We start from the raw sequence: 144,179 nt of genomic DNA on the forward strand, positions 1-144,179 counted from the left end.
GTCGTCATTCTGAAAATATTTTATTGGAACAGCCGATTATAGTCGGGCACCAGTTTTCATATTAATGCGATTTTAGGAAATCAGAAAGCTTTTAACGAACTGCCTATGTGAGTCACCCTGTATGGACAAGTGTTTTTTGGATCATTTCATTTTTCCTGTTTCCTTTAATTTATACTGATTTTATTTGCGAATGATTTATATTGACACACAGCATTTATTTTACAATTAATTTTAAATTTTAATCTTGCAAATTCTAGGTAAAATAATCACTTATCGATAAGGATCCACTTCATAATGTTACGTGTTAAACGAACTACTTGTTGATAAATGATAACCCTCATTTCTACTTAGACAATGGTACCACTTTATTGCAGTGCGCATTTACGCGGCATTTCCGCTTTTTTCAAATAGTGCTCCCTCCTGACAACGCATGATGGCAGCTGACCGAGATAGGCATATATCTAATACTCAGTTTCAAGACTTATTTTATCTGCGTATTAAAAAGAATAACATCAAAAGTTTTTGATGATGATTTTGATATATGATTTTCAAGACTGGCGAACTATTACAACTATTGCAATAGTATGTTAAACAAAATATGTAATACATATGTTGAACAAAATGAGACGTCATATAATTAAAAATTCCCCTTAAATAAATGTAAAACGCTTAACTGGTAAAATTTTTCATTTAAAAATTAATCTTGTATCAAACTTTTCCTTTTGGTATTTCAAAATTCATTATTTGATTGTGTGAATTTTGGCACGGTAAAGTTGCGCTTGCGCATTTTAACCAAAGAATCCGTAAGATGCAACTTATGCAGACATCAATATCTCTGTCTCCCTTGCTCTGTCCACGAACCGTCCATGCAATAATATAGGGAATGCTCTATATAGGAGTAAGTATTAGATATGTGGAAATAGGGAACAAATCTTTAAAACCACAGGACCACGGCTTCCGAATGAGACCACTCCCGCCCCACTACAGTCTGAATGGCGCGCATTTCAAAAAAGGAAGTTATGTTGTCGCACCCTGTACAATGCAAAAATAGGTAAAGTCCATTCACGTTGGATTTTCCTAGTCAAGCTCAAATAATTCAATATTGTGGCGGTGTGATTTTTAGTTCAAAAATGCTTTAGCTGTGTATGTCACCAATACGGGCTGATAAAGTAACCAAGTCATTCGTAGACTGTAGAGGTTATGTTATTCGCTGTCAGCAAAGAAACAGTCATTTTTAAAATATTGTTATTAAACTTTTTAGAGGATAACAATAGGTAATAATACATCCATTTTGTTATCATTTGCACTAAAAATAGTGTCAGTGGTTAATCGGTATGATAGGATTAGGAACATACAATAGGTACCTAACTTCTACCTACTGGTGTTGTATTTTTCTGCTTGCGTTGTTGATTAAGTGAAAAAGCCCTTAATGACTACATTTACTTAACCTTCTGCGACTAACATGATGAGTAATGAGGAACCAGAATAAGTTATAGAAAATGAACCCAATAGGAAATTGTGTGAAGTTTCTTTCATTGGAAGCGATGGAAGTAAGGAATGCATCTAAATGATGGAACAAATTTGGCAATAAAATTTCAGTTATTCAGAGACACGTATACGTTTTGATTGTGGTTGTGACGTTTCAAGAATGTATTGTTACAATTGCATACCACAAAAGAAAGGTGAATTTTGATCTAAGTTAAGTTTTTTCGATGTACATACATATTACCTTTAAAATAACGTTGCATTGTTGAAACTGCTCAATAAAGGTCGTAAATAGATTATAATCATGTTAATACATACAATACATTAAATATTAAAGGATTCTAACTAATTCATTTTCGAACTGAAGCTATTTTTTCTTGAGTCCGTATTAGCTTGGGGGTTTCGTCACATTACGTCAGTTGTGGAAGGTTAACGCAATTTTAAAGTTAACCTTTTTTCTTTTCGCCATGGTAAAGTCACCCAGGAATAGACTTTTATTAAAAAATCTGTGATTTTATTTCACATGTCAAACTAACATTCAAAATTAAAGACGTCAAATCGCTCTCAATCGCTCTATCCAGAATAAAACACGATAATGAAAAAATTACTAGGAAAGGAGGCGCAGGCTTGCAACGTGACAACAATTTGGCAGGGAAAATCCAACGTGAATGGACTTTAAGAGTAATACGTGTTGATCACCATTGATCATGATCACACGTGGTGTCAAAACTCAGCTGACGTTAAATTTCAATTAAGTTCAAATTGTCCACGGCTTCCTAGATTAGAAAGAGACTTTTGTTTTTGTTTCATAATTTAAGTTCTTACGATTGTCATTTGTTTATAAAAAATCTAGGAGAAGATAAAAGTCAATTGAAATTAATACCTAATAACGAAGAGAAATATATTTCTTTCAGTAAAATTTTAAGAATGGATGATAATGGATATATCGAATTGAGATTTATCGATTCATTTAGATTTTTAGCAAGTGGCCTAGACAATTTGTCATCTAATCTGGAATCAAGTCAGTTGAGAGAAATAATTAAATACTTTTCAAATCATGAATTAGATGTGTTATTTAGGAAAGAAAAAAGCAAGATAATTAGAAGAGGAATATATCCCAATGAATATGTACATGGATTCTTTTGAGCAATTTTCTGAAACAAAACTTCCATCAATAGATAAATTTTATTCTTCGCTCACAAAAGAAGGAATTTCTCAAGAAGAATTCAAACATGCAGTGCATTCCCTGTAGACTTGGCTATTCATAACAAATTCAATGACTTGCCTTTGGCTCCCGAAAATACACTTCTGGACAAAATTAAGGGACCAGCAATAAAAATTAAAATTACTTGATGAAAGTCTCATTGATCTTAACAAAATTCATAGTTTAGTGTATATTACATTATTTTTGTAGTATGCCATGAAGAAATGAACAAAGGTAAAACACTTGTTTTTAAAATAACGAATGCCGACAAAAAAATACTTGTTAGAGATACCATTTTGAGTTGTTTTACTGTGCTAAAGCATTGATTTTATCAATACAAAAGTACAAAATCTGTTTTCCGTCACATATTAAACCAAAAGTATACCTTGGCGGCATTGAGAAAGCGTCTTAAATCATTATTCTTCTCCGCGACGGATATTCGCAGAGGGAAGTTGCTCAAATTTTAAATACCAACAAATCTGTGGTACAAAGAGCTGCTGCAAGACATAGAACCACTGGTAGTTTTAACAGAAGAAGAGGACAAGGTGGTAAAAGAAAAACAACCGCCAGGAAAGATCACTACATAGAACTGCAGGCTTTAAGGAAGCGTTTTGTAACCTCTCGGGAGTTAAAAAATGACCTTCGTTGGCTACGTTTGGATTCTCGAAAAGAAATTTCAACAATAACTGTAAGAAGGATGTTGAAAGAAGTCAATCTGATTGCCAGAAAACCTGCAACTGGTCCAATTTTGACAGCCTTACATGAAAGAAATCGTTTATCTTTCTTTTTAAACCACCAGTTATGGAATCAAAGATACTGGGACTCAGTTCTATTCACTAATGAGTCCCGATTTCACATTTCCAATAACGATTGTCGTGTTCTCGTTTTGCGAAGACCTGGTGAGAGGTACGTGCAGTGCCAATATTCGTGGAGTTGATAAATTTGGTGGAAGATCTTTGATGGTATGGGGCGGAATAAGTTTCAATGGTCGTACACAATTAGTTATAGTGCGAAATGGATCAATGACGGCAGCACGATATAGGGACGATATTATTGTACCTCATGTACCGCCATATGCTGAAAATTTTGGTCCGAACTTTATTTTTATGCATGATAACACAAGACCACACATTGCTCATATTGTAACAATTGCTTTGAGAAATGCAAATATTGACAGTCTAGAATGGCCAGCGAAAAGCCCTGATCTAAATCCCATTGAGCACCTGTGGGATTACATAAACCGCCGAGTTAGAAGTGTTCATGTACCTCCAATTAATCTTGAAGAGCTCTCCAACTTGCTTATACAAGAGTGGTATCAAATACCATAACAGAGCATTCAAAACCTCATTAAAAGTATGCCAAAAAGGATGCAAGAGTGTATAGCAACCAGAGGCGGGAACACAAGTTATTAGTTTACGTTAATGATTTTTTAAAATTACATTTCTTAATTTATTGTTTTCCGAAATTTTGACTGTTTTTAGTTTTTTAGCTAGATTAAGTTGAATTTGTATATTTTTTTGACGTACATACCATACATAATGTAAAATACACTTAACTATGATGTGTGTGAATTTTATTAAGATTAAGGAAATTTTCATAAAGTAATTTTAATTTTTATTGGTGGTCCCTTAATTTTGTCCAGAAGTGTAGAATTCCTCCGGGCGGAAAAGTAGAAAAACTGCTTTGTCATTTCTATGATAAGAAAAATTATATAATTCATTACAAAACATTAAAACCTTACAAAAGCTTAGGTATTAGAATAACAAAGGTTCACAGAGGTATAAAATTTACTCAGTCAAATTTCATAGCATCATATGTAAAATTTAATACTGAACACAGACAAACGGCAAAAAATGATTTTGAAAAAGATTTCTGGAAATTAATGGTTAATGCGCCATATGGTAAGTCAATGCAGTCTGTTAGAAATCAACAAAATATTTAATTATATTGTGATGAAGAAAAGTTACAAAAAGAGATAAACAAACCTAATTTTAAACACAGAACTATATTTAGCAAACACCTGGCAGCAGTTCATAATTATAAAACCAAAGTATTGTTTAATAATCCAATTTACATTGGGCAAGCTGTATTAGATTTATAAAAAGTGTTAATGTATAACTGCCATTATAATGTAATTAAAATAGTTATTTAAGATATAAGTGTAAAAAGTTATCCTTTATTGCACGAACGGGTTTAAAATACGACCGAGGTACGAGGAAGTATTTTAAAGAATGTGTCTTACAACATTTTATCTACGATCATAACCTTTTACTTTTAGTAATTATTTTATTTGTGATTTTTTAAATTGTGACAATGTGACAACTACATCAGCGTGCGTTGATCGTCACGTGCTACCTGCGTTGTTTAGCACCCAGTTTGTAAACAAAGTGTACGAATTTAGGACGCCATTTGTAAAGTGGAAACAAATTTTTGAAAAAATGTGTGAAAACAATGAAGAAAATATTCCCCCGGAAGTATTTGAAGCTGCACGTAAAGCTACTTTAAATTTACTACCCCAAAAGTCTCGCCAACAGTACGAACTGGTGTTCAAGAAGGAACAAGGTCGAAATGAATGTAACGGAAAATGTGTGTCTAGCTTATTTTGCTGACAGGGCTAAACATGTAAAACCATCAAGTCTTTGGTCGGAATACTCTATGGTAAAGTCTTCGCTGCTGATAAAAAAAAACATCGACCTTAAGCATTTTTTTTAAATTAACTGCGTTTATGAAACGGCAATCGGCAGGCTATCAATGTAAGAAGTCTAAAGTATTCAGCAAGGACCAAATTTACAAATTTATTAATGAAGCACCAGATGAAACATACTTGATGATGAAGGTAAATAACTTCATTGTAATTATTTTCAATTAATTATAATATTCTAAAACTGCAGGTCGTGTCTATTTTTGGAATTGCAGGCGCGTGTAGAAGGGAAGAGTTTCTCAAGATGAGCACTAAAGATATAGAAGACACTGGTTCTACCGAGTGACTATAAATGATTGAAGGAAAATAGTGGATTGGGAACACTGATGCAGTTGGTAGTGCAAGTCTTCTCGTGGATCATCTATCAATCATTTCTATTTAGGTTAGGTTAAGTCACGAAGTACATTGTCGATTTAGACTTTTTTGACGTTTGTTTCAATTTTAAAAATTGCGTGTGTCATGCCAACGATGTTGCCAACTGAAGATTTCAAATATGTCACCAACATAACAAAATAATTTTCAATCATTTATAGTCACTCGGTATCTTAGTAGTGACAATACCTGACACGAAAACCAATAAACCCCGAACTTTTGTCATTGATGGAAGAGATCATGACATCAAAAATATGGTTGAAATTTATAGAAGATATGTCTCCCTTAGACCTTCACATACAAAACATGAGCGATTATTTGTTTTTTTATCGAAATGGAAAATGTTCCAACCAACCAGTCGGGATTAATACCTTTGGAAAAATACCTAGTGACATTGCTAAATATCTTGGCTTGACAAATCCACATGAGTATAGTGGTCACACTTTTAGAAGGTAATTATTATAAACTCGTATATTATACACTCATATATTATTTACTATTATCATTAGATCCTCTGCCACCATCCTTGTCGATGCTGGAGGAGACATATTATCTCTAAAGAGGCATGGAGGATGGAAGAGTACGACCGTGGCAGAGTCGTATGTGGAGGAATCCATAGCAAATAAGATTTCCATTTCCAATAAAATTTTGGGGATAGGAGAAAATCAGCCTAGTACTTCTTCTACTACTCGTGCGGAAAATGAAATGGGTACATCTTCTCAACTGCCAAGCACTGCCAAATCCTCACAGCCTCAAGTACCAAACTCTTTACCGAAGATTATTGTTAAAAATTGCACCAACTGTAAAGTGGATGTACATATAGGGAAGAATTAATTCTTTTAATAGTAAATATGTATCTATGTTTTGTTAATACCAACACTCTGTATATGAAATCACTGATCTCTAGAGGTCAGTGATATTAAATAAATATAAAAATCCACAGACAATTAAACTATAGTAAGACTGTCACGTGGGATTACATTTTCGGAGAGGCGCTCAAGTGGCGCTGCCCGAGCGTTAGGCCAAACTAATGTATAACAAGTTGCATAATCTGACTTTCTGTATACCTAGTTGCCTATTTTTTTTCAATTTGATTTAAATTGATACTTATTTAAAAAAAATAGAAACGACTAAATAAGTATTAAACATTTTAATACAAATTCTAACATATACAACAAATTAGTAGTTCATTAAACGAGTTTGTGTGTAAATTGGGATTTTTTGGGCATGAGTGGGCTAGTTTAAGGCGAGTGAAACTGAATTGAAGGGTGGATTTAGTTCAATAATTTGATTTTGCGTTAACTTCTAAAATTTCTGGAGATAATTTTAGAATCGTGCAAAAGATTTTTTAATTTTGAAATTGTTTTTCGCTGATATCGGTCCATATAATAAATGTTTCTACCTTTTGAAGTACGACTACTAACTTTCTTGCATTCAAGTATGTACTTGCAACACACTAGAAGATTTTGTTGGGTGTCTATTTTGGGCCTTGGGCATAACAGGAAGGATTAGATTCTCTACAGTGGGATTTTCAGTAATCGTAGAATTTTCAATTTGTTCAGCTGGTCTAACATTGTTTATTGAAGTTTGTTTCTCTTCACGAAGAAAAATCGACGGCAGGGCGTATTTATGGAGTTTTGTTTTTTGAGTAAAGAAATTGTTGCTAAAATGTTTCTCGCAAATAAAGGCATTATCTGTTTTGAAGGGTGGTGCAACATTTACCTAAAGCTTCTATCCATCGTTTCCTTTGTTCTTCTAATTTTTGAAATTTAAAATGTTTATTTTTTATCGCCGATTTTGTTGTTTACAAAGCATTTATGTTTAATTTTTCCCATATCCAAATAAATAAAATAAAAATTTCGATCTGAAAAACCATATTTCGTACCTTTTCAAAAAGAAAAAGATAACTTACCAAATAAAAAGATAACGAAAAATTATCTGAAGATACTGGTTTGGAGTAATTTATTTTGTAGAACAATTTATAAAATTCATTGACTAAACCTTGACAGAAATTAGAAAATTCAAAATTACTGATGACATTATTAATTAATATTCAAATCAACATTCCTTTTTAAACGGAAATTCCCGATCGGATTAACGAGTAAATTCGGTAATTTAGTTTGGCCTAACGCTAGAGCAGCGCTAGTGTTGTCAGTGTCTCCCATGTTTTATACGGGTTTTGAAAGTCTTAATTCTGTTGATGGTCTGTGGTCTGTGTAAAAATCGTTATTACAGATTTCTTCTTTTTTGATATAATCGTGCACTAAAAATTTTATAACACTATTTTCTTGTTTGACATAATCGTGGACTAAAAGTTTTATGGCACGATTCCGTCAATTCACTAATCGTCAACTTTGGCAACGATTTTTAGTGCAAAAAGTGCCTACTTTTTACATGATCGTAGATAAAAAAATAAAAATAAACAATTTTGTCCAAAAAATAAAAAACAAAATTTTTGGGGTGGACCACCCTTATCACTTAGAGGTATAAAAAATAGATAACAACCTATTCTCAGACCTACTGAATATACATATAAAATTTCATCAAAATCGGTCAAGCCGTTTCGGAGGAGTATGATAACTAAAACTGTGACACGAGAATTTTATATATTAGAGATTTTGAATATAAAGTTACACTCATTTTCTAAGGAGTTTTGTCAGGTATCGAACAAAATCAAATACAACACTCGAGAGTAAGGCCGCTTTTGTTCACTTGAATTGCAATTCGCGTGAACAAAAGCTTTACCTTCCTCTCACGTAGTATAAATAATTATTTTCTCATTACTTTTGTTTCGTATTTTTTCCCCAAAAATTTCATCCGAGGGAATGGGGCAACCAACAATACACCAAATGAGGGAGGAAAGTTTCATCGAGGAAAAGGCAAGGAAGTCGAAATGTTTCAGTAGCTATCCAAAAATTTTCTACCAATTTACACTAACTTTTTCAATTCAGCGAAATAAATAAAGGTAGAATAGTCTCCCACTTAGAAAATGGTAGGACAGTTATTATGAATGTAGCGACAGAATTTCATTTTATTAAAAAGGAAACGTGAAGGAAGTATACTTTTCGTGTTATTTAGAAAAAAAACACAGGTTTTACTGAGTGACAATCACATTTCTTCCGCCCTAAATGCGCTTTTTCGATACGTCGTGCGCTGCGATCATATTCGTTTCCCCCACCATGTACTTCGCACCCTGCAAATACACAGGGTACAGCTTGCGATAAAGGATACAAATTTGCCCGACATCAATATTTTACACTTAAAAAATTGTACAAAAATGCCACATGACATTGACATTTTGTACTGCCAACCTAAAATCTTTCATTAAAAATTCCTGTGTCGATTTTCTTGCCTAGGCAGAGAAATGCTAGTTTCCAGACGATTTAGACGAATGAAAAATCAGTGTTTCTAGACGGAGGCCGAAAAAAAATTTTTTGTGCCGACTTCTGCGGATTTTTGTGAAATAAAAGTTAAAGCACTTATTTTAATAATTGGTATTAGGGACTTTTTGTGTTGACAACACTTAAACATTTAAAATGTAAAATCAACATCGCTCTTGTTTCCTGACATTTATTATAATTTTTTTTTTGGCATTTTCCTGAAACATTTGGGGTAATGGATACCTACACCAGCCCACATTCAAGAAGTGGCTCAAAACAATCAAAACACTTAAAACGTAATTTTAACTAATTAACTTTAGTTAAATATTGCTTCTTTGTAGTTTGTACTATTGCAGGCAAAAAGAGTGGGACATCAAATTTCTGTCAGTTTTGAAAAATTCGATGTAGTTCAAGCTTTATTGTCATTTTTTTAACACTATTCCAGCTGACAGTTTAAAAATTTATTTTATACTTCAATTTTTCTTTTCCAAATGCCCTCTTCTTTTGATAAAGGTAGATTTTGATTGGGAGTTTGCATTAAATAAATATTCACTACGTGCTTACTTTCAATCATTCCCTACAACCTACAATACTTAATGACAACGTCAATAAATTCAAAGTAGGGTTAGAATCGCATAAGGGTTATTTCACATTAAAAGTCACGACAATGACGTTGATGTCCCACTTTTTTTGCGCGCAATAGTATCTTTGCGGTCACATTAAATTCCTGAACAGGACATAGCGGGACATTTTTTTAACTCTGAACATATAATCTATTCCATCTTTAAAAAAACGATAGGTTGCCATGTTTTAATTTTGTTAAATTGGCAGGACTGAGGAAAGTAGTAGTTATATTTCATTTCATTTTGGTTGTAAATCTTTTGTAACTAAATTTGAAGTGCTATGTTGCAAGATGATTCTAAAACAAAAAATAAATAAAGTTATCAATAAATGTCATTTTGACGTTTTTCCAATTTATTTTAAATTAGACAACACAAAGTAATAATTTAAAGGGTTTACTACAAGTGCATAATGCCAAAAGTTGTGTTTGTCGAGTGTTGAAGGGCTAGACACATTTTAAACGAGGTAGGGCCGATCTAAGTAATGATGCTATTATTAATAGATTGATGGATATCTTCAATGTGAGAACAATTAATTTGTATTCGATGAAATCCTGAACTGTAAATTAATTTATAGGTGGGAAGATCTGTTATATATTGCATAATTACAAAAAAAAAGGTCTGGAGGATACTAGAACAACAAAAAAAGGAAAATCAGAAAAGTGGAACCATTTTTTAAAAGAGATCTCAACGAAATTATTCGTGGGCTAAACATTAGAAGATGATTCGGAATCTAATGATGAAGACGACAAAATATTATATTATAACATAATTACATAAACATTTTTGTTTTATAATACAAAAATTTCCGATAATATTGCGGAATCTGGAAAAGTGCCCCGAATGCTTGCAGCGTTTCCACGTTGAATGGCAAGGGAAATCCTCTCGAAAAGGAATTTCTTTGATTTTGAATCGCCTGATTCCGCGATAAGTCGGTTTCCGATGACATTAATGAAATCGATGGCTTCTTTGCACCAAGGGCCTAAGGTTTCAAATGCTAAACCTTTAAACACGTAGTTTGACGAAATGATTGAACTATATTTGCTATGTTTGCGTTTGCAAGCCATTTCAGCGGCAAAACCTGAGACTTCAAATGATTTCAATACGTATCTGTCTGCAAGTGTATCTACAACAGTAACGTCCCAAACCAAAGGTTGACCTTTAATCCACGGTACTAAAGTCATCCCATCTGGGCGTTTTCCGTCATCCCGAGACAGTCCGTTTGGTTCTAAAGTTGAATTCACATGAATTGAAGTTAAAGACCGATTGATAATGGAATTAATTTCAGTGTGTCTTGAAAATCTACCACTGCTTTTGAAACAACTTAGACCGTGGGTGCCAATTTCGTCAACTTTCGCATTGCATTTGCAAATATGAGGTGTACAAAGATTACAACCCAATCTTAAACCAATACAAACTTGGAAGGAAGTGTTATCTAAAAGAGTACCAATATTAGGAGAAGGTATTGCATGTAACCAAGATCCTGATTCTCTGCATTGCAAAGCTTTAAAACGAGCCAAGTCTCTAGGTGAATTAAAGATTAAGTCATTGGCAATTATTCCTTTGATATTAATATTATCCCAATTCTTCTGAAATTGTGGAATTGTTGGTATTTCGTTCTCATTTGCTACACCCCAGGCTGCAAAAGCTTCATCATAATGGTGAATATTAAGCTCATTATCCTTTGAGTTTAGTAATAAAGAAACAAGCTTTTTAACCCCATTAATTGAAGATAGGAAAGCAGGGAGGCAAATATCGGAAATGCGACGAATTCCCAGACCACCAAATCTAATCGGTAAAGTGGACTGACGCCATTGTAAATCAGTTAAACGTAAATTAAGTATTCTCTCTAAACAAGACTTTAAAGAAGAATCAATTGAATTAACATAATTAGAAAATTTCCAAAATGGAGTTGTTCTTAATAAAAAATTAAATTTTGGTATGAAAAGACAGTTTTTGATTAAAGTATAAGCCACGTGTCTGTTAAGGAGTTCAGCTTTGTTTAAAAGATTTTCAACTGTAATTATAGTTTTTTCGACGGTGTTTTTGAAACCTTGGTCAAAGATTGGAGAGCCTAAAAGAGATAAACTTTCTCGGTCACAGATTTTAATGCCTGGTGCTAAATTTTGAAATTCCTTTATGACTTTTAAATCTGTGTCTCCAGAACAGCAAAAGATCTCGCATTTGTTAAAGTTTAATTCAAGGCCAATTTCCTGAGATAAATTTATAACTTTCTTAAAGAGATGAAGATAATTCTGAAGATGAAATAATGGAGGAGGTTAAAGTGTAGATGTCTTTTAAAAAAAGTGATTCCATTTTGGAGAACTTATCCGTTTTCTGCTAGTTAAACTAAAGCAAGCGTTCTTGAAACTCATTCAACGACTAAAGCCTCCACCAGGTGTATACATTTTGATTTGTCTTTTTTTTGAATTGCTATTTTTAATAAAAAATGCTGGGTTCTCTATTAATTTCTTGTAATACAGCTTCAATCGATTCGCAAAAAAGCGTGGCAACACTGTGCCTTCAAAATTTTCAGAATTCCTAACCAAACTTTTATTCAGATATACAGGATGAAATCTGTCAGATTGTCATGGCCAAGCATCGTTTTTTTAAAGTTGGAATACATTATAGGTAGTCCATACTTATTCCCTATGTTCAATTTTAAAAAACACAGATCAATGCATTGTGAGTTGCTGTGCAACCAACTATACCGAACACCAGAAATTTTGAAATAATGATAAAAATTGTTCCGATTGATGGAATTGGTCTATCATGTGTTGCATTGGAAATATCACGCACATTTCTAATGCTCTGATTGGCATAGAATAACTGCATTATGTGTATTTCTTCTTCAAACAACTTGACCATTTTGTTAAACTGTCAAGTACTTATTTTCGTTACCTTGGTTACGTGATTACATACATGCATTGACCTGTGTTTTTTAAAACTGAACATAGGGAATAAGTATGGGCTATGTTCAATGTTAAAAAAATGTTCCGGTATACGGTGCGATCAATTAAAAAATAAATCGAGTCGGCGTGTTACCTATGGCAACCCATGCTATAGCATAGGCTCCAAAGCAAACTGGATTTATTTTTTAAATGATCGCTCGGTACAATGAATTGGAACATAGTCCACTATAGCAAAAACTTTATCAGAACTGTAGTTTTTTTGAGCTACACTCTTTCCAACAACCATTGCAGTTATATGATTAAACAATTTTTTTAGTTCTTCGTCGTTGTCTAGCAATGGAATGATGAAATCCTCGCTGCTTTTACCTGTTTCAACAAAATTAGGAGTTCGATCTCTCAGTTTGTAATAGAGTCTCCATGCACACGATGGTTGGTAATTTCGTTTCAGCGGTATGACGTCCTGTATTGTCATATCTTTGAAGCAGCTGCGTAGAAAAAAGTTCTTGGCGTCGTCTATGTCCTCTTCAGGTACACACCCAATCAACAAGGGCAATTGCTCTAATTTATTTATACATTAAAAGACAAACGGTAATGTTGCAGTTTAAGGTCCTAATAGTGCGCGCTCCGTGCCCCACACAATACTTACTTCTGTTGATGTACTTACACCGTTGTCAGATTTATTAGGGATTGAACAGGCTTTTCTGGGTCATGTACGTTTTGGTGTGATTTGTTTGTTGTCTTATTTGAAATAAGGTGACTAGCCCAGTTTTTTAAAAAACCGCTTCATTAAAAAAAAATTAACATGTTTTGGCTCAATTTTTCGTTTTAAGGTGAGCTAAAAAGTCCATTTGATTCAGAAGAAACGTCTCTACGGGGTGACTGTTGTAGTTTTTGCAAAAACAAATTAAACTGAAAGACACAACATGAACAAAAATGTGAACAAAATGGATAAAATTCTGTCATTACGCAACCCACCATACTTCTCTGCTACGAGCAATATAATGTTGAACTTTTAATAAATTTTTCTTCGACAGTTAAATGAGAGTTATCATCTGAGTCACTTGAGTCAGAGTTTTCATTATTACAGTTAATTATTTCCATGATTTATTAGAAAAAATCATATGAAAATGTGTAGCATACCTTAGGTATCAATTGTATCAATTTCTTTATTAAAATCACATAAATTACCAACTGTATCTTTGGCTTCGGCTTCGCCTCTAGGCTGGCCTGCGGAGCCGTAGTCCCCTTCAGGGACGCTTTGCCAGACTTTACTTACAGTAGGTTTAACTGTTGTTGGTAATAATTCATATTTTAATCGTTCAGGTCTTCCACATATCGTCTTGAGTTAATTTATCAATATCACCTTTATAATAGGCGTACCTACATAATTGAATTATTATTTGCAGAATGTTCAATACCTAATGTGTGTCCGATCTCGTGTAATAATACAATATAAAAATTAGTTTGACCATCAGGTGTATTGCTTGATTCACCAAAATACCAATTTTCTGATTTATCAAAATGAATTCCTAGACATTCATCATTATTTGGAAAGAAACCATGTGCTAAGACATTACCTTTTCCGTCAAAACTGCTAGAACATACTCCTTTTTGACACCGTGTATTATGATTATGTTGAAACAGCGTATTAGAAAATGAAATAAGTATATCCGGTTTAATACTATTATACTCAAACTTTAAATTTGAAACTGCCACTGATCGAAGGCTTTTTCTGCCAATCGTTTCATTTGATTTGAGGCTAATGAAAAATACCATTTAAGACTTGTTTTATTCCATTTTTGATAATGAACTCTAAGTATAAGCTGTTGGATTATCTTTAACGCTACATCTAGGTTTACTGATCAAATCAAGTGTTTCTTGATTTAATGTTCTATGAGTTGGTAAATTATATCGTGTGTTCCACAAAAAACTCACTCGCAGCAAGCCATGACAAAAGTGAAGTAGGTATGTCATAGTACCAGATGTGAAATGAACTACTAAAGTAAATTTATAGGTTATCTGTCACTCACAATATGATGAAAATTTGTAAGTAACAAATGAACTACTTCCAGTGATCCTAAAATCGACATGACCAGTCTATCTATCTCTATAGTCATGGCTTACTGCGAGTGAGTTTTTATTGGAACACACGATAGAATTCTTGAAACCTTATTAATGCTTCATTGGTTTCTGTTAATGATAATCCATTACTCTCTAAGAGCCCGATTTCAAGTCAGGGTGACAAATAGGTGGTGCAGGGCAAATGTGTAGCCATCTTTGTCCTACACATTAATTACTATATCGTGTGTTCCACAAAAAACTCACTCGCAGCAAGCCATGACAAAAGTGAAGTATGTCTTAGTACCAGATGTGAAATGAACTACTAAAGTAAATTTATAGGTTATCTGTCACTCACAATATGATGAAAATTTGTAAGTAACAAATGAACTACTTCCAGTGATTCTAAAATCGACATGACCAGTCTATCTATCTCTATAGTCATGGCTTACTGCGAGTGAGTTTTTATTGGAACACACGATATAATATGCGTCATCTTTCTCAAACTTGCAATTTTGTGCCGTTACCATGACAATACAAGTTGCAACTCAACTTGAAATCGGCCTCTAAATATCCAAATTGCTCTAAATAATTAGTAATATTCATTTCCAAGTGTCCCTGCAAGGGACTACCTGATAAAGTTGAAATACTGAGAAATAGTAAAAAATACTGACAGACCTCAGTAATAGGTACATCTCATTTATTACAATAAGAATCATCAATTACTGTTTAAGTGGATTTTTCTAGGTATTTCTCTTTGGGAATAGTAGTTTATTTAATGAGTTCATGTGTAATTTGGGCTTTTTTTGGCATGAGTGGGCCAGTTTAAAACTCGAGTGAAACGAGAGTTTTAAAGGTCCACGAGTGACAAAAAAACCCAAATTACACAAGAACGAGTTGAATAGAACGTTTTTTTGTTCGACGAGTTCCCCAAAGGCTCCAAATCGCTGAAAATCTTTAAAATTAGCTTGACGTTTCGTTTTGACAAGTTGTCAAATTTATCAAAATCCGTTCACACAGGAGAAAATTCTCAAATTCTGACAGTGTCGAACAAAAAAATAATTAAAATTACTGACAAATTCCTCTTCACGTAAATTTACTTCTTTTTCATTTATTTTATCAGCCTTGTATAAATGTAATAACTGTCTATAAAATTTATAAATTAACTTATATTCTTCAATTCTTTCTGATATTTTTAATCTCTTATCTAATATTTCTATTACCACCGCACCAAGAGATAAACAATCTAGTGGAGGTAGGGCTAACGAAGATAATCCCGATGCACTAAATAATAAATTACTAATAGATAATCCGATTACAATTTTATAAAAATATATGTAACTTTTTCTGTATACATACAAGCATTGTTGTAGATATTTTTCCATTTATAACATATACACTGACCGGGAAAATTATCGCATCACTTAAAGCACGAGGACTTGCGGCTTGTTATAGTCCAACTGACTGACTGCATAGGGTAATAGGATTATTTGTCAAATTCAGGAGTTGGCTATGGATTATTTAAAACCAATTGAAATACACTTTTTCATAGTGAAATGTCAAATAATCAAAATTCTTGCTGATTGTTGTATTTTTTTTGTTGTTTCAATAGCCGAGCTGCATTTTTTTTTTTAGAAATCCATGTACCGGGTGATCAAGAAGGACTGTTTAAGTTGGCAGTACAATTAAGAAAATTTTTTAATTCGGTTATTTATAACACTGCAGCCGGATATGATTTGTTGGTTTATTTGACAAATATCTGATATAGGTATAGCATTAACAACGACAAGCCATCAACAACCGAAAGTTACTCCTGTTATACGATTTAAAATACCATTCAGTGTTACCAACTTAAACAGTCCTTCTTGATCACCCCGTATAAGGCATTCACGATCTTTTTAGGACGGAGTTGGCTATCACCATCTAGTGATTTTGTTGGCAGTACCTCGGTGATAACTAAATTCCCTAAAGGAAATTGACACTTTTTGTGTTAGGTTAGGTTGTTTTCAGTTTAGGGTTATATTTTCTGAATAGGTACATTGTTGCCGGATCTCTTAAATCTGGTCTGTCCTTTTTAAATTAAATTAAATCGTTTAATAGGATTTTTTTTATCGTAATATACCGGGTGATCAAGAAGGACTGTTTAAGTTGGCAATACAATTAAGAAAATTTTTATTTATAACACTGTAACTGGATATGTTTTGTTGGTTTATTTGACAAATATCTGATATAGGTATAGCATTAACAACGACAAGCCACCAACAACCGGAAGTTACTTCTGTTATACGATTTAAAATACGATTCAGTGTTACCAACTTAAACACTCCTTATTGATCACCCCGTAGTTATTTATTTAACGAGTTCGTGTGTAATTTGGGATTTTTTTGGCATGAGTGGACCAGTTTAAAACTCGAGTGCCAAAAAAGCGCAAATTACACAAGAACGAGTTGAATACAACGTTTTTTTGTTCGACGAGCCCCCCCAAAGGCTCCAAATGGCTGAAAATCTTTAAAATTAGCTTGACGTTTCGTTTTGACAAGTTGTCAAATTCATCAAAATCCGTTCGCACAGGAGAAAATTCTCAAATTCTGACAGTGTCGAACAAAAAAAAATATTTTGGGAATTTTGCTGCTCCTTTGACGGAAATTTAAATTATTTTTACATACTTAACAAATCATTTAGTTTCTTAGGAATATTAAAATAATAAATCTGAGAATGAGGTGGCAAGAAAATGTCGAACAGACACTGACAGAAAAAAAAATTGCATCCGTTGCATCACTGAATCAGTTAGTCCAACATGAAAAGAAAAAATCATAGCCAACTCGGTCCCAAAAAGATCGTGAATGCCTAATAAGTGAGCGATTCATTATTGAGTTGATTTGTTTAATTAATGATATTTGACAGTTATAAACAAAAATGAGCAGAAACAGCTACCATTTGACAGCTGAACAAGCTGCAATGGCTATTGCACTCTTAAATGACGGCAGGAGTCAACGTTATGTTGCTAGAACACTAGAAATGAACCAGTCGACGGTTTCTAGAATTGCCCAAAGATACCAGGAGACTGGCGAACTAAAACGGATATCAGGTCAAGGTCCTAAGAGAGTTACATCTCAAGCTGATGACCGATTTGTCCTGTTAACATCTTTGCGAAATGGGCATCTAACTGCACCACAGCTCCAAAATGAGCTTCATAATGCCAGAAATGTTGAAGTAAGCGAGAGAACAATCCGAAGACGACTGGTAGAAAACAATTTAACCAGTAGACAGCCGATGATGACTGGGGAAGGGTTCTCTTTACGGATGAATCCAGATTTGCTCTAAATTCACCCGATGGTCGTCTTAGGGTATGGAGAAGGCCTGGAGAACGATATGCACAATGCATGATGGCGGGTAAGGAAAGTTTTGGTGGCGGAACTCTTATGGTCTGGGGAGGAATTAATCCCCAGGCTAAAAGAGATCTGGTTCATGTCGGTCAAGGTGCTCTAAATGCCCATCGATACATAACTCAAATATTGGAACCACACGTAGTACCATTTGCTCCATTTGTGGGTAGTAACTTCCTTTTTATGCAGGACAATGCACGTCCACATGTTGCTAGAGTGGTGACTAGGTACTTTGAAGAAGTCCACATTCAAAAATTTGACTGGCCTGCAAGGAGCCCAGACTGTAACCCCATTGAACATGTCTGCGACGAACTTGGGCGAAGTATCAAAGCGCGCAGAAATCGTCCACAAACACGCAATCAACTTCTTCAGGTGCTTAATGAAGAGTGAGAGCAAATGGATCACGCAGTGATCCAAGAAGTAATCTTAAGCATGCCTCGTAGAATGGCTGCAGTTATTCAAGCCGGGGGAGGTACCACCAGGTACACCGATTTAGAAAAGCCCAGGCCCTCCGGCCAGGCATGCATTATTTGTTTGTCCAGTAGTATTTAGCCTAAAGAGACCAGAGCAGCAGGTAGTACCGTAGTGTACCCAGTCTTATTTGCATAGATACCGTGAATGAAGACCAAAAATATTCACTTCCTTCGGCAGCGAAACTACCAGCTTCAGCACATAAAATTTCATTTTTGCTCGTAATAACATTTTAAAAAAATTTAATTGATTTGATTGGAAAGATTAGGTACATATTATTGTTCATATTTTTAGCAGTTTTTAACTGAAAATCGTTTGAAAAATGTAAATTTAAATTGTTAGAAATATCTCCGTCTATTAATACCTAATACGATTATAAAAAAAAAAAAATAGTTTTTTAATTTAACTTTAATTCAAAAAAGATTTCTGATGATTTTTCATTCAAATGAAGAAGAAAGGAAGAAAGGTCCGAGAAGTGAAGTGAACATAATCTTAACTACGATTTGGTGTCAAATTGTTATATAGCTCCATATGCGCACATTTTAGGGTGGTACAGAGTGGTTTTTTACTTAATTTTGAAATTGACAATTGTTTATTAAAAAAATTTCACTATACAGGGTGTTTGAAAATTGCTAGTACAAAAAAAACGGTGGCATCTGGAAGCCCTAAGAAATCCAAGAAACCAATTTTTAATTTTTTAAAACAAATGGGATAAAGTAACCCTATTCCTGCATATTTTACGCCTCAGGCGGGGCAATAATTTTTAAACCTTGGTAACCAAGCGTGATAATGAAGGACTATACAACAATATGAAAAATTTATATTTTTTTGCAAGATCTTGGCAACCACAGATTGACAGTTTAAGAACATCAAATTTTTTATTTCATTATTGCTAAACAACGTCTTTTTTTTAGTAATTTTTATCTCGAAAACTAGAGGATTTTTATTAGAATTTTTTTTTGCCGATGACTTCAACTCACCATCACCAATTACCAGGTTTTTTTTGTACTAGCAATTTTTAAACAGCCTGTAGTGCTTAATTTCCTTTAAATCACATATTAAAACGATTGAACATAAGAGAGAACTCTAAACGTCAACATGTTTACACAACCTCTAATTTGCACTGCGGCTGCGATCTAATTTAAAGATCATAGCCTAATTATTATTAATTTAAATGATCTCTCGGTATTTGAAATGAACATTAAACATTAAAGATGCCTAATTTGGTAAAAAAAAATATATATTCAGGTGTATGTGAAATAAGTGTGTTAATTTTAATCAGTGGAAGAACTCGCCAATTCATGAAACTTTTCTCTATAACATTTTTACGAAAAAGCATTACAAATTGATTTAAAATTTGGAATAAATAGCCATCAAAGTGTATACCCGCCTATGGGTAAGGGCGAAAATTTTCTGTTGTGATAGAAACGAAGCCTTGTTAAAAAATTACATTGTTATAGAAAAAACTAAATACATGATTAAAATTTAAATTCTCTTGGTTACAAAAAGTAGAAACTAGTTAATCACACAAAACAACTCCTTTGGTAAAAATTGAGGGGTAAAAAATCTTGGAATACTTTTGCGAATTTTGCTAATTGTTTTATTACAAAGCACGTCGTTAATAAAAAAATCTGCAAATATTAATTAAATTCGTGAATGATTAAATGGTTAAAAACTGTTAAAAATAATAATAATAATGTTTTCAATCAAATCAATTAAATTTAAAAAAAAAATACTTGAAAACAATAAAATTTTTAGTATATACAGCGTGATCAACAATGACTGAGTCTGTTGGCAATGAAACAATTGAAAAGTACTGGTGTTTTTTGTCTCGTAATTGGCACTGACCGGATTTTTTAACTTGAGATAACTTTAAAAACATTTTTGGTTATGCCGGTTATGTTTATACTATTACAAAAATGAACTTTTGATGGTAAATTTCAAATTCACCAAATTTCATTGTTACCAACAGATTCAATAATTCTTGATCACACCGTAGTTTTATTAGTTGTGTATTACGAGCAAAAATGAAAATGTGCTGAGGCCGGTAGTTTCGGTGCCGTACGAAGTGAATATTTTTGGTCCTCATTTGCAAATAAGACTGGTAAGACGGGGCGACACTACCTGCTCCTTTGGTCTCCTTAGGCTAAATACAACTAGACAAACAAATAATGCATATCTGGTCGGAGGGCCTGGGCTTTTCTTTATCGGTCGAGTGTACTAGAACTGAATCTGGAGTGTGGAATTCCAAAAGAAAGCTGTTTATGTCCAAAGGAATTGACCGAGACATGAGTGTAATTTTCATTTTAACAGCAAGACTAGCCTGTTTCGTGTGTTATTTGTTAATTAATTAATGTAATTGTTAAAACTAGATGTTAATGTATTATTTTAAAGATACTTTTTTGATTGTAGTAAAATTTTTATCATAAAAGAGCAACTTATTTATGTGATGCGATAATTTTGCCAGTCAGTGTTATAATTTTTTTTTCACTACTAGTCTTAAAGTGCCTCTATCGATATTTTAAAATGACCTTTTGCTTTCTTCAGTGGTTTATTGCCCGCTAACAAAGATTGTCGTAAAAGTGGTGAGTAACCGATCCTCAATAATCCGCAGGTACCATCGAGAGTTTTTGTTATAGGGTAGGTAAATAATCCCTTAGTAATGAGACCACCATAAACGACCCAAAATGTTAACTAGTGTTTAAAAAGTCGTTTCAAAATATCCATAGAGGCACTTTAGAAGGCGTTGTTATGTCCTACCTGGACTTTGCGCCTCAGGGCTGATCCTCCCCCACCCTGTTATGTACAAACCGACCAATAGTTTTAGTTTAAGACATTTTTTCAATTCATTCCCTTTTTGTACTTGTTCAGAGACACATTCATTCATTCATCGTTTTTTCATCAATTTGTACATAGTTAGTTGTTGTCATATTTAATTAAATTGTTACACCAAGTTGTGCTTTTTATTGAGTATACAATGGTTTTGGCGATTTACCCAAAACCCTGTGTTATGTTTGGACATCGACAACAAACACCATGGTATAGTACCGAAAAGTTTCGATAATGATTACCGTCTCCGAAGCGACCATTGTATCATCATCCTCGATCGGAGGTATCGTCAGGTCGCCCCTTTTACCGTTACCCGGTACCGTCTCCGAAAGGGAATACCGTATCGTCATCCTCGATCGGACGTTATCGTCAGGTCGCCCCTTTCAAGCAGAGAGGTAATTATCGAATCGTTCTCATTTTCGTTACTAACGCCGTTCGTTAGGGGTCTTTCGTCTCCCCAGTCTTTTTTTGAGTTACCGAAGTTGTTCGAGCTACCGAAGTTTTTTGAAGTTTCCGAAGCTTTTCGAATTTTCCGAGGCTGCTGAAGATTTTCGAAGTTGTCGAAGTTTTCGGATTTGCCGAGTTGCCGGAGTTTTCGAAGTTTTTCGGATTTGCCGAGTTGCCGAAGTTTTCGAAGATTTCCGAGGCTGGCGAAGTTTTTCAAAGTTGTCCAAGTTTTCGAAGTTTCTCGGAGTTGTCAAAGTTTTTTTTGGATTTGCCAAGTTGTCAACTCGCCAAGAGTCCATAACCAAAAGGCGAAAGATAAATGAAAATCTTTATCGCCTGGCGCAGTAACGTCGCGAGGAACCCGCTAAGGTTCTGTTTTCTCAGAATTATGAAATTTTCAATTCTCAAAATTATTAAATACCATCAGTTCACGACGCAATTTCCATGTTCAATATCGTCGAGTGTTTCTCAAGCTTACTGATCAAGTGATCACTCAAGAAATTATAATAGTAAATTTTAGTTATTGCCCGTCTTGGGACGGTAAAAGAAAAGCTTTTCTTATAATTTTCACATAATTTTCTTAAAATTTCCTAACAATTTTCCTATAATTTTCTCATGAACTTTTGGTAAATATTATTATTAGTTTACAATACTCTCTACACAAAATTTATTTGAAGAATTATACTTGATTTCCAACTTTCCTCATTAAAGAGTGCGATATTAATTTCCATTCAAATCTGTTTTTTTTTTAAATTGTGTCGAGAACTGGAAGCCCTTGTTCCGGCAACTGAGCAAGGCCACCAGTGACTCCACCATTTCGTTGCCAGACGCCCATTTTGAACCCACCCCACGAGCCCCAAACAAAAAAACTGAGCCCGGACATGTGACTGGCCCATTGAGGGTCACAATTGTTTATTTTTTGTAAGGATTGATAGGAACGGTCATTTCATAAATGTTTTATAAATACAGGTGGTCCACGAGTGATAATGAGCCCGACGGAATTAAAAATGCAACCCACAATACATCTTCGAAAATAGCTGGATATTTCAATTGCAGTACCTAGCCAGGTTTTTTCGGAAATGCAGTGTGGGTTGCATTTTCAATTTCGTCGGGCTTTTGTTAGGTACCCGTGGACCAGATTGTATAAGAAAAAATGTACCCCCTCCCCTAACCTTCAACTGCCGTTAAATATCCCGGTTTGAAAATTTTAAATTCTGGTCACCCTAGGGAAGGGGATAAACTAATTCGTGGCTTTGCCGAAATAAAATCTAGAAAAAAAGAAAGACAATCCAAACGTGGTTTTTTAGTATTATTTTCAAAAATTTGTAATATATCTTATGATTACCTATAGGCGAACGAAATGTTCTAAAGTGACCTCTGTGAAGTATACCTCGTGGTTGTTACATGTCTGTTTACTATTTACTAAAGTTAATTCAAGTTGCAAAAAACCACTTTGCCTTTGCAACAGCACTTTTATGGCATTAGTCATTTGAAATTACTTTAAAACTGTACTTATATGGAAAATATTCAATCCAAACTATGATTTTCTGGTCCCTTTGTGCCTTTATTTGGTTCAAAATAGTTATTTATTCTTATCTGACCCAAAACACATTTGCCCGCAAAAACTTATTGAAATAAAACTATAAGTACTGGGTGTTTACCTTTCTTTGTCACGTAGTATATGACAGGACCTGACTGCAATCTAACAAAAAAATATCTTGGCCTGCTGCGTATTTAAAACAATCGTCAACGGCTAATAACTAACAAGTAAATCTATAACCTCAAAAGTTCATTCAATATGAATGTTTAATCTTCCGTAGTTTTTCATTAAATTGGTACCTACATTTTAACAGATTTGGATTAAAAGAAAAAGTTGATAGACATAAAGCATGGATGCTTAAGTTTTCAGGCACAGAGCAAATAAAACCACTCTGGTGACACTTTTTAAGACTCTCGGCCCTTTCCCAACACAATGAGATGAGGATACTGCCTCCAAATAAGAAAAAACATCCTCAAAACTAAGGTACACCATCGTACACAATAACAAAAACAGAAACGAAATAACGTAATGTACTTCTTACGACGGCCATATTTGTCACGATTGCAGCGCCACCATCGGTCATTTGTTTCGCCTATTAGTTCATAAATAGTTATGAAAAGAACTGTTTTTTTGAAAAACAAAATGAAAACGGATTTCCTCTACCGAACCCTCGCCCACACACGAAGAGGAAATCCTCAAGGAAAGGGCTTTGGGGATTTTCTCCAGGTTTAACTCCAAGTTAACACCCTAGTTCAGTGTTCACTGGTGGTGGTTGTTGGTTATTCTTATGGTTTTACAAATTGTTTTCATCATGGCATCAATGGATGATAATATTTTAGCGACTGTCGGTGTGATTGCGACGGACTGCTTTCGCAAGAGAGTCTAATTACTGAACTGGAGGTTTTCCTGAAAAATTTCCACAAATACTTGAGGATGGACCACGATACATATTTTCTTTCATTGGTCACCCCTTTTATCGCTAAAGAAGATAACACATCCACGCACCAACAGACTGGGAAAATTCGGCCTCAAGGCGGAAAAATAATTGATTTTTGTGTCTCCTCTACCCACCTCGGCCTCAAGGACGTCGCCACCCCCGTTGTTCAGGCCGAACCTTGAGGAATCCCGCTCGTGTATGGCTACCTTAAGCGTTAACTAATCCGAAAATTTCAAATTTGTAACGTTAAAGATACTAGAATTATTTTCGTCCGAATTTTTGCTGACACCAAGTGTTATCAATATTAATAATTATCTACTCTCTTTTTTTTATTATTAATCAGAAATGGATTTTTAATGTGCAGTGGCATGTGCACATCTAAAATCGAAAAAAAATCGTTGATAACTACCAAAGCAAGTATACAGGGTGTCCCAAAAATGGCGTACTAACTACTTACTACCGTATCCAGGATGTTTAAATGTACACGAAAAAAATATGGAAAAAATTTTTGAGACAAAAAAATAAATTATTATTATTTTATAAAAATTAATGGTAATACAATGTAAACAAAGATGTACTCGTACATCATTACCTTGCAATGTTACCGTAGTGGATTTAAAATATTTTTTTCGATTTCCAAAGCTTCTAAATTCATTATTGTGCAGGATTAGATATTGGTAGTGAGTAATCTTGTACTTTGTGATAATATGTACGATTAGAGGTAGCTGTCATGACAATTTAATACATATATTTCAAAATAATTTTCCTGTTAAGTGCCACTTTCAAGGACCGCCAAATCAGCAATTAAGTCCAATAGAATTTTTTAAACATTTTTCTGACGTTTACGGTAGTCTCTTCTACACCGTAGTGCACCGTTAGTACGCCATTTTTGGGACACCCTGTATATATTATTATCAACGAGTCTTGTTTATTTTACATTAAATACTGGTAAAAGTTATTTAGTTAACACTGTTAACAGTGCTCCTTGTTAAGTGAAGGTAAGAAAATAGTACATTACAAGTATTATTCACATGTAGTATTTTTTCAAATGTACCTAACATTTTCATTATTGGTGTAAATTGTTGCTTAAATAATGTGATTTTTGTTTTAAACAAACAAAAGTTAATGTGTTGAATTTGAATTTGAATTGTGAACATACAAAATCGTTCACGTCGATATGGCCTAGTAGACAGAAAATGGTGATGGAAAAAGTTTCGAACAAAAAGCTTTTTTTCGTTTTTTTTTTTAAATCAAGGAGTAGGTACAAATGAAGGTCGGTGATATTCCCATTCTGATGGACCCCCCCCCTGCGGGACTGGAAACGTCAAAAGAAGTATGTATGTTAATCAGACAACACTGATTTGTGTTCTTCCTACCTGAAAACGACCGCTCTTTGTAGACCGTTAAAATCTGAATATAATTATACAATTTCCTTGAGAGTAATAACGGGTGTTTTTTAAAATTTGGCGTCAAAGTTGGCGTTGAAGAGTCGATTGTGAATGCACTAGACGGATAACGGATCACGCATCAGCTGTTTAAATCTTACGCTTTTACACGAGTGGTGTGTTCTCAAATTCTCAATCGACTCTCCAAGGCCAACTTCGACGCCAAAAAAAAAAAAAAACACTCTTTACGTTTCACATAGGTACGTGTTCTGCCGTGCTGTATGATACTCGAAGAATATCAATGTCGTAAAATTAAAGCTGTGTGTTGCGAAGTTGAGAGAAGATTGTCAATTTCTGATATATGGCTTTGCTTATGGAATTAAATTGTTGATAAGTAATGTGGCGTTAATTAAATTATTTCAAATATTACGTAAGCTGTAGGCATATGCGACTGAGCAGGTTGTTGAGTAAACGCTCAGCAGATGCGGCAAACATTCAGAAATCAAACAGCGTCAATCATTTTAATTTATGTGCAACGATTTGGAAGATACGAATTTTCGAAGGGACCCCTGCAATTCGAAATTCTGGTAAAAAAAGCGCCACTGATCAAAAACGATGGCAGATAAGTAAAAACGACCTGTATAAATTTGCTTCATAATTTAGCATAAAATTCAAAAATAAAATCAAACTGGGTAGGTTCCGTTTAAAAAAACATAACTTTAGTTTTTGTTCTTTTTCTTTATTCTAAAATTTTGAGTTGTAAAAACGGAAATTGAGAGTTAACCTAAGAAATACAATCTGACGCATTTTCACCAAACAGTGTTGCCGGTTGTATTTCCAACGTAGAATGCAGTGTTGGTGGAAATTTAGAATTGAGACAGACTTGACCTACATTAGTTTAATTAAGACTATCAACTGATCTATTAATTTAATAGATGCAAACATTTTATTGTCAATAGGTAGAGATTATGGAAATTATGTACGGTTGGCTTCAAAAAAAAACGGGAACTGTCAGAAAAAGTTCTGTTAGATTTTATTAAATTTTTATAGTTTGAAACGGCCTTTTAGAATTTAGGTTAAAAAACTGCACTTATGTGTCAGAAATACTACTGTCAAACAGACACAAATTGACATAAATTGACAAATTAAATTTCCAATTCACATTAGGTCAAATTTCATTTCCCGTTTTTTTTAAGCCAACTGTATTAGTGGGTGACACCCGTATGAATGTCTGCTAGCGGACAAACTCTATTTAAATAAAAACAATTTTCATTTTCTACTTATTTGTTGGCTAACATTTGCTATGGCATCTGGAGTACTGTTGGTCTCCCAGTCCCTTTCTTATGTTCTACACTTCTAGTTTCACGAAACGCTTATGGCCGTTTGAACCGACGTTCCTTATTTTTAAACCAAGCTTAAAACAATTGTCGCTACGATTTTAATAATTGTAACTAAGGTTTTATGCTCTTCTTAATTTTAAACTACGACGGTGCAAACGGCTATTAATGGCATGGAAAATTGAAAACACGCAACCCAGGCAGGGCAACAAGAAACACTATAACAGACTCCAGCTTATTTCACTGGCCAATAGCTTCTAGTTTATTTTATCACAGATCATCATTTTATTTACATATTTGAAACGTGCGACAAAGTGATGTTTTACAAACATTACTGAATCGTATTTAAAATTATATTATCCACATGAATGATGAATGATGAATAGTGATTGATTGTCAATCGGTTGGCAGTCTATCATATAGGTTAGACCAAGGAGTATTAAGGCCAAGAATTAGACACGAATTTCAGTAAATTCGACAGATTATACATCAAATGCAAGTACCATTTGGCTATGTCTCAGGAAGTGGTGGAGTTTATTTTAAGCATTTAATTTAATGAAATATTTTTTATTTAAAATTTACTGTAATACGTTGATCGTACGAGAAAATTCATCAACACACCAATTTACATAGAAATAGAAAATACATATTATTATTATTATTATTATTAGATTGTGAGCTAACAGGCTGAAAGCCCAATTACAAGCCCCTATCAGTAGGCAGAGTTATATCTTCACAGCTATAAATCACTGTGTTCTCATCTGAGAGGCCACTCTGTCAGACCCTGAAAAAGCTCTTAACTTGGTTCAACCTGCAAGCAAATATATCCACATTCATCTCTACGACTTCGTGGCCACGCAACATTTGGGTAACAGGAGACCGAAGACCGGCGTCCGTACGATATGGTGTAATGAGGAATGTATTGGTTGATCGAGAACCCGAACGAGGAAGCCTAAGATTGACTCTTGAGAGTAGAACAGGGCAATGTATAGATCCATGAAGCAGTATATATAAAAAAATGACAGAGTGCTCCAATCGTCGGTTTGACAGAGACTGCAGACCAAGCCTATCTAACAAAAATTCCTGAGGATAACCCCTGGGGGGATACAAACCGTCCGACATAAAAATTGCGCTCTTGAGAAATCTACGTTGGACACGCTCTAATTGAGCAATATAGATATTGTGTATAGGCGACCATACCAAAGATGCATATTCGAGTTTCGACCTTACGTAAGTGATGTACAGCAGTTTTCGGGTCACAACATCGCCAAATTCTTTGGCACTACGTAAAACAAAGCCCAGAGACTTAAAAGCTGCACTTGTGATGCATAGGATGTAATCACAAAAAGAAAGTTTCGAGTCGAAGAGCACACCTAGATCCTGAACACTACTACGTTTTAATAAGATCTTATTGTTGAGTGTGTAGTCGAACAGCAAAGGTTTAACTTTTTTGGTAAAGGTGACAACGCTGCATTTGGGAAAATTAAGAATGAGACCACTTTTTCTGCATCTGTCAGCGATCTCATCGATACTCCTCTGAAGCCGAAGTGAGTCACTAACAGTGTTAATAATGGTGTAGATCTTTATATCGTCGGCATAAAGGAGGCAGGAGACGTCTAAAGAGGCCACTAGATCGTTGATAAAGATGTTAAAAAAGAGGGGTCCAAGGACTGATCCTTGTGGGACGCTCGTCTCCAGTTTAAAAGACCTCGATTCAAATCCCTTAAGCCTGACACACATTAAACGACTATCTAGATAAGATTTAACAAGCAACACAAAATCATCCGAAAACCCAAACTACTCAAGTTTATTCAAAAGCAGATTGTGATCAATCATGTCGAAAGCCTTCGAGAAATCCGTATAAACCACATCCACTTGTGAGTGATTATCTAATGCCTCATACAGAAACTGAGAGATAGTAACAAGATTTGTCTCAGTGGACCGACCCCCCACAAAACCATGCTGGCAAGGAAATAGCACACTAGAAACGTGATTAATAGTGAGGTCATAGAAAAGGTACTCAAAGACTTTGGAAAAATTATTTATTAAGGCGATTGGTCTATAGTTTGTAATTTCAGATGGAGAACCTTTCTTGAAAATCGGCCGTATTGTTGACAATTTCCATTTAGTCGGATAGCAGTTGTTCCTCAATATTAAATTAAATAGCATCTGCAACGGTTTGGCAAAGACAGAGGCACAGTCTCTAGTGACAAAGACTGGTATTTGATCCGGACCGCTAGTCATAGTTACTCGGCTTTAGACGTTTGAGCGCCTTCAGTACATCGTCATAAGTAACAGAAGTTAAGTTGAAGACATTGTAAGAATATGGGGCAGATGGTATATCAACAGATGGGTTCCTCCCGAAAGACTGAGAAAAGTAATCAGCAAAGCTCTCCACAATGGTCTGGGGATCCGTAATTGTCGTGTTATTGAAAACCATGGACGCTGGGACAGAATTAAAATTCTTTATTGAATTGATGAACGACCAAATTTTTTTCGGATCTGTCTTTATAATATTGTTAATCTGTCGAAGATATTGCTTATAGGTCCTATCAGCTGTAGATTTAAACATTACTCTTAAGGATTTGAATCTTTCATAGCTTTATGTTTCCTCCAAGTAGTATCCTTAGCCTTTAGCAGTGTAATTAATTCTTTGTTGAACCATTGCGGATAAGTTGCAGAACTAGATTTTTTAACTGATACATGACACCGAAATATATCATCTAAGGAAGAATAAAAATCAGAAACTGCGCCATCAACATCATCACACACAGAAAGAAATGTCCAATCAACTTCAAACAGTGCTTCATATAGTGCATTAAAATTGCATTTACGAAAATTGTATGAAACGATCTGTTTGGATGGGAATGTTTTGGAGCGATTTCTGATGCCTATCTCGACCTGAAGGGGCGTACCAGTACTTGCTTGGATGATGCTTACAATGCGTGCTTTTTAATTGGGATTTTTTCCTAGACTGTGAAACAATTTTTTTATAATAATAATAATTTATACCGCATTCACAGACTACAAAAAAGCCTATGATTCAGTACCACATTCATGGTTAATTAAAATTCTTAAAATTTATAAAATTAATTTGGATTTGATTAACTGTTTATCCCATGTTATGACATTTTGGAGAACTACTTTAAATTTATCAATAAACAATACTAAATTAAAATCCGAGCCTATTCAAATTAAACGGGGAATTTATCAAGGAGATTCTTTAAGTCCTTTATGGTTTTGTCTAGCCTTTAATCCTTTGACAAATCTATTAAATAGCACTGGATATGGTTTCAATATTAGACTTAATAATACCACACTATCCAAATTAAATCACCTTCTTTATATGGATGACATAAAACTTTATGCATCTAAAAAGAATCACATTTTATCTTTACTAACAATAACTGAAAATTTCTCAAATGATATTGGCATGAGTTTTGGTATTGATAAGTGTAAAACGCAATCAATATGTCGCGGTCATTACGAAAATTTAGAATATATAACTAAAGAAGGAGAAATCATTAAAAATTTAAATAAAGGAGAATTTTATAAATATTTAGGTATTAATCAATCAAATCATATTCAACATTCAATTATAAAAGAAAATTTAGAAAAACAATTTTATTTAAGAATTAAATCTATTTTAAAATCAAAATTAAACGGTAATAATTTAATTAAAGCAGTTAATACATATGCTGTTCCATTGTTGACCTATTCTTTTGGTGTTATAAAATGGTCCAAAACTAATTTACAGAATATAAATATTCAAACTAGAGTTCTCTTTACAAAATTTTGTAAACATCACCCCAAATCTGCTATTGAAAGATTTAATTTACCACGCGAAAATGGTGGTAGGGGTTTCTCAAATCTAGAAATTCTACAACATAATCAAATTGCTTCACTAAAAAATTATTTTCTCAATAGAGCTCGTGATAACACTTTTTTTAATGCTTTGGTTTCAGCGGATAAAGGTTACACACCTTTAAATTTAAGCGATAAAATAATTTCAGATATTGTTGAGCCAAATATACCTGACACTATAGCAAATATAAAACAAAAGTCTTTACATGGGAGATATTTTAAAGAACTAGAACAACCAGAAATTAATATTCAAGCTTCTCATGCATGGCTTAAAAAATCAAATATTCATCCTGAGACTGAGGGTTTTATATTTGCAATACAAGATCGTGTTATAAATACAAGAAATGATAAAAAACACATATGCGGATTACAATCGATCATCGATAAATGTAGGATTTGCGGAACTGAAGGGGAAACCATTGAACACATCATTTCTTCTTGCACCGTTTTGGCTCAAAGCGAATATAAAAAACGTCATGATATATTCGCAAAAATTATACACATGAATTTAGCAGTTAAATTCAACTTATTAAACGATACACAACCACATTATATTTATAAACCCGAAAGTTGTTTGGAAAATGACAATTACAAATTATATTTTGATCGTACAGTTTTAACCGACATTCATATTCAGCATAACAGACCAGACATTATTATTTTAAATAAACAACAAAAGCAAGCATATCTTTTAGATATAGCTGTTCCAAATTCACACAATATAACACAGACATATAATACAAAAATTAATAAATATTTAGAACTCTCCGTTGCTATGAGAAATCTTTGGTGTTTAGAAAAAATTTCGATTTTACCATTTATAATTTCAGCAACAGGAATAGTACCGCAATCTCTTTTTAAAAATTTAAAAATTTTGGACTTAGACAACAAATTGGTGGTTGAAATTCAAAAAGGTATATTATTATACTCATGTCATATCGTGAGGAAATTCCTTAACATTGACACAGAACATAAAACACAAAAAAGTCAAAATGTGGAGGCGAGACGCCGGTAATTATGTTGATAAGCACTGCACTATTACTTGATAGTATTATCCGCAATAGTGTATGTACTCCGGCAAAATTGCCGTGCCGCCGGGTGGAGGTGGGATATGAAATATAATAATAACATAGTTGTGAGATGTCTAAGATCCACCAATTCCAGAAAGCGAACTCCAGGTGTGAACAGAATCGGTTGCTAAGCATATATTAATTATCTTAAACCAATAGAAACTTGGAAGGAAGTGTTATCTAAGAGAGTACCAATATTAGTAGAAGGTATAGCATGTAACCAAGATCCTGATTCTCTGCATTTATAACGAACCAAGTCTCTAGGTGAATTAAAGATTGAGTCATTGGCAATTATTCGTTTGATATTGATATTATCCCAATTTTTCTGAAAATGTGGAATTGTTGGTCTATCGTTCTCATTTTCTACATTTCACATTGCTGAAGCTTCATCATAATGGAAAATAATAAGCTCCTTTGAATTTAGTAATAGAGAAACAAGCTTTTTAATACCATGATTTGAAGATAGGAACGCAGGAAGGCAAATAGCGGAAATGCGGCGAATTCCCGATCCAATCAAATCTAATCGTTAAAGTGGACTGACACCATTGTAAATGAGTTAAACGTAAATTAAGTATTCTTTCTAAAGAAGATTTTAAAGAAGAATCAATTGAATTAACATAATTAGAAAATTTCTAAAATGGAGTTGTTCTTAATAAAAAATTTTAAAATGTAAAATAAATTTTACATTTAGTTTTTACGCCTACTTGGACTACAACTACTTGGATTTATAATAACCCTGTATAAGCCACGTGTCTGCTAAGAACTACAGCTTTGTGTAAAAGATTTTCAACTGTAATGATAGTTTTTTCAATAGTGTTTTTGAAGCCTTGGTCAAAGATTGGAGAGCCTAAAAGAAATAAACTTCCCCGGTCACAAATTTTAAGTTAAGATTCCAATTTTCACTAATACAATTCTCTTTCAGGTCATTCGGGTGTCAAAATAACGTTGATGAATTCGTTTACAGTTTTCCTCATTTTCGTCAACTCTGTACAATGTGCAAACATCCTAGGAGTCTTTATCTCCCTTTTATTTACCCGTCAAATAATCTACCTTTCACTGTGTCGAGCACTTTCTCTGAGAGGTCATCAAGTCACTGTGATAACACCGTTTGCTTTCGACGATCCCACCTTGACAAACTTAACAGAAATCAATGTAGAATTCGTACATGAAATTATGAAAGGAAGAAACCGGCAGACTTATTTTTCCAAGGATTTCGGTATTTGGCAAACATCACACGATATTTTCGGATGCATCGACAGCATCGCTGAAACTATCTTGAACAGCACAAAACTGCAGGAATTGATAGACGATCCGAATCGCAAATTCGATTTGATTATGATGGAATTATTGCACCCAGTTTTATTCGGGTTTGCTGCTAGATTCGAAGCTCCATCAATAGGAATTTCTACTGGGTCATTGTTCAGTTATAAGTACGATGCAACAGGTCATCTTCAGCATCCAGGAGTGTACTGTGATCAATTTCTAAACGTTCGTACACTGTCGTTAGGGGGAAAATTTCAAAGCATCGCCTCTTTCCTCTGGTGTAAGTTTTACTACCAGTGGGTCTTTTTCCCACGTGCTCATGGAATGGCCACCAAATACTTTGGGAAAGTTCCTTATGTAGGAGATCTTGAAAAAAAATCTCAGTCTTTGCTTTACGGGTGTAAACTCGATAACCCCAAGTCAAGAACCAAGGACCTCAGCGATCGTGGAAATTGGACCGATACACATTCAACCCACAAAGCCTCTTCCAGACGTGAATTTAACATGATGAATCACATTTTTTGTGAATTAAATCTTCCAGGATTTACAGAAGATCCTGGATGAAGCGACTGCAGGGTTCGTATACTTGAACTTAGGATCCAACAACATTGACCAGAAACTAAGAACCATTATTACGGAGGCGTTGGCAGAATTGCCTTATACAGTCCTCTGGAAATGGGAATCTGACCGTCTGCCTGGAAAACCTAGCGATGGGGTTATTCGAAACTGGCTTCCTCAACAAGATGTCCTTGGTAAATTATTTTAAAGTTGAGCCAATCTAGTTCTAGATATTTTTTGTAGCACACTGTAACGTAAAGGCGTTTGTAACACAAGGAAATATCCAGTCCGTCCAAGAAGCGATTTTTAGAGAAATACTGTAATGATGTGATTATATTACTTTTTCCGCCAAATATTCGAACCTGCGCAAAACGGTAACAAATGTGGTCGTGATCGTCATCGAAGCGGAGGAGCCCTACGTTGTGTTTTTATTTTGGCGGAAAAGGTTCGGAATGCAAACGGTGAGGGTTCCAGTTGGAAGAGTGCCGCAAATAAAACACACATGTAAGGGACGCAAGACGCAAAATACCTTTTTCTATAATTGATTCAAAAAATTGAAATTCACGCATAGTTATCGGTGCCTGAAGTGGGTCATTTTCTAACGTGTATTTCTTTTTGCATTGTTAGTAAGATCGAAACCATAGAAACCATAAGTACAAAACAGTGTGAAATGCGATTTCACGCACACGACTATTTCTGTGTTTCACTTCACGCACTGTATTTTATTAGTTACCTAGCAACATGGTCACTGCATTGAAACTTCAGAGTTCCTTCAAAAATTTGAATTTTTAATTTCAATTTTTTGAATCAATTATAGAAAAAATATTGTTTATATTTCGTGCGTGAAGATGTTTTTGTGCATTCAAAGGCTTATACTGCCTCGACCTTCGTCTCGGCGTAAAAGACCTTTTCATGCACAAAAAACACTCTCTTCACGCACTTAATATAAAAATAACTATTTATTAAAATAACTAATAACTAATAACTTCGATTAAAAAAAAATGAAACGAATACAAAAGGACAGAAATTAAGTTTAGCGGAGTACAAGAAATTAACTAGTTGACTACATTACAAAGATAAACGACAAGATGAATGCAGCAACATTTAAAACAACAGAAAACGGGTACATGACGGCAAAATGACAGGTTAAAGTTTGCAAAACAAGTAACCAAATTATAATGTAGTAATTACAGACAGGGACGGATGAAAAACCCTCTTCAAAAACCGTATCCCAGGTATTACTCATATTTTACAATTCGATTAATGACAAAAACAATGTTTAATTCGGAACTACGCGTTCAAGGTACGCCAACGGGAGCTTAGAGCTGGAGGTAACAAACTTTCGGCCGCGAGGGGACTCAGAAGAATAATCTGAATCATGTTGAAATCAAGCGACGTTTATAGATATTCGGGGTATTAATGAACGTCAGACTATTTCACCGACTAAGCAAAAGTGACAGAGCGTTTCGGGGTCGTACGATTAGCATTCCTAGACCGCAGCCGCAAAGACCTAGGTCCGCCGTCCCCAACCAACCGTTCCGCGCCAAAACCCCGAAGTCTCTATAACCTCGACGGAAGCTTCACGAAAACATCCCGACGCCGCTTCCGCCCCCAACGGCTCTAAATAACCGTAGCTTCCACAGAAATTTACTAAACAACCCCACGACTTCCTGATTGTCACCTAGCTCCCATAGGGGCGCACTTACAACATTTTATTTTAACTTTTCCGAAATCTAGCAACAACACAAAGAAAAAAAAACCGAGTTTAATTCAATCGAACAAAGCGTAACATTAAACGATGAGAAAATTCAGCAAAACAAAGCGCACCATTAAACAATGATAAAATAAGCAAAACAAAACGCAACATTAAACAATGATCAAATAAAAGAGAACAAAGCGCAAAGTTAAATAACGATAAAATAAAAACGCTTTAAATGGCACAAATATCGGTAAGCAACATAAATAACGAATACAATAATCACTGGCGGGTCGAGTGCCGTTAGAAAATGTTAGTGAAAGCAAAACAAAATGGACGCACGCGGCTACTAATTTTCGAAATTACCAGATTGCTAAAAAAATGAACCTCCAGGGGAAAACTTAGGGATAACGCTTCTTCTCGAAAGAAACAGCATGCAACAAAATGACATTTACAACATACCCTTACCACGTGGTCCTGGTCCCAAAAAACAAAAACAAAAAGGCAACGAACGTGGGATAAATTACCCAGGTGGATTAAAACGTCGGATTCCTCACGGGGACACAAAATATCTACTCGGGACGGTAGTGTAATTGATTTAGATTTAACTTACAAATTTTAGGAATACGGATCGCTCTTCATACGATGTGTTCGTTTCGAAAAACCAAACAAAAGTCACTTACCCCCTTCAACCACGCGCGCGAGAGACCGCTTCACCCCCGCTGTATTTCCGCTCTCCCTGTTGCCAACTCCCCAGGATTACCAACCCTATCCCTTAGTACCTAGTCTAGCCGCTAGTACGTAAACATTTGGCGCGCTCTCGTGGCGGTACCGGGAATTAAAATTTAAATTTTAAACTGGGTCACTACAGTACCATTGATTGGAATACCATTCATCAACGACCAAGTGATTACCGTTCAAAAAATAGTCGATTTGGGAATTTCAGAAAGAGTTGATCCTGTCACCACCACCAAATCTGAGTTGAAAGGTGTTATAATTCGCGTTGCAGAGACTCAAAGGTTGGTGATGACTTTTTGAACAAAGCTCTACTTAATTTATTTTCTAGGTACAGGGACAGGATTAAAGAAGTTGGCAGTATTATGTTTGACAAACCGATGAGTGGTTTAGAAACAGTCATTTGGTGGTCCGTCTATGTTATGGGATATAAAGACATAAAACATTTGAAAAGTTCAGTCTTTGAAACCTCTTGGGACAGTTATTTTAATGATGGTATTGTAGTTATTGGTGTGCACTTGAGGGTCATTGTTTATGTAAAACGGAGTCGTAAACTCAGCAAAATCTTGAAATGTCACTTCTTTCTTATAAGTACATACATATATTAAAGAAACCTTTATTATAAAGATGATTTAATGTTATTATGAGATTTGAAATGCGGCAGTGAGCAACATTTCTTCTCTGTTAGGTACAAAAAATACTTTTTTGCGTGATTGTACTCTATTTGGTTGTTTACCACGTCTGTTTCCAAGATGGTAAGCTCTGTTTACTCGTTGCTAACGATAAACTCGATGGTAAGTACTTTTTAGTGTTCTAGAACGGTAAGTAAAGTTTATTCAAAATTAATCGATTATTATAATAATTTTTATGTAGACGGAAGTTGAAGACAAGATGTGGAGGCACTTTCTGGAAACTCATAAAGCTCTTGTAGTCGGCTTTCCTTGGCGCTGCAATGAAATAGCATTAGCAAACTTGCCGCGACATTGGCATTGTCAAAATTTTCATACCCCGCATTTTCCTTGTCTTCTTGATTACACACTGAGATCGTTGGTTTCGAAAATTCTTCATTTATGTAGACGGAAGTTGAAGACAAGATGTTAGCACTTTCTGGAAACTCACACGGCTCTTGTAGTCGGCCTACCTTGCCGCTACAATGAAACAATTTTAGTAACAGATTTGCCGCGACATTAGAATTGTCAAAATGTTCATACCCCGGATTTTCCTTGTCTTCTTGATTTCATATTGAGTTCGCTGGTTTCGAAAATTCTTGATTTATGTAGACAGAAGTTGAAGACAAGATGTTAGCACTTTCTGGAAACTCACACGGCTCTTGTGGTCGGCATTCCTTGCCGCTGCAATGAAATAATATTAGTGAACTTGCCGCGACATTAGATCAAAATTTTCATACCACACATTTTCCTTGTCTTCTTAATTACACGTTGAGGTCGTTAGTTTCAAAAATTCTTTATTTGTGACGCACCCCACATTCAAAGTTTCTTCTACAATATCCACTTCGTTTTCGGAATCACTAATATCACTCATTTTACTGCTTGTTTTTCAACACAACTGGCGATATTTGCGCACAAAAACTGCAATGGCGGTAGTTGTTTGCAGATTGCCTTAGAAACGCGATACAAAAATTGACATTATGGCAACACGATGTGAAGGGCGTCGTATCGCATTGCATTCTAGTTAGGAATGTTTTGTAATAAATATTCAATCGCGCAAAAAATCTCATAAGCATGACGAACGTTAATGACAATGTACGGATCGAAGACAATTGTTTGGAGGAGGAGCTTGCTAATATTGTCTGTTATATATTGTTCTTTATACTTAATATACTATTTGGTACACGCTCTTCAAAATTGCCATTTTACGGATTCATTTGAATCCGTAAAATGAGTCTTTTGCGGATTCAATCCCGAAAAATTGCCATGACAATAAAATAGTATGTATACGAGTGATAATGAGCCTCACAGAATAAAAAATACAACCCACAATACATTTTCAAAAAAAGCCGGACATTTTAATTTCAGTACCCAGCTTTTTTCGTAGCGTGTGGTTGGATTGTTTATTCTGTCGGGCCCATTATTACTCGTGAATAACCCTGCATTACGAGTATTACATGAACAAGTAAAGAAGGTTTTAGTCTCAAAGTATTTAAAAATTACTTACTTTTTCATGGAGAATGGTAACGCATCTTCGTTTACAAGCACTACCCCGTTATTTTCTTTCCAGCGGTTAAATGTATCATATTCTTTATAATACCTGGCACGCGATTTTGCTGGAAGTAAACCCAGTTCAATTTCTTTTGCCTTTTTGGAAATATCTTCAGGATTTTGAAGCATTTTAAAAACTTTTCTGGTATTTTTTTAATGACAGAATTAATAAATCAACAAAACAAACTTGTTGCTATGACTAAGCTACAAGTTTTTATTTACGGTTGCTCTTTTTTGAACAACTTTACCATGATCGCAATAGAAATTTCGTAATGAAAAGTCATGTGAAAGGTTTGGAGAGCTATTACCAAAAAATGTTGTTTGTCACACGTACCTAAAACGTTTTTGCGGACTCATCTGCTATTCTAGACTCGGCTGTCGCCTCGTCCGGAAACAGCAACGATTCGTCCGCAAAAGCAATGTTTTAGGTACTTGTAACAAAAATAACTATTTTGTTCCATACCTCCATTGAATGTGAGTCTGTATTTATAGTTACCAGTGGGTACTTTCACTTTCGTTCACAGGTTTTCATTTACGCATCATTGAAATTCTATTTTATGCAAACGAATTTGTATATTGAAATTAATAACAATTCATAATATGTGTATCTAACTAATTAATTTTACAATTATTAGCTCCTAGTTACAGCAGTTCTAGTGATATAACTAATGTTGGATTAACGACCTCAAAATCGGCTTCTGCGTCATTAATCATCATTTTAAATAATTCATCACGACAGCCATAGAATAAGTGACTTTCGTCTAGGACAACATGATGTTGCAGCATTCTTGTGTGGAGTGGTACGTCGTCGTCCTTTGTCCATTTACCTAAAGGATGCAGAAACAAAACAGGTTTACGATATCCTCTGTCTTTTAGTTGTCTTCGCGAATCTGTAATGGTCCGGCTCATCACCCCACTGGATCCTTCGGTGCTTTTCAACGAGGTTTTTCACGCATGAATCCTTTCAATGCAGATGCCCATCCTTCACTTATTACCTGTAAAAATAATATTATTGAGAGGATATGATTTTAAAAAAATAGAACAATTTTTCCATTGAAGTGCTGTTAGTAAGTACGATTTTGTTTAATGAAAGTGAACATGGTTTTTGTGTCCCGGCGCCCCTGAAAATCTTTTTGTCTTTTTTTATTCTACGAACAGGAAAGTGGTTTTAGTTTTTGTACCTACGCATTTATTCTTGTGACCACCAATCAGTTTTCAGTGGCTTATGTTTCGCTTTTAAGATTTAACATTTTAACCAATTTTTAAATTACCATTTGGGAGTTGTAAACATTGGATTTGATTATTTACTAAATCTCGTGACTCACTCTGTACAGCTCTAGCTCCGTTTCTCGTCCTCGAGCTCCAGCAGCCCCTGATTATACCTTTCGATCTGCTTCCTGAGGAGGGCGTCTTCCTGGCTCGACCTTTCCGCGCAGGACACCAGACAGCCCATCTCGTCCAGCTCCAGGTTCAGCCACCTCTGCCATATCTTCCACGATGAAGGAAGCCTTGATGTGCTCCTGCGACAACTCTTATTAGGTTGATGTAATCACTCCCCGACATATCTGGAATTAGTGGAATTCATTTGGTTCATTGAATTCCTCGTCCTCTTGCTTGCAAGACAGATCAACAGGCCGCACATCACCTCGGCGAGAAAGTGAATTTAAAACAAATGAAATAAAAGATTTTGAAGAAATTAAATCTTCAATTTAAAGAAAGTAGAAGGATTAGAGAAATAATTTACTTACCTTGTAATTTTACAACACGTGCACACAAAAATGACTGCTATCGGTACTGAACATACCTCCAGCTACTTTGGAGATCAAGCGCAGAGAGACCTCTTCTCCTCTTCATGGTTCCGTTTTCTCTTTGATCATTCTCACCCCATTCTCACTCTGATCCCCTTCTCGACCAAAATGGCCGATCAATTCTGTTAGGTTCTAAATTCGTTATTTTAACCAATCATGGTAGCTTTTTCTATATTTCTGGAACTTTCTACGTTACGGGTTTTTTGAGCAGAATTTGAAATTTGAATTTTGTCAGGACCAGACCGAATTTACATTTGTTGTTGGATTACAAATCCAAAATTGACTAAGTTTCTAACTCTGTGGAATAAAATCGAACAAATTAAAATTATTTTTAAAAGGGTATTAATATAATGTTCACCAAATTAAATTATACACCCCTAGCGCTGTCCTCCAAAAAATTAAATTAACATCAAAAATTCCTAGTGGACACCAAATAATGACACTTTGGAAAATGAGAACAGCGTCACCAAATTAGGAATGTTGCGTATTGTTTTACTGTTGCTTGTATTGTAAATGCTATATGTTTACCTATTTTACTAAATATTCACCAAATGTGGAACGCTCACGTTACGCGCCTTTACTGCAAATATAAATATTCATGCTATCCATTTATATTAAGCACTTGCTAAAGAAAACTACTTTTCCGAAAACTGATAAAAATATGTTCACATTTACATGACCTAAATCGATTATCAAAGTGACTGTTTTTTGTTCACTGGATTTATAGTCCGGACAAAATAAATGTGAATTCTGACTTTATTAAGTCAAATTATTTAACAACATGATAACGATAATAAAGATTTATTGGTAGGTCGTTCTCGAAAAGGGGTGGGTATATAAATACAGCGAGTTTTCGAAATTCTACCTGCAACTTTGATGGTGGATATCCATCTGTTTCCCATAAATCTTTATTATTGTTTTCTTTTCATTTTGATTTGAACATGTTGTTAAATAATTTGACTTAATAAAGTCAGGATTCACATTTATTTTGTCCGGACTATACAATCTAGAACAAAAAAGACTTTTACGTTCAGCAATTTTTGATTGAAGAAGAGGTCACAATTTCGCAATTTCTTAGCTTTATATTCCAAATAGGCCAGTATCACACTTTCAGACACATTCTTTAATTTCTTAGAGCCACACCAATTCATGAAATCCTTCTGATCAGATTAATATTGTCTTGAAGGCTTTTCCGGGATAAGACTAAAAACTGCACTTCGTACCGTTTCTAATACATCCAAAGGCAGATCATCTTCATCACTTTTGGAACTGATTTTCGTTTTTTCTTCTTTCTTTTATTAAACACCAGTAATTCTCCCAAAATCGCAACCAAACCTTACAAAATTAGAAGTTATATCGTTTGTTTGACGGTTGCTATCATTATTAGTTGGTCAGAGCATTCCAAATTTAAAACAACAAGATAATTGTAGACAAAACAATTTCCGCTAATGTGGAGCTGTGCAGTTTTCGAAAAAACGTTGGCTGATACTCGATTGCGAAATTCTTTTGCATTCTATGTCCTTATTGAGAGGAGACCTAATAAAATATTGATAAACTCGGTACAGGTTGCAAAGACACACTTGTCATTTGCAACAGCATTTTTTTCATATTTCTGAACCAAAGAAAGGCACAAAGGGACCAGAAAATCATTATATTTTCCATATAAGTACAGTTTTAAAGTAATTTCAAATGACTAATGCCATAAAAGCGTTGTTGCAAATGATAAGTGTGCCTTTGCAACCTGTACCGAGTTTAGATTTTTCTTACAATTGATATAGCGAGCGATCATTTAAAAAATAAATCGAGTTTGCTTTGGAGCCTATGCTATAACATGGGTTACCATAGGTAACACGCCGACTCGATTAATTTTTTAATTGATCGCACCGTACTATCGAGCGATCAAATTAATTTGTAATCGAGTCATCCATGGATTTGATTCCGTTTGTCTTTGCGATTGATATTTCGAGATCTAACCTGTGTTTCAAGCTGTGTTTATTGGAGCGTGGATTTCAAGTAACGACATACGATTTCGGATTCATGGATAACTCGATTACAAATTAATTTGATCGCTCTTTATATAAAATTCGGGCGACCCCTCCTTACAAAGATACTGAAGGTGTAGAGTTTGCATCAAATTTTGTTCAAATAGAAATCAGGAATGTTTGCCGTTTATTTTTATTTATGGTGAGAAAATAATGATGCAAAAAGTTGTCTTAGAAAAGTAGCGTTATCGCGGAGTAAAAAATATTTAATTTTTGCAATTTTTGTTCAAAAAGAGACGGCAATTGGGCTAGATTATTGTTTTGTAACCTTGGATACGGATAATTCGAACTGGTATCAACCTAGACATATTTTTGTACATATCTCAGCAACGCTTTGATCTAAAAATTATAAGGTAAGGAATGCGGTTGCTGTATTGAACAAAGTTAGAAGAGTTATATCACATACAGCTGGTTTCAAAAAAATCGGGAAATGAAAATTTTCCTAATGTAAATTTGGTTTTGTCGATTTGTCAATTAATTGTCTACTTGACAATACCTATCAAGTGATTTTTAAAAATGTGATTGAATTTTGACGTTAAATCTAACCTATCTCCCGTAAGAAGGTTTCACACTATGGAAAAATTGCAAAAATGTGTCAATTTTATTCTGACAGTTCCCGTTTTTTTTGCAACCAGCTGTATATCATCTTAAGAATTATTCAACTTTTTTCAACAAGTTCTTACTTTCTTCACGGCATACTCCCTGCAACGCTTTGAAGTCGGAATGCTTTAATTATAAGACACTCTGTATGAGAGGCTAATAAGAAGTCTAAATCTGGGTATCCATTTGAAATTGAATATAGTATAAAATATAGTAAACATTTAGTATTTTTGTGAAACAAAAAGTTTTTTTTTACTGCATAAACATCGGGTGTATTATGAAAAACCTTTGGTGCTATAACTTCCTTATTTTTTATCCGATTTTAACAAATGATATGTCAAACAAAATCGTTTTAAATGGGCTACAATTTGAATTGATCCAATATTTGTTCTTGAGTTCTGTTTTTGACAAATAATAGTCAACTTTTTTTTTTCAAATGGCACTATTAACTTTTTTTGCTCAGTTTTATAGAGATTTTTATTTTAAATATGAAAATGTAAACAACCATGCTCATGCATAGAAGCAAAAAGAAGAAATTAAAAAACGATGTATTTTTTTTTTTTAATTAAGCAGTCACATTAAACAGTAATAAAAGTGCATTCTAATTTTGCAAAGTGACTAAGAGAGCTATGGACATTCAAGACAATGTCAATTTGACTCCGGCCAATAACAGTGATGATTTAATAAAAAGAATCGTAGCAGTATGTTAACAAATACCAGAATTTTTATTAAACGCCGCAATGGGCGTCAGTGGAAGGTGTCGAATGTGCCTTAGAGAGAATGGAAGTAATTTCGAACATTTGCTATAGTAAAGTTATGGTTACTTGATTTTTGGAAACTCTATTTTTTAATTAAAAACAAATTTTTGATTTTTTATTTTAATGTTTATGTATTCAGAAGATAAACATCTATCAGAATAAAGATAAAAAAATATACAATGCAACGCTGCAAGCATTCGGGGCACTTTTCCAGATTCCGCAATATTATCGGAAATTTTTGTATTATAAAACAAAAATGTTTATGTAATTATGTTATACTTAATATCAATGCAACTTAAAAAAACAAAGTTAGCTGCGGTGTGTCAAAAAATATAATGTTAAAAAAAAATCATGGCATGTCGGGCTATAGTGTTTCTAAAACGATTTTGTTTGACGTATCATTTGTTAAAATTGGATAAAAAATAAGGAAGTTATAGCACCAAAGGTTTTTCATAATACACCCGGTATAAGACACTAACAAAAATTAAATATCTGGTTATCATTTCTGAATTAAATATGGAATACAATTTGGTGAACATATAGCATTTTTAGGTAACAAAAGTTATTTTTAGTAGCAAATAATATAAGAAACTAGCAGGATGTCAATATCTGGTTATCGCTCTAGGATTAGTTATGGTTTGAATTTTGGTGACCATTTAGTATTTTTGGAAAACGAAAGTATTTTTTTGTATGAATAAATTTGGTAAATTTGGTAAACAGTTAAATACCATCCTTTTTAAAAACTTAAACGTCCTGAACGTCCGAAATGAAAATTCGAGTTGGAGATCTTTGAAAGGATAATAATTAATGAGAAACATGTTTGGGTGGAGCAAATGTTTTATTGTTAATTAAACACAAGTATGGGACGACAGAGTGTCCTGCTCGGTTCCCCAACACTTAACTACAAGAATTCAACTTAAAACTACCTATGGAGCCACATCGCTTTCCCCGCTTGACGGTCGAAGGCCCGATCTTCGCCGTCAACCCTTAGCACAAGTACGGGACGACGTAGCGTCCCGCTCAGTTTACCGACACTTAATCACAACAAAACTAAACAAAAGAGAAGTAAAATAATAAGTAAGAAACAAAACATACTTGCATTTACAAGCTGCGCGGAAATATCGTGCATTTCATGACGCGACTCCACAGGTCCACCCAATATATTACTCGTTGGGGTTCAACTCACGGTCCGGCTGGTCGGGAAGTTGGAGTGAAAGCGCTTCTTCATCTCTTGGTTCCTCGGCATTGGTCCGAGTCTGTCCCTGCTTCGCTCTGATGGCAACAGTCTTTCGGTGTTGTTGGCGTCGAGGGGCTCGTCTGGTTTCTTCGGCTCCGGATTCCTGGACCCGGATAATATTGCAGGTCCAAATCGCATTGTTGGTGCTCCTGCGTCCAACTTGTCAACTCGGACTCCGCATTCCTGGTGGATTGGAGGCAGGTGAGGGATTTATTGTTGGATCTCATAAGGAACAGACGGTCTTCCAAGTAAAGCATGTGCTTCCGGATATCCCAAATCAGATCGAGGCATTTTTGTCCGTTGTTGAGGCACCTCTGTTCGCTGGTGCTGAAAAAAGCATTTGCGTGGGCGAAGACATGTTCGCTTGGTCCACCTCCTTGAATACCACGGCTGCCATCGGTGCTGGCGTCGGTTTGCAACAGGTAAAGGCGATGCCAAATTCGTGTACGCTACGCGTTTTTCGAGGAAACGCCAGAGAACATCACGCAATCACCCCACCATGGAAGGGCGACACCCGGTAGAGGAATCGCTAGTGGTCGGAGTCTGGGACTAACGATAACGATTATTAAGATTAGAGAGAAATAGAGTCGAGAGTGTGTTTGAGTTGTACCCATTTGTCACGTATTTACGAATTTATTTATACTTTATTTAACTGTTGTTAATTTATTGTCTGTACATATTCGTACATTCCATTTCTCCTGGTTACTTGACGAATGCTCCTTTCTCGATTAGTAATTCGATGATTTCCAAGTTCCTAGATCGAGAAGCCCAATTTAACGGAGATTCATTATTAGTTGTAACGGCGTTAACAGATGCTCCTTTCTCGATTAGTAAAGCGACTATTTCTGAATAACCAACTGCAGAAGCCAAATGTAACGGGGTTTCATTATCAGTTTTTAAGGCGTTAACAGATGCTCCTTTCTCAATTAGTAATTCGACTGTTTTCAAATTCCAGTATCTAGAAGCCGAATGTAACGGAGTTTCATTATTAGTTTTTAAGGCGTTAACAGATGCTCCTTTCTCGATTAGTAAAGCGACTGTTTCCGAATTACCACGTTCAGAAGCTAAATGCAACGGGGTTTCATTATTAGTTTTAAGGGCGTTAACAGATGCTCCTTTCTCGATTAGTAAAGCGACTGTTTCCGAATTGTTATGCTTAAATGCTAAATGTAACGGGGTTTCTTTATTAGTTTTAAGGGCGTTAACAGATGCTCCTTTCTCGATTAGTAAAGCGACTGTTTTCAAATTCCCAATTTGAGAAGCCAAATGTAACGGGGTTTCATTATTAGTTGTAACGGCGTTAACAGTTGCTCCTTTCTCGATTAGTAAAACGACTGTTTTGAAATTCCCAAATCTAGAAGCCAAATGTAACGGAGTTTCATTATCAGTTGCAAGGGCGTTAACAGATGCTCCTTTCTTGATTAGTAATTCGACTATTTTCAAATTCCTGTATGTAGAAGCCGAATGTAACGGAGTTTCATTATTAGTTTTAAGGGCGTTAACAGATGCTCCTTTCTCGATTAGTAAAGCGACTGTTTTCAAATTCCCAATTTGAGAAGCCAAATGTAACGGGGTTTCATTATTAGTTTTAAGGGCGTTAACAGATGCTCCTTTCTCGATTAGTAAAGCGACTGTTTTCAAATTCCCAATTTGAGAAGCCAAATGTAACGGGGTTTCATTATTAGTTTTAAGGGCGTTAACAGATGCTCCTTTCTCGATTAGTAAAGCGACTGTTTTCACATCCCCACGTTTAGATGCCAAATGTAACGGGGTTTCATTATTGGTTTTAAGGGCGTTAACAGATGCTCCTTTCTCGATTAGTAAAGCGACTGTTTCCGAATTGTTATGCTTAAATGCTAAATGTAACGGGGTTTCTTTATTAGTTTTAAGGGCGTTAACAGATGCTCCTTTCTCGATTAGTAAAGCGACTGTTTTCAAATAACCACGTTTAGAAGCCAAATGTAACGGGGTTTCATTATCAGTTTTAAGGGCGTTAACAGATGCTCCTTTCTCGATTAGTAAAGCGACTGTTTCCGAATTACCACGTTCAGAAGCTAAATGTAACGCGGTTTTATTATTAGTTTTAAGGGTGTTAACAGATGCTCCTTTCGCGATTAGTAATTCGACTGTTTCCAAATTCTCAAATCGAGAAGCCAAATGTAACGGGGTTTCATTATTAGTTGTAAGGGCGTTAACAGATGCTCCTTTCTGGATTAGTAATGAGACTATTTTCAAATTGTAATGCTTAAGTGCTAAATGTAACGGGGTTTCTTTATTAGTTTTAAGGGCGTTAACAGATGCTCCTTTCTCGAATAGTAAAGTGACTGTTTTCAAATCCGCACGTTTAGATGCCAAATGCAACGGGGTTTCATTATTAGTTTTGAGGGCGTTAACAGATGCTCCTTTCTCGATCAGTAAAGCGACTGTTTCCGAATTACCACGTTCAGACGCCAGATGTAAGGGGGTTTCATTATTAGTTTTAAGGGCGTTAACAGATGCTCCTTTCTCGATTAGTAATTCGACTGTTTCCAAATTCCCCAATCTAGAAGCCGTATGTAACGGAGTTTCTTTACTAGTTGTAACGGCGTCAACAGATGCTCCTTTCTCGATTAATATTTGGACCGCATATGTTTTTCGGTACATTGCAGCTAAATGTAGAGCAGTTTCTTTTGGTGCATATCCGGAATAGTACATCGAATTAAAGTCGTATTTATCATCAAGAGTATCGATTACAAAGCGGAATGTTTCCTTTTCTTGGAAGTAACAGCTTTTTACTGTATTTTGAATGATAATTGAAGCATTTTCTTTAATATAATTTTTGCTTTTTTCGCTGCTTTCGAATATTGAGGACAATAAATTTTTACATCCATGCTTCAAGCAAAAATCTACAAAGTTGTTATTATTGATATATTTTTGGGTATACTGATGTAAGTTCTCTTTTGCATGTTCGCATGTTTTTATGATAATTTCTACAGAAAGAAAACTTCCATTTTCGAAAGCATATTGTAAGGCATTCAATTGGAACAATTTGTCGCAATCGGCGTATTTAAATTTCACCATCTTTTCTAAAATAGCAATATTTGCCAAATTTTCTCTAGCTTCTGTATTATACACATTCAAAAAAGTTTTCTGATCGACAAATCTTGGTTCAAGGTGCGTCGCTAGATGGAGCGGATTGCGGCCAGCTTTGTCGTAAACGTTCTCGTTCTCAATGTGTTTTTCAATTTGATCCACATTTCGATAGATCACGGCCAAATGCAGAGGATTATCTGCGGCAAGTATGACATTTAAAATCATCATTAAATTCTCGTGTCCGCCGGAAAACAGTTCTTCTTGGATGAGACGAGCTTTGTCGAAGTTGCTTGAGAAAAATCGGGCAGCAAATATTCCCCGTAGGTAAAATGTTCGAATACTGCTTTTCCTTCGTTATTCATCTTCGTTACAATCCCAAAAGGGTCCTTGTACGTTTTAATGTGATTTAAAAAACGCTGAGCTCGTCTCAGATCCAATTTTAATTTTTGAAGAACTTCTTCAGTGAACACAGAATGCACAGCTAAGTGTTCGTATATTTCTAATGTATCTTCCTCATCTGGCGGGAATAAATGTGGATTTTTCGATTCTTCTTTATCTCGATTATGTTTGATCCTTCCACGGAACGACCACTCATACATTTTTGTGAAAACAAATGTACTTGTATCTTCGGTCATCTTTTGATGTTGTTCTTTGTTGCCGAGGAAGTTTTGCGTTATAATGTAAAGCTGAAGGACCTTACCCGAAATTTGACGATTGTTGTCGATGTCAGAGTTGTTAAAAATTTTACTAATAAGGTTTTCTATTTGTTCGTGGTTATATTCTTCCTTCAAGCGATTCCTTATGTAGAATTTCTGTTCCTCTTCCTCAATTTCCTTCATGTCCATCGCAACTTTGTTGAAATGATCTTCTAATTTCGTTTTTAGATTTTTTCGAGAAGAAATCCAAACGTAGAAACCCTCAGACGACAATTCTTTGACGGAATCCAAAACGTTGACGACGCAACTGTTTTCCATTTCGTCGAGGCCGTCAAAATAGAAATATACTTTTTTCTTAGACCGAAAAACGTCTCTAACGTGCTTCGAAAAATTATTTTCGTTTCCTTCGATCAAACGGTTTAAAAGTTCATCGACGTCGTGTTTTGTCTTGAAGAATTCATTATGTGTTTTAAGGTCGACATCGATTGTCCAAAATCTTGAATCACATTCGTTTCTCAAATTCTTCAACAACGTCGTCTTGCCCATACCGGGATCGGCGCATAAAATATTTACTGGTGCAGTTAAACAATGAATTTGGTTTTCTTCAATAGTTACGATTAGAAAATCGTTGTCTTCGGAAATTCTTAAATACACTACAGATTTATTGTCACCTTTTTCTGAAACATCTTGGAGTAATTGCTCCGAACATTCTTCATTCGTCAATATGATTGTTGGTTCGTTTGAAATTTGTGTTTTCAAATAATCGTGGACATTGACGACTTTAATTTTGCGCTTACGAATTTCACGTTGTATCTTTCCCACTTTTCTGTCGAATTTAACAACAGCTAAATGGTTCTCAAAAAATGTATTATCCAAAAATGCATCGATTTTTTCAACTTTGAAACAAACTTTTCTGTTTATATAAAATGATGGAAGACGACTCTCTGTTGCTTGTCCGATTAAAATTTTTCCCTGTATTAACATTTGAAGTAATTCTTTTGCTCCGACGTGCTCACAAATTTCTTTACAAGAATCGATCAGTACTTCTAGTGTCGTCTCTTTCCTGCCCTGCAGAGATAGGCGACATGTCCGAGTGACCTCGCTGTATAATTGATCGTTACTCCGTAAGTCGTTCACATTTTCGAAAATTCGAAATCTTGACAGTCTAGCCGATTCAATTCCTTGACCGACCAAGATAAATTTTATTTTGCTTCCTAGTTGATGTAGTTCCATTATTTTGTAAATCAACTCTTTTGAAATTTCATTGAAATTGACGATGATTGGTTTTTCGAAAAGATACTGCAATACTTTCTGCTTGACTTCATTTTCTAATACTGTTACAGATTTGTCAATTATTTTAATTTCTTTCGCTAGACATATTATGAACTTTTTCGCAATTCTTCTTCCAGATTAAACTCATCTGATAAATTTTCCTTAAAGTGTTCAAAAGAATCATTTACCAAAGTCACGTCGAATTCTTTAATTATTTTTTCAAACAATTTTAATTTCTCATTTTGGCCAACGGGGAAGTAACGATTTGATATAATGAATGGCGACAGAAAAATGTCGATAAGATGAACATTCACCGTCGCTTTGTCAATTTTTTTATTTCTATATTTTCCATGATACCATTTTCTGAACCAAGCCAGATATTTGTCGACTTCTTTTTCCAAAATCTTGACGATGGCTTGTTCAAGATCTTCAAAATTTTTCTGACAAACGAAAAGTCTAAATCGTGAAAAAAAAGTATCGTAGTCTTGTTTCGTTATTTTTTCATCTTGGGGAGTTTTATCGTTGACTTCGAATCTGTACACGTTCTTTCCATCGGAAGACCTATCAAAAAAGATATTTCCATCATAACGGTCGTCTTGGATCATCGTGAATTTTGTCACTTCTGCCGTCCGTTCGGGATCGAATTTGGCGTTCGTGTAGAGAATAAACTGACGTTGTTTGTTCACATCGCTCAAATCCTTAAATGATTTACAATATTTCTTCAAACTGAAATCGCCACTTTCCGTTTCGAAAGTTGCAGGTGACAAACGCTTCTTGTTGTCGTTCTTATGTTTCAGTTGTATCGCAAAAGAATCTTTTGTTGCGTTCTTTTTAACGTCAATTACAACGTCGTCGAAATTTCCCAAATTATTGACGTTACTTTGAATCTGGAAATCCTCAATATCTTTTGTGTTGAGTTCTAATGCGAAGTATGCAGGGATCAGTACTTCGTACTCGATTCCGAAACCAGGTGTGTTCTACAAGAGATAATTTTTTAACGTCCCATGGGTAAATATTCTCGATATTTAAAAAAAGCATTAATGAAAGTTTAAAAATCAATTTTCAAAATTGCAGTTAACTCCAAAGAGTCGAAGTAGAAATGTCCAATTCGTGAGTTTCTTTACGTTTCCGTTAAAATTTTTAAATAAAAAACAATAGTAGGTATAAATAAAACTGTAAAGTTTGTGTTGAAGCGAAACAATCTAAATTTAATTGAATTTATGCAAAAATATTGTGAATGTGATGAAAATTAAGAAGATTTATGCACATACTCGTACATGTAATATGTAATTGTACGCCCAAGTACATGAACTTAGCAACATCAATATACATAATTTACTATCTAGATTTCATTAACATATTTGAAATTCAGCTTTATGACAGACGCAGTACTTGTTTGATGATCCCTAAATAAGTTTTGATAAAAAAATTAATTTATGATTCATTTGAATCCAAGTTATCAATAAATGGCATTGTTAGATTTATGTAGAAATTAAATTCGAGACGAACAATATCCACTGACAATCGCTGGAATGCTTTCGTTCAGTAAAATTAAATAATTTACATAATATTAAGGCCCGGTTTATTCACCTTCAAGTAAATTTATCTGGCCAGTAGTTGCTATGATTTAGAATCTGCTATTGGTAGATCCATGGTAATTACCGTTCAAATAAAGTTACTTGAAGGTGAACAAACCGGGCCTAATATGAATATTTTAATTTAAAATTTAATTAATTTAAAAAATTCCATGAAACTGCTGCACATTTTTTTACAATTTCCTATACGCAATTGATTGAAAACTTTAAACCTAAGAACGTATCACAAGTAAGTGAAAACATTACAGAGAAAGAAGACGTAAAATTAAAAAGAAAAACACAAAAGTTAATCAAAACATCGATTTCTGTTTAAAGTTGGAACTCCAAATTTCTAGATGAAAGCAACGTAAATTTAATGAAAAATTCTTACCTTAGATGCCATTATAGAATAAATCGCTCAAGAAAAAGCAATTCAGTTTTTGGGGTTGCGGTTCACTGAAACGAAAATAAAACTGTGAAATGATGAAAACTTTATCATTGATGCTTTAATGAAAAATAATATGTATACATACAGGGCCTTTCACAACTCGCGCCCCAGAGAAAAAGAGGAAACACGAGATCGCATTTAAGTCTAATTTTGAAAGAAAAAATCTCTAAAAAATATTCGAGAAAAGACAACTTAAAGTTGACCAATCAGAGATCTACACCTTCAAGGTGTGTTTGCCGTAATTTTACGTTACTAGGATTTCATTAAAAAAAAAAACACTTTAAAACTAATAAATAAATTAAATAATACTTTTCAATTACGTGACCCTTTCTCGATATTATCTGCAAATAAATACTTTATTGATAAGCTATGTATTTTTAGACCATTTCGTAACAAAAAAGTTTGTATAATGTTGACACCCTTTTTTAATTTTTTTTTTTTTTTTAATTAATCCTCAAAGTAGGCGTTGAAGAGTCGATTGTGGACGCACTATACGGATTACGGATCAACTGTTTAAATCTTTTTACATAAGTGGTGTGTTCACAATCGACTCTCCAACGCCAAGTTTGATGATAAATTTAATCAGCAAACAGTAACAGACTCCAACTTATTTCACTGGCTAATAGCTTCTAGTTTATTTAGGCTCGGTTTATTCACCTTCAAGTAAATTTATCTGGCCAGTAGTTGTTATGATTTAGAATCTGCTATTGGTAGATCCATGGTAATTACCGTTCAAATAAAGTTACTTGAAAGTGAATAAACCAGGCCTTAATTTCTTTAAAAATAATTATCTCGTTTATAGAAAATATGTAATTATCAACTTATCTATTTGAAACTGTTCCAAGAAATTGGCCAATTCAGTTTTTCCTTACATCATGCTCTCAAATAAACACTCAAAAGTATCTACCGTGCGATCAACAAATACTTAGATAAGGGGCAGCTATGACTTTGACAATGTCAGATTTTTCGTATCTTTGTTAACTTTAACTAAAACGTCAAACAACTGTTACTTTCTAATGGTGTTTTCAAGCACGGAGAATGAACATACAGGGCTGTTGCCTGTTTGGCCGAGTTTCGGCAAAATTTTTCATATTTTACCTTCTTGGAGGCAGATTTTTTGAGTGGTCTGAGAAATGTGGTTATAACTTATGACATATCATATAACATAAGAAAGGGGCTGGGAGGCCAACAGTACGTACCCCAGATGCCACAGCAAATGTTAGCCAACAAATGGAAAAATTGTTTTTATTTAAATAGAGTTTATCCTCTAGCAGACGTACTATTCCGGACACGGAATCTTGGCCACAACTGACATTTAACTGACAAATATGTGTGAACTGGCCTTTATTAAATATAACCCAACTTTTGACTCGATAATGCTATTTCCCTGCTTTTTTGATGTCACAATAAAAACTTCAAAGTGATTTTTAATAATTGTCATTTATTAATGACACTAATGATTGGTTTACATAATTTTTTTTAGAAATGTCAAAAAAAATGTTGGCCAAGATTCCGTGTCCGGAATAGTACGTCCAAAATCTCAGGGGTTTCTTTGGTCTAAATAATTGTTGATCGCACGGTATTTAATACAGTATAACATTTAAAAGCTCGTAGAAAAAAAGGTTGTATGACATTTATGTGAAAAATGCTATTAAGGCACTGCATAAATTGAACACTTTTAAGTTAAAATGTCTAAATTTTTAGACTACAACTGTAGGTATAGTCTTTGCCAAAACCAAATAACCACCAACACTGCATTCTACCCAGAAAATCAACCGGCAACGTTGTGTACTTGGATTTAATTGATCTAGCACCCTAGTAATATCAAAATTGCCATTATACACTTAGTGTAATTTTGTTTTCACCAACTTAATTCAACAGGTGGTGGTTAGTTGAGTTTGGCACGGCCTATACCTATATGTAGGCGAAATAAAAAATATATTACCTCAGTGTTGAGGGTTGAAGAAAACTGAAAACACGCAATCCAGGCAGGGCAACAAGAAGCAGTGACAGACTCCAACTTATTTCATTGGCCAATAGCTTCTAAAACCGTGAGGCCATCTGGAGCCGCCGTCGGCGCATATCTTAATGTAGGAGCAAATACTCCAGCGAGTCTATTTTATCACCGATTTTTTTTTTATCTCGGTTATCTAAAGTATGCAGTCATCATTTTATTTATTTGAAACTATAGTCCTTTTTTTTAAACAATTGCCAATGTCAAAATTCCCTCACAGACCAGGCGGTACCACCCTAAAACCTTTCGTTTCGGAACAGCTCTATCGTAAACTCTTTTTCATTTAAAATTTTGAAGTGCGATTTCCTACTTGTACAGGGTGTATCTGAATACGTATGTTAATTTTAATCAATAGAAAAACTCGCCAATTCATGAAACTTTTCTCTATAACATTTTTACGAAAAAGCATTACAAATTGATTTAAAAATTGGAATAAATTAGCCATTAAAGTGTACGCCCATGGATAAGGGTGAACATTTTCTGTTATGATAGAAACGGGGCCTTGTTAAAAAGTTACATTGTTACAGTAAAAATTAAATAATTAAAATTTAAATTCTCATGGTTACAAAAAGTAGAAACTAGTTAATCACACAAAACGACTCGTTTGGTAAAAATTGAGGGGAAAAAAATCTTGGAATACTTTTGTAAATTTTGCAAAATATTATAGAGAAAAGTTTCAAAAATTGGCGAGTTCTTTCACTGGTTAAAATTAACACACGTATTTCAGACACACCCTGTATGTATTGTTCTTTCAGATTCAGATTTAATTAACATCTGACACTATTTCTTTTGTAAAAAAAAACAAGAGTTTTCCTGTTACATTAAAATGATGATCAAAGAGAGGTCATGTAGGTATCTGAAGAAAATGTCAAAGTATACGAACTAAAAGGTCGACCTGCGTTTATAAATGAGCGAGAAAATCACGGCCTGCCCGAACACCTATATTATTTGAACGCTCGTTACATATTTTCGCCATTATGATTTGTTTTAGATCCAACAAATTCCATTAGAAAAACTAAAATTACACCATTTTTGTCTGAAAAAGTCTTTTGTCCATTAATATGTTCACTGGTAAATTTAAAACAAGCTTCTCTATTTTCCTTAGAAATCAATGATGTGAAAATCTTCTGGCGTTTTCGTCCAAGTCCATTATCTGGCATTATTTATGGTAGCAATAGGTACAATTTATTATCTGCAATTTTTGGATTTACTGCTATGATTAGTATAACTTAGTCTGGGCTGAATAGAAGATTCAAAAGGTTCCAGGCTAAATGTTTTCGGCACAAATTTAAAAGTAATTGTGACATCAGTTGCCCAAGCATCTTCACATCAAAATAGCTGAAAGCTGACATACAATTGACATTTTACGTTGCCAACCTAATAAGAATAACCATCAAACAACTAAGTGGCTCATACTAAGATGACGATACTTTGACAATTATTGTGTTAAAGAAAAAATCAACTTTACATAAATTTATTACAAACTAATAGATTGGCGGACGAAAAGTGGAGTGTTTGCAAATTATATCTTCTGACGTAGGTCAAAAACATGTGCCGCAATTACGAGATCCTTGATTCATAAATAAATTCCTTTTTCTATAGCAAATGTTAAAGTGTGCTTTTATCTATTCAAATTAAAAGGACAAGTAGCATTTTAACCGCAACGGTAGATAAAATGGTACTTTATCAGCAAGGATAGATAAAGTAATTTATTTTTTTTATTACCTTAACAACGCTCATACCACCGAGATTTAAAAATGTAATTTACTATTTTTTTTATTGCCCTAACAACGCTCATACTAACGAGATTTTAAAACCTGACACGATTAGTAGGTAATGATTTAAAAAATATGTTTTAATAATAAAATACAAATGCTATAGAAAAAAATAGAAAATTATACACGACGATAAAATGTAATTATTTTCTGGAGCGTAATTAGCCTCGAGACGTTGGTCGAGGGGGGGTTGAAAAATTAGCACGTAAAACCCTATGGCCAGTCTTAAAAAAAACTCACTGTATATCTTTCAAGCAGTAACATTTTTGCCCTGAAATTATGCTCTAAATAATGTATTCTAGTGCATTTTGTAGTGCTGGGTTAATTTAATACAATTTAAAATCTCCCAGTCTCTCGCTGGACAAAGTATAACATTATCTTCCAAACTAATAATGGTGTTATTTACTTTTTGTTTTATGCATTTTTAAAGAAAAAAAGAAACGATTCTTATGAAAATAAACAAATGGTATAGATACTAAGAGATGCTTCATTAAAGAAAATCATGAAATATGGTTTTCGGCCTCCCAATCTGGGAAATATAGCGTTACCTTACACTTTAGGTCAAGGGAGGTGCGATTTCCCGTACAATATCAAAAATTTCTAGTGGAATGTGGGAAAAAATCTAGTGGAGTACGGGAAAAATGTGCGGACACCGTTGATTTATTCTTTTCACAGTTACTTTAAAATTAAAGTGTCCATACGTTACTTTAATTTAGTGTAAAAAAACACATTTCCCTGTATAATTTTTCCGATAAATGTGTTTGTTTAATTTATATCGATCGAAAAAGAAAATAATCGTAACAGGGAAAATACAACCTATTGGGTTGGCAGCTGTATATGTCAAAAAGTTTGACAATTGTCAGGTATTTCATAAATATCTGCAAAATTGCACAATAAAACTAAACCACAGAAGTTGATATATGGGTTTTGTGTACCTACTTTATCCAGTACTAGCTGTTAGTGCTAAAGTGCAACTGGAAAATAAAAACATTCTAACCCCAAAATCTTGTATTCACCTGAAGAAAGATGATTCGTTTTCACCAGGAAGTAGTGGTTAAGTACAAGACATTTTAATAATTTGCAAAATTAACATAATTTATTTTGTAAAATTACAGTTGTAAACATTATTGTTACAATTCTCCACTTTAGAGAACAATGCAGAAACAATTTGGTAACTGTCAGCTTTATTACTTCTGGGTTGAATGTCAGTATGTTGTACTGGTGCTTCTCTTACGGTACTGATGATGGAATTCTCAATGTTGGATGGTTACATTGGAAGCAACTGCTTAAAATTCAAGTAGATTAAAGCAATGTATCGAAGTGTGTGACACAACTCAGCATTGTTTGAGCTGTAGCTGCAACACAGTACATTTTGTTTTTGATGTTGAAGGAAGGCCATCAGTCATCACGAATCATTTTAGGAACTTCAATCTTGTGTCCATAGGGCAATCAAGGTTCAAATATTTGTCAATTTTATTTGAAATTGTTTTAATTGTATTAATACCAATTTAACCTGACTTCCATATATTTCTTCACAGTTTCAACCCAGTTTGAATTGGTAATGGCAAACGATCTACAAATATTGGTTTTTGTGTCAGTTATCAATATAATATCTTCTCTTGACATTTTCCATTTTCAGAGTATATAACTCCTTTCGGAGACAGGCACCACAAACACCTATTAATAAAACTGTCTGTAATAAAATATGGTTTATTAAAAATTTGTGAATTAAAGAATAGTTATTACATACTTTCGTGAGAAAAAATTGTCCTATGTAACGTTGTTTCGATTTTGGTGGTAATAATTCAGAATTTAGTCCTGCCACTAGTTGTACTGCCTCTGGTGTCACATTTAACTCACTCTATATTATATACTAGACATTTTTTTCACTCGATTAATACACCAAAATCAAATTTTGAAGCACGTCCGTGAAAATTTAGCCGGCAAATAATTTGTTAGGAAAAAAACAAATGAGCGGTCACGGTCGTCAAGGAATTGATTCCACAGCATTCGATTCTTTATTGACGATGTCAAATTCTACAATAAAATTAGTCTTGATTTTTAAAAGATTTAACATTTTGGTCAGCCGAAAAGTCTAATACAAATGTCGTACGGGACGTATTTTCCGGCCCTCCAACTCCCAACTCCCTCCAACGGCCATCGTGCCCGAAACCAGTTGTCGTGCCGGAAAATTCACATCCCGTACTCTAATGTAAATAACTATTTCCTTTGATACATTCCTGTAGAGAACTAAGATTTTTGCTATTGGAATTTTATTGCTATCTCAATTAGATTTCGAGATATAAGCGAAAAACAAAATGACCTCAATTTTCATTCAAGTGATTTAATCTTTTAAACACGCGTCTGATCAGATAATTTTTGTGTGAGTGTTTATGAAAACATGACGCTGTCAGGTATCAAAAACATCAAATGAGATCTAGCGGTGTGTAAATATGAAGTCAGAAGTATTTTTATATTAAACGCAATTATACCGAATTGAAACATGTAAATCCAATGCAGTAACTCTCAAACATAGAAAGTTGGTTGCTTGTTAGCCAAATTAAAAAATAAATTAGTTTTAGAACCAAGCACTCCGATGCCTAGATCAGTACCTACTAGATTGAGGCAATGTACCACAACTGCGGCTGAATTAAGTAATTTTAATATCATTATTATTAGGCATTCACGATCTTTTTGGGACCGAATTGGCTAGGATTTTTTCTTTTCATGTTGGACTAACTGATTCACTGATGCAATTTTTTTTTCTGTCAGTGTCTGTTGGACATTTTCTTGCCAACGCATTGCCAGATTTATTATTTTAATATTCCTATGAAACTAAATTAAGTGTGTAATTAGTATATTGTTATATAAGTGAGGAAAGGGATGCATTGCTAAACGAGAATGAAAATTGGATCACGAGCGATAGCGAGTTGATCTAATCATTCGAGTTTTGCAATGGACCTTTCTTCACGTATGTAACATACTATTTTTTCCAACGTCAAGAGTTTTTCGGTTTATCTTGCATAGGTATTATCAATTTATTATTTTATACAAATCAACATAGAAGTAAAATTTAAAATTTGAATATCACGTTTCCATGCTCACAGTAAACAATAAAATTTAATTTATTGAATGTCAAGCCGTGTTTTTTCCAAAACTAATGAAGAATTGAAATAGTGATGGAAGGAGATGGTGATGAAGATTTACCAAATACTCCACCAGAAGTAAAAGAAGCAGCGAACTTGGTAACTTTGGAATTGTTACCTCTCAAATCGCGAGCACGCTATAAAAGGGAATATGATATGTTCATGAGATGGAGACAAGAAAAAAAAAATTAAAAGCTTTTCAGAGTTGGTAGTTTGGGGTACATGTCGGAACAAGCCAAAGTGCAAAAATCATCGACTTCATGGTCACGATATTCGATGCTGAAAGCAAGCTTGGTTGTGAACAATAATGTTGACATTAGTAAATATTGTAAGTTGGTTGCATTTCTAAAAAGACAATCCGTTGGTTATAAGGCCAAAAAATCAAAAATATTTTCAAGAGAGCAAATATTCAAGTTCTTGTCAACGGCCCATGATGGTAACGTGGTGAGCACCCAAGTGGAGTTTTCTGTCAACGCCTTCATTTCGTCATTCTTGGCTCGTATCCAGTCGTCTTTGTCCACTCCGCTGAGTGCTTCCATTCGGTTTTTCGGCTCTTCGTGATCCCTTACGATGTTTGCTTAAGGTTTGAATCTGTCAGGAGGTTGTCCTTTCGTTTGTCTTTCTGAAACTCTGATTTCTTGATTATTAAGATCATCGAGATTACCTTGAAAGACGTATTCCTCGTCCCCAGCCGGCAGTGATTGCTCCAGCACCGAATCCTGAGCTAGACTTTGTGTTTCTTCGAATTCGTTTAACGCCTCTGATGATTCGTTTAACCCTTGATCCTGTTCGTTTTCGAGTTCGTATATAAGTTCGAATATAGTTAGGTACTATAGTTTCGTTCTCATTGTAAACAATGGGGAGGGTGAAAAAATTTGAAATATCCCAAGGGAGTTATGAGTTGTTTTTCATAATGTGTAGGTATCTATTATACGAAAAGAAACAATATCGTGTTACTAAATAGTATATTTAGAAGTATAAAGAACGGTAAACACAATGTACCGATCGAAGACAATTGTTTGGAGGAGGAGCGCAGCGACGACTCCAAATATTGTCTGTGATCGGTACATTGTCATTAACGTTCGTGATCCTAATGAGATTTTTTGCGCGATTGAATATTTATTACAAAACATTCCTAACTAGAATGCAATGCGATACGACTCCCTTCACATCGTGTTGCCATAATGTCGATTTTTGTATCGCGTTTCTAAGGCAATCTGCAAACAATTACCGCCATTGCAGTTTTTGTGTGCAAATATCGCCAGTCGTGTTGAAAAAGAAGCAGTAAAATGAGTGATTCCGAAAACTGTAGAAGAAACTTGGAATGTGGGGTACGTTCAGCCCTGATTTCTGAGAAATCCAGAGAACGCTAGGACAAGGAGTCACTCGTTTCCTCGAAGTTCAGCTACGAGTACATTGAAGATTGTGTCGAAAACAAGTTTGAATTTACAAGAAAAATTCCTCATGGCGTCACAACTAAAGAATTTTTGAAATCGACGACCTCAATGTGTAATCAAAAAGACAAGGAAAACACGGGGTATGAAAATTTTGACAGACGTGGTAAACAAGCAAATAGAGTACAATCGCGCAAAAAAATAAATATTCAATCGAGACAATGATTTTCTGGTCCTTTTGTGCCTTTATTTGCTTCAAAAATATTGAAAAAAATAATGCTGTTACAAATGACAAGTGGTTTTTTGCAACTTGAGTCAATTATACAGGGTGGCTCAGACTTTCGTGCTGATATCTCGGTTAATTGCCAACGGATTTTTATGAAATTTAAAATACAGATATTTTGGACGGTGAAGGTTCAATTACCAATTAGATAATAATAATAAAATTACCTGAAGTTAAAAAATGTAATTTTAACACGTGTTTCCGTTGTTGAAAATTAAGCGCAATTATTATTAGATTTTTAAACATTAAAAAATAGGGGTCTACACAAATAATTAACTAAATCACTCGTCTGATTCAACGAAAAGATGAGATTTTGTTATTAACAATTTAATCTAAATTTTGAAGGTATTTGAGCAGTTACCTTTTGAAACAATTGATGAAAAGTTGCCAAGCAACATTTTGTACACCCCTTAAAATCTGTCAAAAGCTTTATTAGAAAAGTCAAATTGTGTAAATTTATTGAAAATACCTACTCTAAAAATAGACTACAATGGCAGAAATTTCAATATTGTAGAAAAAGGAAACAATCTTTGACTATGGAGAGTGTCGTAAGAACTTCAATGACACAGTTCGTTTTCTCGTGGAACACTATCCAAATGTAGGCTTTACAAAATTTAAGGTTAATAGAGTCGTCAATTTATTTGAAGACACAGGATGCGTACGTGAACTAAATTATCTCGCTAAAATATCCCGGTCGTGTTTTAGTCCTTTATGGAAGAATTAAAGCATCCAGTATAATAAATTACGTCCAAATGTTGTCTTTAACATTGTAAGTGTTTGTAAGGTTAGAAAGATAAACGTCAAATATGTCACCTGCGTTTGCGCGAAGAAAATTCGGCGATAGTGCGCGTTTGTTTCATACGCGTCTACGTTTTTGCATCTGTAGCCACGTTTAACAGTTTTTTTTTCCTTTTTCTTGCAAACCAGACGTCTTTCAAGGCCGAGTTTCTCCTTACACCATTTTTTATTGACGATCAATTTTTTGATCTACCTAGGTACTATCGCGGCCAAAATACTGGAAACAGACGTGGTAAACAAGCAAATAGAGTACAATCGCTCAAAAAGCGGCGCCATAATAGTCCTTTTTTTTTCTATAGCCTTTCCCCTTTCACCACTACTGGCCTATCAGGTACCTTGCGGTCGACTTGTTTTTTCCTTATATGCGGCGGGGCTCCGAGGTACTTTCCCCGGTCACCCACGCCCACCCTCTCTTCTCCTTTTCTGGACAACACAACACGAATACAACACAACATCCATGGGAGGCCCATCCGGCCTGGGATTTGAACCCTGCTGACCTCGCGGTGGTGTCGGAAGAGTGTCGCTCTTCCTTCCACCATCCTACCGTCAGCCCCTGAAAGACATACACACACATCCATGGCCCGGCGGAGGTTCCTTCCTCGGAAAAAATCCTCCTCCTTCGGTGAGATTCGAAGCCACTAGCGCCGGGACCGCGACCTCGGAGCACTGTCTCCGACAGCCATGCGGCCACCGAGCTACCGCCATAATAGTTGTTTTGACAAGTCAGAGTGCACGAGTAGTACTGCGGAAGTGCCTTCATTCGATGCGCTGTGCATTCGAAAATCGGAATTCCTTGCGAAGGGGAATAAGTGCCGATTGTCTCGCGCCACGCAGAACCGAAAATTACCGGGAGTTGCGAAAAAACTGCACGAGGTGGAAACGACATCTTGAGTTGGCCACCGCCAGGCGACCTGGCGTGCCGTGATAGTACCGAAAAGTTTCGATAACGGTTACCGTCTCCGAAGGGACCATTGTATCATCATCCTCGATCGGAGGTTATCGTCAGGTTGCCCTTTTTACCGTTACCCGGTACCGCCTCCGAAAGGGAATACCGCATCGTCATCCTCGATCGGAGGTTATCGTCAGGTCGCCCCTTTCAAGCAGAGAGGTAATTATCGAATCGTTCTCATTTTCGTTAATAACGCCGTTCGTTAGGGGTCGTTCATCCCCGTCTTTTTTTGAGTTACCGAAGTTGTTAGAGCTAACGAAGTTTTTTGAAGTTTCCTAAACTTTTCGAATTTTCCGAGGCTGCTGAAGATTTTCGAAGTTGTGGAAGTTTTCGGATTTGCCGAGTTGCCGGAGTTTTCGAAGTTTTTCGGATTTGCCGAGTTGCCGAAGTTTTCGAAGATTTCCGAGGTTGGCGAACTTTTTCGAAGTTGTCGAAGTTTTCGGATTTGCGTGTTGTCGGAGTTTTCGAAGCTTTTCGGAGTTGTCGAAGTGTTTTTTGGATTTGCCTAGTTGTCAACTCGCCAAGAGTCCACAACCAACAGGGGAAAGATAAGTGAAAATCTTTATCGCCTGGCGCAGTAACGTCGCGAGGAACCCGCTAAGGTTTAGTTTTCTCAGAATTATGAAATTTTCAATTCTCAAAATTATTAAATAACATCAGTTCACAACGCAATTTCCATGTTCAATATCGTCGATTGTTTCGCAAATTTACTGATCAAGTGATCACTCAAAAAATTATAATAGTAAATATTAGTTATTGCCCGTCTTGGGATTTGTAAAAGAAAAGCTTTTCTTATAATTTCCTAACAATTTTCCCATAATTTTCTAATGAACTTGTGACCAAAAAGTGGCCAGTGACTGCTCCGGGCTCTCAGGGGGTTTTCGGGGCATAGGGTGTGGGTTCACAAAATGAAAAATGGGCGCCAGGCAGCTATATTTTTGAGCTGGTTGTTAGGCTTGTCCAGCTGCCGGGACAAGTGCTCAGTATTCTCTTATACTTCGGGGACAAGACAAATGAAAAACCTAATTCCTTGGGAATTAAATAATTGGTTTATTCAACTTTAGGGCCAACAGTCCAGGAAATCAGAAGTGCTTACTAAAGTGTGCACTGGTCCGTGGAATTGGCAAACGCTATTCTACGTAATTCTGTTCAAATGGAAATTTCGAACCAGTTCACACTAATGATCTTATTAAATACACTTATTCTGGTCTTATCAAGAAAGCTTTCCCTTACAGGTGACCTTGTAACTTATTTGATAATTTTGTTGTGAATAAACTTAAAATTAATACAACAACTCCGATGTAAAGAAGAAAGAATTTGTTACATATGTGAAACGAAAAAGAAACGCAGTCTTCTGCTTTTATAAATTTACAACGTTAAACTAACCTCGATTCTATGATTGAAAAATGTCTGGCAGTGACCCTGACATTATAGTTTTACAAAAAAAGCCATAAAAACATGCGGTCGGAAGAGTTCCGAAAATTTGACTTGACTATGTGAAATTTGCAAACTTTCTGAAAGTAGAAGAACTACTAAAAGTGAATGAAATGCAAAATTGAAAACTTGAAACTTGTGAATTCTTTTGAAAAATCAGAAATATTTGAAGTATGAAATTTTACAAGTATGAGACGGTTCTAAATGTTGAGAAGTGGGAAATTTGAGGCGCAAATTCTTATGATTCCGCAATAAAATTGTGGCGACTTATCTTATGCCTTTCTTGGCGTCACGGCGTGACCTTGACGATATTCATTATTTGAACGGTAAATGGTCCTTACGAACGATGACTTGTCTGGCGACGACTCAAAATGCGATGTGGCTAGCGGCCACTCTCAAAACGATGATTCTGGCGAAGAATCACCCTCAAAACGATACCCGAACGACGGTAAGTGGTCCGGCTGACCCTAAAGAACAATGGTTGGTCTGGCGTTGACCACCCCAAAGAACGACGACTGGCCCTCAAGAACAACGGCCCAAACGAACAATATCCTGGTGAACAATCACCCTAAAAAGCGACCCCTAACGAATTGACGTTAGTGTTGCGAAACTCAATCGATTCGGTAATTACCTTTCCGCTGAAAGGGGTTGCTCCCGATAAATCGAAGGAGGACTTTTCGGTTCTCCTTCGCGGTACGGTACGGTAATCTGGCTCGAACGACCCCTAATAGACGAAAATTAGTGAAGTGAATTCGCTAATGACGGATAATTACCTCTATACGACGAGGGGTTTCTCGACCACGGCAAAACGGTAACGGTAGCGGTACGGTAAATCTTCGGGCTCTTCGACGGCCCCGAAGGCTGGCAGCGCCGGACGATAAGCGCCATGGCGTTCGGCAATCCACCCACAGGGATGATTGCGGATCCCGAACGCCACGCACGTGATTCGCAGCTCGCGACTTGAGGCACCGCGGCCCGTTCGGCGGTCGCCGACCGAGTCCTCTAATTTCCGCTCGCGATGGGTTTTTTTTGGTTACCCCCGAATCTAGTATAGCAACACGAGAGATCTGGACCTTATTCCGTTGGGCGATAAGGCGTCCCGGTAATTGTACTGACCGCGCATCCTGATGACAACTTCCGGCGGTACTACACTTGCGCGCTTAATGACAGATGGTCGATCATGGCGCCGGTTTGTTTACGTTGGACTTCACCGATCCGAAAATTCAGATGTTGAAGCGGTAATGTGTCGGTGAGTCCGCGCGTAATTCACGAAAGATGTTGACGGCTATTTCCCGCAGGATCTCAAAGGGTTGAACACACAAGGATGAAGGAAGAAGGTTGGGGAGAAGAAGAGAAGAAGATAACTTTCCGGCAAGTCACGCAGCTAGACATCCTAGAGGCGTGGAGGCCACCTCAGCCTAAAATTTAGGGGCTAACATGTGTTATTCCAGCCGCCCCAAAACTGGCTGGCTGACTCTACAAAGTGAAACTCTCAATAAATGAAACCGCAAAAAAAAAACCAAACGAAAACCGAAAGTGAAACTGAAAGTGAATTGATTGACGACACAAACAAAACTGAATGATCTCGAAATGAGCGTCCCGAAAAAGGTTACGGCAGGGTGGGCGCGTCGCGACGTCATGTGCCGTGCGTTATCTTGCTTGTTCCCGATCTTCGAACAGCGATCTATTAGTCCCGCGAGCATAAGTAGGACCTCTTGGCCTCCTACCCCGGCCAAAACAAATAGTGGCAAATTGACATGCTACAAACTTTTGGTAAATACTTATTATTATTAGTTTACAATACTCTCTACACAAAATTTATTTGAAGAATTATACTTGAATTTGATTTCCAACTTTTCTCATTAAAGAGTGCGACATTAATTTCCATTCAAATCTGTTTCTTTTTTAAATTTTGTCGAGAACTCTAAGCCCTTGTTCCGGCAACTGAGCAAGGCCACCAGTGACTCCACTATTTCGTTGCCTGGCGTCCATTTTGAACACACCCCACGAGCCCCAAACAAAAAAACTGAGCCCGGACATGTGACTGGCCCATTGAGGGTCACAATTGTTTAGTTTTTGCAAGGATTGATAGGAACGGTCATTTCATTGTTTTATAAATGTTTTATAAATACAGAGTGGTCCACGAGTGATAAGGAGCCCGACGGAATTAAAAATGCAACCCACAATACATTTTCGAAAACAGCTGGATATTTTAATTGCAGTACCTAGCCAGGTTTTTTCGGAAATGTAGTGTGGGTTGCATTTTCAATTTCGTCGGGCTCTTCATTAGGTACTCGTGGACCAGCTTGTATAAGAAAAAGTGTACCCCCTCCCCTAACCTTCAACTGCCGTTAAATGTCCCGGTTTGAAAATTTTGAATTCTGGTCACCCTAGGGAAGGGGATAAACTAATTCGTGACTTTACCGAAATAAAATCTAGAAAGAAAGAAAGAATCCAAACCTGGTTTTTTAGTATTGTTTTCAAAAATTTTTAATATATCTTATGCTTACCTATTAGTTGATAAATAGTTATGACAAGAACGTTTTTTTTGAAAAACAAAATGAAAACGGATTTCCTCTACCGAACCCTCGCCCACACACGGAGAGGAAATCCTCAAGGAAAGGGCTTTGGGGATTTTCTCCAGGTTCAACTCCAAGTTAACACCCTAGTTTAGTGTTCACTGATGGTGGTTGTTGGTTATTCTTATGGTTTTACAAATTGTTTTCATCATAGCATCAATAGATGATGATATTTTAGCGACTGTCGGTTGTATGATTCCGTGGGACTGCTTTCGCAAGAGAGTCTAATTACTGAACTGGAGGTTTTCCTGAAAAATTTTCACAATTACTTGAGGATGGATCACGATACATATTTTTTCTTTCATTGGTCACCCCTTTTATCGCTAAAGAAGATAACACATCCACGCACCAACAGACTGGGAATATTCGGCCTCAAGCCGGAAAAATAATTGATTTTTGTTCGGGATTTTTGTGTCTCCTCTACCCACCTCGGCCTCATGGACGTCGCCACCCACGTTGTTCAGGCCGAACCTTGAGGAATCCCGCTCGTGTATGGCTACCTTAAGCGTTAACTAATCCGAAAATTTCAAATTTGTAACGTTAAAGATACTAGAATTATTTTCGTCCGGATTTGTACTGACACCAAGTGTTGTCAATATTAATAATTATCTACTCTCCTTTTTTTAATTATTAATCAGAAATGGATTTTTAATGTGCAGTGGCATGTGCACATCTAAAGTCGAAAAAAAATCGTTGATAACTACCAAAGCAAGTATATATATTATTATCAACGAGTCTTGTTTATTTTACATTAAATACTGGTAAAAGTTATTTAGTTAACACTGTTAACAGTGCTCCTTGTTAAGTGAAGGTAAGAAAATAGTACATTACAAGTATTATTCACATATAGTATTTTTTCAAGTGTACCTAACATTCTAACATTTTCATTATTGGTGTAAATTGTTGCTTAAAAAATATGATTTTTGTTTGAAACAAACAAAAGTTAATGTGTTGAATTTGAATTGTGAACATTCAAACTCGTTCACATCGATATGGCCTAGTAGACAGAAAATAGTGATGGAAAAAGTTTCGAACAAAAAGCTTTTTTTCGTATTTTTTTTTTTAATTAAGGAGTAGGTACAAGTGAAGATCGGTGATATTCCCATTCTGATGCCCCCCCCCCCCTGCGGGAATGGAAACGTCAAAAGAAGTATGTATGTTAATCAGAAACACTGATTTGTGTTCTTCCTACCTGAAAACGACCTGGATCTGAAAAAATTTCGTTATAATTATACAGTTTACTTGAGAGTAATAACGGGTGTTTTTTAAAATTTGGCGTCAAAGATAACGGATCACGCATCAGCTGTTTAAATCTTAGGCTTTTACACGAGTGGTGCGTTCTCAAATTCTCAATCGACTCTCCAACGCCAACTTCGACGCCAAATTTAAAAAAACACCCTTTACGTTTCACATAGGTACATTGTTCTGCCGTGCTATATTATTGATACTCGAAGAAGCAATCCAAATGTCATTAAATTGAAGCTGTGTGTTGTGAAGTTGACGGAAGATTTTCAGTTTCTGATACGTATATGGCTTTGCTTATGGAATCAAATTGTTGATAAGTAATGTCGCGTTAAATAAATTATTTCAAATATTACGTAAGTTGTAAGCGCTCAAACTCTTTTTTTAAGTATTATCGTAACTTTGATAAAATACAGTATGTTATTGAAATGCGTTAAGAAAATTTAAACGGTGATAGAACTCATCAAAACAAATTACTTTTCTATTTACCATTTTTTTGAAAAATCTTTCTAAACCCAGATAAAATTATAATTAGTGTTTGATCATAAATTCTAGTATAACCCGCCAATGTCTCCGTGCGTACATTAAAAGCGAAAGAAGATAAAAACTTAGATAGTCAAGCAAAAACCAATTCTTTATTCGTAGTAAGTGAGAGTGACATTGAAGTTACGCACCACACTTGATCAAGGGCACTAACGTTTACATTAAGACCAATCCCTACTGTGGCATTGGTGCAGTAAAACATGCGTTCGAAGTCCCATTAAAATAGCCATTTGTATTAATTATTGCAATCAAAATATGATATATTCAGAAAGATAAAACTTAAATCTTTGTCTCTCTAGTGTTGTTTAAAAAAAAAAAAAACTTTGAAAGTTGTTTTACGTCTTGAACTTGTACATTTTTCTGTATATTTGACCTAAAATTTGTGATGGACATAAACCAAAAATGCAAATTTCAACACTAGAGAGACATAGTTTAATCTTTTATCTTGCAACAAAAAAAAATGTACACAAAAAAAATTTAAATTGCACCAAATTTTAATAGGACTTCGAGACCATTGTAAACAGTAAAATTGTCTCTACTACGTGCTGCCGCCTGGCGTTTAGTTTAACAATTTCAAATGCTCGCCTGTTATGTACACTCAAACTAAAAGTTTGACTCTGGGGGTAGTTGTGCCTTGAGCATTACTAGACCAAGAAACAAAGATGATCTTACTCATTGTAGGTACATTGATCATAATAGCGTTATGTGATATTTTTAAGAAAATCGCTCGGACAGATCGATTTTATTTCGAAAAATGCCATCCTGTGATGTGCAATTTGTTTAAATGACGTCATTGATTTTTGCGCAATGACGTCAAGACGTCATTACCGATTTTTTTAAATGACAACCCCCACTTTTATTCTCTTTCTGTTAGACCTTCTTACTGCGTAAACGATCAATGAAAAAACTGGTACCTTACGTAACAATTTTTTTGAGACAACAAGAACAAATAAACATTAACAATAAAATTCAATGCAAATGTTGAAATTACCCCCCGCCAACCATTTGGCACTCACCGACACGAATGCAGACTGTCAGGGCTGATTTGTTCCATTTCAGCGGGAATGCTGTATTTTGCTTATTTTTTATCCGATTTGAATAAATGACACATCAAATGAAATAATTTTGAAAACACTTCAATACCCAACTAAATAAAAAAAATATATTGCGTCCAGTTTTTGACAGATGAACATCAGCTTCTTTTTTTCAAATAGCACTGTACATTTTTTTTTTATTGAGTATTGTAGAGATTTGTCTTCTAAATATAAAAATGCAAAAAACTATACCCATTCATGAAACAAAAGTCAAGAAATTAAAAAGTAAATGTACAAAATTTAAAAATCAAGTGACCAAAATAAACAAGATAGAAGTTTGTTCTAAATGCTCCAAATGACTAAGTAAGCTCTGAGTATTCATTTGTCGAAACAGTTTTTTTTTTTTTTTATTATAATGTTGCTGTGGAAGAAAATTTCCAAAGACGATTTAGTGTTAACCTGTGGTGTGGCATTTTTAGAGATTTGAATCTATTGGATTTCTTTATATTCATACGAAACTTTCGAGAGAAGGTTTATTTGACCCCACCAGGTACCCAAAAAGAGTTAAGAAAAAAGATAGTGCGAGTATGTCACGAAAAACCCCGAAATTTTTTACTGAATGCAAAGGTGGGCATTTCTAGAAGGTATCGATAGTGTCTGCAACAGCATTGAGGAAATTTTGAGCAACTAGAATAGATTTTGTATTGTTTACAAATTTGATTACTTGATTTTTGGTTTTCAATTTTTTTCATTTAAAATACATTTTTTGTTTTTTCTTTTAATGTAGGATTATTCAGAAGAAGATTCTTTATAAGAACGAATAAAAAGATATATAGAGTGTAATTTGAAAAAAAAAAGTTGGCTATCGTCTGTCAAAAAACAGATGTCTAAAAAAATATCGAATAGGATAATAATGAAGTGTTTTTCGAACTATTTCATTTGATGTGTCATTTATTTAAATCGGATAAAGAAGAAGTAAGATACAGCCTCAAAGGTTTTTTTTCGTCAGTCACCCTGTATATTCCAATCAAAATCTTCAAACTCCTTCCATAAAACATGGAAAACATTTCGAACAAACTGCGTTGCGCCAGTTGGAAAAACAATTAGGAGTCAAAATTTTAGAGTGCGGTATGTTCATTGATGAAGAATTCTAATTTCTTGGGGCTATACCAGACGGACTAATAGATAATAATCATACTTTAGTAGAAATAAAATGCCCCTTTTCGGCATTCAATATGAAGATAGAAGAGGCAATCGAGAGAAAAAAAAATAACTTTTGGAATAAAAATGATCACAGCATAAACAAGAAACATGCTTGGTATTACCAAATTCAGGGTCAGTTACATGTAACCAAAAGAAAAACATGTAAACTAGGCAAAAATGAATAGGGAATTTTTCCTTTTTTGAATTTTTTATAAATACAGTTTAAAATTTGTAATGCAATGTGTTAGAAATATATTAATATACAGGGAGATTCTGAAATAAGTTTGGAAAAAAAATGTGGAGTATCCTTAACACCTTGACACATAATTATTCTGCCTATATGAATTTTGGAGGTGAAATCAAAAGGAAGGAAATTACCCTATATCCTTGTATTTTCAACGCCCATGCATAGGGAAAATTTGTCCGAATTTGTTCATTTCATTAGCAACCATTGTTACATCAACTTCACAATAAAGGCGTAGGTGCAAGCACAATGTTTTGTAAATGTTTCTATGGAAATGATCGAGAGAAGTAAGGTTACGTTTGTGACTGATGGGCACCTTAGATTATTATTGTTGCTAAACTACCAAGATAATCAGGTAATCACCTTTAACTCAGCAGCGTACTGGCAATTTTGACCAAATTTTCAATCATTTGTATCTCGAAAACGAAAAAACTTTTATAAGAAAAATTTTTTGTCTATTCTTCTTCCAGAATTCTTCTCATCATCACCAATTACCGGTTTTTTTTCCAAACTTATTTCAGAATCACCCTATACACATTAATATTTCAAGTACCTGTAACATTTTAAATTTATATAGTATTTAAGAATACGTGGGAGGATTGGGGCAATTATTTTGCTTTCCAAGAAAAATCGTGGAATTCCCTATTCATTTTTGCCTAGTTTATTTTGGCTGTATGGATGTCAGGTAACGATAATTTAAAAATTGAAAGAATAGAACAAGATATAAATTTCTGGAAATTTGAGATGGAACCTAAACTTGTACAATTTTATATGGAGTGTATTTTGCCTGAATTAGTAGATCCAAGGCATACAAGAAATATGAAAATACGAGATCCTCCTTATATCCTACAAGCAATAAAGGATAAACAAAAAGAAATACGAAATTTGTTTCCTGAATATTTTCAAAGCCTACGTGCTAAAAAATAAAAAAAAATTTATACCTTGAATTCTATTTAATGCAAATGCTCAAAATGGGCACCGTTTCTTTCTTGACAAATTGCAAAACGATAGTAACCATCCCTTACGTTTGCCTAATTCCATGTCTACTACATTGCTTACGGTCTTCAATACTGTTCGGTTTTAGGCATGAAATTAGGCAAATCTCACCGGAAATGTTATAAAACGTAAGGGATGCATGTTACTATCGATTTGCAATTGGCCAAGAAACAAACGATGTCCATTTTGAACATTTGTTGCATAATTTTTTTTTTATTCTTTGCGAAGTGGGTTTTCAAACGAGGTGTCACTTGGCATACCCTTCCATTTGAAAAAAAAAGTTAGGGGTGGTTGCGAGCTTCCGGGAGCAAATATGCAAAAACCATATGCGCCAAAATTTGGACAGAAAAAAACAAAAATCGACCTGTTTCGGGATTTTTTACAAAAATCACCTATGTCCAAGTTATGAATTTTATTCAGAAACAATATCACAAGACTTCCCATTTTTTTCGGAAAATTTTGATTTTATGACGAAAAGTTTGTTGCTTGGCAATAACCACAAGATCCGTTAGGGTCGAGTGGTTTTGCCTAAAGCAACAAACTTTGAGTCCAATAAAATCAAAAATTTCCGAAAAAAAATGGGAAGTCGAGTTATATTTGTCTAGACAAATCCCCGAATGAACAATTCAAACAAACATTTGGAACAACATCACAAAACGGATTAAAGGTTAGTTTATATTCATCGTGGCACTTTTCCTGCAACAATTTACCTGTTGTATTCCAAATTGTTTTCACCTTGTAGTAAATATCACTGCTGGAGTCGTTTCTAAAATGATTTTTTAAATCCATTTCGGAAAACGTCAAAATAATTTTCTGACATTTTGTTCATTAATTTGTGTTACCAACAAACACAAAAGCCTTGTCAACGTTGTTTTTCACCGGAAGGGAGCTTTTGTCGGCGGAAGACGCATTTTCTGACCATGACTAGATTTTTTCGCGATATTCGGCACACTATTGGTCAATATCAACTGTTTTCATAACATGAGTGAATTTGTCCAGTTAAAATTTCCACACTGTATATCGGCATTTGCTTCATGTTCTAGGTCATTGTGAAATTTCTTTATTTTTAATTATTGTAATATGTACTAATATCTGGAAAATGTTACGTATTCAATAACTAATGATTTTATTGTTATATAAAACGTGTTCAATTGAAAAGTTCATCAAATTGGCTTTGATCTTTGTCACTATCTTTGTCTAACCAACTAAATTTACGATGTTGTTGTCTTTTAAAAAATAAACTCAAAGCCAACTTGATGAACATTTCAATTGAACACTTGTTATACAGTGAGCGGCGAAAGTATGGAATAAATTCATTAAAAATTAAACAAAATTTTTTTCGAAAAAATCTTTGAACAGGTCAATTTTAGTTTATAAAAATACATATTTTAATACAAAATAAAATTCCAAGCAGTCATTTGTTTTCGAGTTATGACGTCATCGATAGTTTTTTTAAATAGAAACCCCCTATTTTTTTTCTTGATTCTGATAGCCCTTTTAATTGTCTAAATGCCAGTATAAAAATTTTGTTACCTTACATGAGGAAATTTTTGAGAAAAAAAAAATAAAGTTGGAAAAAATAAATTTTATAACGAACAAAAACAAGTCAAAAACTGTGTTAGTAAGTTCTTAAAATTATGGAATTAAATGTTCGAAATGCCATTCCCCAGCTTGTTGACAAAAAGCAAGTTTATGAAGAAATTCCCACTGTTTTAGTTTTATCTAGTTTTATCTCCGCACCCAATCAAAATTAAAATTTCTATACGTAAGAACATTTATTAAAATTTAACATAAAATAACATTTTTAATTTACAATGCGAAAATTTCCGATAATAATGCAGAATCTGGAAAAGTGTTTCTGTTAAATGAGTCATTTTCGAAAACGTTTTGTAAAACAAAAAACACATACGAATGAAATTGACAGTAACATTTGACTGTTTGATTTACCTACTTGATTTTTTGACTTGTTTTTGTTCGTTATAAAATTTATTTTTTCCGACTTTATTATTTTTTTTTTTCTCAAAAATTTCCTTATGTAAGATAACAACATTTTTACACGGTCATTTAGACAATTAGAATCAAGAAAAAAAATAGGGGATTTCCATTTAATAAAACTATCGATGACGTCATAACTCGAAAACAAATGACTGCTTGGAATTTTGTTTGGTACTAAAACATGTATTTTTATAAACTAAAATTGACCTGTCCAAAGATTTTTTTGAAAAAAATTTTGTTTAATTTTTAAGGAATTTATTCCATACTTTTGCCGCTCAGTGTATATTACTTAAATGAACTTAAATGTTATTTGCCAGGTTGAATCTGATTGATTGATTTTTGTTAGTTCATTTTTTTCAGGGGAGAAAATAAAGTGTATAATTTTATCATGTACTTTGAAGTCTATACGTAATAATGTATGTAGGTATTGTGTATGTACATAATAAAATATATGGTAGTTAGTCAAGACCAACCAATATTATCACTTCGTACTGTAAAAGCTAAGCTCGCGAGGAAACAAAATGTAAATGTAAATAATTGTGTCTGGCTTGTGCGTAGACCCTCTTGCACCCGACCCCCGTCGCAAAATTTCACACTACCCGTAGAGATTCGTCTTAAATGTTCGAAATGACACTCTTGTGTGCCCTTCGAGTCACAGAAGCTTGAGTTCTCATCAAAACTCTCATGAAAACTCGGATCGTCGCATCGGACAAAATAATTTAATTAATAATTATTATTGGTTGAAATTCAAAGTGACACGAGTGGTTACCTTTTGAGAGCTTGAGTGTTTTAAAACAGATCATTTCAAGAGCTAGAGTGTAATTCGGTTGATTATTTCATGAATTAAATAGTACCATTTGACAACAGTATTTATTTTACTACTTTAGGAATAGGATTGAAAACATCTGAGAAACCTACTTGACGAATTATCGAATCATCACTATAATCCAAAAAATAAAGCCTTACGATTGGTCGAAAACGATGATGAATGAAATAATCGCTGATATTAATAATAAAACAGTTTTTTAATTTTTAATCTTTAAAAACAACGTACTAAAGGCAAGTAAAGGAACACAAAAAAAAAAACAAGATCAGACTTGACAGGGTTGATAACATATGACGTATAGTGGCGGCCGGGGAAAATGAGAATGACTTAAATCACTCTGGGCTGTATTCAAATAAAACTGTAATGGTTATCATTATAAAGATTTACGATAGGGCCAAATTTTTGCCTGTCACCACCTGCAAACAAAACCTTCTTAAATCGTTCCTTCTAAGAACACAGGTATTCAAAGAATTCGGTCCCTGTCGTAAATCTTTATAATGATAACCATTACAGATTTATTTAAATACAGCCCAAAGTAATTTAAGCCATTCCCATTTTCCCCGGCCGCCACTATACATAAAGTCCATTCATTTTGTATTGAACTTTTCAAGGTCAAATAATTTTATTTTTTGGCTCTGTAATTATGTTTTGTAAATAATGACATGCAGGTAAACACCGTAAACGTTGAATTGAGCATTGCTAAATCACATTATGTTGGTTAGATGCATGTCACTATTTACAAAACATAATTACAGAGCTAAAATTTATATTATTTGACCTTGAAAAGTTCAATACAAAATGAATGGACTTTATGACAATTCCTCCTCCATTTCTAGTGCGCTCTATTGTCTCTCGAGACTTGGGTTATTTTGCTTTCTTTTAACACATCCTACCTCAGGTTAAAATATCTGCACAACTTTTAAAATCAGATTGTTTAAACAAATTTGTTTAGAATTTAATAACCTACAAAAAATATTCAGGTTATTTTGATGCAGTGCAAATTATTGCTACCTGATTAAAACTCTTCTTCTGACTTTTCCACCCCATAGGAAAATTAGAGTGGGAAAATCAATAGATACAATACTGATATGTCTACGTTTCAGATGTTGACATTTTCCTTTCTTGTGGAACTCGTGTTTTACGTTGTAATAATTTTTATCTCCCTTTATCTGTATTTCACGCGAAACTTTAATCACTGGAAAAACAAAAATGTCCCATACTTCAAACCGTTACCATTTGTTGGTAACGTGTACAACGGTGTGCTAATGCGTGACTCCATGGGAGAGATTTTCAGTGACTTGTACAACAAAACAATGAAACCTTTTATCGGATTTTTCATATTGGACAAACCTTGTCTGCTGCTAAGAGATCCTCAACTTATCAAGAGAGTCTTGATCAGCGATTTTCAACACTTTTACGACAGAAACATCCTGAACAACAAACGAGACGATCCGATCTCCACCCACATGTTATTTTTTCTGAAAAATCCCGAATGGAAAGACATCCGGGGAAAAATCACACCGGTGTTCTCTTCGTCTAAAATAAAAATTATGTCTAGATTAATAGAAGACGTTGGACAAGAAATGGTAGATTATCTTGAAAAAAATGCCATGCTAGATTCGACAGTGGACATGAAAGACGTCTCCCTTAGATTCACCGTGGATGTGATCGGCACGGCAGTATTTGGTGTGAACGCACATTCGTTTCAAAACGCAAATTGCAAATTCAACGAGATCGCTCAAAAATTATTCAACTGGGATGACACTCTAACCGCCTTTCGTATAAGATGTTATTTCTTAACGCCCATGATTGCTAAACTATTTAGAATGAAATTCATCCATCCGTACTGCGCCAATTTTCTGAAAAAATCTTTTCTCGAAATCATGGACAGGAGAATTGCTTCAAAAGTCAGCAGAAACGATTTGATCGATATTTTACTGCAGTTGAAAACTAACGACAAACAGTTTATGGGTTCGTTGCTAAAGGTGCAAACAAAACATTATGTTGAAATTTAATTTTAAGATGGGGACATACTCGTCGCTCAAGCTGTGATGTTTTTCGCTGCTGGTTTTGAAACCACTAGTTCGACCATTGCGTTTGCTTTACACGAATTAGCCCAACATCCAGACATTCAAAACAAACTGCGACAGGAAATTGATTTAATTTCTGGAAAACACGATGGCATCAATTATGACTCTCTTAAAGAAATGGAATACCTGGACATGTGTGTCAAAGGCAAAGTTTTGTATTTTTTCTTTATCGATCATTAAATACTCTACATTTTAGAAGTACTAAGAAAATATCCAGTTCTTCCGTTTTTGGACAGAAAAACTGCCACCAACTACGATATTCCAGGAACTGACGTCATTATAGAGAAAGACACGCCCGTTTTTATACCAATTTTAGCTCTACATAATGATCCACGATATTTTGCCAATCCAGAAGTATTTAATCCTGAACGATTTTCTAAAACGAATAACAACAATATCGAACATTTTGTGTACATGCCTTTTGGAGAAGGTCCACGGAACTGCATCGGTAAGCCTTTCAGTGTTAATGTAAATGTAAATTTATTTTAATTGTTGTTGGTTTTGACAGGTGCCAGATTTGGGAAATTAACTACAAAGTTAGGATTGGCGTACATTTTAAAAAGTTTTGTGGTAGAAAAAACCTGTTTCACTGAAGCCAAAATCAGATTTAATCCAAAGGGGGTGACTCTTTCGCCATTTAAAGGCATGAAGTTGAAACTAAGGAAAGTTTAACAATTACATATCGATGGATTCCAAATACAGTGCGTTCGTAAAGTTCGGAATAAATTCGATAAAATTGTAAGTATCAATTTCTGAGAAAAATCCTCGAAGAGGTCAACTTTGTTTTTAAAAAGTGCATGTTGTACAGTACGTTATTTAAGTTGACAGCTTGTCGTCTCCTAATAATGACGTCATCAATAATTTTTTTAAATGACAACCTTCACTTTTTCCATCTTTTTCTGGTAGACCTTCTTAGTACTTAAACGACTAATGAAAAAAATTGATACCTTACATAACAATTTTTTTGAGAAAATTGACTTAATTTTTAATGTAAAAATTTTAATTGACCTCAAACAAAATCAAACAAACATCTCAGGTTAACAATAAAATTTAATGCAAATGTTGATATTGCCTCCCGCCAACTATTTGGCACTCACCGACACTTTGTACACTGCGCTCAATAATGTCAGGACTTAATTGTTCCGTTTCAGTGTGAATTCTCTACCGCAAATCGTTCTAAATTGTTTGGTCTATTAAAATAAACCTTCCATTGTAACTAAATCTATTGAAAAAAAAAATTAAGTTTAAAATTAAATTAAATTTTTTTAAGTAAAATTTGTCATTTTCTCAAAAAAATTGTCATGTAAGGTGTCAATTGTTTTCATTAATAGTTTAGCTAGTACGAAGGCGTACCAGAAAAATAAGAAAAAAATGGGGGTTCTCATTTAAAAAAAATATTGATGACAAGCTGTCAATATAAGCAAAGTACTGAATAATAGGTATGCACTTTTTAAAAACAAAGTTGACTTGTTCAAGGATTTTTCTCAGAAATTTATACTTACAGTTTTATGGAATTTATGCCGAACTTGACGCACTGTATAAGCTGATGGAGGCTTTATATAACTATTTTGTGCGTTGGTTCAATATTTTCATATATCACTTGTATATTATACAGAAAATAAATAAATATTCATATATTTATTCAATAATACTCGTTTAAGCAAACGGTGCGGTATGCACTTAATCGACTTCTTCATAATGTTAGAAACAATCTTCTCCTATTCCAATTTGTCTGGATTTTTTGACTGTGCTTAATCAGTGAATAGCAATGTCCCAAGAACCGTAAACTAAGTTTGTATACACTAAGTTCTTGACAATGATCTATAGTGTTCAAAACGGTTGAGGTCTGGAGAGGACGGTACCCATTCAACAACTTGAATGTTTTGGATTCAGGAAACAGCTTCACAAAAAATAGCACCTTTCCAAGAATTTACACTCATAAGATGCGTTGCAGTATTGAGTGATTTTTAAAGTGTAGACGTTTGCCTTCTTTTCTCCCACTCCAACCAAGAGGTGGTATAAATAACAAGTTCGTAAAAACGTTGCATGAGGAGATAAAATAAGGAAGTAATATTGAGAGGAAGGAAGGCAACTTATACTGGTATACTTCGTCCACCGAGAGATTGGGAGATTTTAAATTGTATTAAATTAAACCCAACACTACAAAAATGTTACTGCTTGAAGGATACCTATATTTCAAATTTTACGTGCGCTAGGTATTACTTTCTCTAGGTACAATAGCATTTAATGATTTTTATGTCAACCAATCTCTTGCTGGACGAACTTTAGAGATTGCCATGGTATTTTTGAATTTTGGGTCGGCGGTTGGCAATTGTTGCCGGTAGCTCAGTCTTGGGCGGGGTAAGCGAACGAATCAGCCAGACCCGAAAGACAAGAGAGTAAAGGGCGCCAGGATCCTCCGGCACTGATGCTTCGGGAGTATCCGGATCCGGTGATACTCCGGGGCCGATACCCGAAATGAAACGCATGTGTCCCAGTTAACCAATTTAATCAAATTATATTCCCTGGTACAATATTTACAATAAGTGAAAATAAAAAAAAATAATTTGTACAATTGATTTTTTGTAAAAATAAAACTACATTATTGTTCGATGTGGCCAAAGCCAAATATAATTGCAACAAACAAACAAAAAAATTCAATGAACGGTCCTGACCGGTAACGCACAAAATAAATCTGAACTAAAAATGAAATTCCCGCGAGCCGCCGACGATACTTGTACAAGCTCGGTGCGACCGCAAAACAAACGGTATCGAATTAAAGCGCAACTCTAAATTTACCGGCGTCAAAAAAAAAGTTTGAATTCCAAATTACACACACACAAGACAAAATACGCGACAGAGAGAGACGGTAAAGAAGCAAAAGAAGGGACGTTATCTCCCTGCCGAAAAACTGCTGTGGCCTTGAGAGACGGAGATACCCGACACGAGCAAAATGGAGGCTCTGTTCCTGTAGGTGCGATATGATATTCGGGAACGATCTGACCTGAGCCTCCTGCGTCGTCCTTCGGCGTCCTGCGGGGTTCGCCGCTCGGAGGTCCTGGTACCGTTGAGGCCGCTGCTGACTCCGGTGGAGATAAAAAAAAGAAGGCCAGAAAAACAGGGAACTCGACGGATCCGCTGGAACGGGTCCGACAAAAGGTCCTCGTAATAAAAAATCCACTTAAAAGACCCTTTCATAGAAAAAAGAGAACGCTATTAAGGTAACGTACGACGGGAAAACTGTGACTTACTCAGTCGGCGTGAGGTCTTTTTTTGGGGCGACGAAAAGCCAAAAAAAAAAGTCCGTGACTCCCAAGATCCGGAAATTCCGACAGAGTTGGGGTTCCAAAAGGTACGCTATGCAGCACGAAACGGAGAACCACGCAACTCTTCTGACCGGCACAGGAGACTTCGTGAAAATCCCAAAAATCGGTGCGATCCACAAAAAAAAAACGCTGACACCAAGTTCACCCAGTCACGGTACTTTTGCGAAAGAGGAAGAGTGGCATCGAAACGCGAACTTATCGCCTTGCCCAAAAAAGTCTAACCAGTCTCGGTGAAGGAAAACAGACCTTAACAGCTGTCGACAGAAGGAACATTGAGAACCGACAGGTGCGTGCGTGGTCGAATTTTTGACGCGCGACAGCGGGACCGAGATAGGTTAGAAAAATCAAAACAAAGGCACCAAAAGGCCTACGCCGTCGATCGTCGATGGGAACCGTCGATCGAGACCGTCTCCAGGTGTTTCGGGAGATGAAGAGAGTAGGATTAAGAGGTTCGTGAAGGAAGGAAAGAAAAAAAAATGTCTAGGGACGAGAAGGTGAAGGGAATTTATGGAGTTGGTGTCTAAAAAAAAAGGGAAAGGTAAGTTAAAGGTACATTCAGAAGACCTACTGAACTCCGATAAACTCTAGGCCGTGAAGAAAGAAGAAAAGAGGAAAGAGCGAAATTTTTCTGGCGTAGGGCCAAGGTTCGCGACCTGACAAACCCGACGGTATGTAGCTACCGTCCCGCTGAAATTGTGAGGATAAGGGCACGATTCCAGCTGCCTCTTCAGCTGGGGCCAAACGAAAAGAAAACGAAGAAAAGCCGACAAGGAAAACAAAAAAAAGAAGGCAAGGTAGAAGGATTTAACGACAACGACAAGCGAACGGGAGGATGAGGGATCGGGAAGGAAAAAGACACAAACAAAACGGTCGCGGTAGAAGTCTTCCATTATGTCGTGAACCAAACCTGCGCGAGGGCGGAGTCAGCTAGGGATAAAGTGAACTCTAAAAACATCATCCTTCGAAAATTCTCAAAATGAAAATGTTTCAATTAAAAATATTTCTAAATATCATAATTATTGAAATTTGATAAAAACTGATTTGTTCAAATTAAAGCCAAAAAGACAACGAAAACTCAAGGAAACACAACACCAGTACTACTCGAAAGCAGTGGCGGCTCGTGACATTTTTGGCTGGGTGGGCAGACATTTTAATACTTCCCTCCACCAATGTTATTATTGTTATTACATATTATATGTTTGGTTATGTTTGTTGTAATTGCTGGAAAGGAATTTCTGTGTTAGTCACTGCTAATTACAGTGTCCAGCAAGAACCTACGGGAAAGGCCAGAAAATCTCTTGCCGGGAAAGGAATTAGGAAGTGTTATTTGTTATTATGGAAGTGATGAGAGTGTTAATATAGTCAACAAAAATAACAAGATTTTCATAAATATAAAACAAAAAATAAATTCTCAATAAAATAAATAAAACAAACCTCCAAAAGTTAATCTCTATATTTTAAAACTGTACTTACTATACGTGACTTGCGTTTGAGAATTTCCCGGAATTTTACGGCTACATATTCTATTTAGAACGTTTGTACGTTTTGTTGATTTTGAAAAAAAAAACGATATTCCTGAAAGTGTTGCAAAAAATATCTATTTTAACTTCTTGAATTTCACCGACCGCATCTTGAAGTACCAAATTTAATCGATGTACATAGCAATGAATAAATAGTGCCTGTGGGGCCGTACTCTTAATTTTTGATTGTAATCCGTTTAATTCGCCCGACATTAAAAATAAATAATCGTATATAGTTCTCCCAGAGCTGCAGCGATTTTATGGCAGGGCAATAGTAATTATTACGCCTGTTAAGATACCGATAAGCGACGTAAACAGACCCCTGTCAGTCATCATTTTCGTTCTATACCTGTCAGTTTACAGGGTAGTACTATGGCGGCCAAAAAATTTTGGCCGTCACTTTCTTGACATTCAAGTAAAGTGTAAATAAACCTTTAGGAATCGTAACCCCACTTCCGATTCTTGTCATTTTGACAATCAATTTAAACTGTTTGAAGCTCAGATATTCCAAAAATCCGATATGAATGAACAAAATTAGAGCAATCGTACATAGATAACCTGAGGTAAACGTTCTGTGTAGTAGAAATGATAAAATAATTTTGAGTTTTGAAATTTACCACCCAAAAAATAACGTTCATAATCAAGACGGTAATCATGATGACAATAAAGTACGGATTTTTTTTTTGAATTGACAGACAATGACGGCCAAAATTTTTTGTCCGCCATAGTACCTACTTGGACGAATTTACGATTAGGGGTTGTACTTGCGGTTTAAACCTATTGTCGGTGTTGTTAACGTTTATACAATAGTACCCTGCCATAAAATCGCTGCAGCTCTGGGAGAACTATACCTTCTGGCTAAGGCCAAGTGCTAGATGTTTTTAGGTCGCGCAAGCGCCTCTAACATGACCTAACGACCACTACTAAGTAGTAGCCGGGACCGACAGCTTTAAAAAAAAAACAAACAGAATTTTGAATTTCTGACTCTATTTTCCGAGTTATGTAATAGTTAACCGATTCAATTAATTCATTTTGAATTGTTTTTGACATACCGCTAAAAACCGAAGACGATTTTAAAAATTCTTCAAATTTTGGATCATAAGAAGACAAGAATTCCGCGAGTTCCCTATAATTACCGCGATTTGACGAGTCTTCTTTTTCATTGTGACCTCGGAAAGCCAATTCTTGGTTATCCAAAAAAATTGTCATATCGATGAGACGTTTTAATATTTCCCGATTACTTTTTACCTTTTCATTATAATCTAAAATAAAAGTGCGATGTGCTGAATCCAAAGAATTTTCTATATTTTGCTTTCCAAATAATTTTAATTTTAAGGCCGCGTACGTATGATCTTTAGATTTCCCGTGTCTTTCGACCGATTGATGTAACGTCTTCAAATTGTCAACTCCTGTCGTACACCATGGGCTTTTTAATTTGGAATCGTTGAACAAAAAACAAGGCCAGCAAAAAAGTTTACTTTTGATTTCATTACCCGTCAGTCAATGACACTTTCCAAACCACGATGAATTATATAAATTTACGGTTAGAAGAATTTTTATTAGTATTTACTAAGGAATTTAATGAAGGGGTTGGCCTGTCTAATTGTTTAATAAAAACTTTGTCATCGTACGATAATTTATTAAACGCGTTTGTCAATAAATAATTAACCAAATCACCGTTATTTCTTACTAATTCTCGAAGATTTTCCATGACGAATTGACGAACTACCACCACATGTACAAACCACACGATCTACGATCTTAAGTTGTACGGACGTTACCGATTAGGTACCGATTCTTGACGAAGTTTCAGGGAAGACATGTCTGGCCTGCTAGATATTGTAGGAATGAATTTATTTATTATTGCATTAATAGCTTTATGGTTTATTTTAGACATATGCTGTCGCGGACTTTTTTGAAGATTTTTCTCTGATATTCAACTTTCTTTTATAACTCTTTTTTCTATTTTTAAGAATAACCCCAGCGTTTAGCAAAAATTAAATCTTGGTCAAAGAAAAATTGTTTTAATATTTTTTTATTTAAAATTAAGTGCATAATTTCTCACAATTACTAGTTATTTCAATGTATCTTAGTCCTAAATATTATTACACAAAATTTGAAATAAATTAATTGAACAGATTTGGTGAAATTAAATAAAATAAAATGCAATGTACAAATGAATGCTTTTCTACTCAGGCCAGACATGTCTTGCCTGCATTTCTCAAGCTTAAACAAACGTTTCTACTTCGGTCTCTTTCTTTCACAGTTTCGCACGGTTGGCCATAATACGCGTAGAGCTTTCATATTTCTACGAACATCTCTCCGGCAAGACGATGTCCACCCTGAGAAAAATTCGCCTCGGAAATGTTTTGATTTACCTATAAAAACATTTACTTTCTAATAACAAATCATCAAATAACTAATTGATAAATTTAAAAATTAAAATAAAAATTTAAAAAAAATATGTCGTTTGGTTTTGGGTGGGCACTGCCCACCCTGCCACCCCTGACGAGCCGCCACTGCTCGAAAGCCAGACTGAAAATGAAAATATTTGTCTAATGTTTTTGGGTCGCCCAGTATCTAACGCAAGGAACAAATTTGGCCGTTCTGCGCTGGTTCACGAGATAATGGAAGACCTCTAACATGCGATTACTCTCGGCCACGGTAGAGAATAATATAAGGTAAAACGACGAAGCGCCAAGCCGTGACTCTCGAGTGGTAGACGATCATGTTAGAAAGAGACGGAGAAGGTAGTGCTGCAGCGGCTCACTAATTTCGGCGTGTAAATTAATATAAAAACCCAAACAAGGATTAGATAGTTCTAGAATAGGTTTGCTGGTCGTACCATAACGGTAAACGACATTATAAACCAATAAGATGACGTAAAATAGTGATGTATCTAGGCAATAGGTAAACCTTTTAACGTTTAACGTAAATACGGCAAACGTATTTCAAAAATACTGTATTAACTAATGGTAGGTACCTCGCATATTAACTATTCATTGTTATTGAATCTCTTATTTCAGTTTTCCTTTGCATCAGTTTTTGGGAGTAAAGGTTAGAGAACAAAATCAAATGAAAATGAGATTATAAAAATATTAAATATTTATTGCGCTTGACAAAGTCTTGACTCTTTCTTTTTTTTAATGACTATTTTTTTGTGTTTTTGAAATCAATTTTGTAATATTATTTTTTGCATAATTATAGTAATGAAAGTAGCACTTTTCTAAACAAAAAATCGTAATGAAAGTTCCACTTTTTTTAAAAGAAAAATTGTAATAAAAGTAGTCCTTTTTGCATCATTTTTTTTCCATCTCCTTGGAGATGATTGGCAAAGCACACCTACTTTTTTTTTTAATTTTTCATAAATCCTTTTAGGCCAAATTTCTCAACTTAACAATTTCCAAAAAATAGTGTGTATAACACGTTATGAAAGTCTCTTTTTTTCACTCATTTGCTTGATTAAACTGGAAATTCATAAAAGAAGTAGGTATGACTTTCATAACTAGTACAAATAACTATTTATTCTTATCACAAAAAAATAATAAATTAGTTTTGACATAATTTCTTGTTGATGCATTTGACAGGAAAATTCAAGTGCATACTATATTTTTAGAGAAAATCTCGTTTATTGTTTGGTCAAATGCATCAACAGAGAGAACGTATGTTTAAATATGCACTCTATTTAAAAAAAAAAGATTGAAAATTGCTAAAGGTGGGTGATTTAGATCACCTCGGAATTTTATGTTGGCATCTTGAGATTCTTGCGACATGTGTCACAGTTACTGTTTTTATAACTTTTTTTTACAAATCAATCCGGTCAGATAATAGATTATACAATCTACGGTGTCTTGATCAAGACTATGAAAAATCATATCATTATCAAATTGTTCATTTTCCTTATCTGTATCAGTTTTTTCAATAAGCAAATCTATTTTTTCCCGAATTTTCTCTCATTGATTTTTTGATTTGACTTTTCTTCGTATCGGAATCTAATACTAAACAGTTGCCGAACTGTGATGACTTTAATAAATTTTAAGTTGACAACATGCTGTACAACTGGAAAAAACTTGTAAACGTCGGATGATCGTTGGCTCCTCCAGCTTGAGGTACAAGTGCCAAAAAATCTCTAAAATAAATGTTAAATCGGAAATACTTTTTGAAAAGTAAAAAAAATATATGCCAGTAATGGTTCTAAAAAAAGAAATGCACAATCTCTGTGTGTGTACAATACCCATCAGATAAGCGAAATTTCTTTTATATATGTAGTTATGTATTTAAATAATTCCTTAGATTACCTCGATCGGATCCTGATTAAACTTATTGCCTAGTACGCACTGAAATCCACAATAAGTTGTGAGTTGACTTAATTCAATAGTGGATAAAATTGTAACGCGGAAACCTTCCGTGGTACTTTTTGTTAGAAACTGATTTTTAGTAATTTGTCCATCTACGACCATTTTTTCTCATTTATCTAAGTAATTCAAATTTGAATTCAATATCTGGAAATATTCTCATTTATTCGACGTACACTTAGGTATACCTCAAGTTCCTTGCTATTAACTCTGATAGCTTCTGCAGGGTGACGGCGGTTTACTTTAAAGCATCGAATAAATCATTTATTTTTTTGTAAATAATATTGTTACATCTCAATGTTTTAAATAATCATCCTTATCCTTATAATATTTTAATCCATCCGCAACTGCATTACTAAATATGTATCTAGACAATCCTTCAGATTTTTAATGCAAACTTTACTGTAACCTTACTTGTGTAGCTAATTTGACTCGTATTTTATGTAAACTAGATGGTTTTAAATGCCTACCCGTTATTTTACGGCAAATTTGTAAATTGTCAGGCAAAAAATGCAAAAAATAATAGCAGTTCTTCGTATACATGCATCGGGCTAAGCACTACCTTTTCCATCCTTTATATTGATCTCTCACTCGCACATGTCTAGCGTTCGAGGGACAAAATCTCAGCGCTGGACACGCTTCGTCGTCTTACCTATATTATTCTCTACCGTGCTCTCGGCCTAACTGTGAGCGAGAGTTTACTGAATTCGTTACTTCTAAGGTGACTTTCGAGGTGTTCGAGTAACGATGGTGCATCCCCAAGCATTAGTGGAACCCATGGGCCTTCCACTCCGGCCAAATCCGCAAAAAACGAAAAACGAACGGGACGGAATTTTCGAACCGTGACAAGATGTTTTCTTCTAAGACTAAGAAGTACAGTTGATGGACAAATACAACTGGGAAAAAGTGACAATCACATAAGTAAAAATTTACAAATTTGCATCGTTTAATTACGGTTTTATCACAAATAGGTTAACTTTGGTACGACATATTATATAGACACTGACAAATATATTGACAATTCAATGGTCTGATTTACATAGATTAAATTTTAAGTGTCCCAGTTTTATTTGTCCACCGACCGTAGGTACATAATGTTAATGACTTATGCACCGCATTTTAAATAACCTTTAATATTTGTTTAGTTAAGTAGCCAAAATCGACGAATTATTATTATTATTATTATTATTGATTTAAATTGTTGCTGAGGCAAACCTATTTAGCAACTTAATGGTTGTATAATTCTGTATATTGGACAATTGTATACGGATTTATTCCTTCGTTTTGTCATATTGCTTCTTAAAAGCACAGACATTAGCGCTGTCAACGACTGTGTTATCTAATTTGTTCCAGGTTTCAAATGCGCGGTTTGATAGGAAATATTGTCGAGAAGATGTCTTAAATTTCTCTTTCTTAAGCTTGTATTGGTGTCCCCGTAGTCGGGGGTCCGTTTGCATGTCTATGAACTCCGAGGTGTCACCTGGCCATATATTGTGTGTTAATCTATATATCTGGATCATATCTGCTCTATCAAATCTGACTTCTAATTCAGGCAATTGTAAAATCTTTTTTGTAATATCTAGTTGTTAAAGGTGGCTTTCCGGACTGTTTGTCACCATGTAAACAACCTCATAACGGCCGGAGTCCGTTATAGGTGTCCGTTATGAGCGGGAGCGGCCGTTATAAATGACTAAATAACTATAGCAACGTAAATCTAAACTTTATTTTTCAACTTTTTTTACAATTGGTACAATAATTAATGTTTAATGTTATGGGACACACCTTGAATTAATCGAAATCCGTATGCCACTAGCAGATGTAGACGAGATCGAAGATGATGCTTCAGAATTTTAACACCAACACAAGCGTGATTTTGCAAGGAATAACGATGACTTCACTTGCTCTGCGGCCATCCGGACATCGGGAATATCTTGATCGCGATTTTTTATTCATTTCAGTCGTTTATTTTCAACGGAAAGTTAAGTGTTGAACAAATCTGACAAACAGCAGCAAATGGAGACAAGATTCAAGATGATGCTTCACTAACACAAGCGCGATTTTGCAGGCAATAACGATGACCTCACTTCCGGACATCGGGAATATCTTGATTGCGATTTTTTATTGATTTCAGTCACTTATTTTCAACGGAAAGTTAAGCGTTGAACAAATCTGACAAACAACATTGAAACAATTTTTTTTCACAAACACCGGTTGACATGACGACGTCCTCCGCACACTTATTAATCATTCGGTTTTTTCGATGGCGTTGAAAAAATGTGTTTCAAAAAGATAATTTTGAACGAATCGTAGAGATATTACAAAAACTATTGTACAATACACGTCCGTTAGGGCCTTTACAGCCTCGCCAGTATTATTCGACTCGCTCTGCGAGCTCGTCTCACAAAATTTCTGGCTCGGCAGTAAAGGCTATCCTAACGGACTTCTACTGTAAAATACTATAACCTCTCTCTGTAGGGCTTATGTTTAAAGCCTGTCGGCCATCTTGTCACTGCATGTTGTACTCGGTTAAGCCGTTAAGCGTATGTATCTCCTTCACATGATAGGGTCTCCAAACTGATATCGCATACTCTAAGTGGAGCCTAATGTACATTTTAAATAACCTTGAACATATTTCAGGACTTGGTTTAGAGAAAGCTCTTTTGATTGAGTGAAAAACCCGAGAAGCCCTTCTAGCGGCTCTGGCGCTCTGGTTGCCCCATAACTCTTAAATAGAGTTTATGTAATGTCATTAATGTCAATATTGTCAATGTGACTTCAAATTTCAAATCAACATGGAAGAAAAGAAAAAGAAAATGTTTAACAAAAGCACATTTTACTTTAATTTTATTTACTTCTAATTCCGCTGATTCCAATGTAGCATCACAATCAAACTCATTTGTAAGTCCTTGTAGGTACAGTTTTCTTGTTAATGATACTCAAAATCAATTCACTACTTGAATTTTCTTTATTGTTCTTTTTAGATCCTCCACCAGTCTTGTACCTACGTTTTCTTTTTTTCTTCAGCAACCGTTTTTCTTGTTGGTTGGATACATTTAAAAAAAAATCTCTGTAAAGAAGCTGCATCGCGAAATACACTTCCCGGATTTTGACTGTTAAGATTCTTGTACTTATGTTGTACTATCGGAGCCATCGAAATGTGAACGCCAAATTTTCCTAGTGTATGTTGAAACATCAATCACAGGCGTCGTTAATGTGTCAGATTTGTGACATAACGGGAGTTTTTTAAAATTTGGCGTCTAAGTAGGCGTTGAACTGTCGATTGTGAACGCACTATACAGGTAAAGGATCACGGATCAGCTGTTTAAATCTTACGCTTTTACACAAGTGGTGCGATCTCAATCGACTCTCCAACGCCTACTTCGACGCCAAATTTAAAAAAACACCCTTTATAGTTTGTCTCAATTCTAAATTTCCACCGCCTGTTGAATTATGTTGGCAAAATAAAAATATTTCTAAATTGGGGATTCTTATAACCAAAGTTGACAATATCGTGTGTTCCACAAAAAACTCACTCGCAGCAAGCCATGACAAAAGTGAAGTATATCTTAGTACCAGATGTGAAATGAACTACTAAAGTAAATTTATAGGTTATCTGTCACTCACAATATGATGAAAATTTGTAAGTAACAAATGAACTACTTTCAGTGATCCTAAAATCGACATGACCAGTCTATCTATCTCTATAGTTATGGCTTACTGCGAGTGAGTTTTTATTGGAACACACGATATAATTATTTTATAAACATGATTCAAACACATTAAAATTAGTTCATAAGTTTATTTTGTTTTCAGAATTTGATTTTCTACCTACTTACTTGCTGCATTTTAAACTTGTTTGACACGATGCTAAATTTTGTAGAAAATTTGTTAGAAAATGAGAGAGACCCTCGACAGGACCAATGAACGATCAGGATCATAGTCTGTCTTTGTCAGATCCTGACCGTTCATTGGTCCTCTCTCATTTTCTAACAAATTTTCTACAAAATTTAGCATCGTGTCATACAGCCTTTAGAAAAGGTTTTCGTTCTTTTCCTTTATTCTAAAATTTTGAGTTGTAAAAACGGAAATTGACAGATAACCTAACAAATACAATCTGACGCCTTTTTCACCAAACAGTGTTGCCGGTTGTATTTCCAACGTAGAATGCAGTGTTGGTGGAAATTTAGAATTGAGACAGACTTTATTTTCACAAACATAATTTGTCAGCAGATGTAATTTATTTTTAAACGATATACATGCCACGACACTTGAGCGATGCGGAAAAAACGAGGGCTATAGCCAAACTCAGGGAAAATTGCAACAATTGTAATAGAACGTTATACCGGGTGATCAAGAAGGACTGTTTAAGTTGGCAGTACAATTAAGAAAATTTTTTAATTCGGTTATTTATAACACTGCAACCGGATATGTTTTGTTGGTTTATTTGACAAATATCTGATGTAGGTATAGCATTAACAACGACAAGCCATCAACAACCGAAAGTTACTCCTGTTATACGATTTAAAATACAATTCAGTGTTACCAACATAAACAGTCCTATTTGATCACCCCGTAGATAATAAAAATCTTTTCTTATCTCCCGTACATATAGTACGCCACTGAACAAAGTTTTATTGAAGCTAGAACAAAACAGAAGACGTTTCTATGGCACAAGAAATTCGTTCACATTTTTATGGCGCCGATAGTACTATCGCGGCCAAAATACTTTGGTCGTCACTTTTTGACACTTCAAATGTAAATCAAGTATTAATGTCAATACACATGACAATTTCAAATTATTCTTGTCAAAAATATGGCACCTTCAGTTTTTGATAAATATAGAATCGTCTTACTTGCTTCTGAAGGTTGTCTAAACCGCGACCATGTTGATCTTTTGCTTTTGAACTCTGCCTCCGCAGCTGGGATTTACCCCACCCGTATGACACTGATAGATTAAAATAATTTTGACAGTAGTAAAAAATAAGGTTAAACATCCTAAAGTTTGCTTTACAATTGAATGTCATTTATGTCACATTGACGACCAAAGTATTTTGGCCGCGATAGTACTATGGCGTGTATACTTCTATCTTTGTCACACTCACGGGATTTATCGATAATGTCCTCTCTTTCAATTTCGAGGCGAAAAATTGTGAAGCGGAATGGCGCTACCTTCTAAAGATATAGTACCTTACTATGGCGGACAATAAATTTAGGACGGCAAGTTTCTCACATTTCAAAAAAGTCAATGCAAGCGACCATTTATTGTCATTAGGACTGATGTGTTAGTTTGTCAAACTGAAGATTTTCAAGCTGTTTGGCGTTTTCTTCGCCCTTTTCGTAACTTACAGATCATGACACACTACCATAACTGATTTGTAGTACGCATTTCACTCTGGTGCACGCTTCTTTTCCCAATTTTAATTTTGATTATCGCTGTCGCGATGACAAGAATGGCAAAAATCGAAAATGGGGTTAGTTGAACATAATGCTAGCTTCACATTTTGATGCCAAGCCAATGACAGGCCGGCCTAAATTTTTTGTCCACCATAGTACCTACAATATCTACTCAAAAGAAGCGTTTTTTCCTCCGGGGAATAATTCGGACAGCGTTTTCTCTTCTTTTTTGTCTCGTTTTCCATCATTTTACAAAATGGAAATCGTTACTTTTCTAATTTCTCAGAAATTGTTTACGATTTATTCTGACTTTTTCCACTTTTTCCTGAAATTGTCAACTTTGAAACTGTCAAATAGCAGGGCCTTTAGGGGAATTCTTCTTTCCTTGTCAAGGGTTTGTTTACAATTCGATTATTTTTGTTTAAATTAATTAATTAATCATGTTTACTTAAACTGACTACCCACTACCCACGATTTTAATGCATATCAGAATTCATAGGAAACACTTTAGAATGCAAAATAAAAGCAAGCTTAAAAGCCATATGGAGCAGTGTTTTTCATTCTCATTTCACTTGGGACTTGGCCATCCTGGTTCAGCCCTACTATTTGGGTAGGCAACCAAACATACCCGTCCCCGCATAAAAAGTAACACGCCTTCAAATAAATTTATACCGAGACATTTTTTTAACTCTGAACATAGTCCATACTTATTCCCTATGTTCAATTTTAAAAAACACAGATCAATGCATTGTGAGTTGCTATGCAACCAATTATACCGAACACCAAGATTTTGAAATAATGTTAAAAATTGTTCCGATTGATGGAATTGGTCTATCATGTGTTGCATTGGAGATGTCACGCACATTTCTAATGCTCTGATTGGCATAGAATAACTGCATTATGTGTATTTCTTCTTCAAACAACTTGACCATTTTGTTAAACTGTCAAGTACTTATTTTCGTTACCTTGGTTACGTGATTACATACATACATGCATTGACCTGTGTTTTTTAAAACTGAACATAGGGAATAAGTATGGACTATGTTCAATGTTAAAAAAATATCCCGGTAGTTATTTCACGAGTGTAAATGAGCCAGGCGAAAATGAAAATGCAACTCATGACACATTTTCAAAGTGGCTTTGCTTCCAATAGTTTTGTTTGTCACAACGGACATTTACAAAAAAGTTTAAATACGAATATGTATAGGTAGGTAAATAAAAATCAGAACAGGATAACGCGTTCGGCGATCGTTCCTCAATAGGTTTGAAGCATGTGGAGGACACTTTGAACATTTGCTGGGTTATTTTATTTAAATACTGCTTTGTTATCCTGTTCGGATTAATGAAATCAATAATTAAATTCACCAACTGCCATTTTGACATTTTTACCCAAGTTACATAATTAGTTATGTATTTGTATATCATGGATGCGAAATCGTTCTTTGACGTACCGAGAGAAAAATCTTAAGGTCGTCAAAAGATTTCTCAGCCACGGTGTACTATGGCGGCCAAAAAATTTTAGCCGTCACTATCTTGACATGTAAAGTGTAAATAAACCTTTAGGAACCGTAACCCCACTTTCGATTCTTGTTATTTTAACATGCATATTGTTATTCTGACAATCAATTTAAACTGTTTAAAGCTCAGATTATTCCAAAAATCCGAGATGAATGAACAAAATTAAATAGATAACCTGAGGTAAACGTCCGTAGTAGAAAATGACAAAATAATTTCGAGTTTTTAAATTTACCACCCAAAAAATACCAACCATTGTGACAATAAAGTATGGCTTACAAAAAGTGACGGAAATTGATGGCTAAAATTTTTTGGCCGCCATAGTACACACAATTTTGTGTGCAACCGAAAATTTGAAAATTTCCTTCGCTGTCAATAAAAATAAAGTGGGCTCACATGTCGTCACAGCGCTATAGAAACGACATTAATAAAACAATTCATTTTGAAATAAATTGTAGTAATGTCGGAAGAAACTTAGGGTGTTTCCGTTTCGTGTATACCTACTCATCCAGATTTAAAGAATATTATAAATTGTGCAGTGTCGCATTTGAAACCTGAAAAATCGAAACGGCAACCGTTCCCGCCGACACCACACCATCGAGAGAACGCCAACCGACGCCTACAAAAGATCAACACCCAGCCAGCATTTACAAGAAATTTTGTTTTCGCAGGGACTCAGCTCCTCTAACCTCTCTCCTAGATACACTGCTTAATTTTTGTGACTTGTATTTAGTTAGTTAGTTTGCTGGAAATAAACACCGATTATATTGAACCCCTCATGCTTACTTTTACCGCCGTCGTCAAGGCAACGGCTGCGAAATTGAATTTCGCAGCCTGTTCTCGGTATGCGAAGTGCTCATTTCGCGTACGGTTGCACACAATAGTTATTTGTATCACAAGGCCAGAAACTGCACGTTTGCGAGCATGAGTACGGTTTGCTGTACGAGTCGCAGACGAGTATTGCAAGTACATACGAATGTTCGCAAAACGGTTTCTGGACGTGTGATACACAAAAATTTTTGTGCCCGTATTTTAATAATTGGTATTAGGGACTTTTTTTTGTGGTGGCAACACTTAAACATTTAAAAAGTAAAATCAACATCGCTCTTGTTTCCTGACATTTATTATAATTTTTTTTTTGACCATTTATTGTCATTATTACTGATGTGTCAGTTTGTCAAACTGAAGGTTTTCAATCTGTCTGGCGTTTCCTTCGCCCTTTTCGTAACTTACAGATCATGACGCACTAGCATATCTGATTTGTAGTAGCACTTGTCTCTGGTGCACGCTTCTTTTCCCAATTTTAATTTTGATTATCGCTGTCACGATGACAAAAATGACAAAAATCGAAAATGGGGTTAGTTCAACACAATGCCAGCTTCACATTTTGATGTCAATCCAATGACAGGCCGGCCTAAATTTATTGTTCGCAATAGTACATTAACAAATTTCTTATTACTGCGTAAGGGTAACGGGTAAGGGGATAAACTAATTCGTGGCTTTGCCGAAATAAAATCTAGAAAGAAAGAAAGACAATCCAAACCTGTTTTTTAGTAGGTATTGTTTTCAACAACTTTTAATATATCTTACGCTTACCTATTAGTTGATAAATAGTTCTGAAAAGAATTGTTTTTTGAAAAACAAAATGAAAACGGAAGAATGAATTTGCAGAAAAACCATGACAGCACGAAATAACACAACTCAAGATCTCAAAAATTGAAATTCGTAATGAGATCTGTCTCAAGTTGCTAACATATAGTCCAATTTTTACCCTTTTGAGGTGACGTCACGATTTCCTTTCTCGCTTTCTCTTTATTGAAACGACACAAACAGAAAAAAAAAAAAACAAAAAAAGGCACGTTTATTTATTGATGGTGACTTTGAGGTTATTTTATGCTCCTGTCAATTTGACAATTTTTAATTTTTTCACTTATTACATTGATTACAAACATAACTTTTCGAAGCAATTGTCAACAAATTTGAAACATCATAGTTATTTATGATGATCAATTCAAATTTGTTTCTGATCCTAACCCTTTGTTTCCAATCAATTAAGAAATTATAATTATAAATTATACTTAGAAAATTATACTTTACAAAAAATACTTTCACTTTTGCTGTTCACAATCATAATTAATAACAACTACAGACCAATGAAAAACAGAGAAAATTTGCAAAACAACTGACTAGTTTTGACATTTTACTAGTTTTAGTTTGGTGCAATTAGATATACCCAGTAAATAGTTACAGTAAGTGCCACGAAGGTAAGCGTAATGGATATTGAAACTAATTGGTCAAATAATCTAATTATACGTAAAAACCTTGGAGTTTGCAAGAATTTGATAATTATAAGTGAAACACAAATGAAGCACAATTTGTTAAGTATAATTTTTTAATTATAATTTTATTGTGCACACCGTCATTCACAACTATGGACCAAACTTTGTTAATTATAATTCGTAATTATAATTTATAATTATAAGTGATTGGAAACGAGGGGTAACTCAAACATACGTGAAGTTACTAGATAATGACGTCATCGCAAAAGGGTAAAAATTGGACTATGTATACCTAAAGTCCATTCACGTTGGATTTTCCTAGTCAAGGTGAAATAATAATTCAATATTGTGGCGGTGTGATTTTTAGTTCAAAAATGCTTTAGTTCGTAGACTGTAGAGGTTATGTTATTCGCTGTCAGCAAAGAAACAGTCGTTTTTCAAATATTGTTATTAAACGTTAATAATACATCCATTTTGTTATCATTTGCACTAAAAATAGTGTCAGTTGTTAATCGGTATGATAGGATTAGGAACATAAAGTTGCCTCAAGTTGCACAAAACCACTTTGCCTTTGCAACAGCACTTTTATGGCATTAGTCATTCGAAATTACTTTAAAATTGTACTTATATGGAAAATATTCAGTCCAAACTATGACTTTCTGGTCCCTTTGTGCCTTTATTTGGTTCAAAAATATTGAAAAAAAGCTGTTGCAAATGACAACTGGTTTTTTGCAACTTGAGTCAACTATACAATCCTACCTACTGGTGTTGTATTTTTCTGTTTGCGTTGTTGATTAAGTGAAAAAACCCTTAATGACTACATTTACGTACTTAACCTTCTGCGACTAACATGATGAGTGATGAGGAACCAGAATAAGTTATAGAAAATGAACCCAATAGGAAATTGTGTGAAGTTTCTTTCATTGGAAGCGATGGAAGTAAGGAATGCATCTAAATGATGGAACAAATTTGGCAATAAAATTTCAGTTATTCAGAGACACTTATTCGTTTTGATTGTGGTTGTGACGTTTCAACAATGTATTGTTACAATTGCATACCACAAAAGAAAGGTGTATTTTGATTTTTAATGATTTTTTTTCTAATTTAAGTTTTTTCGATGTACATATTACCTTTAAAATAACGTTGTATTGTTAAAACTGCTCAATAAAGGTCGTAAATAGATTATAATCATGTTAATACATAAAATACATTAAATATTAAAGGATTCGATATAACTAAAGTCCATTCAAAAATCAAAAAACCACCACCTGTTGCTTTAGGTTGGTAAAATTTAAAAAACCCTAGGTAGATATTTTTTCATACTATGTTGGTAACATTTCGTATACCACCTCCACCCGGCGGCACGGCAATTTTGCCGGAGTACATACACTATTACGGATAATACTATCAAGTAATAGTGCAGTGCTTATCAACATAATTACCGGCGTCTCGCCTCCGCATTTTGACTTTTTTGTGTTTTATGTTCTGTGTCAATGTTAAGGAATTTCCTCACGATGTGACATGAGTATAATAATATACCTTTTTGAATTTCAACCACCAATGTGTTCTCTAAGTCCAAAATTTTTAAATTTTTAAAAATAGATTGGGGTACTATTCCTGTTGCTGAAATTATAAATGGTAAAATCGAAATTTTTTCTAAACACCAAAGATTTCTCATAGCAACGGAGAGTTCTAAATATTTATTAATTTTTGTATTATATGTCTGTGTTATATTGTGTGAATTTGGAACAGCTATATCTAAAAGATATGCTTGCTTTTGTTGTTTATTTAAAATAATAATGTGTGGTCTGTTATGCTGAATGTGAATGTCAGTTAAAACTGTCCGATCAAAATATAATTTGTAATTGTCATTTTCTAAACAACTTTCTGGTTTATAAATGTAATATGGTTGTGTATCCTTTAATAAATTGAATTTAACTGCTAAATTCAAGTGTATAATTTTTGCGAATATGTCATGACGTTTTTTATATTCGCTTTGAGCCAAAACGGTGCAAGAAGAAATGATATGTTCAATGGTTTCCCCTTCAGTTCCGCAAATCCTACATTTATCAATGATCGATTGTAAACCGCATATGTGTTTTTTATAATTTCTTGTATTGATAACACGATCTTGTATTGCAAATATAAAACCCTCAGTCTCAGGATGAATATTTGATTTTTTAAGCCATGCATGAGAAGCTTGAATATTAATTTCTGGCTGTTCTAGCTCTTTAAAATATCTCCCATGTAAAGACTTTTGTTTTATATTTGCTATAGTGTCAGGTATATTTGGCTCAACAATATCTGAAATTATATTATCACTTAAATTTAAAGGTGTGTAACCTTTATCCGCTGAAACCAAAGCGTTAAAAAAGTGTTATCACGAGCTCTATTGAGAAAATAATTTTTTAGTGAAGCAATTTGATTATGTTGTAGAATTTCTAGATTTGAAAAACCCCTACCACCATTTTCGCGTGGTAAATTAAATCTTTCAATAGCAGATTTGGGGTGATGTTTACAAAATTTTGTAAAGAGAACTCTAGTTTGAATATTTATATTCTGTAAATTAGTTTTGGACCATTTTATAATACCAAAAGAATAGGTCAACAATGGAACAGCATATGTATTAACTGCTTTAATTAAATTATTACCGTTTAATTTTGATTTTAAAATAGATTTAATTCTTAAATAAAATTGTTTTTCTAAATTTTCTTTTATAATTGAATGTTGAATATGATTTGATTGATTAATACCTAATAGTTATTTATGTGACAAGCTTAGTAAATTAATCTTTACGGGCGCGCTGGCACTTGTTGGACGAGCGACGTAAGGAGCGAGTCCCATAAGCCAGTAAGCCCAGTAAAGATTAATTGCTAAGCGAGTTGCATACAAACTTTTATTTCCACCTTCAGCCTTTAAATTTCGTTTTTTAATTGTTATTTATGTTTATAAAAATTTTGTAATGAAAGGCGGTGGGGCAATTATACCTACGTCGTCATGGTGTTGAGATAAACAAAAAAAATACTGTCAGAAGTTTTGTGAAATTTGTTGCAAAAAGAAAGAATGGCTTTAATGCCCGATGAAGACTTTGAAGGCGATTTTCTTGAAATGCAAGAAAATAATCACGGAATTACCAACGCTGCAAGTGCGGCTCTCTACTGATTCGATCCAAGGAGCGATATGAAAATACTTCCGAAACGGATCAAAATGCATTATTAACGTATGTAATTGCAACAATTGATAGTTAAATTTGTTTGTGTTTGTAATAAACATAGTTTTGATTATTTATTTTTTGATGAGACTTGTAATAACTATTACAGGTCTCTTCTACGTGCCTGTTAAATATTACAGGGCTCTGCCTGTAATTACCCATTTACTTAGTTACCACAAATACCTATAAAGTGTCATTTACTTAGAAGGTGGAAATAAATATTTATAAAATTTTCCTTTATTTAAATTTTTAATGATTTCTCCTTCTTTAGTTATATATTCTAAATTTTCGTAATGACCGCGACATATTGATTGCGTTTTACACTTATAAATACCAAAACTCATGCTAATATCATTTGAGAAATTTTCAGTTATTGTTAATAAAGATAAAATGTGATTCTTTTTAGATGCATAAAGTTTTATGTCATCCATATAAAGAAGGTGATTTAATTTTGATAGTGTGGTATTATTAAGTCTAATATTGAAACCGTATCCAGTGCTATTTAATAGATTTGTCAAAGGATTAATGGCTAGACAAAACCATAAAGGACTTAAAGAATCTCCTTGATAAATTCCCCGTTTAATTTGAATAGGCTCGGATTTTAATTTAGTATTGTTTATTGATAAATTTAAAGTAGTTCTCCAAAATGTCATTACATGTGATAAAAAGTTAATCAAATCCAAATTAATTTTATAAATTTTAAGAATTTTAATTAACCATGAATGTGGTACTGAATCATAGGCTTTTTTGTAGTCTATGAATGCGGTATAAATATTTCTATTATTTTTTCTAGCTTGTTCCATTATTACCGTATCTATTATAAGTTGTTCTTTGCAACCAAAACACTCCTTAACACAACCTTTTTGTTCTTCATTAAGTATATTTAATTTTTGACAATGGTCGTAAATTATTATAGCTAGTGCGTTATCTCTTGACACGCGAGGTGCGCGGTGGGAGGAGTTTAGCAGGTAGAAGGAGAACTATCGGCAAAGATCGGTCCAGCAGCAATTCAACAACGGCGATTTTTTAGAACGGGTGGGAGCTGTTCGGGACTAGTCGTCTGAATTTGGTCTTCTGCGCAACTTTTACTCGCGTGTCAAGAGATAACGCACCAGCTCTACTTTAATGCAAGATGTCATAATTTTATAAATTGTAGGCAGACATGTGATTGGCCTATATTTTGATGGATTTTTAGTATCGGAATCTTTTGGTTTCAGATATGTTATACCATGGGCCAAAAACTCTGGAAATGTGTTAGGTTCCCTAATAAATCCGTTAAAGTGATCAAGTAAGCAGTTATGAATACAAGTACTTAAATTTTTTTAACCAAAAGTTATTAATTTGGTCACCTCCATGGGATTTCCTATTATGTGAACTATTAATATTTTTAACTAAAATTTTAAGGCTAATTTGAATATGATGTGGATTATTACTATCTGGTATCTCATTTTCTAAATTAGGAATCCATTCTGCCTGATTATTAAATTGAACTTCATTTGACCATATGTTTGACCAGAATTCTTTAATTTCATTTATATTTGGTAGACCATTATTATTTTGATTTTTATTATCTGCTAAATTTTTGTAAAACAACTTCTCATTATTTCTAAATAGTTTGTTTTCAAATTTCCGTTGTTTATTATTTTTATATCTTTTTAATCGTTTAGAATAAATATTCAATTTTTGTAATAAAGTGTCTTTAATTTCTATTAATGTTTCATTATATTCGTTATATTTTAAACAATGTATTCTGTTTTTATTTAAAATCGATTGAATACAGTTATTTAGATGATTAGAATTTATACCCTTTAAATATTGAGTTATTCTACCTAAATCTCGTCTGATATTGTAACTATAAATTATGACATTTATTTGATTCAAAATAAAATTCAATTTGCTTTGAATTTCGTTCATATTGTTTTATTAGCAGCACGTTTAATTTATTTGAGTCTTATTATTTTTGATTAAACATGCCCGAAAAACAAGACACTTGATAAAGATTTAACCTCAAAATTACAAGTCTCACCAAATTTACACACTACACTAGACAGCGTTGCCGATAGTAATTTAATTATCAAGGAAAATGCGACGTTGGTGGTTTTTTGATTTTTGAATGGACTTTAATTAATTTTCGAACTGAAGCTATTTTTTCTTGAGTCCGTATTAGCTTGCGGGTTTCGTCACATTACGTCAGTTGTGGAATGTTGACGCAATTTTAAAATTAACCTTTTTTCTTTTCGCCATGGTAAAATCACCCAGGAATAGAATTTTATTAAAAAATCTGTGACTTTATTTCACACGTCAAACTAACATTCAAAATTAAAGACGTCAAATCTCTCTCAATCGCTCTATCATGAATAAAACACGATAATGTAAAAATTACTAGGAAAGGAGGACTTTAAATTGCTATCAAATGTCAAAAGCAGACGAAGGTCATGTCGACTTCGTGATTCGGACTAAGCTCATCGGACTATCATTAAAAAAATGGACTGTACCTACGTTGATTACTAAATTAAATCACATTATAAACGATATCGAGTGGTCAGCGTTATTAATAAGAGGTCATTATAAATGATTGTACCATCATTTATAATGACCCCGTATTTTTGATTGCGTACAAAATAAATCCAGAAATAAGCCTTATGTGACTAGTCTTGTATTTGAATTGTCTCTCCTTTACTAGGAATTGTATTAAATTAAAATTTTCTCCTTTTGACTAATCACGCTTGAATCTTTCTAGACCGAAAATTTAAAACTTTACAGTTTCATTCTTTCGACTTCACCATTTCTTCTAGTTTTCGCCGACCCCTGTGAGATATTGCGGTTCCCCAGGGTTACAGAGAGTAAAGTAGCCATACACGAGCGGTATTTCCTCAAGAAAAAGCCTCCGGGATTTCCTCTACCGAACCCTCGCTCACATACGGAGAGGATTTTCCTCAAGGAAAAGGCCTTGGGGATTTTCTTCAGGTTCAACTCCAAGTCAACACACTAGTTCTGTGTTCCCTGGTGGTGGTTGTTGGTTATTCTTATGGTTTTACAAATTGTTTTCATCATGGCATCAATGGATGATGGTATTTTAACGACTGTCGGTTGTGTGATTGCGTGGGACTGCTTTCGCAAGAAAAGGCGCAAATGAGGTGTATGCTGCAAGGAGTGGCTTTTGAAGAGAACCGTGTATTCCCATAAGAATCTAGTTACTGAACTGGAGGTTTTCCTAAAAGATTTTCACAATTATTTGAGGATGGACCACGATACATATTTACATTTCCTTTCATTGGTCACCCCTTTTATTTCTAAAGAATATACGCTTATGACCGCGGCCTCAAGAACGTCGCCAGACACGTTGGGGAATTCCTCAAGGCTTGGACTGTTCAGGCCGAACCTTGAAGAATCCCGCTCGTGTATGGCTACCTTAAGCGTTAACTAACATCCGAAAATTTCAAATTTGTAAGGTTAAAGATATCAGAATTATTTTCATCCGAACTTGTACTGACACCAAGTGTTATCAATATTAATCATTATCTACTCTCTTTTTTTTGTTATTAATCAGAAATGTATTTTTAATGTGCATTGGCATGTGTACATCTAAAATCGAAAAAAAATTGTTGATAACTACCAAAGCAAGTATACATATTATTATCAACCAGTCTTTTTTATTTTACATTAAATACTGGTAAAAGTTATTTAGTTAACACTGTTAACAGTGCTGCTTGTTTAGCGAAGGTAAGAAAATAGTAGGTACATTACTAGTACCGAGGGATCCAAAAGTCTTTCTATCAAGTGAGCCATGACATTATTATAATTAAAAATATCGAAGGATACGGACAGACTAATAAAACATATTTTTAATTTTCATTTAAATATGCGGCAAATATGCTGCAGTCCAACGGCATTCGTTTCCACTGCCATGACCCACTTGATGGATCGCACGGTATTATTCACATAATATGATTTAGTATTTTTTCAAGTGTAACATTTTCATTGTTGATGTAAATTGTTGCTTAAATAATATGATTTTTGCTTTAAACAAACAAAAGTTAATGTATTGAATTTGAATTTGAATTGTGAACAATCAAAATCACGCAACAGCGTGATGAAGAAATGTGTAATACAACAGCGAAAGTGATGAATAAATGTCTAATCCGCTGCCGGACATCGCAGATGACAAACGCAATAATTGTTGTCCTGTAACCATAAATTATGGAAATAAGTATACAATTACTTAAATTGCAAATAGTTTGTTGGTTGGTCGTATGTCAAAACTGCTCGCCAAATTTGAAATTTTTCAGTGGTTCCTAAACGAACTGATTCCATTGATTCTCTTGTAAACCATTAACATTTGTATACGGCAAGTTGGGTTATTTTGCCTTCTTTTAACACATCCTACCTCAGGTTAAAATCCTGCACAACTTTCAAAATCAGATCGTATAAACAAATTTGTTTAGAATTTAATAAGCTACAAAAAATATTCAGGTCATTTTCATGCAGTGCAAATTATTGCTACCTATAGGGTACCTATAGGGAAATTAGAGTAGGAAAATCAATAGATATAATAGTGATATGATGATATGTCTACCTGAAATGTATTTGTTTCAGATGTTGACATTTTCGTTTCTATTGGAACTCGTGTTTTACGTTGTAATAATTTTTATCTCCCTTTATTTGTATTTCACGAGAAACTTTAATCACTGGAAAAACAAAAATGTACCATACTTCAAACCGTTACCATTTATTGGTAACGTGTACAACGCTGTACTAATGCGTGACTCTATGGGACAGATTTTCAGTGATTTGTACAACAAAACAATGAAACCTTTTATCGGATTTTTCATATTGGACAAACCTTGTCTGCTACTAAGAGATCCCCAACTTATCAAGAAAGTCTTGATCAGCGATTTTCAACACTTTTACGACAGAAACATCCTGAACAACAAACGAGACGATCCGATCTCCACCCACATGTTATTTCTTCTAAAAAATCCCGAATGGAAAGACATCCGGGGAAAAATCACACCGGTGTTCTCTTCGTCTAAAATAAAAATTATGTCTAGATTAATAGAAGACGTTGGACAGGAAATGGTAGATTATCTTGAAAAAACTGCCATGATAGACTCCACAGTGGATATGAAAGACGTCTCTCTTAGATTCACCGTGGATGTGATCAGCACGGCAGTATTTGGTGTGAACGCATATTCGTTTCAAAACGCAAATTCCAAATTCAACGAAATCGCTCAAAAATTATTCAACTGGGACGACACTCTAACCGCCTTTCGTATAAGATGTTATTTCTTAACGCCCATGATTGCTAAACTATTTAGAATGAAATTCATCAATCCGCACTGCGCCAGTTTTCTGAAAAAATCTTTTCTCGAAATCATGGACAGCAGAATTGCTTCAAAAGTCAGCAGAAACGATTTGATCGATATTTTATTGCAGTTGAAAAGTAACGACAAACAGTTTATGGGTTGGTTGCTAAACGTCCAAACAAAACATTATGTTCAAATTTAATTTTAAGATGGGGACAAACTCGTCGCTCAAGCTGTGATGTTTTTTGCTGCTGGTTTTGAAACCAGTAGTTCGACCATGGCGTTTGCTTTACACGAATTAGCCCAACATCCAGATATTCAAAACAAACTGCGACATGAAATTGATTTAATTTCTGGAAAACACGATGGCATCAATTATGACTCTCTTAAAGAAATGGAATACCTGGACATGTGTGTCAAAGGCAAAGTTTTGTAGTTTTTCTTTATCTATAATTAAATATGTACTGTATATTTTAGAAGTACTAAGAAAATATCCAGTTCTTCCGTTTTTGGACAGAAAAACTGTCACCGACTACAATATTCCAGGAACTGACGTCGTTATAGAGAAAGACACGCCCGTTTTTATACCAATTTTAGCTCTACATAATGATCCACGTTATTTTGCCAATCCAGAAGTATTTGATCCTGAACGATTTTCTAAAACGAATGTCAACAATATTGAACATTTTGTGTACATGCCTTTTGGAGAAGGACCACGGAACTGCATCGGTATGCCTTTCAAGTGTTCTGTAAATTTATTTTTATTGTTGTTGGTTTTGACAGGTAGCAGATTTGGGAAATTAACTACAAAGTTAGGATTGGCGTACATTTTAAAAAGTTTTGTGGTAGAAAAAACCTGTTTCACTGAAGCCAAAATCAGATTTAATCCAAAGGGAGTGGCTCTTTCGCCACTTAGAGGCATGAAGTTAAAACTAAGGAAAGTTTAACAATTAAATATCCATGGATTCCAAGTATAACCTGTTGGATGTTTTATATAACTATTTTGTGCGTTGGTTGAATATAAGCCGTTCACGATTGTTTTAAACACAGTCCGAATTTGAAACAATCGTGAACGGATAATATTTTCAAATGTATACATATATCACTTATATATTGTACATACAGAATAGTATATTAAAATATAAGTTGCAGAAGGCATCTATTCAAGCACGAATTTGAAATTCCGAAACGAGCCGCGTAGCGGCGAGTTGAGGAACAAATGAGTGCTTGAAGGACCTTCTTGAACGTATCTTTTATACTATTTTTTCTATTTTGCCACTTTATACCATTTTATAAATAAAAAAATTTAAATGTAGGGAATTTTGTTGCGACAATTTTTCTTTTTTTTTAATTATTGAATAAATTTTAAGTATTTATTTTTTTATTTATGTACGGTCGGTGGACAAATAAAACTGGGACACTTAAAATTTAATCTATGTAAATCAGACCATTGAATTGTCAATACATTTGTCAGTGTCTATATAATATGTCATACCAAAGTTAACCTATTTGTGATAAAGCCGTAATTAAACGATGCAAATTTGTAAATTTTGACTTATGTGATTGTCATTTTTGTCCCAGTTTTATTTGTCCATCGACTGTACCTCCATTTTGATTCTGTAATAGACATAGGTACATATTAACAAACGCGATGTCATTATAGCCATTAATTCACGGAACATTTTACGAAAATTTTTAGGTTGGCAAAGCTTGATTCGGAATTAGGTATCTTGTCATGCATGTCAGTTTAGATTACAAAATGTGTCAAGAGCAGGTGTTCAGGGGAAAATTTTGATTTGAGCAAATACACAGTATAAATATTTGCACTAATAATAATTTGTTCCTAATAAATACGTCTTATCAATTTAGTGATTTTATTTTATTTTATTTTTAAATGGTGTAACTTTGTTTGTGAGCGTGAGCGTGTCGTGCTGTGGTGTGTTCTCGTGGAATCACTGTTATTATTCTTCAGTTTATCTTTGTACATTGTGAGTGTGACTCAAAGTGAGTATGATGTAACGATCTAGCATCTGATCTCTCAATTTACATTATTGGCTATTAAATTAATAAATTCCACTCGGTACGTCGGTCGTACCGTAGTGTTATCTTCCGATAACACTATCTACTCTGTTTTTATAGTATGCCTGTGTGTAAATTATGTGAAAGTGATGTCAAAAGAACGGACAAATATTTCAAATGTCTTTTTTGTTACAATAAATATCATGTTAAATGCTTAAAATATGATGAGGTTGACATAAAAGTTCTAAGTAAATTTAACAATTGTTTTATATTCGAGGGTTCTTCCAAAGTTGATGCTTTACGTGATTCTGTTGACAAGTGTGTAACTTTAGTTGAGCAACAAAGTGAAAAAATCAAACTTCAAGAAGCAATTTTAAATAACCTCGGAAAATAAAAAAGTCCTTCCTTCGCCGAGGTTGCAAAAAAAAATTCCTCGATTATACAGGGTGTCGCAAAATTAACGTATTTCAAGTCGGGGGTCTTGTAGAAAAAAAACTCAGGAATCTCGAAAAAATAAAATAAAAAATATAGGGAGGGTCTTTACAAAGATATATGGGTCGGAAGGTTCAAACTTTTCATTATGTTTTCTTCAAATAAAAAATATAAATGGTTGACATTCATTTTGAAATATGGTGGGGATGATTATGTGAAATATTAAAATATAAATGAAAAGACATTTCTTGAAAAAACAGCTTTATCTCGAAAAAATAAAATTTTTATTTTTCCAATTTTTGTTCAAAAGGGAAGTACAACATAGCTAGAATATTAATCAGGTACTTTTGAACAAATATTGGCAACTTTGATATTTTTTTTCAGTGACAGCAATTTTTTTTAAACATTTTTACTTAGTCAACAGGATGTCCCCTACGAAGCCACCAACTCGGAATAGGATAATTTAAGACTCCTGTATTATTACCAAAAAACGATAAACAATCGGTGTCTATTACAAAAAAAGATCTTTTAAGTAAAATTGATACCATTAAGTCTAATGTTGGAATTTCTGCTGTTAAATCCGGACGTCATTATTAGTTGTTATAACAATGAAAATACTGAAAAAATTAAAACCCTTGCTTCTCGGAATTTAAGTAACTATAATGTCAAACCGTTACCTACGTTAAATCCGAGGCTTCGAGTAGCCGGTATCGATGCTAGTACCACCGAAGATATATTTTCTGATTATATTGTTCGTCAGAATCCTTGTTTGTTTAATGGTGCTCATACAGTTAGAGACACGGAATTTCGGGCATCATTTTTCTGTCACTTCTTGTAATAGTAGTGATTATCGCGTTTTCGTGGATCTCTTATCATCTTTGTGTTGCCTCTGTGGGTCTGATTTGTTGTTTTTAGAGGATTTTAATATACCCGAGTTTGTAAGTTGTCTATCCGGTCTTACGATGTCAACCCAATATAACTGTCTAAACCACTTGATTAATTTCTTCGATCTTATACAGTGTAATTCGATTGTAAACAGTAGTAACAAACTGTTGGACCTTGTCTTGGTTAACAGTCAAAATAAGTGTCTCCTTTCAAGAGCACCTAAGTCCTATGTCAAGGAAGATAATCATCACCCTGCCCTTGATATTGAATATCAGTTTCCGAAAACATTTCTGAAAAGCTTATCTCCTGTAACCCATAACCATGAATTCCATTTCAGAAAAAGCAATTTTCATCTTCTTTATGCATCGTTGTGTGAAATTAACTGGTCTTTTCTTTCTCAATACAGAAGAAGCTGTTTCTAGTTTTTATTCGATGCTATACGAGATCTTTCAACTATAAATATGTTCCCAAAAAAAGATCTTGTTTTAGATCTTACCCTGTTTCGTTTAATGGGAAATTTATACATGGGATAAAATTAAAAACTTCTGCATGGATGCGTTACAAAAAATCTGGGCTGTCCGATGTTTACAATGTTTTTAAATCTTTGATTGAAATCGGAGATTAATCAAGCATATTCTTCATTCATAAGTAAAATCAATAACAATATGAAAGATAATCCCAAACAATTTTGGTCATTTCTAAATTTGAAACGTAATTCCGGCACTATTCCATCTCTAATGACTTATAATGATGACTCCTTGAATAATGCTCAGCAGGTAGCTGTACATGTAATAACTCCGTAAAAATGGAAACTTCGTTCTCTAGCCTGAATGTCAACTCTATTCATGTCACTTCAATAACTGAAAGTCCACTGTAACATCTGGACCTAACTTGATTCCTGCCTTTCTGATAAGAGACTGTGCTAATGTCTTCTTGACTCCCTTGTTAATTCTGTTCAATATAATTTTCAAATCGTGCACATTTCCTAGTCAGCGGAAAATCTCGCATATATGTCCAGTCTATAAAAAGGGAGAAAAATCCAAAATACTAAACTACAGACCAATAGCGATAATTAACAATTTTTCAAAAATATTCGAACATCTGTTGCATATGCTAATTTATAATCATGTTAGTGCAATACTATGTATAATCGCCTAAACAACATGGGTTCATTAGAAAGCGTTCAACCGAGACAAACCTTGTTACCAGAACGCAGTTTCTGTCTGAAGCCTTAGATGATCAACGGCAGGTGGACGTGATCTATACGGATTTCTCTCACTTAAATTTTATTTAATAATCTGGTGTGGTCGAGTTTGGTCCCAACAAACGATATAAATAAATTAATTAATTAATTAATTTAAAGACAGACGTTAGTGGACATTTGACTCGCGGCCCGCAAATTGATATGTGACTCATGTATAAATGACCATGCTGGATAAACGATGCGAACAGCATTATGCGAGTTTGAGATGCGAACTATGTGATCCGGTTTATGTTTGAATTGTTTCCCCGACTACATTGAACCCGACGCTGTAGCCCTGGAACCTCATAGACCAGCCCGGTCTACTCCGGTGATTGAAAATAAAAGGGAAAAAGGTACTAAGAGACACGTGTCAGCTGGTTTAGTTCGGTCAGGTCAGGTCAGGTCAGGTCACTGTTCCACTTATGGGTCACGCGGCCAATTTTGTGCTCTTAGCCGGAGCACAGCTAATTGAGTGCGACGGACACTGGCGGTAGCTTCCCGAACTCGAGAGCCCCAAGGCACGAATGAAAATATTTTATAACGATTTTTAAATTTTAACATAGATCGTAAGTCAATATTTTAGTAGCCATTTTCAACAGGGGGAGAGATAATAAGAAGCCCACAATGCTAATACAAAAATTGTGAATAAAATAGGATATGGTAATAGTATATTAATCAACATCTTGTCTTCAAGTTCTGTCTACATAAAAATTATTATAATAATTGCTTAATTTTGATAAATAAATTTTAATAAATTTACTTACCGTTCTAGAACACCAAAATTGCTTACCGTCGAGTTTATCGTTAGCAACGAGTAAGCACAACTTACCGTTTTGGAAACAAGCGTGATAAACAAGCAAATAGAGCACAATCGCGCAAAAATGTTAAAACGAAAATCATCACGCTGTCTTTAATTTGTCTTGTGTACGATTGATTGTTTTTATGGATTAAATTATGAAAAAAAGGTGCTTGTTTGTGCAAATGTTACACATTACTTTCCGACCCTGACGCACTTTAAGTGCAGTATAAGTAAAAGTTTCGATGGAGATAAGTTTTTGTTGTTTGCAGTTGACCTCATGGGTTTTGAACCTAGGGCGCATACCTCTGTGCAATATCGAACCAAGATCACTGAGACGAATCATGTGCAGAAATACGAGCAGGGACGGATACATTTCCTGCAGGAAGAACGTCTTCACATACAGAAGAAAACGTTCACCAAATGGATGAACACATTTCTTCAGAAGGTAAAAAATGTCGAAAGGATAATCGAAAAAAAGGATCGCCGCAAGTTGCATAATCAAAAGGCGACACGTTGTACAGGGTAATTATAAATGATTGTCCCATCGCAGTTAGCGTTGAAAACCCATACAAATTTTGGATGTGCCGGCAGCCTCGCAACGTTAGACAAACTATAGTAGACAGATTTCTACTACCGCCAGGAGCGCCACCTATCGGCGATACTAGTCTCACTCATGTTATGAGGCTTGTGGCACATTCACCTACGTCATTAACGCCTACTGTGATGGGACAATCATTTATAATGACTATACGCACTGTTCGTAAAGTTCGGAATAAATTCGATAAAACTGTAAGTATTAATTTCTGAGAAAAATCCTCGAAGAGGTCAACTTTGCTTTTAAAAAGCGCATATTCTTCAGTACTTTGCTTATGTTATCAACTTCTCATCTCTTAGGTATGACGTCATCAATAATTTTTTAAATCACAACCCCCACTTTTTTCTTCTTTTTCTGATAGACCTTCGTACTACCTAAATGATGAGCAAAAAAAATTGGTACCTTACATAACAATTTTTTTGAGAAAATGACAATTGATAATTCAAAAAAGTAATTTAATTTTTAAGGTAAATATTTTTTTTTTCTATGGGTTTAGTTAAAATTGAAGATTTATTTTAATGGAACAAACAATTTAGAACATTTGCGGCAGAGAATTTGCGCTGAAATGGAACAAATAAGCCCTGACATTATTGAGCGCAGTGTACATAGTGTCGGTAAGTGCTAAATGGTTGGCGGGAGGCAGTTTCAACATCGAGTTGAATGTTATTGGTAACCTTAGATGTTTGTTTCATTTTTTAAGGCCAATTAAAATTTTTACAATAAAAATTAAATTAAATTTTTGGAGTAAAATTTGTCATTTTCTCAAAAAAATTGTTATGTAAGGTATGAGTTTTTTCATTCATCGTTTAGGTAGTGGGAAGGTCTATCAAAAAAAGAAGAAAAAAGTGGGGGTTGTCATTTAAAAAAAATTATTGACTTCATAACTAGGAGATGAAAAGCTATCTACACAAGTAAAATATTAACGAATATGTACTTTCTAAAAACAAAGTTGACCTCTTCGAGGATTTTTCTCAGAAATTAATACTTACCTACAGTTTTATCGAATTTATTCCGAACTTTACGAACGCACTGTATACTGTGTGTATTATGTATAGGTCTTTAAAAAGGTTTTTTTTAGTTTTAAATATAACTGTCACATCGAAACTTCGCGCAATATTCTTTCACAGTCCCGAATTTTACGAAAAAGAACAAAAAGGCTTAGGATTCTTCTGTGAACAAGCTTCAGAGGCTGTTCACGGTGATTTCCAAAAACTTGGAAACGTTACAAAACTAATGCAAATAACTAAAATTTTGTGAGCATCTTTTTGCAGCAGTAACTGCTTATTATAGTGTACACATTTAGTCCTTTTTCTTACGCTTTTTTTACTTGTTGTTTCTTGTATTTGCATAAAATTTGTTATACTTTTGTCTTATACACAGTTATTTTTATTTACATATTAAAAGGAAGTACCTCTACCTGCTTAAATAAAAAAGAAACGCAACCTAAAATGATTTAAAAAACAGAATGTGTCGTAAAGACGCACGATAGAAGTGAAACTTTTATATTACAGGGAAACATTGTAATTATTCATCAATCACTTTTAAATAGCATATTCACATCAAAATTGTATATTTTAATGATGAAAATAAATTATAAACAACGATAACACTAAACAATATCGAAATGCGTGACTCATTGTTCATTTTTAAGCCTCCAAATCAAAGAGAGGGCATTATCGATAAATGCCGTGAGTGTGACAAAGACAGAGACACTGCTTCCACTCGACCCAATAGTGTTTACCCCCACCACTTTTCGTCACACAAAAAGGTTGCCGATCAGAATTTCAAGACCCTCCCATAAAAAGTTTCACTTCAAAAATCATTTCCTAAGACATTGCAAGCTTAAAGAAATACAATAAAAACAGTTTTATCTATGAGCAATTTTTTCGAACTAAAATATCCTTCCGACGAACCGTGTACCTACCTACAGTTAGAAATCATTTCATACTCAGTATGGAGTGAAAGTTCTTAAGTTCTAAATTTAAGTTCCCAGCTGCAATTTCGCTTCCATCTAATCGCACAATTCACCTCCAGGTTGGAATGGAAGTGGATGACTTGTTCGTGGATCTGGCAGACGGAAAAAAATTACTGAAATTCTTAGAGATCATATCCGGAGAAAAACTGGCAAAACCAAACAATGGGAAATTTCGGGTACACAAAATTGAAAATGTTAACAAGAGTTTTGCGTTTCTACACACTAAAGTCCGATTGGAAAGTATAGGAGCAGAAGATATAGTCGATGGGAACTCTCGACTCATCTTGGGCTTAATCTGGACGATCCTCTTGAGGTTTCACTTCCAAGACATCGAGACCTACGTGGTAAGTCAAGTCGCTTCGTTTCTTCGCTCGTCTTTATGAGTTTCCTTCAAGGACGAAGAAAATGAAAATTCCGAAAAGAAATTTGCTAAAGACGCTCTTCTCTTGTGGGTTCAGCGTGAAACGCACGGCTATCCGGGGGTAGAAATTCGCGATTTCTCGTCATCGTGGCGAACGGGGTTAGGGTTCAACGCACTTATCCATGCCCACTGTCCAGACTTGTTCGACTACCAACCATTACTGAATAACAAGAACATAGACAACTTGAACCACGCTTTTGACATTGCCAACAATGAATTAGGAATCCCGCGCCTTTTGGATGCCGAAGACATCGATAATTCCAGGCCGGACGAAAAGAGTATAATGGTGTACGTCGCTTCTTACTACACAAAAATGAAGAAAAATCAGTAAGACCTATAGCAAAGGTATTTTTGTGTAAGCGTTTCCTAATCTAATGGGTCATATGCATAGGCCATTAGCAAATGCTTTTACTTGTATTAGTGAGAGATAGAAATACATGGACTCTATTAGATAGAAAAAGACAAATATGTATATAGTATCAGCAAATGCTTATTCTTATGCATACTACTCATTAACCTACGTTCCCATTAAAAAAAAATCATGTTGGCTTTGTATTTTGAAAACTTATTGATAAAGAAATATTTTAAAACATTTGAAAAGTAGCTTCCAATGAGTCCTAAGTCTGTTTAAAATTTCAGGGTTCTAGCCAGTGGCGGCTCGTAAGGGAGGACTTTGGGGCGGCGCCCCTCCCCCCAGGATTTATAAAGAAATAAGATTTTTTTTTAAATGTGTTCAATTTTTTATTGAAGATACCTATTGTATTAGTTGATTTATTTATTTTGTCAATATAAATTTATTGCATGCAAAGGTTGCAGTAATCGAATTTATCAGCGGTAAGTTTCATATTATTCATTCTCCTTTCTTAGGCGAGGGCGGCCAGCACAGAGCCCGCGATCGCGTATACCGCGTCAATGTAGCGTAGAGTTACGTTGTCATGACAACGAAACGTTTCACCAGACGATTCTTGGGCGGAGAAGTCAAAGCCCCAGCGTTCACAAGCTTCGTTGTAAACGAGATTTTGACGCGCCTCGACAGTTTTTACGCTTTTAATGTTGAACAAAATTAAAGCCAGTGATTTAAAAAACTTAATTTTGGTGTTTTACTATAGAAGCGAATTAGAAACTAGCGGTCGACCAGTGCCGAATTTAAATATTGTTCATGAACAGAAATAATACAAAAACAAAGTTGCATTTACCTGCCGGTTTGATAAGAATAAGAATTCAAATTGCTATAGATAATTTCAAAAAGGCAATCACATTTTCACATTCACCTCACACTTATCTCTGTTCCATTTAGAAGTCATTTTGTTTATACACTGCGTTTTTTATTTCGCTGAACATACAATATAAAATGGCTATGTTCAGTTCTAAAATGGAAAAGTCAATTCATTTGAAATAGGCAACCAAACTTACAGATCCATGAATCCTACGTTCAGTAAAATAAAAAATGCACGGTATATAGATATTTTAGTCGTACGTAATTTCTCTTTTTGTGCTGCCGTAGTTGCAATTGGCATTTTAAGTGGATGATTAGCGTGCGGCAATGGAAATGAGAAAATTCTAGTGCTGCAATGAGCAATCGACAAACAAGAAATCTAAGGCAAGAAAAAATAAACTAATTGTGACAAATCAAGTATTACTGAAAGACAATTATGTCTCTAATGTTATAAAACAAAAGGTGTTTCGTAAATATTTAAAAAATGCTAAAATGTATTAATTTTAGGTTTGGGGGGTTTATTTATAAAAATTTCGGTTGGTGACCTTGCAAGCTATAAAGTTGCGTTTGAATTTGAAATTCGAGCACTGACAGATTGACATTTGACATATTTAGTGCTAAATTGAATACCAACATAATTTTGTTTAAATAATATTTATTATGTTAATGATCCAAAATATGTTTTATTACAAAAGGCAGCACAAAAAATATTGTATGGTACTCTTGTGAAAACTCCATTGCTTTACTCACTCACATACAGCGCTCGACTGCGTCTCGCGCCATATTACCGTTCGTAAAGCAATGGATCGTTTTCAACACTTGTAACATAAATAACTATTATATTCATTTTTAATTACTAATGGTTATTTGCTTGTTTCATTTTGATTTGTTATTATTGCAATTTCTGAATTTGCTTTAGTACAGTGAGGAAGGACAATGGAGAAAAACCAATGGTCATCTTGAACATTTATTTTTTATGAAAACAAAATCAAATCACACATGAAAGGCATAAATCACGTCAACCACACTAAAATTGACTAAAAGTGAACAATATTATACACAATAATGAATTGGAAAGTAAATACTTACAATATAAATACTTACATTGTATACAAATTGGAATGGCTTCAACAAAAGTAACCCTCCAAATAAAAAGAAAAAAACAACAAAAAAAAAACATAAATAGTTGTGGAAAAAATTGAACTAAACACCAAAAATGTATGTATAAATACCCACGTCACCTAATCCTTGGCAACTTTAGTACTTTTCTTCTTGTGTATCCTCTTGTAGTAACTCTGAGCAAACGAATTAACTATCGACACGATAAAATACAAAATCATGGCGACCACAAACTTTTCAAAAATCGAACCCAATATGTTCCCACTCTCGACTTTCCCTTGCCCCCCGCTGCTTTTATGCAATTTCGATTTTTGTCCGTCCAAGAATGCTTTGAAAGGTACTTGTAGCTTATCACCGACAACTGGAATATACTTCAACCACTGCAGCGCTGTCACTATCAGAGTTTCGTTGAATGCGATTATAACGAACAACTTCTGTATGTGCATCTTTATGATGGCCTTCCCGATCAGAGTGGCCCCGAAAAATGTCCAAAATGGCACCAAGAAATGACCGCAAGTTATCCCGGCCAGGTCGAACAGCGGATTCGGAATCTATCGAAAACTTCAGTTAAACAAAACCTCCCAAAACGCTCAATACTAACGCTAGCGCACGCCAAGATTCCTAAGAATCCGACCCTCTGCACCAACTCCTCCACGAACAATTTCCCCTTTTCGATGAGAGTGAGCTCCGTCTTGTTGCTCTGCTTCCTCTTCAGCTCCTCGAATTCTTTGAGATCGTCGTCTTCGTCGTCCGGGTCGATCCTGAAAGAACCGCGCTGATAGGACAACTCTGAGCAACTTAAATCTACAGATCAACTTCAACGTGCTTCGACCGATCCTAGAATTGCAAAACAACTCTGAACAACGCCAAATTGGCGTTGTCTCGTCACTTCCGAGTTGCTTCATGTGACTCACCCTGAAAGTCTCGCCGCCCTCGCCATGAAGTAGGGGGGCAACTCTCCGAGCGCGGTCCCCGCTCCCCAACACATGGCCTCCAATCGAACCTTCGACATTATACTTAAAATAGACACAGCCAACGGGTTCCGCTCGTCCGGACATATTATCTCGTCGGGGTAGGGCGGTTCTGGAAAATTTAACGATTCGCATTCGTAGGCGGCTAGAGTTACGGCGGCTATGTGGGGGCCTAAGTACAGGAGAAACGTGTGAAGCCCGGTTCCCAGGCCTACCGATGACAATATGCCTGCAATATTTCAAGTGTCAAGTTTAGCGAGCTGAAACTGAAGGAATCGTTCTACCTAATCCTATCCAATAAGAACACCATAACAGTTTCTTGTACGCAACTTGGATAAAGCTCTGGTGGGGGCCGGCTGTGTTGATCAACAAATACGACGATAGTAGTGAGATCGACATTAATAAGACGATTTTCTTATGTTCTAGGACTCTGAAAAAACAATTGATTTTATTAACATGTAAGATTACTACGTAGGTGAAAAATTATTCAAACAACATTTAATTAATTCTATTATAAGGATTTAACTAATACTATGAAAGTGCATGAACAGTTACTATTGATAAAAATCGAAAAAACACTATTCGTTTTAAAAACGGAGATGAGTATTTTAAATATTATCTTTACAAGACTGTTGATTCAAAAATTTTATTTTTTTAAATTGGACAAAGTATGATCAACAAAAAAAAGAGACACGGAGCGGCTACACAAAACAAAACTTCTGAAAACGTATGGCGTAGCTTTAATCATTCTAACAGCAATGATAAATAGAGCTCCTTGTTGGAACTCAACAAACAATGCTGTTTATACAGGGTGAGCAACAATAACTGTTACAGTTGGCAAAAAAAAATTTTACATAAAATTTTCAAGACTGAATTGTACCTATTTCGGTTTGTTTTATTGACAATATTGACACCTGGTATACATTTCAAATTTAAACGTCTTGGTTTTTGTAATCTTTTATTAATAAAATGGTTTTCTCGTTGGAGCATGACATAAAAGTCACCAAAAATCACCAGAATTTATTGCCAACTCAATCAGTACTTGTTGCTCACACGGTAGTAAACGTACTAGAGGCCGATTTTAAGTTGACTTGCGACTGTCGCACTTGTTGTCATGGTAACGGCGTAAGAGAGAAAGATGACGCATATTGGTAATTAATTTGTAGGACAAAGATAGCTACACATTTGCGCTGCACCAGCTATTTGCCACCATGACTTGAAATCGGGCCTCTAGTTACCATATTCATCGTTCCCATTTCAAAAATATGATTCTGTTATGAATGTTTTGTTTCCGAGCGAATATAGTTTTAAAAACAAAATTCAGGTAAATCCCAAAATTGATTGATTGACAGTCTATTAAGTTACGACATACCTAAGTCTTCAGAGATTTTGTTTTCCATAGCCGTCTCTTAATTCTTTCTTAGTTGTTGATCAACAAGAAAATAAATCAAGGGTGCTAGTACCTAGTACCTTTTGTTTGATCGAAACGTCTGTTTCAGCTTAATCCTACACATATCCATACTTGCTATACACAGTCGTTTTATTGGTTTAAGAGAACACACAGTTTCTTAAAAATTGACGTTTTTTCACGTTTCAATGAAAAATTTGCTTACCAGTGGCGTAGCGTTTGAAAATAAACCTGCTAAATTACCTATTGTTACGAATGTAACATGCTGTTCTTGTTTATTTTTTTATAATTTTTCTCCATTATCAGATAATAAAAAAATAAAAATTAAATTCATGAGATATGGTTTATTATAAAGCGGCGTTTGAGACCACAAACTGTCTACGCCCATGCATTGAACGTCTTTTTTTTTTGCATAGGATTTTGCTAGGACATGACCAATAATAATTTGCAATACCTGTTCTGATTTGTTTTCTTTTTTAATCTTTTTTAAATCAATCAATCAATATTGAAAAAATAAAACAAAGCAATTTCAAAATGTTCCTACTTCTCACAAAAAATTCAAATATTTTTTAATCTATAAAGTTAACGTACACCTGGGATCTACGGAGATTTTATTTCGCCTCTTATCTCTTTTTTTATTGATAGTATTAGGTAAATACATATTTTGCTTAAGAAATTCCGGTTTTCACAAAAAAAAAAAACAATAAAAAATGTGAGCAGTAACACTCCGAGTGCATGTCAAGTTGCACTTGCGCATTCGAGATAATTGTCGACAAAATGCCCATTAGTTGATATACATTTTCCTGCGAATTATTATCGACATCGATAATGGCATTAGTGCATGAATATTGGCTGTGATTTGTCTGCATTTGTTGAAATTCAGATTTAGCAGCGATCTGGATGAATGAAATTCACGTAGAGTGAAAGACCTCCAAATTCCCATCACCGAAGAACGAACAAAAACAAGAGCAATTTTTAACAAGAAAAGTTTTAGTAGAATTTGTCAGAAAACCCTTGTACGGTCGTAGGCACTAAATATTGAGAGACAGATCCCATTAGGGTCTGTTCATGTCCATGAAAATCCTAGATATCGACTAATACAATGGCCTCCTAAATCCCTGGATATAAATCCGATTAAAAACATGTAGGGGGATTGCACAAAGGGAATAGGAAGATATCGGACGCATTAACATTAGAACAAGGGAGTTAGAGTTGAGGATCATACGGGAAAGCGAAACGAGCTGAAATTTAGGGGCCTTTATAGCGAGCCGGCCTCAAAATCATTTAATAAAGTGCGTACAGACATGCAACTAGGGATTGCAATTGCTGGATCCCTCATCCAGCAATCCAGCTGGATCCAGCGCATTTTTCGGCCTGCGATGCGATCCGCAAGTAATTAATTTTCAAATACCACTTACCAAAGATGATATGTTTTTGGAAAAATAGGTAAAGGAAGCGAAGAGCAAAGAAATAAGTTTGATTCTTGACTACCGCATAGTTTGTTATGATGAAACAGTCTGCTCAGTCAGCATGTTTGAACGTTTCTATAGTGTAAAAGTTTGCATCGACAAAGCCTTCATAGGCATTACGTGCAAGAAAATATTGGCTGCTTATGAGCCGCCTTTCGGCATTTAAATTTTTTTTTTAATTATCTTTTGGGTTATTTATTTGTTCATCATTCGCCTCATAATCAAACTTTATTTTCTTCTTCTTCTTTCGAATTTTTGGAAAAACTGGATCTACATCTAGTATGTTTACAATTTCCTCTGCGGAATTAATTACACTTTCAAAATTTTCAGCTGTGTATGTCAAAAAGTTTGACATTTGTTGTTTCATTAAAATCTGCAAAAGTGCAAAATAAAACATTTGGTCAACCGAAAAAGTCTAATACAAATGTATTACGGTAAATGGTGGGTATTAAGGTATTTTACAGCACTCGCACGAGGGGAAGCCGAGTGCTTGAAAACTAGTTTCCGTACTGTAAAATACCCATACATTAATTATCTCAATTTCAAGTGTTTAAACCAACCCAAAACTAATTTTACTACCTAAAATTTTACTGATTTGTACTGACCGGTCTAAATAATTAAAGTTTTTTGAGTATTAAAAAAAACGTTTCATTTCTTGAAAAAAATGGACGGCACTCCGTAACTGCGTAACATCGTAACATCACAGCGTCGATGTTAAATTATAGTCCGGACAAAACAAGTGTGAATCCTGACTTTATTAAGTCAAAACAACATGATAACGATAATAAAGCTTTATGGTAGGTTGTTCTCGAAAAGGAGCAGGTACTTATAGGTAAATACAGGGTATTTCACGAGTGATAAAGAGCCCGGCGGAATAGAAAATGCAACCCACAATACATTGGAACGTAAACCTGGACATGGGGGCGATAAATATCCGGCTTTTCCTCCTGATGTATTGTGGGTTGCATTTTCTATTCCGCCGGGCTCATTATCACTCGTGAAATACCCTGTATAAATACAGCGAGTTTTCGAAATTTTCTATCTGCAACTTTGGTGGTAGATAACCATTTGTTCCCCATCATAAATCTTACTACTATCCCACCTCCACCCGGCGGCACGGCAATTTTGCCGGAGTACATACACTATTACGGATAATACAATCAAGTAATAGTGCAGTGCTTATCAACATAATTACCGGCGTCTCGCCTCCACATTTTGACTTTTTTGTGTTTTATGTTCTGTGTCAATGTTAAGGAATTTCCTCACGATGTGACATGAGTATAATAATATACCTTTTTGAATTTCAACCACCAATGTGTTCTCTAAGTCCAAAATTTTTAAATTTTTAAAAAGAGATTGCGGTACTATTCCTGTTGCTGAAATTATAAATGGTAAAATCTTTATTAATATTGTTATCTTTATATTTTTATTTGAACATGATAAATAATTTGACTTAATAAAGTCAGGATTCACATTTATTTTGCCCGAACTATACGATGTTCTGTTGCATGTCTGTACGTTATGACATACTGAATATATTTTTTTTTCCGTTGACCGCTTGTTAATTTCAATATTAATGAATTCTTTTGTCTAAATTATAGTGTATTAATGGACCTCATTAATACACTATTTTTCATTAATCAACGATTTTTGCGACTTTGACGTTTTGATGAAATTTTGATGTATAAACAACCTCGAACATGCATTGTTTGCACTTACCAACACTGCAGCAGGTAGTGCAGCAGGGTTTTCTATAATTTATAGCTCCATAACTGCACTACAAATGCACTTTTTCAAAAACCGACATTTTTGGTTATAATTGGAATGTCATATTTTTCAAAGGTAACTAAGTTTCCGTTGCAACCGTGATTTTTACGTGAAATCGAATGTGAATGGAGTTGACGTCTTCTGACACTCTTTGTGGAAAAGTGAATAGAAAAATTTAAAAATGGCCTACCCTGAGGACAAAAAAAAAATTGAAGGTATTTATAAGGTCTCATCTTTATGGAAAAAGATGAAATTGGTTTTGATTTGGCTTTAATTTCAAAATTTGTCACCAAAAAAAAAGTTTGCGGTCAACGAAAAAATTTTGTAATCAACTCTTTTGTTAATGGGCGATTAATAATCTCAACTATTAAAGCCACTCACTCGCTACACTCGTTCGTGCTTGAAACAGTTTCGATTATTAATCGCCTTCATTAACAAACTAGTTTATTAAATAACTATAAATTTGCAATAAGTAAAAAATGTAGGTGCTTATTTTAATGGAAACAATTTAAATTATTTAAAACAGGGTGATTTACGAGGAATAATGAGCCCGACGGAATAGAAAATGCAACCCACAATACATTGCAACAAAAAGCCGGACATCGAAGCGGTAAATGTCCGGGTTTTTCTCCTGATGAATTGCTGGTTGCATTTTCTATTCCGTCGGGCTCATTATTCCTCGTAAATCACCCTGAATAATAATTGTCTCACCAGTATACCTACATTTATGTCACATCAGATTGTGTGACATAAATGTAGGTATACAGGTAAGATAATATCACAATATGTATAAGATTCACTAAAGTGTTAATGCTGCATTTTCAATGTTAAATTATCTAAAATTGCTAGGAATTTATCAGTATATTTAGAGCTTCGTCGAAAAGTCATAGCTTACATAAAACATTTGCTACAAAGCAGGGCTCACCAAACCGCTTTAAACGAATCATACTACGTAAGTGCATCACAAATTTCATAAGCCACAATGCAAAGGAATTAAAGAAAATCGATGACACCACATTTTTAACTAGATCTAACAAAACGACGGTTCCGATTTGTATCAAAATTAATAGACCTTGAGTCCTTATTAAAGCAAATTGTTTACATAAAGAAACATTCCAATCAGTAGGCATTTTTGCAGAAGTAATCGAGAACGAACGAAATTGCACAAAATTGCGTAAAATTCCAAATCACTTGTTCCATCGGCAACAAAATCAATAGACCTGGAGCCCTTATTGAGGCAATTTGCTGAATTCGCATTTTCGCGGAAGTTATCGTGAACGAAAGAATTTCATAGACAGATGTACGCACAGACGCGATGAGGAAAACCGCTTCTCTTTACGTTTCGAGACAATCAGAACTTGATCTTATCAATGACACGATTTTTCGACCCTATCATCATACTTCCATTTCCTTAGGGAACACTGAACTAAAACAGAAATGAGCTGCTTTGTATTGGTTGTTAAGAAAACGCATCTGAAGCTTTTTTATGTGAGGGTGAAGCCATTAAGAGTACTTGCTCGCAATGAGATCGAAGTTGTCTGATAAGTAATTTTTTCCACTCTCTACATGGTAAGTACGTTGTTATGACATTGATTTGGTGGATGTAGGTACAACTTTTTTGACCTACCGTTGGTTACTATTAACGACGGGATGTAAGTAACCACTTACCTCCCTCGGGGAAATAAGTGACAAAAATTAAACCAAACAAAACACTAATATGCCTTATGGTAACGTTTATTCGATTTCTGTGGCAGGGGGAAGGAACATGAAGCGTTTGCAGCCTCAGCAACTTCCATTTCTCTTTTAATTTTGTTCAAATTCATTTTACAAACTTTTGACACGACGCTTTTAATATTGACGTTTTGTGTGATGAAAGTCGTAGCAACCGGCAACAGACATACTAATATTTTATTCAAATATTTAAAATAAATTCATCAAAAAGAAAGTATGCAGTTTAAAATAACTTTGAGAGTGGAAAAAATATTATAAACAATTCGGGAGGTAACTAATTTAACCAGTCTCGGACTCTATTGCTACCCCTCGCTATCGCTCGGGGGCAAACTTGTCCTCGACAGGTAAATATTAGTTACCTCCCTTAATGTTTAAATAACTATTTCTTTTAGGAAGTCGTAAAAGTTGTTGCTAAATACGTGACAATCATTCTCATTAATTTACATCATTACTATGGATTCTGAGGGTAGAAACTGCACTGATGCCACAGAATCGGCGACGATATTAGTAAACTGTGACGTAATATAATTCTAAAGATGGAGCCCCACAGGGCTCATCATCCGGTCGAAACAGTCGAGACTGGCAAGCGGGCATCTATAATATTTTCATACGTAAAACTCCAGTTTCCAGGCGCTCGGCTATACAATCTGTTATCCACAACGAGTGACGCTAACAAAATTCAAGTTTAGTTACAACAGCCTCTAGTCAAAATTGATCTCTTGGTTTGCCTAATATACAGATTGATACACCAAGTGTGGAATAGACTTAAACCTACGATAGGTCCTAATTATAAACAAACAAAATACAAACTAAATCATTTTGTCCTACTATGTTAGAGAAATGTGTTGCAAAAATTATTTGAGAAGTGCACGAATAAAATAAAGGAATCTAATGAATTGGCTGTTATCAGCAGTGGAAAATAGTTACTTACGAAATGAGTGCGAGAAGACCTTTTTCGCGCATCAGGGCATTATTGGAGGTACGAGCGACGAAGGAGCGAGTGCTTTATTTGCGCGAATGTGCCGAATACGTCTTCTCGCATCGAAGTTCGTACAATATTTTTGGAAACGAACATTATGTCTGATTTGTCGTATACCCTTTGTGAAGCATTCGCACTAGTGCGCTAACGTCGACTTCACGCACTAGTATGCGTTCGCGAAATGTCATTTTGAAGGTAGTGAGTTTAAAAAAGTGTTTTTCGTCATATCCAGTTCATTCGTTTTGTTAGCCTTGAATTATTTTATTTACCTTATTGTGTCAGTGTGCTATTAGTGGTGCAGGTTAAGGGTGTGTAATTGTCAATAAAATAATGGTAGTTTAATCGGCATGTTGTTCCGTTGTTCGACGAGCAAATTAAAAAAAAAAGAAAAAACTTGCTCCTAATATTATTTCACTTCAACGACTGACCACCTGATTTCTTTTCCTGAAAGATGAATCGGGAGAAATTGTCTATTTTATGGCCTCCTTATTCCCAGAGCTTAAACCCCCGCGATTTTCTGGTGTGAAGCTACATGAAACAATTTGTGTATTCAAGTTCTGTAAATATCATGGACGAACTTCATGTACGCATCGAAAATGTCGTAAGAACAATTTGTCAAATCCTTGGAGTTTTTAACTGAGTGCGAATTCCCTAAATCGTCGAAACATAGACTGTATCGATAACGAAGCGCCCTAATTTGAACAATTTTTATAAACGCGATTTTGTTTTTTCTTTGAAGATATTCGCTTCATATCCGAAACGCTACGTAAGTACTAGTTTACAAGCGAAACTTTTTGTTCTTTTTTTTGTGTTCCATTTATTTATTCATTAACGCAACTTCTCCAGTCATTACCAAATGATGCTTAAGGTTGCATATTTTTTCGTTTTCACAGTATATTTTTTTTCAGGGCCCTATTGCTGGTTTAAATATTTACCACACTTCATGAATAACTCTGTATTTTTCCTCACAATCTTTGCACTTGATTTTATAAATATATACTCAATTTTTTCTTTTCCCCCACTTTATCTTTCGGGTTGCCGAAAAGACTTGGGAAGCGATGACTTGAAATGAAAATCACCCTTACATCGAGGCTCTGGAAGATTTTTTCAGTCATTTAGTGACTGCACATTATGTGAGGGAATGTGACAAATGGTATCTTCTCTGGCGTTTCTTTTTGAAAAGTCGAACATTTTCTATTTCCATATGGTCACAGGTTTATCGATTAAGTCTAGTTCGAAACCATACACTTGACCGCATCTTCACTTGTGCTCAGTTCTTTGTTGAAGGTAAATTTATTTAACGGAGCATTTAAAAGCGTGCTAATCAAAAATATCGGGTTCGCCATTTTATGTTGTTGACAATGAGTCAGCTGTGCTGCCAGCAAAGTGTACTGGTGTGCCTCCTGCACACCAGAAAAAAAAACAAAGAAAGGTGCAAAGAATTAAAATTTAAAAACTTTCAAAGTTGAAATGTAAAACGGCAAAACAATGTTTGGCAGTGATGAGAGCTAATTTGTTAATTCCGTGAAAAACAATCGTTTTCACGGATCTGTCATAAGAAATAAAAACTCGATTACAGTTATAGTCCTACAGAAACTCTAGTGGAATTCGGCTTTGGTTGTAAATTCATGTTTGTCACTTGAAAAATAGAATTTTTTTGTTCGACACTGTCAGAATTTGAGAATTTTCTCCTATGTGAACGGATTTTGAGAAATGTCACAACTTGTCAAAACGAAACGTCAAGCTAATTTTAAAGGTTTTAAGCGATTAGGAGTCTTTAAGGGGCTCGTCGAACAAAAAAACGTTGTATTCAACTCGTTCGTGTGTAAATTGGGCCTTTTTTGGCACTGGTGGGCCTTTAAAACGCTCGTTTCACTCGCGTTTTAAAATGGCCCACGCGTGCCAAAAAAGGCCCAATTTACACACAAACTCGTCAAATAAACTACTATTATGCTGCAGCAATAATCCTACTGATAAATGGTAATGAGGGTTGTCAGTTTGGGGTTCGCAATGTTACCTTCAGGCAGGGATGTTACAGGTAGTGGTAGTTGTATTTATGACAACGATTATTACTTGATAATAAAATCTTATTCTTCGGTTGTTGTTGTTAAATTTACAACCAAAGCCAAATTCCACTAGAGTTTCTGTAGGACTATACTGAAAGCTCCCCCCCTATTGTAGACAACGTGTTTGTTCCCTTCTGTGTTCGTAAGATAGGGGTTTCATTGTATTGCATTCAATAAAGGAACAATCGTTAAGGATTTTTGATCAAACGAGGCGAGAATTCAATATAAGGAGTCTACATCATGCTGAAAATAATTGATATCAAGATGGAGTAAAGAATACAAACTATTACATCAATGATTTTCTTGTACGGGTTTCCAGTACATTTCTACTCTACTCTAAGAGTGTTAATACTCGTATGTAGTATGTATTTCTGTTTGTTTTATGCCTCACCAATTAAACTAATCATTTATTTTTAATAACATATATGTACAGCGTGTATCTGAAATACTTGTGCTAATTTTAACCAGTGGACGAACTCGTTAATTTATGAAACTTTTTTCTATCAAATTTTGCAAAATTCGTAAACGTTTTCCAAGATTTTTTGCGTCAAATTTTTATCAAACGAGTCGTTTTGTGTGTTTAACTAGTCTCTATTTCTTTGTAACCATGAGAATTTTAATGATTTCATTTTTTCTGTAACAATGTAACTTTTTTGACAAGGCTACAACAGAACATTTTCGCCTTTACCCACAGGAGGGTATACATGTTGATGGCTATTTTTTTTCCAATTTTAAATCAATTTGTAACGCTTTTTCGTAAAAAAATTCTAATTGAAAAAAACCTTTCATTTAACAAGCTCTCTGCTACGTGTTAAAAAAAAATTAACAGACGTATTTCAGATACACCCTGTATTTTCAAATAAAAAGTATTAAACAAAACATTGGCACTAGCAATTTTTGGAACATTCGAAAATAAAATTATGAACAAGGAGTAAACAGTTTCTCGTCAGCGGTTTTCGTGGCTTTATTCCGGTTTATTACGAATCTATATCTAATAAGAATTATCGTCACATTCATTGATTTCTGTTTACTTGAAAACAACAGTTGCAACTGAAGTGAAACTTCGTAACAGTAATATTGAGATATGTACAGGTGTCCCAAAAACGGCGCACTAACGGTGCACTACGGTGTAGAAGAGATTACCGTAAACGTGAGAAAAATGTTAAAAAAATTCTATTGCAAGGTACTGATGTAGAGGGTTATTATAAATTATTGTAGTCCAAGTAGGCGTAAAAACTAAATGTAAAATTTATGGTTGCCGCTCCATATAAAAAACATCAAGATAATATGAATAAGTGAGTACACACCGTTCACACACAGAAGTTAAATTGGATGCAAAACAACTAAATATTTTTGGATTCAATCTGAACGATTAATCACTGTTGGGTGGTGATATTAGCCGTTCAAATGATATAGTCGTCTTTGTATAACTACTTAAAAACTTTATTGTATGACAAAATGTTGATGTACAAGTGTTAAGTACCAAGGATAGTGGTAGACTCTTGTTTTTACCGCTATATCTCGACTTAAATAAGGGTGGGTGATTTCACCCCTCTCACAAAGAAAGTAGGCAGGACTACCTGCTACAGTACCTGTTTCTAACAATAACGTTCAAAATTACATTATTTTGTACATATACCGCCCCCCTTGAAGGCACGGACTTCAAAAATATTGGAATTAGCGAAGATCGAACATGGTTATTAGAAAAAGGATTGTTACATAATAAACATGACAAAAAACATTAAAAAATACAAACATTGAAGTCAATTGTAAAAAAAGGGTTAATGCATAATTATAACAAATATTTACACGATACAAACATAGTCTATTCATTCGCTGGCAGAACGCACACCTTTCGCGTGGCTCTTTTGAAGATGCCTTTGACAGTCTTTACGGACACTACGCGCACAACACCGTCACTTCCGGGATGAAGTTCTACGATGCGTCCCAATTTCCATTGTAGTGGCGGCGTGTTGTCCTCAACTAGAATCACCATGGAACCAACTTCCAAGGCGGGGGTGGACGGTCTGGAACCGGAACCACGGAGCTGCTTGGAACGATTGATGTTTTGAACAAGGTACTCCCTTTGCCAGCGGTGCCAAAAGTGCTGCCTCATCTGTTCCACTCTTTGCCATTGCGTCAATCGGTTGATCCTCGTCGTCGTAAGATCTCTTTCGCTTATAGAAGTTAATGGCTCTCCGATGAGGAAGTGACCAGGGGTTATGGGATTAAGGTCATTAGGATCGTTACTCAAGGGACACAAAGGTCTGGAGTTTAGGACTGCTTCAATTCTTGTTAACAGGGTATACAATTCTTCGTAGGAAAGCACGACTTCTCCAATTGTTCTCTTTAAATGACCTTTAATGGATTTTACGTTTATTTCCCAAATACCGCCCATGTGCGGGGATCTGGGGGGAATGAAATGCCACGAGATACCCTTATTAGCCAGATTTTCTGTAATTTGACTAAATGAAGCTGACTTTAGAAATGTTCTTAGTTCCAGTAATTCTCTATTGGCGCCAACGAAATTTGTAGCATTGTCCGAATAAAGATGGTACACATGACCACGTCTTGATATGAAGCGTTTTAGCGCATTCAAAAAGGTTTGAGTCGTTAAGTCACCAACTAGTTCTAAATGCACGGCTTTAGTTGAAAAACAGACAAAGACGCAAATATATGCCTTCACAGTACGCTTACTGCGACCACGACATTCCTTGATGTAAATAGGCCCGGCATAATCTACGCCACTGATTGAAAATGGTCTGGTTGGTTCGACACGGGATTTGGGCAAATTACCCATAATAGGATACATAACGCTTGGTTTGACTTTAAAACATTGCAAACACTGGTGCAAAATCTTGCGTACCACACTGCGTGGAGAAATTATCCAAAAATTTTGACGTAACGCGGCTAAAGTTCCCTGAACACCAGCGTGCAGTTGCTCAATGTGCACGTGTTTGACTAATGCCTTAATCAAATGGTGATCGTTTGGTAGCACGATGGGATGTTTGACATCGTAAGTTAAGGATGAGTTTTGCAACCTACCTCCCGCGCGAATTAAATTATCATTCTTGTCGAGAAAAATATTTAAGCACAGTAAACGTGATTTCTTGTTAATCGGTTTGTTTTGTTTAAGGCAAGCTAATTCATCGTTGAATGCAACTTCTTGAATTAAACGCATGATGGCCTTCATGGAATCTTTTAATTCTTCACATGTTAAAGAACTAGAGATTTGCCTTTGGTTTGGCTTCCTACAATTGTTGATGAACCGTAATACCCATGACATTACGCGTTCAGTTTTTTTGTAATTTGAAAATTTTGTAAGAAGCGGTAGTTGTCTTTCGCGAGAATGAATATTGGTCAGAGTGACAGTTCGCCGTTCTGGAATTTCAATTTCGTTTAAGTGAGCGAGTTCTTGCAAGATCTTAACCCATGCACAATAAATAGTTTCAGGTAATAGATCGTCCCATCCAATTTTCAAACTCCAGCATTGTTGAAGGATTATTTTTGCTTTTACTACTACTGGCGCCACAAGACCCAATGGATCGAATACCTGGGCAGTTTTAGACAGGATTTCGCGTTTTGTTAGTCTTTTCGGAATGTCGCACTGTTTTACCTGATAGCGTAACGAATCGTGATTAGGATTCCAAAAAAGCCCTAACGTTTTAGTGTAAGCATCCTTATCGAAACTGACGTTGAGATTAGGCTCGTGACTATCTGGAATTAATGCAGGATGATTGGCGGCCCATTTACGTAATAAGAAACCACCATGAGCTAAAATTTGAATTATTTGATCTCGTAAAGTGATTAGGTTTTCAAGTGAGTCTCCTCCCGTCAGAAGATCGTCTACGTAAAAATCCTGTTGAATTGCTTTAGCGGCTTCCGGGTAGTGATTTACGTTTTGAAGAGCTAGTTCTTTAAGACATCTTGTTGCTAGAAAACTGGCCGGTTTTGTACCGTAGGTTAGAGTGGTTAATCTATACGTTTTTAGCGGATCTTCGGTGTTCTCGCGCCAAACAATTCGTTGATAGTCACTGTGATCGGGATGTATTTCTATCATACGGTACATTTTAGCTATGTCCCCGTTTACGACGTATTTAAAAGTTCTGAATCTCAACAAAATTGCAAAAAGCTCTGGCTGGATTGTAGGTCCTGCCATAAGATTGTCATTTAGACTTAATGCATCAGCTGAGCGAAATGACGCGTTAAAAACAACTCTTAACTTGGTCGATGTAGAATCCTTGAGTACCGCGTGATGGGGCAAATATGTACAGTTCGGTTTATTTAATTCGCAACCCGGAACTTCCTCCATGTGACCCAAAGAGATGTAATCCCGCATGAATTGCACATAATCTGATTTTAGTGTAGGCCTTTTGTTTAGGTTTCGTTCCAGATTGTTAAAAAACTTTACAGCACTATCGCGGTTTGACTTGAGAATTGGAGGATCATTTTTTAATGGCAGTTTAACAAGAAACTTTCCGTTTGTTTGTCTGCACGTATTTTGAATAAAATGTTGCTCGCACATAATCTCTTCATTTGAAAAGCATTTTTGTTCGGAAGGGTTGCTGCATTGTTCTAGTTCGAAGAATTTCTGCACCTGGTTCTCTAAAATGTCGGTTACCGACGTTAGAGAAAGCGAGCAGGTGCTTGAGCTATTGTTATTGTTCATATTTAGTGACCCACCCGCAATGAAACCTAAATGGGTATTTTGCAGCATTAGTTTGTTATGGTTCTTCAGTGTTATTTCCTTGCGGTCTTGACATAAAAGGTTCCAAAACAAATCAGCCCCGATAAGTAAGTCTACTGGTGCAGTTTCTAAGAATTTCGGATCGGCTAGCTGTAATTCCTTTGGAATATTTATTGCAGACATGTTTATGGTCACCAGGGGAAGATTTTCGGTTATTTTTTCCAGAACAAAACAACTTAAGTTCGCCGAAAACTTATTGTACTGAGACTTGATGTTTACCTGGACGGCCTGTTTGATGTTCGTCGAAATTTGACCAATTCCGCCAACGGTTATATTTACGGCTTTCTGCTGTAGACGTAATTTTTTGGAAAATGATGACGTAATATAACTGTTCATGGACCCTGCATCCAGGAGAGCTCTACATTTATGTGACTTATTATTACGATCTTCTATGAGAACGATCGCGGTTGATAACAAAATAATTGATGATTGGGACCTCATAGAATGAGCGTTTAAACTTTCTACCTGTGCTGGTGTTTCATTGGTTTGCGTGATTTGTCTCTCTTTGTGAAGCAGCGTATTGTGGCTTTGATTGCATTTACGGCATTTGAATTTGGACTGACAGTTGTTAACAAAATGATTGGTTCTTAGACAATTAAGACATAACTTCAGGTTTCGAGCTCGAGCGTTTCTTTCCTGTACATTTAATTTTGTAAATTCATTGCACTGAAAGATTGTATGATCGTCATTTTTACAAAATGTACAATGTAGTTTGTTTGTGGCAACATAAGATGTAGTGCTTCGTTTTTGTGACATATTGTTTTTTGCATTATTGTGATTCGGATTGACGTTCGATTTGGGGTGCAATAGATTTAAGGATTCCAACAACTGACATTTCTTTTCTAAAAATTCGATCGTTTGACCGTAAGTTGGAACCTCGTCGGTTAATGTAGCCTGCCATTCTCTTGCAAGATTGTCGTCTAATTTGTCCACAATTATTACGACTAGAAGAGCGTGCCAAGTATCAATCGGTACTTCTAGCTGTCTTAACGCGGCAACATTTGAATTCAACGTATCTAAAAAACACCTAAGTGACGAATGCGAGGCTTTAATTACTTGGGGTGCCTTTGTGATGGCTATTATGTGATCGTGAACGATCAGCCGTTTGTTGCAGAACCGTTTCTTTAAGATATCCCACGCTACATTATAATTTTCTGATGACACCGTTAATGACTCGACTGCTCGCAAAGCTTCACCAGATAAACATGATCGCAAATATTGGAAACGTTGACAGTTGTTTAGCATGTTGTTTTCGTCTTCAATAATGGATTTAAATGAATTTTGAAATGACAACCATTCCTTATAGCAACCAGTGAAAGATTTTAAATTTAAAGTTGGCAGATTCAATTTGATTGATTGATCACGATTAGAGCAATGTGAATTAGCGCTGGAACAACTACCGTTAGGATTCGCTGTGGCCGCAGTGTGCGGTGGAGGCGTCGTTTGTCTAATTTTTGTTTGAATTGATGATAATACATCGAGATACTTTAAATCAATTTCGTCGCGGTCCTGAGTCTGTGTCTCAATCGCCTCTGATGAAAGATCGAGTGATTCAATTTCAGTCTGTACCTCGTCATATTCTTTGAATATTTGTTCGATGAATGTTTTTCTAGTTTCTAGTGGAGACACATCATTATCATTTGATTGAAAATTAGACACAAAGTTCTGAATACGCGTAATTCTAGCTTTTAATGAGGTTCTTTTCCTTTTTAGAGCCTCTAATTTGGCAATTGATTCATCTAATAAGGATGTCTCGGGCATAATGATTGATTTGATTTACGTGGTCGAGATGAAAATTTGCGAAATTAGGAACAATAGAAAAAGTCGTACGTAGTAATGCAGTTTGGAAGGGAAATTGAAAGGATTGAGAGCCACTAACCTTTGTTGATGTCTTGAGTGATGATCGCTTCGCTGCTACCCAATTCGGTGACTATTCGTGCTGCCCTTTTGCCCTTGCTGAAGGTGACGAAATCGTTGCTGCCCTCTGGGTGTCGAAACTGTTTCTTGAATTGTTGTTGTATTACACTTGTTATTACACTAGACGACCGTCGTGTGATATGGATTTAATCATCCGGCTCGAAGGACCAAAATTATGAACGATTAATCACTGTTGGGTGGTGATATTAGCCGTTCAAATGATATAGTCGTCTTTGTATAACTACTTAAAAACTTTATTGTATGACAAAATGTTGATGTACAAGTGTTAAGTACCAAGGATAGTGGTAGACTCTTGTTTTTACCGCTATATCTCGACTTAAATAAGGGTGGGTGATTTCACCCCTCTCACAAAGAAAGTAGGCAGGACTACCTGCTACAGTACCTGTTTCTAACAATAACGTTCAAAATTACATTATTTTGTACACAATCGTTAATTAAAAACAAAAAAAATAAATAAAAATCTCATCATCGCACTTTTCACCTAAAAAATGACAGTGACAGCAACAAAAATTTCATAACATGAGCATGGCCTTCTTCGACTACAATAATTTATAATAACCCTGTATATCTTTAGTTAAGTTGTATTATTGTTAATTGCAATATGTAATTGATTGATTTGTTATATCACCATGGGAATCAAAATTAAATGAGTTTAGTGTCAGTGTTTTATTTTTGTTTTCATTTATGTCACGTTGCATAGTGCTAAAATGTAGGTAAATTTTATTATTCAAACTACCTATAGGCCGTGCCAAACCCAAATAACTACCACCTGTTGAATTAAGTTGGTGAAAACAAAATTACACTAAGTGTATAATGGCAATTTTGATATTAATAAAATGCTAGACCAATCAAATCTAAGTACACAACGTTGCCGGTTGATTTTCTGGATAGAATGCAGTGTTGGTGGTTATTTTGTTTTGACAAAGGCTATACATGCAACAATGACAAATTTATTTACATTTAACCCTCCACGATTTGAAAATGTAAGAATTTTTTCCATATTTTTCTCATATACATTTAAACATCCTTAATAAATAATTGCATGTGAAAGATCTGCAGTAAATATAATAAATATAATTTCTTTTCCATTCCAATAAAAAAAAAGAATAAAGCACTCTATCCGAAACTAGAAAACTCCAATTAAAAATTATTTGAAACCTAATCTTCTGTGCGATATCACCGCATTTCTTTGGACAGTTTCCAATAAGAATTTCCCATGACAATCAAATTTATTTTTATCTAACCTTTGTCGTAACTTTGCACAAATTATACAAGTTCATTGACTCGATTAAATTTTAACATTTTTTCACTACTGACCATCTAGGAGCCCCAGTTTTACAACAATGTTCAATTATAATCTTTAGTTGTTATATATCATAAATTCTTCGTTTGTAAGTTAAAGTGGAAAAATTTCAATCAAAACATATTGTTTTTTAGTAATTTCCATGAAATCCAATTTATTTATACACAAAAACTGGCTCACACGACGGTTTGACCAAACCCACTGATCTCAAAGTTGCTTCACTTCGACGAAGGTTTCGTCACGTGACGTTTAGGTAACAAAATCGCATCAGTTGTACACATAAATATAGTACAGTAAAGGCAATACCAATCAAACTGATAAACAAAATCTATACAACGTGTTTCACCAAGAGTACGAGCCTGACGAAGACTAAACGCAACACAAAATACATTTCACAATAGGAACTAGATTTATTAAAATTATAAATTGTGGTTTTGGACACCCCAAACTAACACAATCGCGGAGAGCTTTTCCACGAATGTGTGAAAAAGGGGAAATTTAAAAAAATTAGGAATGTCCAAACTACTTTATGTAAAAACATCATTTATTACACCTAGTTACTCATGGAAATCGAATATTGGGTTGCATTTTAAGATCGTCAAGTTCGTACCCTTACGTGAAACACATTGTATATTTAAACTTCTTTATAAACAAAATTGATAAGCCTGCTTTTATTAGCTTTTATGTATGGTAATAAACTACTGTATAAACTCTTTATCTCGTAAACACTGTACTGTAGTAAACAAATAAACATTTTAAGTTTCCGTAACACAAATTTTAATTAACTGTAAAATTACCAATAACTACTACAGAAAAAAAAAGTGACGCATTAAAGAATTTGTTTGAAATTTCTTAATAATATCTACCGGTGTCCTACGTAAGACTTTCGAGACTGATATCTCGGTTATTTGCCAATGGATTTTTATAAAATTTAAAATGCAGATATTTTAGATTTAGACGGTGAAGAGTAAAATTCCAATAATCCACAATAAAACATAATTTTTACATGCCTTTTTAAAATGTTAAATCACTTAAGATTTATATTAAACAGTTGATCGTCAATAAAAAATGCTGTAAAGAGAAACTCGTCTTTGAAAGATGTTTGGTTTGCAAAAAAAAGCAAAAAACTATGGCTGCAGATGACGTAGACGCGTATGAAACAAATGCGCACTATCGCCGAATTTTGCTCACCCCTGTTCGCACAAATCCAGGTGACATTTGTGGTTTATTGTTATTTATTTACTTATAGCAAAATTTGTTTCCTTTTTCAACAATATTGCAATTTCTGCCATTGTTGTCTATTTTTAAATTAAATTTTCAATAAACCTATTGAATTTTACTTTTCTAATAAAGCGCGCCCACATTTCATCAATTGTTTCAAAAGGTAACTGCTCAAATGCCTTCAAAATTTCAATTAAAATTTTAACAACAAAATCTAATCTTGTCGTTGAATCAGACGAGTGATTTAGTTAATTATTTGTGTAGACACCTATTTTTTAATGTTTAACAATCTAATAATAATTGCGTTTAATTTTCAATAAAGGAAACATGTGTTAAAATTATTTTTTTTTAATCTGAGGTAATTTTATTATTTCTAAGTAAATCTTCACCGTCTAACATATCTGCATTTTGAATTTCATAAAAAATCCGTTGGCAAATAACCGAAATATTAGGCTCGAAAATCTTACGTGGGACACCTGTGCAGGTGGACCATCAATTTTCAATTTCTGATGTACGAAATGGCCAAAGCATTTTTTATAAAATAAAATAAATGTGAAATTTGACTTTGATAGCGTTTTATTATCAAAGTAATAAAGCAATTCGGACTTTTTTCTTACGATCTTAAAAGTTGGTATTTAAATCAGGATAATAACTGAATAAATCGACATTTAATATCTACGAACAAAGTGGTAGTATATTTATGGTAGTATTTTAAAATGACGGAAATCATCAAACGGTGGTAAAGTTTGATTTCCAAGGGTCTCCAAGATCTTACAAATCCAGGACCGTACCGCCAGTTATGATTTACAGCTGGTTGTTTGCGGTAAGCGAACATTGTCAATCAGGAATTATGGCCCATCGAGGATTGTCGTCATAAATTACTCACATTTTGGTACCAAAATTATTATGCCAATGAATTTGAAATCAATGACTCCTTCATAATTTTTAATATCAGAAATGAGTTCTCTGTGCTATTTTCAATCCAGGGAATCGATAAAAAAAAAATAAGTAATTTTAATTTTTTCATTTTTTAGCGTCCTGACGCCATTTGGATTGTCTGTTTGAAAAAATAAAAAATTCATGTACTTTCAATCTAGATTATTGACCGCAAAATTCAAATTTCTAGGATGATTAGAAATATGGTTTATTGAGAATGTGCTATACGACGGTCCACCCTGTATATGGAAAAAACGTATTAATCCGTTGTGACCCTAAGTTATGATTTTCCGTCGAACAGTTACCTCAGTTAAAAACATATTTTTGTCCGCACCTAACGAACAAAATTTAATATAATATTTATAACACATTTAAAGGTCAAACTACTCGTACCTTGTTATCTGTCTGCGTATCTATTTATTTTTGCTATTGTTAAACTAAAATTAGACAAATGGAAAAATCTAAACTCTTCAAAACAATTTGCAACAACCACAAAGTCTATAATAATGCAGCAATACTAAAACAATAAATTTACTTGCTTAGAAATCATTTCATTGGTTGAAATTCAATACAGTGCGGTGATAAAGTAAGGAACAAAATTTATAATTGCGTTATTTAATGTTTTCAAGCAAACCGCGCGGAGAGGTCAATTTTATTTTTTAATTAGCCACCTTATGACATAAAAATTTTACTTATGACGTCATGTATTTTTCCACAATGACGTCATTATTGTTTTTTTTTAAATGACAACCCCAATTTTTTTGCTGTTTTTTATACAGTCGAATGCAAAACATTTTGGTCGTCAATGTCACTAAAAAATTATTCGATTTTGTCAGAATTTTGTAATTTACATTGTGTAATCAAGGCTTATTGTCATCAAAAAGTCAAAAATAATTTAAACGTCAATTTGTAGCATCATGAGTCTGACATCCCCGCTCCAATATCACAATTAACGTCAAACAAATAATGTAAGGGTTAAGATCGATTTACAATTGGGTATTTCAAAGTTTGTCAAAAAATGACACTGATGCCCAAAATATTTTGCATTTAACTGTAGATGGTCCAACTACCTAAATGATGGTGTAAAAAATTGGTACCTTACATAACAATTTTTTTTAGAAAATGAAAATTTATTAAAAAAATTTAATTCAATTTTTAATTTAATTGTAAATCAAAAATGTTATTTTTTTCTATGGGTTTAATTAAAATCGAAGGTTTATTTTAATAGACCAAACAATTTACAAGATTTGCGGCACAGAATTTGCGCTGAAACGGAACAAATAAGCCCTGACATTATTGAGCGCAGTGTACAAAGTGTCGGCGAGTGCTAAATGGTTGGGCGTGGGACAATTTCAACATTCAAAAATATGAAAGTTGGACGTTTTCACAAAATCACTCAGCACAAAAATAATGAAAGTGGAAATTAAAAAAATTACTGCAATTTTGGTTAAAATTAAAAAAACTGTTACGCTGAGTTTTGAGACTTGTATTAATTAAAATAAAATTGTTTCAGCCACAACAAATTTTATACCGACGCGGCGTAATAATATTCGTGACTAGGAATCATAGAATACAATATTTTTCTATCTTCCTCGCTCTCACGCATCTACCATATGAGAAGGGAAGAGAAATTAATTACACTTCACTTGGCCTCTATAATAATTTCTATAATTATTTCAAGTGATATTATACCATACCCTGGGCCACTATTAGTTTGATTAATATTTTATGATTGTTTACCGAATGTACGATGGTAGGTCCTAATTATAGGAAACTGCTCTAGGCAAAAGAAATTGTTTGTGTGTTTACAAAACGGTAAAAATTTACAGTGCCGCTATGTTGACTGAATTTCTCTTCTTTAGGTGTACCAATATGTGTACATAAAAAATAGAAAACAATGGAACGTTCCCTACATTCGCAATTATTTTCAATTTAATCCGACTGTGAATGATTTATGACATAATTAAAGCCACCAGTTCTACTTAATAAAAAGACACTCACTTTTTGCCGTATGTTGTTAGTAAAACGAAAACCTCTCTGGTCGAATACTCTACTGTGGTTAAGGGTCTTTTCCACAAGACAAGACTCTCCTTTTCTTTGCGTTCATTTTCTTTTCGTAATTTTTCGTTAAGATCGCCGAAGCCCCCAGAGACGGTTTCATCTGGAGCAACTGCAGTTCCGTTGGTGGTATTTTCCTTCCTTTTTGTGTTTGTAGTCATCTTATATCCCAGTCTTTGAAGCTACAACAAATATAGAATAAAGATTGCAGCGCGCAAGCAACAACAGCATCTTGGGAGTCCTGTTTCAAAAACTAAACACAAGTGCTGACAACAAACAGAAATAAGACATCACTAAAATAAGCAACAAAAAAGTAAAAAGCAACCAACATCGTCGATGCTCACAACAAATTCGGCCATCGCACTCGCCTTATCAGTGACCCTCTGACCATCTCATTAGCTTCGAGGCGCCCTCTAAGCAACAAAAACACACAAAGCAACTACAAATCACGCAAAAATGTCCCATACCAACTCGGTCTTATTGCCAGTGGTCTTTTGGCCCCGCTTCCTGCACTCCGTTTTGAGCTGCTCCTTCGTCATGGACAGGAGCTCATCAGCGGGCTTCGCACGTGTCGGGTTACTACTATTCGGCACATTGACCGTGCGGCTACTCAAAGAACTGACGGATATCGAATTTTGTGAAGTGCGAGAGCGAATTTTTTTCCCTGCCATCCGGATATCATGCGGTTAGTTTTGGGGCTACAAAAAATTTGGGGGGTGTTAGAGTTGATCCCGGATTCGTATAAATACTCGCTATGTGACAATTGGTTAAAATTATCTGTTGTCTCGGTGCCAATTTGTGGAAAGTCCGCTGCAATTACTATTACAAAAATACAAAGATTTCCGACATAACCTCAAACTAAGTGGGGCAGAAATCGTCATGAGAAGCGACCAAGCAACTAAAAATTTAACGGAACGTTACCTCTGATACTTACTTTGCTTAATTAAATTTAAAAATTCAACTAAAATCACACATCACCAAGTATACAAAAGTGGATTATGAAAGTGGTACGGTTAATTGACGTACCGATTCGAGGGCGCAACTGTCAAATCGCCTCCAATCAGATCAAAGAGCGGGTTGATACATATGTTGTTCACCTTTTTTTTTCTTACCAACAATAGCAGGAAAATAAATTGAGACACGTTAAGGACACGTGGACCAGGTGGGTTCGTTCCCATGTTTACATTAATAGATAATAACCACACAACCGCCTTGGCACGAGGCATTTATAAAATTACTGCGGTATGTTTACGTTAGTAGGGGAACCAAGAGCAAACTGGATTTTCAAATTAATTAAATTATCGTTATTTGCTTAAGCCAATTATGAAACTGATTAGATCGGCTAATGGATTTGTTATCGCGTCAAGAGATTCGTGATTAAACAAGTAAATTATCAGTAGCAAATAAACAACGGAAAGGATTTAAGTACAGTTTTATCAAGTGACCCATGATTACCTATTATCAAATGTCAACAATTGTAATACCTAACCAATATTAATAATGTTTTAACAGTATATTTTTAGGCATAGAATATTATTTACAGTTTAAATTTAATTTAAATAACAATTTATTTCAACAAAGCAGACAAAGGATCATCTTCAGGCTTTGTATTTTCCAACTTCTTTATAGTACTCACTTTAGGCAACTTTTTTTCTGTTGCAACTTTAGTATCTGGTTCTGGAACAAAAAGTATAAAATAAAACTAAAGTATAAAATAAAACTATTACATGTAGACAAACAACTCACTTTTAGCACTTGCAGTACTAAAACTCTTAAAGATGTCATCATCTTCATCATCATCGAACAATGACTTTTTCAAAACTTTTGTGGTCTGGACTGGCACTTTTTTGCTAAATAGACCGTCATCGTCATTCTCATCATCAAATAAACTAATCACGGGCTGACTTGTTTTAGGTTTTGCCTGTTTTTCCTCAAATAAATCGCCAGTTTTTGACGACGTGACCAAATCGGGACTTTGTCTACTGTCTGCTTCTTCCTCATCTTGTTCTAATTTGAAATCAGCTCCTGAATTTCGTAAAGCAGCTTTACGTCCCTTCCTCGTCGAGGGACGCCTGCGAAGTGGAACCCTCGCTCTATCCTAAAACCACAAATTAAATCAAAAATCGACACAAATCAGATAATCACTTTGGTGACACTGTGGAGAACTTTCACGCCATCTGAATCATCAAATGACGTTGGGCTAGTCTCAGCGGTAGTTGTTGTAGTTTCGGGTGATACTTTTGGTATTTCAAATGCTACTCTGGGAGTTTCAGTTGGGGATTCTGGTGACTTCTTGGGCGAAGTGTCGACACGTTTCGGCCGTACCGATCCCGGCATCAAGGCCCCCACGTTAATATTGAGATTATGTTTCAATTTTCCCGGTTTACTTTTTGTACTTCTAAAAATACCAAAATATTTATGCAAATACCAAACAGACCGTACTAGTTGTTACGTTTCTTCGCTCGTCTCGAGAGACGGTGGTTCATCATTGAACAAACTGGCCTTGTTGGAAGTAGTTTCTTCGAAATCGTTTACAAAATCGTCGCGGTCCGACAAGTTATCCGATTTTGTGTCCCACTCGTCGTCAGGGGGCGGAGACGAGTCGAACAGTCTCATACTAGACGCACGAGCTTCGATTTTTTCCGACGAAGCGAACAAATCAGTTTTCGGTGAATTTTCGAATAGATTGTTGCTAGATTCAAAAATGTCGCTTGGAACGTCATCGGATTTGGAAGTTTTGTAGCTGCCCCCGAAGAGATCGTCAGGTTCGGGAGGTGGAGAATCGAACAGCGAGAGTCTCGGTTTGGGTTGTGGTGGTTCACGTTCTTTTGAATCTGTTTTAGTTTCAAAATAATCAGTTTTGAACGAACTGTTTGTACTAAAAAAAACAACTCACCATTCTCGGTTCTTCCAAAAATATCGTCAGTTAGAGGACTCGAAGTAAACAAATTATCAGTTGTAGAGTTTATTTCTTGGCTGCTTTCGCCGGGATTGGCATCGAGATTAGCATACGACATGGTTTCTTTGGTTTCAGCTTTAGTGTCGACGTTTATTGAATTTTTATTATCAGGAATTGCCATCAAATCCTCCACTAAATTTCCAGCAGGTTGTGGTTTGTCTTCAAAATTACTTGCAAACAAATCATCTTCTGGAATATCATCAAACAACCCCGACGTAAATTTTTTCGTAGAACTCGTCGAGAAAAGATCGTCTTTGAATAAGTCATCGTCATCATCGAACAAACTAATTTTTTTCTCAGACTTCGGTTTGTCCTCCTTACTGGGTACTTCATCTGCAAATAGTACACTTGATACCTTCTTTTCATCTCTACTTTCTTGCTTTTCCGTAACGTTATCGTCAAACAACACATTTTTCTGCTTTTCGTTCTGTTTCTTTTGATCCCCACCAAACAAACTACTGCTTTCACTTTCTTCTTCATCACTGTCGAACAGATTGATTTTCTTCACATTTTTCTCCTTCTTTACAACCGACTTGTCCTCGTTCGGTACACTTTTAAACAAGTCATCGTCACCAAACAAATCAACTTTCTTACTCGGTTTTTCCTCTTTTGTGGGCTCATTTTTCTCCTCCTGTTCTTCGTCGTCGGAGCTTGGTCGTCTCTTCAGTAGCTTTTTATCAAACAAATTGCCACCGCCAAAAATCGAAACCCCACCGATAGGTTTCTGAAAAATATTAACTGCAAAAGATGCCACAAGTATCGTAAAGCAAACCTTCTTCTCCTCGAGTACGGGAGGTTCTTCAGTGAAGAGGGGCGGTTTAGGCACGGGAGTTTTTTTCGCACCAAAGATATCGTCGTCACTGTCGAACAACCCTCCGGATTTAGTGGTGGGAAGCTTTGGCGATTCGACTTTCGAGTCCTTGGGAGTCCAGTCTGAGGGACCTTCTTCGTCGTCGTCGTCGAAGAGGCCGCTACCACCCGAAAACAAGCCTTTGCCTTCGTCCAAAGGTGGAGGTTCATCAAAGAATATGTCGCCTGTCAACACAATTTGTTTAGTCTGCGGTCCGCGCCGACTTAACACTTTGTCATAAATGACAATTAAATTTATTACCGTAATTGGATTTGGGCTGGATGGGTCGCTTGTTCACTTCAGGTTCGGTGTAGTCCTGTGTGATAACGTGGCCCAATTTGGCGGCCAACTGTTCGGCAAAGTTTTTGTTCGAAATGGGAGCTTGCACCGGCACCGAATTTTCACTGTCACTAGAATTGAATATTTCTGGTTTGTTGGACTTGATCGGTTCGGCTTTTTGTGAAAAATCAAGTTCAGAACTAGTGTCAGAGGTGCCTTTTATCTGGAAGTAGAACCAAACATTGCCCATTGTAGCACGGTGAATCTTAAACTAATTTTGTCTGGAGTACAAGTTGGTAAAAACTAGAGAGAGTATCCCCACGCAATTAACAGACCAAATAATGCAATGTTAATGTAATGGATTAAGTCTAACTTTAATGGAAGTCGAACAGCGTGAAATGGAACTGTTACCTGTGACCTATCTTGGATAATTGGTAAATCTGATTCTGAGTCGCTTTCACTGAACTGGTCTGAAACTTTCTCAGTTTCGCTGTCACTTGACGAGTCTTCCAGCCCCACGTGCCAATTTTTGTGCCACTCTTCTGAACCTATCACGTAAGGTAAGGGGCGATCTATGTATAGATCTTTCGGTCTCAGAACGTAACTACAACAAATTAAAACTGCAATTTTGTGTTAACATCAATTTACAAAATTACTTTGGTAGATCAATGTCTTCATCTTCACTGTCGCTAACAGACACTTCGACTTTATCAAAATATTGATCCAAAACTTCCAAACCCTTCAAAGCAGCTAGCCTAATATCCTCTGTCCGGTCAGGCTCGACTTCCTCCTGTGGTTTGGTTTTGCTTTCATTTTCCGACTGCGGCAAAGTCTCATCATCTTCATATACACGACTCTCTATAAATTGGGTGTTCCGCAAGCTCTGGAACTTGTTTTGTGCTATGTTTAACTCTAAATGAGTCTCGTTCAAGCTGTCAGTCAGATTTTGCAAATTATTGTTGATTTCAGTCGTTCTTGTTAGCAAATTCTAAAAATGACATGTTATTTATGCGAAACGGTTACTTGAAAATCTATACATCTGCAAAAGCTTTGAGGGTGTTGAGAAGAGCTACGTCTCCTGCCAAGTTCCATTTGTCCGAATTTGCTATCATTTCTTCCATAGACCAGGGCCTGTCCCATGGTTTATTTGTGGACATTTTTATTAGCTATAAAACAATTACTCAACATTGAGTTACTGATTGAGTCACAGGATTGAGTGATTGATGGTAAATAAATAACATGTCAAAAACACATGGTTTGGGGGATTTTCACGTAAAAATAATGGCAGCCGTCAATTCTTTTAATCCAAATTTAATCCTCAATTTGAAACCACCAAATTATGTTTGAGAACTCAAAAATAATTGTCCATAAAATGAAACAACAACAATGGCGATAGTTGATTTACAGATATTAATATGTATTATTTTTATCGATAACAATGTTTCGCTTGGTGTTGTTTGACTTTAATGTTGGTAGCAACATTTTGATATGTTATTTATTTTGGAAATGGTTGTAAATAAAATACAATTAGCTGGTTTATAGTAAACAAGACATTTTTAATGGTGTTTATGACGTAGAGTATCGGGACTAATATCGATAATTAGTTAATTAAGTTATATGTGTCCGTTTAGTATTATTTTTTTGAGACAGCTGAACTAACCTCAATTCAGGGATGGCAGATCGCTTAACTCAACTCCAGGACTGCATTAACCAAGTAATTCGCTTCCCGTTTTTCGCTGCTCTTTTTACTTACTTTCGCTTTCAGCAAGCAGAGCACTTTTGCAACAGTATAGGAATATTGCAACAGTTTGCCCCACCAAGCAAATTCCCAAGTTTCGACCGAAGTGGATCCCAGACACCCCAACAACAATCACAGGAAGATTATGTACAGTTGTTTACTACTTTGATAGCACGATGTGCCAAAGATATTGATACCTTGATAGAATCACTGCCGAGTGAAGAAAACTCCACAGAATTACAGGTAAGATACAAAATTATTAGATAGTGTTATCTTTTTAAACTTAATTGATTCGAGGAAATGATTTATTGTTTTTATTTCGCAGCTGCAGAGCTTGCGAATGCTCGAAGCTGAAAACCAAGAAACGGCTGAACGTTTAGAGGCGATCGTTCGAAAAGGCCAAGACCTCCTAGAGCAAGTCCAAGCTGCCTTGAGTGATATAGCACAGTCTCAACTAGACATGCAACATTTGACAAAAACAGGGAGTAAAGATTAAGGTTTGTGATAAAAATAAAAGAGATAATAGGCGAGCTGTTAATGAATTTTATTTGCGGTTGTGATGAAAAACAAACACAAATAACCAAGTACTATTTACAGAACATATATACAAATAAAAAAAGATAATTTAAAATTTTATATAGTAACTAACTCGGTATTATTAAAAGTCTGTTTTGTCCCTTTCCTCTCCTAATTCAGGGTACCGCGACACGTGGCCGCGCCACACAGACACGGAATTTTCTCGTCTTCGATGGGGAACTTGTAATCGTACGTAATCTCCTCGTTGACCCCTATACTCTGCTTCGAATATATCACAATCTTCTTCTGGGACTCGATCGTAATAACCTTGGCGTAGCAATTAGGCTGCAAAGAGACCCGTTTAAGAAGGAACGCGACCCAGTGGCGCCATCTACTCACATTGCAACTGTGATTTATGAACCTGGCCAGGTTGCCGCACTTGGTGGCGTCGATGATGTTCTCCAGGTCGATCCTGAAGAGGTACGAGCTGCCGATTCCGGTCGCTTCGTACTTCCTTTCCCGCAGGTCGGCCACGCTGTGCCTGATCATCTGGCCTACGTACTCGATCACCATCTCGTCGGCGGCGATCGGCTCCATCGCGAACAGACCCCAATCGTGGATGGCCGATTTGGCGAACTTCAGATGCTTCTTCCTGAACTTGAGTTGGTTGAACTTGAGGAGGTCCGAATCGGTGTCGCCGCCAAAAGCGGTGAGAAGGCGCCGCTGGTTCGAACGAGCCTCCCTCGACAAACCTACAATGACCTTGCATGTACCACGGATTCCGAAGAAAAGCGCGACGATCGTCAGCTTACCTTGCATTTTGCTGACTGGTGCGTTCGGCGAAACAATTGCATTCGACTTGGCGTGGTGATATTTATACTTGGCCTTCTCGTGGGCTTCGATCTTGTAGAATCCTTCCGTCCTTGCGCAGCCCGAGGCGTGGACCTTGACCTCGTCCCTTTTCCGTCGTTTGGGCGGGCTCGAGTAGAGATCCGTGACGCAATGGTCGACCCAATGGGTGTCGTTCAACCAGTAACCCATCGTGTCGTCGGCCAACATGAATTCGTAGCTCTGCTTCATGTACTGGATGTCCTCGTGGTCAATGCCTTTGGTGAGGAACTCGTACAAGACGCCCATTTCGCTCATCACGTC

The 144,179-nt window shown here is 35.1% G+C and overlaps 7 protein-coding genes, 7 long non-coding RNA genes and 1 pseudogene across 32 annotated transcripts in view; 7 read left to right on the forward strand and 8 right to left on the reverse strand.

Moving 5' to 3' along the window:
* Positions 1–4,923: 4,923 nt before the first annotated feature.
* Positions 4,924–6,732, forward strand: LOC138129066 (uncharacterized). Of its 2 annotated transcripts, none has more exons than XR_011159053.1 (3): positions 4,924–5,525; positions 5,581–6,214; positions 6,272–6,732. It is a non-coding gene; the product is annotated as an uncharacterized lncRNA (long non-coding RNA). The 2 variants fall into 2 exon arrangements; XR_011159054.1 differs by having other exon boundaries at positions 4,924–5,456.
* On the reverse strand, positions 6,235–8,703 carry LOC138129067 (uncharacterized). Its single transcript, XR_011159055.1, has 2 exons — positions 7,675–8,703; positions 6,235–7,626 (listed from the first exon to the last, which is right to left on the reverse strand). It is a non-coding gene; the product is annotated as an uncharacterized lncRNA (long non-coding RNA).
* An 8,381-nt stretch (positions 8,704–17,084) lies between these two features.
* Positions 17,085–22,569, forward strand: LOC138129076 (uncharacterized). Its single transcript, XR_011159060.1, has 3 exons — positions 17,085–18,125; positions 18,308–21,813; positions 21,861–22,569. It is a non-coding gene; the product is annotated as an uncharacterized lncRNA (long non-coding RNA).
* A 10,039-nt stretch (positions 22,570–32,608) lies between these two features.
* On the forward strand, positions 32,609–36,945 carry LOC138127629 (uncharacterized). Its single transcript, XR_011158291.1, has 3 exons — positions 32,609–34,013; positions 34,063–34,964; positions 35,013–36,945. It is a non-coding gene; the product is annotated as an uncharacterized lncRNA (long non-coding RNA).
* Positions 36,946–45,616: 8,671 nt separating this feature from the next.
* On the reverse strand, positions 45,617–48,211 carry LOC138128288 (ankyrin-1-like). Its single transcript, XM_069044484.1, has one exon. It carries the CDS (start codon positions 48,209–48,211, stop codon positions 45,617–45,619), a length of 2,595 nt encoding a protein of 864 aa, XP_068900585.1.
* On the reverse strand, positions 48,070–54,036 carry LOC138127628 (uncharacterized; annotated as a pseudogene).
* Positions 54,037–56,324: 2,288 nt separating this feature from the next.
* On the forward strand, positions 56,325–57,474 carry LOC138129211 (uncharacterized). The gene is made up of 2 exons (XR_011159156.1): positions 56,325–56,778; positions 56,841–57,474. It is a non-coding gene; the product is annotated as an uncharacterized lncRNA (long non-coding RNA).
* On the reverse strand, positions 56,794–58,499 carry LOC138129212 (uncharacterized). The gene is made up of 2 exons (XR_011159157.1): positions 57,476–58,499; positions 56,794–57,418 (listed from the first exon to the last, which is right to left on the reverse strand). It is a non-coding gene; the product is annotated as an uncharacterized lncRNA (long non-coding RNA).
* Positions 58,500–63,321: 4,822 nt separating this feature from the next.
* LOC138129503 (uncharacterized) lies at positions 63,322–64,725 on the reverse strand. Its single transcript, XR_011159224.1, has 3 exons — positions 64,503–64,725; positions 64,361–64,453; positions 63,322–64,311 (listed from the first exon to the last, which is right to left on the reverse strand). It is a non-coding gene; the product is annotated as an uncharacterized lncRNA (long non-coding RNA).
* Positions 64,726–67,017: 2,292 nt separating this feature from the next.
* On the forward strand, positions 67,018–78,130 carry LOC138129502 (cytochrome P450 6j1-like). The gene is made up of 5 exons (XM_069045794.1): positions 67,018–67,119; positions 75,495–76,362; positions 76,414–76,626; positions 76,678–76,929; positions 76,990–78,130. The coding sequence occupies exons 2-5, from the start codon at positions 75,495–75,497 to the stop codon at positions 77,151–77,153; spliced, it is 1,497 nt and encodes a 498-aa protein (XP_068901895.1). The 5' UTR covers positions 67,018–67,119; the 3' UTR covers positions 77,154–78,130.
* A 23,515-nt stretch (positions 78,131–101,645) lies between these two features.
* Positions 101,646–112,584, forward strand: LOC138129513 (alpha-actinin-4-like). Of its 10 annotated transcripts, none has more exons than XR_011159226.1 (9): positions 101,646–101,804; positions 102,678–103,545; positions 103,597–103,809; positions 103,865–104,116; positions 104,171–105,391; positions 109,035–109,210; positions 111,395–111,679; positions 111,731–112,111; positions 112,396–112,584. XR_011159226.1 is itself a non-coding variant. In XM_069045821.1 (5 exons), the coding sequence occupies exons 2-5, from the start codon at positions 109,043–109,045 to the stop codon at positions 112,418–112,420; spliced, it is 831 nt and encodes a 276-aa protein (XP_068901922.1). In that variant the 5' UTR covers positions 104,338–105,375; positions 109,035–109,042; the 3' UTR covers positions 112,421–112,584. The 10 variants fall into 10 exon arrangements, 4 of the variants coding, with proteins under 4 accessions (XP_068901922.1, XP_068901921.1, XP_068901924.1 ...); XR_011159225.1 differs by having other exon boundaries at positions 111,731–112,101; XR_011159227.1 differs by having other exon boundaries at positions 111,731–112,083.
* A 1,342-nt stretch (positions 112,585–113,926) lies between these two features.
* On the reverse strand, positions 113,927–137,935 carry Tango5 (Transport and Golgi organization 5). Of its 5 annotated transcripts, none has more exons than XM_069045825.1 (7): positions 137,798–137,935; positions 137,153–137,383; positions 136,629–136,867; positions 115,347–115,492; positions 115,006–115,291; positions 114,693–114,852; positions 113,927–114,642 (listed from the first exon to the last, which is right to left on the reverse strand). In XM_069045825.1, exons 2-7 carry the CDS (start codon positions 137,354–137,356, stop codon positions 114,214–114,216), a joined length of 1,464 nt encoding a protein of 487 aa, XP_068901926.1. In that variant the 5' UTR covers positions 137,357–137,383; positions 137,798–137,935; the 3' UTR covers positions 113,927–114,213. The 5 variants fall into 5 exon arrangements, with proteins under 5 accessions (XP_068901926.1, XP_068901925.1, XP_068901930.1 ...); XM_069045824.1 differs by lacking the exon at positions 137,798–137,935 and adding an exon at positions 137,620–137,777; XM_069045829.1 differs by lacking the exons at positions 137,153–137,383; positions 137,798–137,935 and adding an exon at positions 137,620–137,778.
* Positions 137,936–138,183: 248 nt separating this feature from the next.
* FAM21 (Family with sequence similarity 21) lies at positions 138,184–142,182 on the reverse strand. Its single transcript, XM_069045809.1, has 10 exons — positions 141,811–142,182; positions 141,430–141,761; positions 141,185–141,377; positions 140,756–140,996; positions 140,417–140,679; positions 139,582–140,368; positions 139,138–139,519; positions 138,831–139,083; positions 138,432–138,783; positions 138,184–138,362 (listed from the first exon to the last, which is right to left on the reverse strand). Exons 1-10 carry the CDS (start codon positions 141,928–141,930, stop codon positions 138,253–138,255), a joined length of 3,033 nt encoding a protein of 1,010 aa, XP_068901910.1. The 5' UTR covers positions 141,931–142,182; the 3' UTR covers positions 138,184–138,252.
* A 45-nt stretch (positions 142,183–142,227) lies between these two features.
* Positions 142,228–143,041, forward strand: MED21 (mediator complex subunit 21). The gene is made up of 3 exons (XM_069045840.1): positions 142,228–142,487; positions 142,539–142,754; positions 142,837–143,041. Exons 1-3 carry the CDS (start codon positions 142,446–142,448, stop codon positions 143,005–143,007), a joined length of 429 nt encoding a protein of 142 aa, XP_068901941.1. The 5' UTR covers positions 142,228–142,445; the 3' UTR covers positions 143,008–143,041.
* The window catches only part of Set1 (SET domain containing 1), a 5,760-nt gene continuing 4,615 nt past the window's right edge, over positions 143,035–144,179 (reverse strand). For 3 of the 5 annotated variants that reach the window (XM_069045797.1, XM_069045798.1, XM_069045800.1), the window contains 2 exons: positions 143,427–144,179; positions 143,035–143,372 (listed from right to left, as the gene is read on the reverse strand). The exon at positions 143,427–144,179 is cut by the window's right edge and continues 159 nt beyond it. In XM_069045797.1, the coding sequence (XP_068901898.1) occupies positions 143,199–143,372; positions 143,427–144,179 (927 nt within the window). In that variant the 3' untranslated portion in view covers positions 143,035–143,198. The remainder of the gene's footprint in view (positions 143,373–143,426) is intronic. The other 2 variants (XM_069045799.1, XM_069045802.1) reach the window with 1 other exon arrangement.

This window comes from Tenebrio molitor, chromosome 4 (genome assembly GCF_963966145.1).
Source record: "Tenebrio molitor chromosome 4, icTenMoli1.1, whole genome shotgun sequence".
NCBI lineage: Eukaryota > Metazoa > Arthropoda > Insecta > Coleoptera > Tenebrionidae > Tenebrio > Tenebrio molitor.

Bases quoted from the DNA above. Each gene is read 5' to 3' on its own strand.
- LOC138128288 (XM_069044484.1), bottom strand. From the start codon at position 48,211: ATGATTTTAAATGTCATACTTGCCGCAGATAATCCTCTGCATTTGGCC.
- LOC138129502 (XM_069045794.1), top strand. From the start codon at position 75,495: ATGTTGACATTTTCCTTTCTTGTGGAACTCGTGTTTTACGTTGTAATA. The intron at 76,363-76,413 runs GTTCGTTGCTAA...TTTAATTTTAAG, and splicing joins TAACGACAAACAGTTTATGG to ATGGGGACATACTCGTCGCT. The intron at 76,627-76,677 runs GCAAAGTTTTGT...TCTACATTTTAG, and splicing joins CCTGGACATGTGTGTCAAAG to AAGTACTAAGAAAATATCCA.
- LOC138129513 (XM_069045821.1), top strand. From the start codon at position 109,043: ATGGGTTTTGAACCTAGGGCGCATACCTCTGTGCAATATCGAACCAAG. The intron at 109,211-111,394 runs GTAAAAAATGTC...ATTCACCTCCAG, and splicing joins TGAACACATTTCTTCAGAAG to GTTGGAATGGAAGTGGATGA. The intron at 112,084-112,395 runs GTAAGACCTATA...TTAAAATTTCAG, and splicing joins ACAAAAATGAAGAAAAATCA to GGTTCTAGCCAGTGGCGGCT.
- Tango5 (XM_069045825.1), bottom strand. From the start codon at position 137,356: ATGGCAGGGAAAAAAATTCGCTCTCGCACTTCACAAAATTCGATATCC. The intron at 136,868-137,152 runs GTATGGGACATT...TATTTGTTGTAG, and splicing joins CTGGCAATAAGACCGAGTTG to CTTCAAAGACTGGGATATAA. The intron at 115,292-115,346 runs GTAGAACGATTC...GAAATATTGCAG, and splicing joins TTCTTATTGGATAGGATTAG to GCATATTGTCATCGGTAGGC.
- FAM21 (XM_069045809.1), bottom strand. From the start codon at position 141,930: ATGTCCACAAATAAACCATGGGACAGGCCCTGGTCTATGGAAGAAATG. The intron at 141,378-141,429 runs GTAATTTTGTAA...AATTTGTTGTAG, and splicing joins GAAGACATTGATCTACCAAA to TTACGTTCTGAGACCGAAAG. The intron at 138,784-138,830 runs GTGATTATCTGA...TTGTGGTTTTAG, and splicing joins TTCTCCACAGTGTCACCAAA to GATAGAGCGAGGGTTCCACT.
- MED21 (XM_069045840.1), top strand. From the start codon at position 142,446: ATGGCAGATCGCTTAACTCAACTCCAGGACTGCATTAACCAA. The intron at 142,488-142,538 runs GTAATTCGCTTC...TTTCGCTTTCAG, and splicing joins TCCAGGACTGCATTAACCAA to CAAGCAGAGCACTTTTGCAA. The intron at 142,755-142,836 runs GTAAGATACAAA...TTTATTTCGCAG, and splicing joins AAAACTCCACAGAATTACAG to CTGCAGAGCTTGCGAATGCT.